Consider the following 121,896-nt stretch of genomic DNA (forward strand, 5'->3'; position numbering starts at 1 on the left):
AGAGACAGGTGGTTCTCTGAGTTTGAGGCCAGCCTGGACAGGTCCCAAAGCTACAGAGAAACCCTGTCTTGAAAAACCAAAAAAAAGAAAAGAAAAGAAAAAAAGAATGTGCAATAACAGGCAGTTTGAAAAGCAGCTTAGTGACCAGATGCAGTGGCTCATGCTTGTAACCTCAGCATTTGTGAAGCAGGGGCAGAGGATTGCCGGGAGCTCCTGGTTTCTTTGGCTACAGCATAAGTCCCTGTCTCAACCAAAGCAGGGCTGGCAAAATGACTCAGTAGGTAAAGTTGTTAGGTAAGGTTTCTTGTTACCAAGCCTGACCATCTGAGTTGAGTCCCTGTAGAGGCAGAGAACCAACGGATGGGAGTTTTCTCTGACTTCCGTTTGCACACCAAGGAACTCAAGCACTCTCTCTCTCTCTCTCTCTCTCTCTCTCTCTCTAACACACACACACACACACACTCACAAATAAATAAGTACAAAGTTAAACATAGGCCTGGCGGTGTGTAGCTCAGGGGTGAAACACTTCCTAGCATACAGGGCTCGGCAATCCCAGCATTAGAATAATTAAGGCTGTGGGCAGTAGTGATGTATGCCTTTAATCCCTGTACTCTGCAGACAGAGGCAGGAGGATCGCTTTGAGTCTGAAGCTAGCCTGGTCTACAGAGCAAGTTTCTTGTCTAGAAAAACCAAAATATATGAATGGAAATGTCCCACTGAATCATCTGGCAATTCCACTCTGAACTAGATATGTGAGAGAAATAAAACCTGCATGTCATTGCTAATTTGTACTTTTTTTTTCTGGTTTCTCTTTCTTTCTTTTTAATTTTTTTTTGTTTGTTTGTTTTTCAAGACAGGGTTTCTCTGTGTAACAGCCCTGGCTGTCCTGGAACTAACTCTGTATATCAGGCTGTCTTCAAACTCACAGAGATCCTCCTGCCTTTGCCTTGCAGGGATTAAAGGTGTGTACTACCACTGCCTGACTTTTTTTTTTTTTTTTTGAGATTGGTTCTGGCTCCATAGTCCAGGCTTTACAGAGCTTCCTACCACAAACCAGGCTGGCCTCAAAGTTGTGCTCCTGACTGTACCTCCAGAGTGCTGAAATTCGTCCTGAGCCACCACATCCAGCGTTTGTCTTTTGTGATAGGGTCTGTGATGTCTCAGGCTGGCTTCACCCTAGTCCAGGATGATAGCCTTGAACTCCTATTCTCCCGTGCTCACTGGAATTAGAGCAACGTGTCACTGCTCCGAGCTATGTCTGACTCACGGGAGTGTGAATATGTGTTTTCTCCCCCATACGGTAGCCATAAGAACTCGTGTGTGTGTGTGTGTGTGTGTGTGTGTGTGTGTGTATGTGTGTGTGTGCAGGTCTGTGTGTGCACACACACCTGTGGAGGCTAGAGGTCAAGGTTGGTATCTTCTTCTGCAGATAGTTCATATTGTTTGAGATATGATCTGTCATTGACCCTAGAGCTCATGGAATGCCTAGACTAGCCGGTTGGAGTGTGCCAAAGGTCCCGTCTCTGGTCCCTGCTCGCAGCTCTAGGGCTGGAGGCTCTTGCTACCTTGCCGAGCTTTGTGCATGAGTGTTAGGAATCCAAACTCAGCCCCCATTCACAGTTAGTACTTCTTTACACACTGAGCTACATCCCTAGACCCCTCCCCCCAAATATAGGTACATACAATTTTTGTTTTTGTTTTTCAAGACAGGGTTTCTCTTTGTAGCTCTGGCTGTGCTGGGACTTGTTCTGTAGATCAGGTTGGCCTTGAATTCACAGACCCGCCTGTCTTTGCCTCCTGAGCGCTAGAATTAAAGTTGTGTGCCACCACCGCCTGGCACCTAAAGTATTTTTTTTTTAATCCCAGTACTTTGGAGGTAGAGGCAGGAGGATGAAGAGTTCAAGGACAGTCTCTTCCATAGTGAGTCTGAATTTACAGAGACTCCGTCTCAGCAGAACTGTGTGTGTGTGATACTAGGGATGAAACCTAGGCCATCGGATATGCTAAATAAAATAAAATAAAATGTTCTGCCACTGAAATATACAGACAGAAAATTAAACGCAAGTGTTCATGATTGTATTATTTATAACCAAAAAAATAAAAACCGCCTAAATGGAGCTGAATAAACAAAGCATGGTCTACCCACCCACACACTGAGAAGATACCACGCAGTAGTAAAAAGGCATAAGCTGCTAATCCGTCACCAAACACCTGGGTACAGATAAGCCTCAGAAACACTAAGCTCCTGTGAAAGAAGCCAACCCGGAGACCAAAGATCACACCACTCCATTTCTAAGTGTCCAGAGATGGGGGCGTTGTAGGGCTGGAGAGTAGATTGTCCCCGAGGCTTGGGGACGGGAATGGAGCTACTGTGAGTGGGGAGAAGGATTCTCAGCAGTGATGTCCTATTAATAAAATTGGATTTTGTTCCAGAGACGGTTCCATGTAGCCCAGGTTGGGCTGCACTATGCCCAAAGCTGAGGATGACCCCGAGTTTCCGAGTCTCCAGTCTCCACCTCCTGAGTGCTGGGATTACAGGAGTGGCCCACCGCGGCAGATTTGCTTGTTTTATTTTAAAATGATGTTCATTTTGCAGGGTGATAGGAGATGATGGGCAGCAGCTGGTTTTCTCCTTCCTTCATGTGGGTCCTGGGGACTGAGCTCAGGCATGGGCTTGGTGGTGATGCCTTTGCCTAAGGAGCGACATCTCACTAGCCCTGTGCCTTGTTTTATGAATTGCTAGGAATCCAAACCCAGGGCCTCTTGCCTGCTAGGCAAGCACTTCTCAGCCTAGAATTAGATCATGAAGATGTAAGTTTACTTTAAAATGTTTAATTAAGCTCAGCACGATGTCACACGCCTTTAAAACCAGCACCAAGGAAGGAGGCAGAGGTAGGCAGATCTCCATGAGTTCAAGGCCAACCTGGTCTACAAAGGAAGTTCCAAGTTAGCTAGGATTATATAATGAGATCCTCTTTCAAACAAAACAAAAATTTTTAAAAGTGTTCAATTAGATGCTGGGTTAAGGGTTAAGTATGAGTTTATTTTTCTTAATTTTTAAACTTTTTTATCATTTATTTAACTTTATCTTATGTGCATTGGTGTGAAGGTATCAGATCCCCTGGAACTGGATCTTCAGACAGTTGTGAGCTGCCATGTGGGTGCTGGGAATTGAACTCGGGTCCTTTGGAAGAGCCATTAGTGCTCTTCACCTCTGAGCCATCTCTCCAGCCCCTTAAGTATGGGTTTATACATTAGAAACCTCATATCTAATGCCTGGAGAGATGGCTGAGCTAGCAAAGTGCTTTCCAGACAAGCCTGAGGGCCCAGTGTGATCCCTGGGACCGCACAGAGGTGAATGCAGCTCTGCAAAGTTGCCCTCTCCTTCAGCACATGCACCTGTTGCCATGCATGCACATACAGACACAATAATAATACGTAAGAATAAGGAATAGTTGAGTGGTGGCGGCACATGCCTTTAATTCTAGCACTCAGGAGGCAAAGGCGGGTGGATCTCTGAGTCTGAGGTGAGTTCCAGGACAGCCAGGACTATTATAAAGGGGACCCAGTCTCAGAAAACCAGAAAAGAAAAATAAAAAAAGAAAAGAAAAAAAGCAACCAAAAAAACCCAAAAAAACAAAAAGAGGGGGCTGGAGAGATGGCTCAGTGGTTAAGAGCATTGCCTGCTCTTCCAAAGGTCTTGAGTTCAATTCCCAGCAACCATATGGTGGCTCACAACCATCTGTAATGAGATCTGGTGCCCTCTCTGGCCTGCAGGCACACATGTAGGCAGATATTGAATGCATAATACATGAATAAATATAAAAAAAACAAAAACAAAAATAAAAATGTAAAGAGCGAGCGCGGTAGCTTGGGTTTATAATCCTTACGTAGAGAGGTAAAGACAGGCTGACTCAGGGCCTCACTAGCCAGTTATCCTAGCCTGAGGAACAACTTTAATATGTGCACGCACATTCAAGGGTATTTGTGTATATAGGAGCAGGTGCACTCCCATACATATGCACAAAAATAAATTTAAGTTGGGTGATGGTGGCACACACCTTTACTCCTAGTATTTGGGAGGCAGAGGCAGGCAAACATCTGTGAGTTTGAGGCCAGCCTGGTCTACAAAGTGAGTTCCAGGACAGCCAAGGCTACAGAGAAACCCTGTCTCAAAAAACAATGGCCAGGCAGTGGTGGCGCATGCCTTTAATCCCAGCACTCAGGAGGCAGAGGTGGGAGGATCTCTATGAGTTTGAGGCCAGCCTGGGCTACAGAGTGAGTACCAGAACAGACTCCAAAGCTACACAGAGAAACCTTGTCTCTCTAAAAAAAAAAAAAGAAAGAAAAAGAAAAAAAAAGTGAAACAAAAAGTTTTGTTTTTTCGAGATAAGGTTTCTCTGTAGCTTTGGAGCCTGTCCTGGAACTCGCTCTTGTAGACCAGGCTGGCCTCAAACTCACAGGGATCTGCCTGCTTCTGCCTCCGGAGTGCTGGGATTAAAAGTGTGCACCACCACCACCCAGCAAAACAAATACGTTTTTTTTTTTTTTTTTTTTTTTTTTTTTTTTTTTTTTTTTTTAAAAGTAGAGTGTACCTGATGGTAGACAACTATGATCCCATCTATTTTGGAGGCTCAGGAGGATCTGGAGTTCGTAGTCAGCATGGACTATGGGATTGATAGGCATCTATAATCCCATCTAATCATGTCTAAACTAGAAGGTAGTGATGAGCAATAAACGGCAGAATTCGTAGACATTAGGAAACACAAAAGGCTGGGAAGTTCTGTGGGGCTGGGAAGGGCACTCCTTGTCTCCCTTCTCAGGAATAAGCTTAGCCAGGGACGCCCTCCCTTCAAAAACCGTAAACAGGGCTCCTTTTGCCTTGGTTAAGACCTAGATGGGCTGGGGATGGAGAGATGGCTAAGAGGTTAAGAGTACTTGTCCCTCTTTCAAAGATCTTGGATTAGGTTCCCAGCATTGGTATGGTGACTCTAGTTTCAGGGGATCCAACTTCCTCTTCTAGCCTCCAAAGGCGCCAGGCATACGTGTGGTACACAAACACACATGCGGGTTAAACACCCTTACACACCAGACAAAAATGAGTAGCTATTAAACAAAAAAACTAGATGGGCAGCCAAGAGATAAGGCCTTCTGGGTTAGCCCCCGGGGGCTCTTCTAATTTCTTTTGTCTCTCTTCCTCTGGAGAGGTGTAAAATAGGACCCAGAACCCAGTTTGTCTCTGTGGGGGAAAGCAGCAACCCCTCCTGCAGAAGGCGGAGGGTGAGTCGAGTGCCCTCTACTGTTCACTCTGGGAAGTGCAGCAGCCGGGCCAGCCGACGTGAGGAATTGGTGATGGGTCACTTGGTGTTCAGCTCTGCAGTTGATGCTCTGAGAAAATCACAGTTGACCCATTTTACTGAGAGGGACAGTGAAACATAGAGTATTTAGGCAATACTTCTCTGGGCTGCGTAGCTGTCCCGCCGAGAAAAAAGATGGCGCCTTGACGCCAGGTCTTTTCTGCTGTGGCGTTACCCCCAGTGTTTTTTTTTGTTGTTGTTGTTGTATTTTTGTTTTTTTTGTTTTTAAACTGCTTCCATGTCTTCCGGGAAGGGAAAGTGGAAGGGATTTCTCCTCCAGGGCAGGACTCTTTAACCACACCGATCCCTTTCATTAAAGCCCTAAAAGGTTTGGGGAGCTGGCAGTTTTTGGAGTGGGAGATGGAGGAGGCCTGTGAATTGCATTGTTACATAATAGTCGCTGATTTATTCACACAGAGATTCACACCATGCTGGGTGCCGGGCTGCAAATTCCAGAGACTCCAGAGAAAAAGAAAGGAGCCTCCCAGGCCAGGCTCCCACAGTGGGCACTCAGGTGTTTGTCACAGAGACCAGAGGAGAGCAGGGGAACTAGGTGCCTCTCCCACCAAGCCAAAAAACATTGCTGAGGCTTCCCACCCTCTCTCTAGTGCAGAACACTCCTCTTCCGTTCCCTTCCTCCAGCGTGTGCCTGTGTGCCTGTGTGCTTGTGTGTATTTAAGGTGGGGCCAGGGCTCTAGGGGCAAAGGAACCTTGGAGGTTAGATCCAGCTCAATCAGGTAACCTGGCAGGACCCCAGGGATCTACCCCCTTCATAACAGCTGTCCCAGAGCTAGGGCTCCGTCTCAGAGGACACTTGGGATTGGGGAGTTGGGGATCAGAACATCGAACCCTCTCTTTCTACAAGTCCCACTTTGGGCTTTACCTTGGGCCTCCGCCAAGGGCAGGGTGTGTGTCTTTGTGTGTGGGACTCCATCCTTAGTCCTTTCCTCCCAGGTGTTATTAGATGTGATTTAGAAAAACAGTGTCCCTATTGTCCCTGGGAGGATGAGGATGCAAGCTGCACTGCTGTTCTATCACAGAAAAATCGATTGAGCATGCCGGTAAGTGTAGCGCTCAGAAAGCGGAGGCAAGTGGACAGAGTTCTAAGCTAGCATAGGCTAAGTGGGGAGACCCTATCAGGGAGGGCGGGAGAACATTCCTTTGCCCTGGCCAGGAAGCGATACTGTAACCCTCTGTCTCATTCTCTCTGACTCCTACATCAGTCTTTTGTACTTTTACGGATGAGAAGCAACTGTATCTAACAACCTGGTGTTACAAGGACTCCTGCATACACCCATTTATTCACAAATGTTTATTGTGCGGTTTGGGCAGTGGTAATCTAGCAGGGATCAAGACTGAATTCTACCGGCTGCTGGACCTCTGTGCAGATAAGATACTAGCTCATTCTAGACTCTGAGGAGATATCTGCATCAAGGAACAAGCCTCTTCCACAGACTGAGTAGGCTGTGGAGGAGCTAAAGGAGAGACGTGAGAGGTGTATGCATTATCAGGGTATGTGGTGGGAATTCACTTTTCTCTTGTGGGTGGAAAGTCTATGCATCTCCTTTGACCCTTCTACTCATTCGGGGCAGGGGCACCTCGGGATTCAGAGGGTCGAATCCTGCCATTTGGAGGCAACGCGTTGGAATTCCGTTAAGAGGGGGGATATTTCCATACTTCACCGAGATAAGGAAACAGGCACCGAGAAAGCCAGCTAAATGTCTTCAGTGGGTCTGATGAGACTCCCCTCCTCCAAATTGAATTTTTTTTCTTTTGCATATCTTGCACATACATAGTGAATTCCTAACCAGTCACTCTACAAGTGGTTTTTGTTTTGAGTTCACTGGGTGCCAGGCCCTGTTCTAGGCCCCCCCAACCCAGAGCAAAGAAAGCCCACAGGACACCCTTAAGGGCGATCCCTTGCTAGGCCAAGCTCGTAAGCCATCGACGCTTGGTTTCATCCTTTCCTTCCACCTTGCTTTTGAGCTTGTTGCTGTGAATTCACGGAGTTCCATTAAGCTGCCAAAGGGCAGAAACAAACTTTCCATTTTACAGATACGGAAAACCCGAGTCTGCTACCGGGTAAACGAGTGGCCGGATCTGCGACCAGGTAAAATGATTCCAGGATGCCAGCAGGCCACTAGGAGCTCTGCGTCTGGCCTCTCGCACTTTCACCCGCGCGCGCCCAGACCCACGCGCCCCGGATCCCTGCCTTCTAGCCCAGCAGCTCAGGGTCCACGTGTGTGTGTCTGTGTGCGGAATGGGGACGGGGGCCGTGCCGCCCGAGGGGTGGGGTCTGCGTGACGTCACAGCAGCAGCTACCAATCAGAGGCGGGCTCGCAGCCGCGGCGCTGGTATTGGGGCAGCGAGGGGGCAGTTCTCTATAACGCGGTCTCCGGAGCCAGCGGGGAAGAAAGAAGCCGAGAGGGCGGAAGGCGCCCTCCCCGCCGCTGGGCCCGGGCACCGGGCGCCGGGCCGGGGTCCTTCCCGCCGGCCGTGAGTGCCGTCCGCTTTGTTTGCCCCCGCCTCGGCGTTGAGGGGGGCGCGCCGGGAACGCGGCGGCAGGAAGCGCGACCGATTGCGCCGGGGACGCGCGGGGACCCAGGAGTCCGGCCGCCGCGAGGGCCGCGTGACGAGACCGCGGAGGGAGCCGGAGCACCGCCGCGGGCCCCCGGTGGCGGGCCCGGGGCGCCCGTGAGCACAGACCTCCCCGTCGACGGGGGGCGATGTTCCCCTGGCCCGCGGGCTCTTCCGTCCGCCCGGGCATCCCGCCGTTGGGACCAGGGCCCCCACAGTGGGCGACCCCCAAGGCTGCTCCATGGAGACTCTGTGTCCTCCTCCCCGTCTGGCAGTGCCCGCGTCCCCGCGGGGGTCTCCCTGCTCGCCCACGCCCCGGAAACCGCGTCGGGGGACCCCGGAGTTCTCCCCGCTGTGCCTGCGTGCCCTCGCCTTCTGCGCCCTTGCCAAACCCCGGCCGTCCGCCCTGGGCCTGGGGCCTGGAGAGCTGGCGCCGCGGACCCCGGTGCTGCTGGCCCCCCCGGCCTCGCCATGCACCGGCGGCAGGGACGTGGACAGCCTGAAACACCTCGGGGGACAGGCCGGGCGACCGAGCGACGTGAGCTCCGCGGCCCGCGAGGATGCAGGCATCGCGGTGTGCCCAGGCGACGGAGAGGAGGAAGAGGGCGGAGGCGGCTTCCCGCACTTCGGTTCTGGTTCCTGCGCACCTCCCGGTTGCTGCCCTGCTCCCCGGCGTCCTCGGGATTCTCCGACCAGCTCCGCCTGCTCCCCGCCCAGGCCAGCCCCGGTTCTGGAGTTCCAGCCTGATGCAGCTAGCAGTCCGCCTCATGAGCCCAGCTCCCAGCCTCCTCCGCCACCTGCGGGCCTCTCCCCGGAACCTGCGTCTCCGGAGCAGCCTATGCCGGCCTCGGCGGCTGCATCGGGTGGAGACCCTGCCCCGGCCGCGCCGGAGGCACCCGCGCTCAGCCCTTCGACGGCAGACGCAGCGCCGGACGCGCCCAGTGATCTCCGCCAGGAACATTTCAATCGCCTGATCCGCCGCTCGAAACTTTGGTGTTATGCGAAGGGCTTCGCCCTGGACACTCCAAGTTTGCGCCGAGGGCCCGAGCGGCCGGCAGCCAAAGCCCGGGGAGCAGCCAAGAAACGCCGGCGGCCAGCGCCGCCTCCGCGCGGAGTGCAGCCCCGCCGGCCCGCCCCGACGCTCCCCACTTCGAGCACCTTTAGCCTCCTCGACTGCTTTCCCTGTCCCCCAGCCCTGGTGGTGGAGGAGGACGGTGACTTAGGGCCGGCTTCCTCCCTTCGCCTCCAGGGAGACGCAAAGCCTCCGCCTGCCCACCCGCTGTGGAGGTGGCAGATGGGAGGACCCGCTGTCCCCGAGCCCCCGGGCCTCAAATCCTGGTGGGTCAACTTGGAAGAACTCTGAGCTTCCGACCTCTTCTCCTGGTTGGGGCCCTGGGCAGACTGAGGACTCCAGGAGGGAGCCTTGATTCTCAGATTTGTCTGTCTTTTTGCGTTTTCTGGACTGTGTGCCGAGGGACCGCAAATGACAGTGATCTTCAAACACCTGCGAGGTCGAGGTGATAGTCCCTCATCTCGGCCGAGGAACCAAGGGATGGCTTCCGGGAAAGCCTTAACTACTGTAGAAGGCTGCGTGACCAGCTCCATTCCTGCCCTCTCAGCGGGCGACCAGGGTCTTTACCCCAGGGGAGCAAGGCGGCGACTGCCCAGTGGTCAAAAGAAAGGGACAGAGGGAAGGACCTTGGTGATGGACAAACCGGTTGTTTCCGCGTTTGAGGGCCAATTTAGGGACGTGGGGTTGCGGTGGGGTGGGAAAATGATTGACAGCTCCCTGGGGGCATCCTCTATCCCCCGCGGCTCAGACCTTTAACCCTTTATACCCCCTTTTCTATTCCTAGCCCTTCCTCTCCCCAAGTTCAGGTGATTCTCCCGTTGGGGAGAGCCTCAGTCTCAACCAGCAGGGTTGAGCAACTTTACCGTTTTGTCCAGTTTTTGGGGTTTCCCTTGCCATAAGGTGTGATGGGTGGAAGAGTCCTCCAGCCTCACTTCCCTCCTCTCTTAAAGAGGAGGGCAGAGGGCCTAGTTGTGTGGCCCAAGGCTGGTTTTTCCTGGGGAACGGGCCAAAAATTCCCTGGGAAGATAATGGAAGGTGGAAGAAATCAATAAAATCAGACCAAACAAGTTGTCTTTCGAGGTACTCTCCCCCAGTTTATGGATGGGATGGGCTGGAGGTAGAATGCTACTAATCCATCCTTCAGACTTCCTGACTCATCCCTTAAACGAGGTGGGTGCAAAACTGGCTGCAGAAAGGCAAATGGAACGAAGGCCTCTTGGCGTGAGGGCTTGGAGGGAACCTGGGCAGGGCCGGCTACCTTAAATGTTTTTTTTTTTTTTTTTTTTAGCCTCAGGCATTTTGGGAGTTGTCAGGGATCTGATGGATCAGAAGGGGGCAGGGCCTGGGGATTAGGTTTGGGGTCAGAGGTTCTGTTTTGCAGAGGAGCTAGGCCTGGACCCCGCCCCAGTTAGGAGTCAGAAGAGTGGAGTGACTTTCTCTACCCTGGGAGATCGGGTTCAGGGGTGGGTGACCTATACAGGGTGGCAGCCCGTAATTGAGGGTCCTAGTGGCCCTTGTGTCTACGCAAGTGAGTAACACTCCTCATCCCCAACATTGGGCAAGGAAGAACAGTTCCCACATGACACTAGGAAGGACGCTGTCCTTTCTGTGAAGATGCCCTGTAGAAAGTTGATGGTTTGCATAGCGCAAATCCTTAAGAAAAACTTTTGGACCTCAAAAGTGTTCTTAGAGCTGTCCCCTTTCCCGAGGGGTGAGGAGGGGAGAGTGGGGTGGGTGGACACTTTGGCTCTCTTTCTCTTTAACATCTGGCCTTTATGAACCCTGCTGACCTCCCCTCCCCCCCTCCAGCTGTGGCCTGGGGAGAAGTAGGAGAGTGCCTTCCGTCCTACTGGGGCTCCAGATTATCTGTCCGCTCCTGCCCCCCACCAATGAAAATGGGAAAAGAAAAGGCCAATTTGGGGAGCAGGCCGAAACACCCCGAAAAGAGGGTGATGACGGGGAGAAGCTGGTGGGTGAGGCAGGTACCCTATTTGTGGAGCAGCATATAGGTCTTTGTGCCTTTTAACCTGCCTGAAACTGGAGGCCGAGATCGCAGGCCTAGGAGCGCCTTCTCTGAGGGGAGGGGCAGGAAGGACCGGCGAGCTTGGCTCCCCTCCCCCCACTGGAAGGGCTCCTTCTCCACCTGACGCCTTTTGGCCAGACCTAGAACTCCCCTCGAAGCAAGGTTTAACTTGAAGACTCTTAGAGCTCCAAGCGTCCCTGGAAACTTCTAGACGTTTTACAGAGTAGGGAGCAGGGTTTGGTTTTCGATCGACCACAGTAAATGAGCAGAAGGGGTACAGGGGTGAAGTTTTAAAGCAGGTTTTTTTTTTTTTCATTCACGTTTGAACAGGACAACATGACTGCAGAGGGGCTCTGCTTTGCCCCGAGGTTCTAGGGGAGAGTCCCTGCTGTCCAGATTTTAACGGCCTTAGGCATTCCTTACCTCCTGTTCAGGAGGCCTCTCTTTTCCTAAGGATGTTTGTCATTAATTCAAACTCATTGTTTTCCACTGTTTTGAGACAGGATCTTACAGTGTAGCTCTCCATGGCCGGGGATTTGTGATGTAGACTAGGCTGAGCTGAAACTTGCTGTGATCCTCCTGCCTCTGCATCTTAAGAGCAGGGTGTGCAAGTGTGTACCATTGGTCCTGCAAGAGCCCTTTTCTAACCACATCACAGGTTCTTGAAGGTTAGGACGGAACTTTGGGGATTCTATCATTCGGTCCACTACAGAACCGTCCCCGAGAAAGGAAAGTGACTGAGAAGCATGATTGCAACATGGGCTGGGTTTGGGGGTATACACAGATCCTCCCCAACTAGGACTACAGTCCCTTACAGGGAAAAGGCCCCTGCTTTCCCCAGCCTGGCCTCGAGGCAGTGGATCGGAGCCCCCAGAAGGGGACATGGAAGAGAGCCCTGACATTTCTTTCCTGCTGGCTCCTTTCCAGTTTGGCAGGGTTGACAAGATCACAGGTCTTGGCTTCTTTTTTGGTTTGGTTTCTCAAGACAGGGTTTCTCTGTGTAGCCCTGGCTGTTCTGGAACTGCCTGCCTCTGCCTCCAAGTGCTGGGATTAAAAGTGTGCACCACCACCACCTGGCTAGGTCTTGACATCTTACCAAGATACTATTTATTTATTTATTTATTTATTTATCGAGACAATGAATAGCCCAGGCAGATGAACTCACTGTAGTCAGAGTGGGCCTCGAAATGCTCATCTTCCTGCCTCCGTTTCCTAACACTGGGGTTGCAGAGGTAGGTGTACTGTGACTTCCTGCTCCTTAGCTGAGTCTCTTAAGTCCGCTTTTGAGTCTCCAGAGGTTTCCACACTGAGCCTCTGGGTACACCCCCCCCATCGCTGCAGGGCCCCAGACCACCCTCCTTTCCTCTCATCTCCTCCCTTTCCCTGGTTCTCTCAGCTGCCTCCAAGGCCTTTTCCCCTTGCCCCTTAACCTGTCTGCAGCCTGACTTCTGTCCCTGAGGCTCTTTTTGTGAGAGTCAGAGCATGACCGCCAGACCAACATATCCAATAGCCACTCCCTTTCTCAACCTCTGGGCTCCTGTGGCCTCTGACACTGCTGGCCATTCCTGACACTGTCCTGGTTCACTCTCGAGGTCCCTCGTCTATCTCCCTATTACTTTCTCGGGTATTCCTGATGGACAGGGGCTCCTCCCACCTGCTAAGCTATTCACCAGGATGCTCTCTGTCCCTTGAGCCCCTCTCCTGAGCTTGGGTTCTGTATTTCCAGGTGAGCACTGGCAACTTCTCTCCCTATTGGCCCTCTGCCCACATCAGTCCTGGTCAAGTCTCTACCCTGGTTACTGTTTTCCGTTTCTCCGCATCACCTCCACAAGATCTGACATCTCAGCTTCACGAGAACAATTCTCCCATCCCAACTGTTTCCAGATTGTACCTCCTCACTACTCTAGCTCTGTGTCACCCTTTCTTTTCTTTTTTTCTCCTTCCTTCCTTTCTTCCTTTCTTTTTCTTTCCTCCTCCTCCTCTTTCTTCTCCTCCTCCTCCTTCTTCTTCTTTTTTGTTATTCGAGACAGGGTTTCTCTGTATAGCCCTGGCAGTCTTGGAACTCACTCTGTAGACCAAACTGGCCTTGAACTCACAGAGATCCGCCTGCCTCTGCCTCCCAAGTGCTGGGATGAAAGGTGTGCACCCCCGCCGCCTGGCACCCTCTCTTTCTTTCCTTCTCTTCTCTGACAGGATCTTCCTGCTTCAGTCTCCTAAGCCCGGAATCACAGGGGTGTACCACCGCTGCTTGTGCCTCCTGTAGCTCTTGCACACATTTCTCTTCCAGCCTGCTCCCTGCACCCTACCCTGCTGCAGCAACTCTGTCTGGATCCTGTATTTTCTCTGACTCTGGTCCATCAGGGCTTCCTTCTCTTAATGAGCTCCCTGGCTTTATTCAATGTAACCTCCGTGTGGCCTGTCTTTTGGGGCCCTCAGTTGTTTGTCCTTGGCTCCCCTGTGTAGCCTGACTCCTGTACTTCATTTACACACTGTGGGATCCACCACGCTGAAGAGCCTTCCTTCCCCATATATCCACTCCTTATACTCATTCTCCAAGACCCATTTGAAAATGACATATTTTCCATGGAATCTTTGATTCTCCAGTTGAATGTGACCTATGCCACACCTAGATTTGCTTTAGTGTGTGTGTGTGTGTGTGTGTGTGATGTGAGGGTGGATGTGTGTCATAGAGTATTTGTGGAGGTCAGAGGGCAACTTTGTAGGGTTGGTTCTCTCCAGCTTCCTTTCCGTGGGCCGCAGGGATCACACTCAGATAGTCAGGTTTACAAAGCAAGAGCTTTTACAGGAGGAGCCGTCTCACTGCTCCTGGACTCTTCAGTCTTCATTTCCTGGGAGGCACTGAAGAAAACAGGGCTTTGGGCTCAAATGTCCCTCCTCCTCCCTGTGGACGTCCTGGGTCAGGATTCTACAGTGCAGTCAATGTCTGCAGTAGGATGGGAAACATAACTTGATCTCCCCCTTAAGGCCTCTCATAGACAGACTCTCTGTGCCATTCCACATGATAATCACTGGAGTAGATTATCCTCCCTGGGCTTCCGTGTCACCCCCTAAAACTCCTAGCGAACCTTTCTTTTCCCGGGGTTGACCTGCGCTGAACTGACCGTCGCTGACATAGGACAATCATCTCAGAATCATTCCTGTAGCCGAGCTGCCCAATTTGACAAGTTCTCTACAGAATGCTTGTATTTTCTTTCAGATAAAGGGTTGGAGCCCGGCAGTGGCAGCACACATCTTTAATCCCAGCACTCAGGAGGCAGAGGCAGGTGAATCTCTGTGAGTTTGAGGCCAGCCTGGTCTACAGAGAGTTCCAGGACAGCCAAGGCTGTTACAGAGAGAAACCACATCTTGAAAAAATAGATAACGAGTTGGGGTTGGGCAAGTGAGATGACTCGGTGGGTAAATGTGCTTGCTGCAAAACCAAGGGATCTGAGTTCAATTTAGAGACCCGTGGCGGAAGGAAGGACAATGCCTGCAGGCTGTTCTCTGACCTCCACACACGTGCCGTGGTGCATAAGCATGTGCACGCGCGTCAGCACGCATGCACACACACAATCTCTCTCTTCCCTCTCTCTTTCTGCCTCTCAAGTTGGGCATTAATAACAAGGTTATAATCCTTGTGAGGTCATCCTCACTCTCCCATGTAGTCATTTCGTCTCTCTTGCTTTGTTTATGCTAGGTCTTGGAATCAGCACTCTGAACACAGAAGGCAGTTAGTGAGTGAATGCTTGTTTGATGTTGAGCGAGTATCCCAAGGACCGCACCACAGAGCCGGGAGCGGCGCTTTACCAGGGTGCAGTTCCACAGTTTCCCCACAAGATGCCACTGTCCGCTAGTACCAGCAGGACACCGGCTGTGGTTTAAGCGGGTAAAGAAGAGATTAGTTTTCATAAGCAATTGAAAGTCTTGCCAAGCTGGCCCTAGGCTTGGGCCTGGGCGATAATGATGAGATAATGATGACTTACCTGGCCTCTGCTCTCAAGGACTTGAAGCTGATGTCCTTTATTTTGCTTTCTCAACAATAAACAGTATGACTCAGAGAGGCTAATTGACTTGCCTGAGGTCACACAGCCTGTGGAGGAGAGTTTATTTTTAGTATTCTTAGTTGGCCTGGCTGTTTTTCTCCTGATAGCTGCTGTCACACAGCACGTATTTTGATGGCACTTGCAGGGAGCCAAGCATTGTTCTAAGTGGTTTTGTTTTTTTGAGACAGCATCTCATCTCATGATTTATCCCTAGTTAACTAGGAACTCACTATGTAGACAAGGCTAGTTTGGAACTCACAGATCTGCCTGCCTCTGTCTCTCAAGAGTTGGGATTAAAGATGTGTGCCACTACACCTGGCTTATTTTAAGTGTTTCTCTCTCTCTCTCTCTCTCTCTCTCTCTGTGTGTGTGTGTGTGGTGTGTGTGTGTGTGTGTGTGTGTGTGTGTGTGTGTGTGTAGGGGACATGGATGCATGCCATGGTGCATAGACATGTGGAAGAAGTCAGTCTGTGCCTGTTGCAGCACAGGAAAAGCGGGTCATGCGGGATGGCGGTGGCACACGCCTTTAATCCCAGAACTCAGAAGGCAGAAGCAGGCAGACCTCTGTGAGTTTGAGGCCAGCCTGGTCTATAGAGCGAGTTCCAGGACAACAGGCTCTAAAGCTACACAGAAAAACCCTGTCTGGAAAAACAAAACAACAAAAACCAACCAACCAACCAACCAAACAAACAAAAACAGATCATGTGATCTCTTCTTTAAGCTGTGGGTACCTTTTAGATCTGCTTGTCAGCTCTGACTCTCTGAGCCTCAGCATTGCCTCCTAACACCAGTGGAATTTGTGACGCATGTAGTGGGTTAGTTACCTGGGTTGGTTAGTTTTTGCCAGCTTGACAGAATCTAGAGTCACCTGGGAGGAGAGAACCTCAGTTAAGGAAATGCCCCAGTCAGATTGAATGTAAGAGGTTTTCTTGGTTGATGATTGACATCGGAGGGGGAAGGGCCTATGGGAGGGCCCAGCCCACTGTGGGCAGCACCATCCGTAGGTAGATGGATTTGGGCTGTATAAGAGCTGGCTGAGTGTGAGCCGGTGTGCATTCCTCCATGGTTTCTGCTTCCCTTCCTGTTTTGACTTCTTTAATGATAGAGTGTGACCTGACCGTGTAAGATAAAATGAACCCTTTCCTCCCCAAGTCCCTTTTGGCCCTGGTGCTTATCACTGCGACAGACAGGAACCTAGAACATCTCCCATGATGAGTTATCGCAGATCAGAACCAAAAGAGGAACCGAGGCTGCTGGTTTGTGTAGAGCACCTGCTTAGCCAGTTTGAGGTCCTGGTTTCTGTCTTCAGCACCAGGGGTGGAAGTGGGAGGAGGGGTGACAGGCATGGGGGGATGGGGAGCGAGAGGGGGAGAGGCCAAGGCTAAAAAGGCACAGTTGACTATGTCCAGCACATCAGAGCTAAGTGCACAGCATCCCCCGGGGCCCACTACCAGTCAACTGCCTCATCATTTCGGCTCCTGTATTGGCATGTGGGATGGGTTGATGAAGTCCTGCTATGACCCAGGATCTGGCCCAGGTGTCCAGGTAGGTCAGCTACTCGAGAGTGATATTGCTGAAGGGGACTGGAAGAATACATCAACACAGGACTGGCCAAGAATAGCCTAGGAATGTGTGGGGAGAGAGGAGGGGAGGGACCAAGGACAGAACCCTGACGACATCAGGGGTTCAGGGAGCAGGGAGGGATGCAAGGTGCCCTGGAGGTCACTGCTAACTGTCCATCCATTCCGATGCCTCAGGTCTATCCAGGGCACTCCTTCAGTCTCCCTTGCAGTCAGATGTGGCCGTGCGGCTGCATTCTCATCAGTGGGCTGCAGGGGGCAGTGCTGCGTGCCATCCCAGCCTGGCTATGCCCTTTCCCCTTCTGGCTTGCATACAGGAGGATGGCAGTCACCCAAGGTTGGTCATGAGACCAGGAGGGTGCCCTAGAGGGCACATGGAAAGAGCTGGGGTTTCTAAATGGCCCTGACAACACAGCCACTGCTGTGTCCACTTGGAACTGGAGGTAGAAACTTCACGTTCTTTAAGCATATTTTTTTATTTATTTATTTCTAATAGTGTCTCCCTATATATAACCCTGGCTTGGTTAGAACTGTATATAAAGCTCAGCCTGGCCTTGAATTTGCAGTGGTCATCCATGTGCCTTTCACATATTGAGATTCAGGCATTAGCCACCACGACCTGTTTGTTTTACAAGCCATAGTTGTTACTTTGTTCTGAGACAGGGTCTCCTATAGTCCAGGCTCACTTAAGCTCTAGATGCAACCAAAAATGACTTTGAATTCCTGATCCTAGGAGGTTATACACGCCTGTCTAAGATACAGTTTTTTGTTCGTTTGTTTGGTTGGTTTTGGTTTTTCAAGACAGGGTTTCTCTGTGTAAAAGCTCTGGCTGTCCTAGAACTCACAGAGATCCACCTGCTTCTGCCTCCTGAGTGCTGGGATCAAAGGTGTGCGCCACCATGCCAGACTAAGATACAGTTTTAATAGAGATTTAAGTTCAAGCATTAGGAGATAGAAAAGCACTTAGGGAAAGGACTGGGAGGCGGGGGTGGGGAGGTTGGGAGCATGGTGCACATCTTTCATTCCAGCACTCTGGAGGCAGAGGTAGGTGGATCTCTGTGAGTTCAAGGCCAGTCTGGTCTACAAGGCAGTTCCAAGACAGCCAGACTATACACAGAGAAACCCTATCACAAAAAACAAAAAACCAAAAAGGTCTCCCCAGCCATTGTTTTCTGTTCCAGTAATTTAATTAACTAATACCACTTGGCCTAATTAAGCAAATGCAGTTTAGCATAATCCAACTTTATAACTAATTCATCTAATTAGCAAAATTTGTCTAATTAGCCAGGTATGTGGTGCACAAACCCACACACCTATAATTCCAGCATTTGAGAGGCAGAGGCAGAAGATTGTCCTAATTTTGAGACCGATCTGCTCTACGTTCTAAGTTCTAAGCTAGCCAGAGCTTCAAGTTAGACATATGTCTCAAAAGGTGCGGAAGCAGGAATAGAAGGGATCCGGTATGGTGACTCAGTAATTAGAGCGCTTTACTCCTGCCGCAGAGGCCTGCTGCCATGGAGGAGCAAGAGCTTCAGGACTTGTTCTTCGGGGCTGGCTCAGCTGGCTTTCTTCCACAGTCCAGGACCACCCACAGTGAGTTCAGCCCTTCTAAGTCAATCATTAACTAAGGAAACGCCCTGTAGGCAATCAGGGGGAGGCATTTTCTCAATTGACAGCCTTCTTCTCGGATGACCCTAACTTGTTTTAAATTAACGAAGAAAACTGAGCAGGACACTGCTCTTGCCGAAAATGAGAGTTCAGTTCCCAGAACCCTTTCCAGGTAGCTCACAACTGCGTGTGACTCTAGTTCTAGGGGACCCAACGGATGCTTCTGAGAAGAGTTGCTTGTGTATTGTGAATGTGCTTGTGTGTGTGTAGTTATGCATATGCAAATCTATATACATACACATAAATCTTAAATATAAAAAACACAAATAGAAAGGCTGGAGGGATGGCTCCACAGTTAAGAGCACAGGCTGTTTTTCCAGAGGACCTGGGTTCTAGTCCCATCACCCCATGATGGCTCACAACTGTTTGTAACTCCAGTTTTTTTTTTTTTAAGATTTTATTTATTATTATAAATACAGTATTCTGCCTGCATGTCTGCCTGCAGGCCAGAAGAGGGCACCAGATCTCATTACAGATGATTGTGAGCCACTGTAAGGTTGCTGGGAATTTAACTCAGGACCTCTGGGAGAGCAGCCAGTGCTCTTAATCGCTGAGCCACCTCTCCAGCCCGTAATTCTAGTTTTAGGGAATCTGATACTCTCTTCTGACCTCTGTGGGCAGCAGGTATGCACATGGCGCATGGACGTACATTTACAATAAAATCATTTTTTAACATTTAACATTTAATGTTTAACATTTTTAACAACAACAAACAAACAGGTCCCTTTTTGATTCATAAGCTTGATGATAGGGTGTTTAAGCCATTGGGAACATGTGCTCCCCACTAACCTTGCTGCGGGGAGATCGAAACTGGAAGTGCGACTCAGTGCTGAGGCACCAACCCTTTCTTCAGTCCCCCAGCACTGGGGAAAATAGCTTAGTACAAGGGAAACTTGAGCCTGGCAGTGGTGGTGCACACCTTTAATCCCAGTACTTGGGGCGGGCGGAGGCAGGTGAATACCTGCTTGAGGCCAGCCTGGTCTACAGAGCTAGTTCCAGGGCTGTTACACTGAAAAACCCTGTCTCATGGGGGGGGGGCAAAAGAGGAAATTGAAACACCCTGGGTGTGAGGGTGTGATAGTGAATGCTTTTAATCCCATTACTCGGGAGCCAAAGGCAGGAGGATCTCTATGAGTTCAGGGCTAGCCCGGTCTACAGAGTGATTTCCAGGCCAGCCAGTGCCACACAGTAAGACCCCCATCTCAAAAAAACCAAAGCAAAAAGCAAAAACGCCCATAATTAATAGAAAATTAGCCTGATACAATTCAACTTACCCTAGGTAATGTCAGACTCAAGGGAGGGCTGGGGCCATAGTGCAGTGGTGCCTCGCTTGCCTAGCTTGTGCAAGGCCCTGGGTCTCATCCCTAGCACGGAAGAGTGAGCTGAGGGGAGAAAGAGCAGTGGAGAAGAAAGCGAGCCATGAGCCACAGGTCAGATGAATGCACATGAAGATGGGAGCAAGAGACCCACAGGCTTTGCTCTTGGCGGATCTGGTGAGTCCTTCAGTGACAGGAGAAGGCAATCCAGCAGTGCAGACATCTTTTTTGTGGAACTGAAGAGTATGGAAGACAGAGATGGGGCGAGTCTAGAAAGGAACACAGAAACCACACCTCACAGTGAGGTGGGGTGGGTGAGGGGCTGAGGAGTGAGGACACAGAGGGGCTGGGACACACAGGGAGGGGCTTGTGGGCCTCAACAGGTTCCTACTTGCATACACACACACACACACACACACACACACACACACACACAGGCCTGGCAAAACGGAGGTTGGCAGCTGGGAGACGATGATTTTCTCTAAGAAGGGGGCGTCTAGGTTGAAGGAGGGGTGAGGCAGGGGAAGGAAGGAGATGGGGGCATCTAGGTTAAAGGAGGGGTGAGGCAGGGGAAAGGAGGAGATGGGGGCATCTAGGTTGAAGGAGGGATGAGGCAGGGGAAGGAAGGAGATGGGGCATCTAGGTTGAAGGAGGGGTGAGGTGGGGAAGGGAGGAGAAGGGGGCATTTAAGTTGAAGGAAGGGTGAGGTAGGGGAAGGGAGGAGGTGGGGCATCTAGGTTGAAGGAATGGTGAGGTGGGGAAGGGAGGGGTTGAGGAGCATGGAAGAAGTATTGAGAAGGAAACTACTAACAATACAGAAAGAACCAGAAACTGGGAACAGGGGTGAAGAGACCCTCATGCCATGCGGGTTTCCTTCCAGATCCCGGTTTAGGCCCAGTCCACACCCAAACCCTGGGGAGATCCTTGATTAAGATGGGAAAAAAAGTAGAAGCGGCTGCTTTTCTGACTCAGGCAGAAAAACAGCAGCAAGGGCCCTTGGCGGTGGGATTTTTGAGAGGAAAAAGGGGAGTTGTGTTAGAATGGGCTAGGTAGGATTCCATGGTCTGTTTTGGCTGGGCATGTTAATTAGGGTAGCCAAAAGGGGCTTCAGATTCCTGGGCTTCAACACTTTGAGAGCTGGACCTTGGTAGCCAGCCTCAGAGGAGGAAGTGGTCAAATAAGGGAATGGCCCTTGGGGGCTAGATTTAGGAATGTAATCTGTTTTTAGCAAGACAGAGAGGGTGAGGTTTGCCAGAGCCATGTTTACCTTGCTCAGACAGTCCAGAATCCCTTCAAGAGGGACCTCATTTCCTGGGCCAGGGACTTTCCCCTGGGGCTCCTTTGCGGAGTAGGAATGCAGCAGACCCAGGGTGGGAACTTCTTCCTATTTTAGGCAGAGAGTGTTAAGGAACTTGAGAGAGGGAGCAAGGATGATCAAGAGTTTGCGTTGGACATGGATGGTTACTGAAGCTAAGGACCAAGTACTTGTGGATGCCACTATGAATCCAGTCCTGAGAAGAGAAGTGGAGGGTGTAGAGGTAGGGACAGGGAAGGGGGTCAGAGAAGGCTGCCCACTGCCTGAATTCTGTCCAACCCTCCTGCACCATACCCAGGAAGACAAGTTTGAGAGGCACTGTAGAAGTGAAGGTCCAGAGGCGGGAGGAGCTCCCAGAGGTAGCAGAACACAGTGACTTCATCTCTCCTGCCCAAAGTCTTCTGGATTCCTCAGCTCATCCACTTAGGAAGGACAGTCATACTCCTTCGAGAAAAGACAGGCACATCTCTTGTTGTTTTATTGTTTATTTTATTTTATTTTGAGATAGGGTTTCTCTGTTTATCCCTGACTGTCCGGGAACTTGCTCTGTAGACCAGGCTGACCTCAGACTCACAGAGATCTGCCTGCCTCTGCCTCCCAAGAGCTGGGATTAAAAGGCATGCACCACCAATGCCTAGCTGCCATTTTTAATTTTTATTTATTTGTTTGGATTTTTGAAATAGGGTCTTTCTATGTAGTCCTGACTGTATAGGCCAAGATGGTTTTGAACTTACAGAGATCCACCTGCCTTTGCTTTCTGAGTGCTGAAATTAAAGACGTGGACCACCACACCTGGTGATTTTTAATTTTTGAAATATTTTTCTTTTTTTGTTTGCTTGTTTTGTGGGGTTTTTATTTTGTTTTTTTATAATATAGGGCCTTTCTATGTAGCCCAGGCTGGCCTCCGACTTGCCTTAGCTGCGGGAGAACTGGGATTGTAGATGTGCTCTACTACATTTGGCTCTTTTCTTTTCTTTCTTTCTTTTTTTTTTGTGGTGTATTTTCGAGATAGGGTTTTTCTGTGTTGTCCTGGCTGTCCTAGAACTTGCTTTGTACACCAAGCTGGCCTCGAAGTCACAGAGATCTGCCTGCCTTTGCCTCCTAAATGCTGGAATTAAAGGCATGCACCACCACCACCTAGCTAAGCAAGTGCTCTTAACCACTGAGCCATTTATCCAGTTCTTGGGAATCTGCTGCCTCCTTCTGGCCTCCACACACATAGCATGCACTCACACAGATGCATAGGCACACATGCTTATACATAAATAAAAATAAGGCGACGTGAGATAGCACACGCTTTTAATCCGAGCACTTAGGAGCCAGAGGCAAGTGAATCTCTGTGAGTCTGAGGCCAGTCTGGTCTACAGACTAGTTCTAGGACAGCTAGGGCTCCACAGTGAGTTCCAGTACTGCTAGGACTCCATAGTGAGACCCTGTCTCCAACAAATAAACAGATAAACAAATACAGATTTAAAAATTAAAAAGTAATATTTAAACTGAGTGTGACACATGCCCGCCATCTATTCCCTGACAGGACCCTCTGTACTTCAGAGACCGAGAGTGGGAACCCTTTTTTTCCCCTAGACTTCTATGGGAAATCCTGCGTGTGTGTGTCCCGTGAGCTAGACCCTTGCGTGTGACCGTGAGGGACTGTGGGCCTATTCAGGAGCCATGTTTGTACACAGGTCTGAGGTGAGAGTGCTCAGTGGTATACAGGGTAGGCTTCTATGTCATCTCTCCCACGTGCTCGGAAGCGTGCCTCTGGTTGGGCACAGTGTGTCCGGGAGTGTGTAAAAACGTCTCCTCCACACAGACAGAGGTCAGCTTGTGATGTGCCAGTGCAGATACAGCTAGAGAGGAACTCGCCAGCAGTAACAACCTGAGTAGAGAAAGATTTCGGGGTAAGGGAGGAATTGGTACTGGTTCCCTTGGACTGGGGGCCTCAGCCTCTTCCTGATACCAGTCTTAGGAGGTATATGACCAAAGAAAGGGACCAGGACTGTGGATATAGGGAAGGTGGCCCGCTACACTGGTCCTGGCCTGGGGAGAGTGGGTAGGAGGTCAGCTGCTGCCTAGAACAGCTGTTTGGAACTCTGATTGCAAAACCACATCCCTTTCTAGACAGAAGTGCTAGTGTAGTAGATGCCTGTAATCCCAGGATTTGAGAGGCTGGGGCAGGAAGAGACTCAAACTGAGTTTGAGGCTAGCCTAGGCTAGTGAGTTCAAAGTCAGCGTGGCCTACATAGCAAGACCCTGTCTCAAAACCGAACCAAACCAATGCAGAACTGGAGAAACGGCTCAGCAGTTAAAAGCATGCATTGCTTTCCCAGAGGACCCTGGTTCTGTTCCCAGCATCCATGTGGGACACCTCACAACCACCTGTAACTCAAGGGACCTGACTTCCCCTTCTGGTCTTTGAGGGAAACCCTCCTCACATAAACTTTAAACAATGTATAAGCTACCAAAACCAATGTTGCTAGAGAAATGGCCCCCTGGTTACAAAGTTGCAGAATGCCCTCTTCAGGTGGCCCTTAACTGCCTCACAATTCAAGGTATAGAGGATGCAATGCTTTCTTCTGTGGCAACTTTTTTTGTCAGACTATCTTTGGAACACCAGATTCCAAACAATGACATGGAGTCTTATTATTAATTATGAAAGTTTGGTTTTTAGCTTAAGCTTATCCCCAATTAACTTTTATAACTTAATTAACCCATATTTTAAATCTATGTTCTGCAATGTGACTTGGTTACCTCTGTTCTGTATTGTATGTCTGACTTCTGCAGAGTCTTGCTGGCTTCTCTCTACCTCTCTTCTTCCCAGAATCCTCTCTCTCCCTGGAAGTCCTGCCAAACCTCTTCATGCCTAGTTATTGGCCATTCAGCTCTTTGTTTGTTTGTTTGTTTTGTTTTGTTTTGAGACAGGTTTTTCTCAGTAGCTATGGAGCAAGTGCTGAAACTCACTCTGTAGACCAGGCTGGCCTTGAACTCACAGAGATCCGCCTGCCTCTGCCTCCCAAGTGCTGGGATTAAAGGAGTGCGCCACCACCGCCCCATCCATTCAGCTCTTCATTAAACCAATCACAGTGACACATCTTCATACAGTGAAAACAAATATTCTGTAACACACTTCTGGTCTCCCAGGGCACCCATATGCATGTGCATGCACACACACATATGCACACACACAAGCAAACATGCATGTACTAAAGTAAAATAAAAATAAAAAAACATATCTTAAAAAAGATCCCTTATTTCTTGGAAAAAATGGTGTCCCTCCTGCCTGGTGTCCTACATCAAGGCCCACCCCAGTCTCCCCCACATTCACTTGCTCCTGGGGAGAGCGGTAGGCAGACCTGGGGTGGGGAAGAGGACTGAGCACAACTGGCACCCGACTGACCGAGGAGTCTAGAGTTAGGCAAGACAAGCTGTATCTTCCTCTCCAGCTATTGCTCCCCCCAAGGTGGGTGGAGGATACACAATCAGAGCACTTGCCCAGGGATCTGCAGCCTGGACCGGGCTCCTATCCCTAGGAGTAGAGCTCACCACCCAGGGAGCTGCCTGCTGTTTGTCCAGCGCTGGGCACCGTGCCCTGGTCGTAATGGGGCTGGGAGTGTGAAGATTGAGGTCCTGCCTCTCAGTTCTTCCCTGTTTGAATTCCTGCCTTGGCAGTGGGTTGTCCAGGTGCCAGGCCTCCTGGGGGAGTCTGCTCTTCCTGTGCCAGGGCGCTGTGCCCACCCCTGCCTCTGCTTCCCACTTCCTCCTCAGTCTGAGCTGGCACAGTAGCAGCAGCACCTCTTCTTAGCACCTTCCAACTGGGCACAGCCAAGTTGCACTCAGCCCACAGCAGCAGGCAGCTTGCAGCAGCCTGGAGCTGGCAGATTCCCTGGTGCCTGATCTTCTTCTCTCCAGCCCCCTCCAGCCCCACCTTCCTGTCTTCCACATCCTGGGGATCGGAGGAGAGCCCCCTTCCCAGGCTCACCTGCACTGGGACCCTTCCTGGGTTAGGAGCTTAGTTTTGAGTACGTCATTAGTCTTAGCCATGGTGAGTTCTAGGCCACCCTGGGTCAAAGGTGTCTTTTCTTTGGGGGGGAGGGGTGTCCAGACAGGGTTTCTCTGCAGCTTTGGAGCCTGTCCTGGAACTCACTCTTGTCGACCAGGCCAATTTCGAACTCACAGAGATCCGCCTGCCTCTGCCTCCCAAGTTCTGGGATTAAAGGTTTGTGCCACCACCACCCAGTTTAAATGAGTGTCTTTTATAGGATCTTTCAGCCCAGGTTCTTGTGGTCAACTAATTCTGAGACAAAGTGAGCTAGCTTCTAAATTCAGCATGGGTTCTGTGATACCATGAAGCCACATGGACACTTTTGTCATCCCCAGGTCTTGGGTACCCTGTCACTATAGGCCCTGTGATCTCTTCTGAGTGCTGACCCCATGAGTGCCCTGAAGCTTTAGCCTGGGTTTTTAGGTCACTGTGAGAAAACCTAGGCACTATAGTCCTTGGCTTGCTGGGTACTGCGGATGCCACACACAAGGTCAAGGTCACACATATTCTCCTTAGGCTGGCTCAGCTGAGTTTTAAGACTCTTGGATTTGTGCCCAGAGTGATGTCACACGTTTTTGATCCCAGCGCTTAAGAGGCAGAGGCAGGTGGATCTCTGTGAATTGCAAGTCAGCCTGGGCTACAGAATGAGTCCCAAGCCAGACAGGGTTACATAGAGTGATGCTGTCCCCAAACAAACAAACAAACAAACAAACCAAAAAACTTAAATTCCTGTGGATCTCTGGGATTCAGGAACCTGGCAAGATGCCCAGCCCTGGGTGGGTTGGACTTTACATGGCACCAATAGAGTTTCTGAAGATGTAGGTTGTAGCCCCCAATCCCTCCGGGTCAGAGTGGGCTATGTCAATAAGGTTCACTGTCAGTTAATGTTAGCCCAGATGTAGGCATGAGCCCTACTGACTCATCTCTATGCGCTTCACGACACCCTAGCCAGTGCAGTGCCATGTGAGAGGCCCTGCGGCACAGGGAAATTGAGGTGTGCTCCCTGCAACCCTAGATCCCTGCGGCGATAGCGATATTTTGTTTGTGATCTAACAAAGCTTGCTCAAAGATCAGAGTGCAGAGCTAACCACTAGTTAGCCATAGAAGCCAGGCAGTGGTGACTCACACCTTTAATCCCTGTACTTCGGAGACAGAGAGGGACAGATCTCTGTGAGTTCAAGGCCACCCTGGGCTACGTTAGATTGACACAGTCTCTAAGAGAAACAGAGTCAGGCAGTGGTGGCTCACACCTTCAATCCTAGTATTTGGAGTCACATGCCTTTAATCCCAACACTAGGGAGGTGGAGACAGGAAGGGAAATGGCTGGGAGGAGAGAGGAATATAAGGCAGGAGGAGACAGAAGCTCATTGCATTCAGTCTGAGCACTTGTAGAGACCCCATTCGGTCAGAGGATTTCCTAGAGGTAAGAGCTAGCGGCTGGCTGCTCTGCTTCTCTCATCTTTCAGCTTTCACCCCCTAATACCTGACTCCAGGATTTTATTATTTTTTTCAAGGCTCAGGACTGAACCCAGGGCCTTGTGCTCTACCACTGAGCTGAATCCCCACCCCCCACGGGTTTTCATTATTAAGACCAATTAGATTCGTGCAACAGATCGCCCCTCCTCTCTATTGCTTTTTGGCCTCTATCCTGAGGCCTTGCCTCCAATCAAACTCCCGTTCCCTGGCTGCATCGGCCTTCTGCACAGCATAGAATGCAAGCACAAAGGGCTTTTGTCACCCCACCCTGAGCTCGGCTTTGGGGCTCTTCTTAACCCCCCTTCTGTCAGCCTCCTGCCTCCAACCTCAGGCCACCCGGCTGGAGGCTGCTGCGGTATTTTTCCACAGGCACTGCTCTGCCTTGCACACGTTGGGGAGAAAGATCCAAAGTCTGTGTCTATATATACCTCCCCACCCCCGGACGGCGTGCATCTCCTTCGCCGGGCTGCGGTCCTGCAGTCTGTCACTGATTACGGCTCTTCTCAGATTTGCGTGTTTAATGTTTTATCCAGGAAGCACTTCTGGCTGGGTGTTCTGGAAGGTGGTGTGAAGCCGACAGAATGTCAGGCCCCGGGAGGCTTGCTTATGGCTGCTGGGTGGGGGGTGGGGGCAAACGTGTGGATCTGGAGAATGGTGACGTTAGCATCTGGTTGGCTGTCGGTGGCTTCAGCATTGTGGTTCCAAGGCAAGGTGGCATTGGGGAGACCATATTGGATATGGGTTTTTGCAGGTGGCAGAGAGAACATCACTTCTTTGGAACACAAGCAATGATGAAAGTGGCTCAGTCAGGTCTTGGTCAATTAAGTCCAGGTTGGGGAAGTCTCTAATTGGAAGAAGCCCTTCCACTTCATGGGGAATTCACCCGTTACTCAAGGTCCTCAGTGCACCAAACACAGTGAGAAGTAGAGGGCTGGAGTTGAGGGTCTGGTGATAGCTGGGGAACATCAGAGTCCCTGATCTCTCTGGGCTCTTGTGGGTGACAGGGAGGGCCATCAACATCTAACTTCCTCGCTGGCAATTTGGGGAGCAGAGACAGTGCCAGCCACACAGAGAACTAAAGACAGGCCCTCTGTTTCCAGCAATCTGTGGACAGGGTCTGGAGGAGAAAGGAGTGAGGAAGGGGAGGCCGTGGCCCAGGGGCACATGGAACAATCTGGAGATGGAAGGGGGTGGGGAGCAGACAGACACTGGCCTTTCATTCCAACCCTTTGGAGACATGAACTAACTGATTGTGCCTGGGTCCAGAGGGCGCGGTGTTTGGGGAAGCCCGTTCCATCCCCCAGCCCCTGGGGAACAAGATCTCCACACATCCCACTGTTCCTCACAAAGCTCAGACAGAAGAGAGTCTCAGGCAGTGGGATGGAGCACAGTCTCGAGTCTGACTCTACCCCTTGCTGAGTTGCAGGCAGAATTCTGGGGCTGAGTTCTGATGGGAGGAACCCCCTCCTATCCCAGGCAGCCCCCCCACGCCGTGCTAAGTAGGAAAGTTCTTCTGTCGCCTGAGTGTGATGTCTCCCTTCTGCATGAGATGCAGTAGGGTAAGGACCCTCACTTCGGTTCCGTGCATCACGTTCTGACAGGCATGCCTGGAGGCTTGCTCTTCCATCCTGTCCGTCTCTCATACACACACATAAAGCCCTTGGCTTTTAGGTACAGTGTTCCTTCTCTTGTGCACTTTCTGTTCCTGCCAGTGGCAGGAGCTGGGCAGGAAGCTGGGAGACAGCCACTCCAGAGCCACCAAACCATGCACTCCAGAACAGATGTGTTAAGAAGGGAAATCTTGCCTTGTATGGTGGTGCACACCTTCAATCCTATGCTCAGGAGACAGAGATAGGTGAATCTCTGAGTTCAAGGCCAGCCTGGTCTACAGAGTGAGTTCTAGGACAGTCAGGACTACACAGAGAAACCCTGTCTAGGGGGGAAAAAAAGAAAGTAAAGAAAAGGAATTTTTTTTGCTTTTTGCTTCTTCTTCCCCCCCATCTGACTGTGTGGTTGGCAACTGCCCTTCGGGACTTTTGTTCACTTGGGACTTTTTATCCAAAAGACATGATACAGAAGTTGAGAGAAAACCAAGAAGCGCCCAGCTGCTGAGCTGGCTCTACTCCTGCCAGTACCTCCTGTTATCCCTGGGGGCTTCCAGGGTTCCCTCAAGACCCCAGGGCTTGGCAGGGCAGCACTGGGAAAACACTGGTTGGCAAAATTGACTTTCTGAATTCTCAGGAGCTACCTATGGAAGAAGGCATGGTGTCCACAGACCCACTGGTGCACACTGGAAGACAGACAGAAGGACAGAGGAACGCACTTGAGAACAGCCAAGAGCCGTGCAAACTGAAGGGTTGTGGAGGCATTTCTTAGGGCGACTTTGATTGCTCCTCCAGAATCTGCCTGACTGGGTTGAGTCCCAGCAGGTGCTCAGAGGGTGAGCCAGCAATCAAGGCGAGGTTGGTTCTGGGGAAAAAATTGAAAGAGGGAAAAAAGGTTTTTTTTGAGGCAGGGTTTCATGAATCCCAGGCTGACCTCCATCTCACCGTGTAGTCAAGGTCTTGAATTTGCCTGTAGCTCCAAAGTACTGAGAGTTTAGACCATGTGATACCACACCTGATTTATGTGGAGTCTGGGATCCCACCCAGAGCTTTGTGCGTGTGTGTATCCTACCAACTGGACTGTATCCCCAGCCAGAGATGACCTAACTCTTTTCCTTCTTTCTTCCTCTCTTTCTTTTTCTCTTTCATTCTTCTTTTCTTTTTTTCTTTCTTTTTTTTTTTTTAATTGAGACAGGATTTCTCTGTGTAGTCCTGACTGCCCTGGACTCTCTGTAGACCAGGCTGGTCTTGAACTCAGAGATCCACCTGCCTCTGCCTTCTGAGTGCTGAGCTTAAAGGCGTGTGCCATCACTGCCCAGTTTATTTCTTTCTTAAATTTAGACAGTCTTTCTGTGTGACCCTGGCTAGGTTGCAACTTATTACATAGGTCAAGATAGTCTCAGGGGTGGAGAAATCCCCCTGCCTCTGCCTTCCCAGTTTGGTATTACAGATGTGTACTACCATTGTCTAATGAGAAGAGAAATCTGAAAGCCTGCTCTCTACAATACTAAAGAACAAACTTATAGAAACTAAGTCCTTGTAAACCCGTAGTTCAAGTTCAAGGAATAACTGACTTACGCAAAGGGCTCATGGCCTTAGATATCTGAGTGGTGTTTTGTTTTTTTGTTTGGTGGTTTTCAGTCCAAGGTTTCATGTAGCCGATAGCTTCAGGCCTTCTATGTAGCCCCTCCTGCCTTCACCTTCTGGCTTATATTACGCACCGTCGTGTTTGGCTTGAAGGGTGGTTTTCCACCTGCGTACTTTTTCTGTCTATTCCTTATTAGGCAACGTCTGGGGACATTTTTATTTGTCACAGGTCAAAGGTAGCTATTATCATTCATCTAGTGGGTCAAACCCAGGATGATGCTAAAGAAAGATGGAAAATATCCAGAACGTTGAGGTTTGGAAAGCCTGGCTGAGACTCTAGAAGATGCCAGTGTCTTCATTGTTGATGCCACCACCTCCCTCTGCAAAGGAATGCACCTTGACCTTTGAATGTGTGTGTGTGTGTATGTGGGGGGTGGTGTGTGTGGGGGGGGGTAGGAGGTGTGGGGGGGGAAGGAGGGATATATGACTCGCCTCCATACAGTGGGTGGGGCTTCCCTTCCTCTGCAGAGAGGCTGTCCTTGAGGCTCAGTAGTTCCTGACCCTGGCAACCCTGGGAGAAAGTTGGGGAGGGCACCCAAAAGTGCTTGAGATGTTGACTCCGAAATAACAGATGCTCATTCCCAACTCAATTTGCATCTAATTTGCATATCACTTTGCCTAAGATTTGCAGGCTGCTCCTTTAAAGGCAAATCCGTGGATCTCCTGGCCTGTCTCACCTTTCTCTCTTTCTTGGGGGACAACCATCTGACTCCACCCCTACTTCTGCTCATCTGGGAATCACTGGCTTGGTGAACTCTTGGTAAAGTTTTATGCAGTCAGACTCAAAAGACTAGAGGGCCTGTGAAGTTCTACCCACCCTTCCTTCATGGTCAAAAGTCTGGCTTTGGTGTGGCCACTCCTCCCACTGGGGTAATGGGACTTATCTGTGAAATAGAGATTTTGATTTTTGATTGCACGGAATTACTATGCGGCTAGATCAAAAGACAGATTTTAGTTTTTTCGAGACCCAATCTTGCTGTGTAGTCTAGGCTTCCCTTGAATTCTCCCTTCTGTCTCCGCCTCAAGCTGCCTGGTTTGAGTTACCTCCTTAGCCCCAGCCTACCACCACCATACATATCTACTACTCTCCCTCACTTCTGGTGGCAGTGGTGTCCCAACTTAAAAAAAAAGTTTAGCCGGTCATAGTGGTGCAGGCCTTTGGTACCAGTGCTTGGGAGACAGAGGCCAACCTGGTCTACAGAGTGAGTTCCAGAACAGCCAGAGCTACACAGAGAAATCCCGTGTCAAAAACAAACAAGAAACAAGAAACCACAACAAAGTTTAAATTTTTGTTATTTTACTCGTGTGGAAGTATGCATGTCTGCATTTGGGTGTGTGCACGAGTGCAGGTGCCCTTGGAGGTCAGAGGTCAGATCTCCTGAAACTGGGGCTACAGATGCTCCTGTACCACCTGTGGGTGCTGGTGGTGGAATTCTGGTCCTCTTGAAGAGAAGCAAGGATTCTTGACTCCTGGACCAGACCTCTGGGCATCCTCTGTTGTGGATTCTGTCCTTCCGCTTCTGTCTTATGCAATTATTCTCTACAAAGCATCTAATGACCTAATGCTACTGTGGCTCGGGGCAACGGTTCTACTTAGTGATGAACTGCATCTGCCTTTATCCTGCCTCCTTTTCTGAGCTCCCTAGAATGCTCTATCAGCAAGAAGGCAGGTACCAGTCCAGGTTGCAGAGAAACGGTAACTCCGGGGAGAAAGATTTCCAGCGTTGTCCTGCATGGCTGGAAGGGATAAAGGAAGCGTCACTGATTCAGTGACCAGGGTGGTGTTGGGGGACAAAGAGGAGGGAAGGGGTCAGGCATAGTGGCCTGTGCTAGTACTTCTGTACTTCTGGCACTTGAAAGGCTAAGGCTACAGGATTGGGGGTTTGAGTCAACCGGGGTGTCTCTCTCAAAAACAAAACAAACAAAATCCCCCAGCAAAGAAAAAACAAGGTTAGCCTGATTTACATAGTGAGATCCAATCTTTTTTTTTTTTTTTTTGAGACAGGGTTTCTCTGTGTAGTCCTGAAACTCAGGCTGGCCTTGAACTCAGAGATCCGCCTCCCCCCCACCCCCACCCCCCCCCCCCCACCCCCCCCCCCCCCGTCTCCTGAGTTTCACTGGTGTGTGCTTGGCAAAACCCCATGTTAAAATAACAACAAAAACGAAAAGGAGGGGCAGGTTTGGGGATGTAGACAGTTGGTAGAACATGTACAAAACCCTGGGTGTGATCCCCAGCATAACAGAAAACAGGTGTGGTGGTGGACACCCAACACGGGGAGGCGGAAGCAGGAAGAACAACATGGCAAAGCCGCCCTTGGCTATTGCACCGAGTTCCAGGCCAGCCTGGGCTAGCCAAGACCCTGCCTGGAAACAAAACGCTGAAAAGGAGAAGGGAAGGGATTTGGAGGTGCCCAGGGGAGCAGAGGTGTGGCAGGTGTTGGAGACAGGTTGACCCTTACTTTCCATTGCTTCCTTGACAAGAAGGCTGGGAACTGAAGGCATAGATCGCTCAGTACAGAGAGCAAGTGCCTAGCATGTTCAAGGACCAGGGTTTAAGCCTCAGTACCCAAGGAGGAAAAAAGAAAGAAAGGCAAAACTATTTTGCTGGGCCTTCTTTAATCCCAGCACTCTGGAGACAGAGGCAGGCAGATCTCTGAGTTGGTCTACAGGGCCAGTTTCAGGACAGCCAAGGCTACACATTGAAACTCTGTCCAATAAATAAATAAATAAATAAATGAAAATAAAAAGGCCTGAAGACTGAAATTTTCTTATCTGGAGGAACTGAAAGGCTTCCAAGAAGCAATTGCAGCTCCTAACACTCGCAGGTTCTCTGCGAAACCACCGCTGGCCCGGCGCCCAGTCACAAAAGAGCCAGCTCCTCTGTCGGAACACCTGTGCCACCCTACAGCCCACACTTTTAGTCTTCTGATGCCTTTCCCTGTAGTTCAAGCAGCCAACAAGGACCTCCCTCACCCTTCATTAGTTCCTGTCCTCAGGTTAAGATGTGTCTGCCATGGCCAGGGCCAGAAGGCTCTGTCCTCAGTCTCTGATACAGTTGGGCAGTGGTAGGATGTTCAGGAGGTGAAAGGAAGTTAGCTCACCAGACAAGTGGCCTTGATCAGGGTGGAGGTGGTGGGAACTGGGACTCTTTTCCCTCCTCTCCTCTCCCTGCTTTCCAGGCACCTCCACCTCAGTGGATAGCTTCCTCTGCCATGTTCTCCTGCTGCCACCGCGTTCTCCGGTGCTGTGCCACTGCCAGCCTGCGGCAGCAGAGGCTGGAACCATGGACTGAAGGCAAGTGAACTTGTCCTTCCCTAAGTGGATTTACTCAGGTGTTTGTTATAGCGACAGGAAGCTAACTAACTAGCACACCTTGGAGTGGGGCAGCGGGGGGGGGGGGGGGGGGGATATAGCTACCACACAGAGTTGGAAGTGCCAGAAATGCCTTGTACTTGTTGAACTTGTTGAAGAAAATGCTTGAGGGAATAAAAAGGAGAGGCATGAGGAGTCAGGAGTCTTCAGTCACCTGCCAAAGAAGAGGGAAAGGAAAGAGCACCTTTCAGAAGAATCCCAGACTATGGTGAGGCTCCAGGCATCTCAGCGCAGAGACTGCCCATGGTAGGAGTCCGCACCGGGCACAGGTGTCCATTCCAAGTCCCCTGGTGAGCTCAGTACTTGGTTGGAGTTGTTGAGAGAAATCATGACCTCAGCTTCTATGTTCAAAGGACCTGAATGCGTCTGGAGATGCTGGCCACACCTTCCTCCAGGTGATACTGTGTAGAAGTGAGGTCTGGGAAGCGACGACAGAGGAGGAAAAGCTAGAAATAAAACAAACAAAAATAAATCAAAAACTGGGTGTAGTAATACTCCTGTAATCCCAGTACTGGGGCGTGGGGGCAGAGGTAGGTAAATCTCTGTGAGTTTGAGATCAGCCTGTTCTACATAGTGAGTTCCAGCACAACCAGGGCTATGTGTACAGAGACCCTGTTTCTAAAAACCAAAAAACAAACCAAACCAAGCAAACCAAAAAAAAAAAAAAAAAAAATCCTAAAATGATAATTAAAAAACCCCAGAAATCAAACAAACCGAATAAAAAAAAAAAATCAAACAAACTAAAAATAAAAAGGAAAAAAGAAATTAAAGGTCATTTTTGACTACATGGTGTGTTCCATGGTATACACACTTCAGACCTTATTTCAAAATGTGCATACACAGGAATAATGGCTAAGTGAATAGTAAACATCTCTAAAACTATGATGGGAAACCAAGCGGAACTAGACCCAGAGGATCGAGTGTAGTTCAAAGAAGTCGTAAATCAGGCAGTCGTGGCACATGCCTGTAAACCCAGCACTCCGGAGGCAGAGGCAGGTGGATCTCTGTGAGTTCAAGGCCAGCCTGGTCTACAGAGCAAATTCTTGGACAGTCAGGACTGCAGAAAAACCCTGTCTCAAAAAACAGAGGAAAAAAAAGTTGTAAGGAGTAGCATAGAGCCTCCTGGAAATGAAACCAAACAAAGGAATGGGAAGTTAAAATTAAATAGGAAGGTTGTGGAGGAGATCAAAGTAAGAATCACTCAGAGAGAAGCTGAGAAGATGGGCTGGTGAGATTCCTAGTCTTGTGAGTGTTCACAGAGCGCACACTGCACTGGGTATGCAGCAATGCTAGGCAGTGGTGCTCGGTGACGGTGCGGTGCTCTGCAGTGTAGCTCTCAGAAGAGGGGACTGGGGAGGACCCAGGCCTTCCACCATTCTCCTGTCATCCCAGCACTTGGGAGGTAGAGACAGTAGACTCAGAGGTGTAAGGTCATCCTCAGCTACTGAGTGAGTCAGAGTCCAGTCTGGGCAACCCGAGACCCTGATCCAAAACGAGCAAATGAACGAATGAGCAATCAAGGTACGGATGGAATGCCAGTGTTACACAGGGTGCTCCTGAGAGGGGAGCACAGCCGAGTGAGGAAATCCCACAGGAAGGAAGGCTTTCAGTCTTTAAAATTAACAGGCAGCATTGCTCTGTCCAAGATGAGTAACAAGAGGTAGATTTTTTTCCCCTTCCTGCTTGAATCAAATCTAAACATAGACTAAATATCTGGTGTTTTCTTGTTGGTTTGAGACAGAGTTTCATATAGCTCAGGTTGACCTCAGACTTGTTAAGTAGCCCAGGCTGGCCTTGAATTTCCCCATGTTCCCATCTCTACTTCTCAAGAGCTGGAATTATAGGCATACATCACCAAGCCTAGCTAGTTTTGTTTTTGGTTGTTGTGGTTAATCTTTTTGAGATGGAGTCTTGTGATGTAGCCCCAGCTAGCCACAAATTGATGATCCTCTTGTCTCAGCTGTTTGGATTTTTGTGCTCAGCTCAACAATGGGGTACAGATGTGAGGCTTCACTTCATAGTGTTTGAGCAGGTTCAGATGACCACAAGTTACTGTAGCAGGCTTTCTTTTGGGCCACCAACCAGTTCCCAAATCATGACACAGAGATTTATTATCAGTGATGAATGCTTGACTGTTGCATATTTTTTGTCTAAAAAATAAAGCTTGCCTGGAGCTCACAGGGCGGAGCTAGCCACCAGGTAACCATAGAGATCTGGAGGTCTTGTACAGAGATGAAACAGGAAGTGACAACATGGGGTGGAGACAGAAAGTGATAAGGCGGGACAGAGACCGGATCTCAGCCCTTTTGGACTGGAGCGACAGAAGAGGAAGGAGGTCACAGGTGGCTGCTCCTATGCTTCTCTGATCTTTCAGATTTTACCCCATAACTGACTCCTGACTCCTCGTTTTTATTGATTCCTCGTTTTTATTGATAAGATTAATTGGATTTATGCTTCATCTGGAGCCCAATGTGGGACACTGTATATAAGTGGAAGTTTCTTGTCCTGACTGCTCAGTCCCAAATAACTGACTCAGAGACTGAATGTGAATTACAAATGTTCAGCCAATAGCTTTGACTTATTACTAACTAGCTCTTACATTTTTTTTTTAAATTTAGTTAACTTTATTTTATGTGGATTGGTGTGAAGGTATCAGATTCCCAGAAACGGGAGTTACAGACAGTTGTTAGCTGTCAGGTGGGTGCTGGGAATTGAACTCTGGTCCTCTGGAAGAACAGATAGTGCTCTTAACCGCTGAGCCATCTCTCCAGCCCCCTAGTTCTTATGTTTTAAGTTAACCCACATTCCTTATTTACGCTCTGCCACGTGGTGGTACCTTTATTATCATGATACATTCATCTTTTGGTCCCTCTGTGTCTGGCTGGTGACTCCTCACTCTATCTTTCTCCTTCCCATTATCCTTAGTCTGGTTGCCCCACCTATATTTCCTGCCTGGCTACTGGCCAATCAGCATTTTATTAAACCAATTTGAGTAAAAAATCTTTACAGTGTACAGAGGATTATTCCATAGCACTCAGCCTTAGCTTAGGCTTGTTTCTTGTAGCTCTTATAATTTAACCTGTTTCTCTTCATCTATGTTTTGCCTTGGGACTTTTTACCTTTCTTTCTTTCTGTATATTTTACTTTCACTGTTTCTTATGTCTGGTTGGCTGGTAGCTGCCTGGTTTCTGTCTCTGGGAGTGTCCTTTTCTTTCTCCCTAGATCTCTCCTTCTCCTCTCTTGAGCCTAGATTTCTTCTCCTCTTTACTTTTTCTGCCTGCCAGTCTGTCCTGTCCCTCTCCTGCCTTGTTATTGGCTGTTCAGCTTTTTATTAGACCAGTCAGGTACTTTAGGCAGGTAAAGTGACACAGTAACACATGATTACATAATTAAACAAATACAGCATAAACAAATGTAACATGTCTTTTCATCGTTAACAAAGGCAGCAGAAACAAATGTAACACACCTTCACACAGTTAAAGTAACATTCTGCATCCTAAACAAATATAGCACATCTTTTTCTAGTTAAAATAATATTCCTCAACAAGTTACCATAGCTGTAGGGCTTTAAATAATAGCCATGACTATCCCAGGACCATGAAAATATCTTTCCATGAGATTTCTTTTTTGAGCTTCTATTTTTAATCTTTTATACTTAAGCTTATTGTCCATTTCAAATCGATTTCGGGACATATTTGAAATAAGAACCAGGGCTGAATATCTCCTTTGTAGAAATCCAATTATTCACATCCATTCCTCTCAGGACTGCAGCTGTGTCTTTGTGTGACTGAGGCAATGATATGTGGAAGGCTTTGTCTGAGAGCTCTCTTCAGCACTGAGGGTCTGGCTGCTCCCTGGATTCATCTCTTACTATTACTTTACAGATGTACACTTACAAAATTCCAAGAAACTGACTAATCTACTTACTTTGCATTTCCATAGAAACTTGTTTTATTTGGGTCTGGAGTGATAGCTCAGTGGTTAAGAGCACTGTTGCTCTTGTAGAGGACCTGGGTTCAGTTCCCAGCATGTTGATGGGGTTTCTGTCCCACCTGGTCCCCACAGTCATTAAGTCCCAAAGAAATCACATAGAAGTCTACATTAGTTATAAACTGATTGGCCCAGTATCTCAGGCTTTTTATTGGCTAACTCTCATATCTTGATTTAACCCATTTCTATTAATATGTATATCGCCATGTAGCAGTGGCTTACTGGGAAAGATTCAACATGTCTGACTCTGGCGGCTCCATGGTGGCTCTCTCTCACTCTGCTTTCTTCCTCCCAGCATTCAGTTCTATTCCCCCCTCCCCGCCTACCTAAGTTCTACCCTATCAAAAGGCCAAGCCAGTTTCTTTATTCATTAACCAATGAAAACAACACATAAACAGAAGAACCTCCTACACCCCCAGCATCTACATGGTGACTCACAACCATCTTTAACTCCGGTTCCAGGGAATCTAACAACCCCTTCTGACCTCCACAGGCCTATGCAGTTGAAATACTCACACACATATGAAACAAATAAATCCAAAACAAGTCTTCATATTTAGCTGGGTGACAGTGAAGCACACCTTTAATACCAACACTCAGGAGGCAGAGGCAGGTGGATCTCTGTGAGTTCAAGACCAGGCTGGTCTACAGGACAAGTTCCAGGACAGCTAAGGTGATACACAGAGAAACCTGTCTTTCAAAATCTAAGAAAAAAAAAATAAAAACAAACAAACAAGACCCATGAGAGAAGTCAGCAAGTGAAGAAAGGCTCTTGCCGCCAAGCCAGAGAACCTGAGTTTGGGGTCCCCAGACCCACAAGGAGGATGTCTTAGTTTCTTTTCTATGCTAGAGACAAAACACCATGACTAAGGCAACTTACAAAAGTAATTATTTAATTTAGGCTTCACGATTCCATAGGGCAGTAGAGTCCATGACCATTATGTTGGGAGCATGGCAGCAAACAGGCACAACTCTAACTGAGAGTCAGCAGTCATGAGGCAGAGAAAGTTAACTAGGATTGGCATGACTTTTTGAAACCTCAAAACTGGTTCCTGGTGGCACCTCTCCTCCAGCAAGGCCATACCTCCCAATCCTTCCTAAATGGTTGACTCAACATCAGACCAAGCATTCAAATATATGAACCTCTGGGAACCCTGCTCACTCAGCTCACCACAGAAGGAGAGAACTGACTCTTGTAAGTTGGCCCCTGACCTATGTGCGTGTATACAAACTCATGTATAGTATGAATAAATACATAAGTATGTATGGTAGCACTCGAGAAGGCGTGCAATATACTTTTTTTTTGTTGTCATTTTTCAAGATAGTGTTTCTCTGTGTAGCCCTGGCTGTCCTGGAACTTACTCTGTAGACCAGGCTGGCCTCGAACTCATAGAGATTCACCTGCCTCTGCCTCCCGAGTGCTGGAATTAAAGGTGTGTGCCACCACTGTCCAGCTAAGAATTACATTTTTGATCTGCAAAATGGTTTTCTAGGATGGTGATTGGTATTGGTTCAACTTATGAAAAATTAGGAGCAGAACCAGCTTCATTTTTTTGTTTTGACTTTTTGAGATAGGGTCTGGTATGGGAGGTCCTTCTGTCTATGTGTTGCTTTTATTGGTTAATGAATAAAGAAACTGGCTTGGCCTATAGCAAGGTAGATCTTAGTAAGGTGGGGAAAACTAGGCTGAATGCTGGGAGAAAGAGGGCAGAGTCAGAGAGAAGCCATGAAATTGCCGCCAGAGATAGATATACTGAAATGTTGCTGGTAGGCCATGACCTCATGGTGATGCACAGATTAATTGAGATGGGTTAAATTAATATGTAAGAGTTAGCCAATAAGAAGTTAGAGCTAATGGGCCAAGCAGTGATTTAATTAATACAGTTTCTGTGGGGTTATTTTGGGAGTCTGGGCAGCCAGGAAACAAACAAGCCTCATGTGGGTACGGGGAACTGAACCTGGGTCCTCTGAGAGAGCAGTATATGCTCTTAACTGCTGGGTCATCTCTCTAGCCCTACAGCAGCCATCTTGAGTCAGAAGCCCAATGCTAGGGTTTGTCAGGGGAGTTGTAGCCATCACAGACAAAGGGCAGGGAACTGCAATGATTTGTCAATCAGGGACTTTGAGCCAATGACGGAAGATAGCGACTGAGGGAAACTGGGGAGAACATCCCATGTCTGTTGTTAGGACGCTGGAGGAGACCATGTGACGACTGTCTCAGTAAAAACTGCGTGGAGGACACAGTTTAAGATATTATTCCAGTGTTGACATCTTGGTTAGAACAAGGCTGGAGACAGTGATCTGACGCTGGGATGGATCACCAAGAGGTTGGAACTTGGGAGTTTCCCAGGATGCACTTGGAACCAAATGAGAGGCCAGCAGGCAGAATCAACAAGTGAGGAGGAGGGAAGGAAAATGATGGACAGAATTCTAGAAGTAGCATCTTGAGGGAAGGCCTGATGTCACTTCCTGACCTTGAGTTTGGAGGTGAGATATGCCAGGCAGGTACCCCTCAAGGAGATGGGGTGGCAGCAATTACCAGGGGGAGCCAAGGGTCATAGGGCATTCTCTTCAGTTCTGGGAGCCCTTCCTCTGGATAGACTTGGGCACTGGAGTAGAGCTATGACCCCATTGCTCAAGGACAGAAGGGTCCTCTGAATACCAGGGACCTATCACCTTCACAAAAATGCACCCAGTTCAGCTCTGTGTAATTTGGGGAGTTGTTCATTGGCATGAAAAGAGCCATGGAGGCTGTGGATCCTGTGGGGGGTGCGTTGTTTATACCATTATTACTAGCCTAGGCCGCTGGCGCTGCCTGAATAGATGTGGCCCAATGGGGCAAAGTCTTGGTTAGGGTTTCTATTGCTGTTATGAAACACCATGGCCAAAAAGTAAGTTGGGGAGGAAAGGGTTTATTTGTCTTACTCTTCCACATTGTAGGAACCCAAACAGGGCAGGAACCTGGAGGCAGGAGCTGATGCAGAAGCCACGGAGGGATGTGTTTAGTGGCTTGCTTGCTCTGTCTGCTTTCTTATAGAATCCAGGACCACCGGCCCAGGGATGGCAGCACCCACCATGGGCTGGGCCCTCCCCTACTGATCTCTAATTGAGAAAATGTCTTACAGCTGGAGCTCATGGAGACATTTTCTCAGTTGAGGCTCCCTCCTCTGTGATGACTCTACCTTGCATCAGGTTGACACAAAACCAGCCAGTACAGGGAGCGGAGGGAAGAAGGGGCTGGTCTGGTTTCCTCAGGTTGAAATGAGGCTGCTCAGCAGGGCTCTCTTGATCCAGGAGAAGAGGCAGAGAATGGTCTATGTGAGGCAGCTCACACGCAGACCCATAGTGAGGACAGTCGCTGTTTACTGTCTCTGTTATTGGTTGGTCCATTCTCCTCGTTCTCGTCTTAGCATCTGCTTCAGGAGAGCAGAGGCTCAGCTTCTTTTTCCACCTGCATCCCAACGCCGCCGGCAAGATGGTCCTGCTCCTAGTAGGTGCTCCGTAAATACTTGTCGAGTGTTTGGACAGTAGAAGGAATGTGGCAAGCAGCTTCTCTCTGTGCAATCTCACTCCATCCCTCCAGGCACATTTCATGGATGAAAAGACTGGAGATCACAGAGACCAAGTTCTTAGGGAGAAAGAGGCCCAGACTGTTTTAGGGCAGAAGGAAACTGGGTTGGAATGCTTCCTTTGCAATAAACATTTTATCCGTGGGTAGAGTCTTGACTTCTTCATCTGGGGTTGCTGTGCAGCTCTGGAGGCCTGGGTTAGGTGCAGTGATGAAAGCCGGGACACTGATCTAGTTACTTGGGGTGCAATGAAGGGTGAAGGGGACACATGGACCTAAATTCTTAAGCTGGGCACAGGGCTTGAGGTTTGTTTATTTTTTTTTCCTGAGACAGGGCCCCTCTGTGTAGCTCTGGCTGTCCTGGAACTCCCTCTGTAGACCAGGCTGGCCTTGAACTCCTAATTAAAATCCTCTGCTAGGATTAAAGAGGTGAGCCACTGTGCCAGGCTAAACCCTATTTTATTTATTAATTTGTTTGTTTTAAAGATTTATTTATTTTATGTATAAGCATGCACTTATGTATATGTGTGCTCTATTGATTTTATGCCAGAAGAGGGCATCAGATCCCACTAGAGACGGTTGTGAGCCACCATGTGGTTGCTGGGAACTGAACTCAGGACCTCCGGAAGAGCAGCCAGTGCTCTTAATCACTGAACCATCTCTCCAGTCACCTATTTTATTTTTTAATTTTATTATTATTATTATTATTATTATTATTAGTGTTTGTGTATGTATGTGTTTGTGTGTGTGTAGGCACATTCACGTTAGGATGGCAGTTGGTTCTCTCCTTCCACCAGGAGACCCAGGGATTGAATTTCGGTCCTCGAGTTTGCACGGTGAGCACTTTTATACTGAGCATCTTGCTGATCCTGAACTTGAACTTCTTAATCTTGTTTCCATGTCAGAAGAAGTGAACTCACGGCACCGGCCTGAGGTGAGGACTAAATGAAGCCATGTATCAGAGTGCCCATAGCAGGGCCATAGGAAGTCCTAACATCCAGGGCTCCCCTCGGTCAGCTTCTCCAGGAAAAAATGCAGTCCCCATCCTGACCTTAGCCCCTGAAGACAGTAGCTTTCCCTCTACAGGGACCCTTCTGTTCACACAGGCCTTCCCCTCCCGCACTGGGAGAGGTGCCACTGCCAGCCACTTGGAGGAGGATAAGGTCTTGGTGCCTGGTGACAAAGTTCCCTCCCCCATCCTGCCTCTCCCAGGCTGCTGTCTCCCTGCCCACAGCCACATGCTCCTTCTGAATCATGTTACTTACAAGCCTGGACTAGGGGGAGCTGGAGAGATGGCTTCGTGGTTAAAAGTACTTATGTTTTTACACAGAACCTGGGTTTGGCACTTGGTTCACAATTGCTAACAACTCCAGTTTAGGGGATCTGCTGCCTCCGAGGGCTCCCGCAAGCTCACGGGTGCATAGGCACTCACTCAGACACAGGCATAAAATTAAATAAGTATATCTTTGAAAATGTTAAGTATCACAGCAGGGCCGGCTGTGTAGTTCAGTTGTTAGAGTGTTTACCTGAAGCTCTGAGTTCAAACCCCCTTACTTCATAAGCCTGGCGTGGTGTCAGGAGTCTGAAGCTCAGCACTCAGGAAGTAGAGGCAAGACGACCAGAAGCCCAAGTCCATGCTGGGCAGTGGTTGGTGGTGCACACCTTTGATCCCTGAGTTTGAGGTCATCCTAGTCTACAGAGCAAGGTCCAGGGCAGCTGGGGGCTACACAGAGAAACCCTGTTCTTGGCTTGAAAAGTCAAAAAGAAAAGGAAAGAAAAAAAGATTCTGTCCTCACTCAGTAATGTGAGGCTGACTATATTTGGGGCCATCCTGGGCTACAGAGTGACTTATGAATAGTATGAATTCCAGTGTTCAGGAAAAAAACAAACAACCCTCTCCAAAGCCAGAGTGATCTACAGAGTGAGTTCCATGACAGCCAGAGCTACATGGAGAAACCCTGTCTTAAAAAACAAACAAACAACCTCCCCCAAATCAACCGAACAAAAAAGCTGCACAGCGAAAATAGGTAGGTAGGAAAAGGTGCTTGTTCCCAGGCTGACAATGGATCTCCATCTCCAGTGTCCACATGGACCCACACGGACCCCTCTGACGGAAGAATTCCATCCTCAAGTTGTCCTCCGACTCCACATACTTGCTCCCCTCACCCCATCCCAAGTAAATAAAAATAAATAAATAAATAATGTAGGTTTTTTTTTTGTTTGTTTGTTTTTTTTTTTTTTTTTTTTTTTTTTTTTTTTTTGCCTTTTATGAGCGCACCTGCAGGGCACACCCAAAGCTCCTTAGCTGGTCATTGTGCACACACAGCTTCTCCAAGGCTTCTTTCCTCACCTGCCTCTCCTGTTGCCACTCCTGGTTTCCACCCCAGCCCTACTGACACCAGCACACCCCAGGCCCCTGGCTTTTCCGGTGTGTTCGCGGGCTGTGGACACGCTCATCCTTGTCGCTGCGCAGGAGACTCTTGCCTGCCTTCTCCAACCCAGTCACTTAGAGTCACCTGGTCCCTCCCTGAGATGTGTTTACTCTTCGCTCAACGCCCTGCTGTGGCGGTGATCCCCCGGGGCCCAGCTGTTCCACTTCTGCTCCCTTGGAACTCAAGTCCTTCCCAGCCTGACTAAGGGTGCTTGCACAGAATCCTGGGGCTTCTGGCAACTCTCCACAGCCCCTGTCTGGGCTCTGAGCCCCAGGAGGAGCAGGTGTACCCTCATCCGGCAGGAAGCCTCTGGCTCCACCCTGCTTGGCTGCGCCAGAAGCTTTAGTACAGATGGGGATGTCGAAAATATCTGTGACATATTCCAAACTGGCCTACTTTCCCGTCGCAAGAGTCTGAGATGGAGATGGGCGAGGACAAGTGAGGTGGGAGTTGGGGATTTGCCCCCCTCCCTCCCCGGCTCAGGTGTGAGACAGGAGGTGGACTCCTGGCCTTCCCTGAAGGCTCCTCTCTTCTGGGGCTCCCTGTCGGGGCTCATGGGAGGTGAGCGGCACCGTGAAGCGGAGGTGTAATGGGGCTTGAGGGACTGTGTAGAAAGACAAAAGAGAGAGTCCTGGGTCCTGTCCTGGAAGCTTCCAGATCAGGAGGAGGGCTCTGGCAGTCATCTCATTGGAAATGGTGACAGAAGCCCTGGGCTCAGGTCCTGGCTCTCCTGTGAGGCCTTGGACAGGCCTTGCAGCTTCTCTAGGTTTCTGGTTTTGGCTTTTTTTTTTTTTTTTTTTTTTTTTTTTTTTTTTTTTTTAACCAGCAAATGAGTTACTCATAATTCCTGCTTTCCCGCCTGCAAGCAGTGGCGGTAAGATGGCTTTGGTTTGCTAAATTTCTGGGTCTTGCTTCCCTAGCCCAGCTCTTGACCTTTTGCCTTGGGGACTACTAGGGACTTCTCAGTCACAGGGCAGCTTTAGTGATCACCTGTTCCGGGACCCTGTCCCCCAGCAGGCCTGGCTGGGCTGCTACCCTTAATCCTCAGTTTAATGAGCTCTTGACAGAGTCCTCCAGAGTCCTTCCCCCGACGCTGGGGCTGCATCATCACTGCTGCGCTGCCGGGAAGTTCACACTCAGAGCTAATTTCAGTCTCTCTAGCTGACATGAAAGCCCTTGGGTGTTCTGCTTGCCTTCTTCCCACATGAGGCGATTGTTATTTTAGTTTCTCTCTTTGCAGGGTAGATGAGCCCTCTGCTGTTTCTGGGGTGGGCTGGATCCTGGAGGCATTTTTTTTTTCTCCCTAGCTCTCATGATGCTGGGCTTTTTTCAGCTTTCATTTAAGCGCTGCTATGGTTGAAGTGTCCCTCAAAGAAGGCTTGGGGATATACTTATTTTGGTGTTACCTAAGGGCAAGGCTATGGGTTCAAGACCTAGCACTGTCAAAAAAGAAGAAGGAGGAGGAGGAGATGTGATGGCACACGCCTTAATCCCAGCACTCAGAAAGCAGAGGCAGGCGGATCTCTGTGAGTTTGAGGCCAGCCTGGTCTACAGAGTGAGTTCCAGAATAGGCAAGGCTACCCAGGGAAACCCTGTCTCAAAAAAACCAAAGTCGGTGGGAAAGTTTCATACGCTAAAGCCTTTGTTTCTAGGTCCTCGTATTGGGAGATAGTGGAACCTTTAGGAACAGGGCCCTAGTGGGAGCTGATTAGACCGTTGGAGCCATGTCCTCGAGGGGCATCATGGGGCCCTAGTTCTTTCTCTTCCCTCTGCTCTTTGGCTCATGTTCCTGAGCAGGTTTGTTTCCCGTATGCTCGGACCATGATGCCCTGCTTCACCTCGAGCTTAGAAAGCCGTGGAGCCACCAAATCAGGGACTGCAGCCCGCAACCCTTTTCTCTTCTTGGCGTGATGAGCTCAGATGCCTTGTGGTAGAGACGGACGGCTGACTCGCTCAGCCTTGAATCCCTCCTCTCTCTCAGTTTCTCCAGCTGCTACACAACCAGAACACTGAGTGACCAAACAGAGGTTGGTTGCTATGGATCCATGGATGAAGACAAAAACAGAAATAATGATTCATATTAAAAAATTTTCTTTTTGATTTTTCAAGACAGGGTTTCTCTGTGTAGCTTAAGAGCCTGTTCTGGAGCTCACTCTGCAGACTAGGCTGGCCTTGAACTCAGAGAACTGCCTGCCTCCGGCTCCCTAGTGCTGGGATTAAAGGTTTGCGATACAAATACTGGGCTTATAAATAATTACTTTTGGGGACAGGGTCTCACTGTGTAGCTGTGGCTGGACTGGAACTCACTCTGTGACTGAGAGTGACCTTGAGTTTTGACCTCCTGCCTCCACATCTCAGATACTTAGGCTGCAGATCTACGCGTTCCCTTTTCACTGTTTAAATTTTACATCGCACCCCTCCCCCAATTTCCTACTCAACAAATATGAAAAAATCCGGACCCCCAAATCCGCAGTTCTTAATATTTTATACATCACTATATTTGTCCCTAATCACATACCAACAGCTATTGTTGAAAGAGTTAGACCCCAAGAAAGGGAAGTGTGATGATGTCATGGCTGGGACAGAGACTATGAGGGAGACTTAGCAGGAAAGACCCAGGAGGGGTCAGAGCAGGGCAGCAGCGTGGCCAGACCCTGCCTGCGAGCACAGCGCTAGATACTCTAGAGGGCGGAGGGGTCAGAGGGGAGCAAAGTCCCGGCTCATCTAGAGCCAGAAGGATGGCAAAAAGAAAGCTAAGTTGGGCTGGGAGGCTGGAGAAAGGCTCAGCGGTTAAGAGCTCTGGCTGCTCTTACAGAGGACCTGGGTTCAATTCCCAGTACCAACATGGTTGCCCACAAACATTTAACTCCAGTTCCAGGGAGTCCGATGTCTTCTGACCTCCAGAGGCACCAGATACACATTTGCTCATACATACATGAAGATGAAACATTTATACATATAAAATAAATAAATGTTATTATTATTATTATTATTATTTTATGGGTTTTTAGAGACAGGGTTTCTCTGTAGCAGTCCTGGCTGTCCTGGAACTTTGTAGACCAGGCTGGCCTCGGACTCACAGAGATCCGCCTGCCTCTGCCTCTGGAGTGCTGGGATCAAAAGCGCACACCACCATACCTGGCAAAATAAATAAATCTTGAAGAACAGGAAAAAAAAAGATAGAAAGAAGAAGAACACTAAGTGGGTTTTTCAAGAGCCCAAGTAGGAATTTTAGCTAGAACTTCTTGGTGTGTGTTTCTGAGGAGAGGGCGGGCTCGCGAAGAACTTTCTGGAGGAAATGGAATCCGAGCTGGCCTCAGAACGGGAGTCAGATATCCACAGGTGCAGAGGGAGAAAGAACCTCACACTGGGTAACAGCAATCGACTATTGGGCAAAGGCCTGGACTATAAGGGGAAGGGACAGGATGTGTGTTCATGTTCTATGTTGCAAGAGGCAATCAGAGATAAGGCTGCCAAAACTAGGCCAGGTCCTGTAGGCTGGGGCTTCAAGCCTCGAGATTGCCTCATTCCACACCACTCGCTCGCACTCCCTGGGTTCTGAGGACTCTTCAGACCTTCTTGGGTTCAGTGTTAATTCTCTAGAGCGCTTACGGAACACAGGGAAACACTGAAACACTTATTTAGATTTACTGGTTGATTCTGTTTATCATGTACTTATTTTTGTTTTTTGGGGGGGCGCTTTTTTGAGGCAGGATTTTTCTGGGTTGCCCTGGCTGTTCTGGAATTCACTCTGTAGACCAGACTGGCCCTGAACTCACAGAGATCCACCTGCCTTTGCCTCTGCTGGAATTAAAGATGTGCACCACCACTGCCTTTTTTTTTTTTTTTTTTTTTTTTTTTTTGACAAGATCTTCTTATGTTTCCAGGCTGGCTTCAAACTTTCAATCTTCTTGTCTCAACTTCCCCAATGCTGACATATCCGGCCGCTGAGTTATCTTTTATAAAAGATATCACTAGCCGGGCGATGGTGGCGCACACCTTTGATTCCAGCACTTGGGAAGCAGAGACAGGCGGATCTCTGTGAGTTTGACGCCAGCCTGGTCTACAAAATGAGTACTACGACAGTCAGAGCTACACGGGGAAACCCTGTCTCGAAAAACAAACAGAAAAAGCTATCACCGGAACTGGGAGTCAGGAGAGCTGGTAAGAGTGGTTGTTACAAAAATTATGAGGATCTAGGTTCAAATCCCCAACACCCATGTAGAAAACCCAGTGTGGTAACTTGTACATCTGTAACCTCAGCTCAGTGGGATGTAATGGACAGGGAGAGGGCGTGGAGACAGAAAGATCTTTTTGGGTTTGTTGGCAACCAGTTTAGCTCCAGGTTCAGGGGGAAACCCTTCTCCAAGGGTATAGATAGAGCCACAGAGTAAGACAGCCTATGTCCTCCTTCAATCTTTGTGCATGCTCGTAAGCATGTGCATCTGCACATACATTTGCATACTACACACATGCACACACCACACACACACATATACACACAGACCACACATATCACATAAACACACACACTGCACACACACACATATCATACACACACACTGCACACACACATATCACACACACACACTGCACACACACATATCACACACACATGCACACACACATACACACACATATCACACACACATACACACACATATCACACACACACATACACACACACTGCACACACACACTGCACACATACACATACACACACATATCACACACACACATACACACACAGGAACAAAAATTAAAAGTAATAAACAGAACTGGAAGATGTCTCAGCACTGGCTGTTCTTCTCGAGGACCTGGGTTCAACTCCCAGCACCCACATAGCAGCTCAGAACTGTCTGTAACTCCAATTCCAGGTGATCTGAAACCCTCACAAGACATACATGCAGGCAAAACACAAATGCACATAAAGTAAAAGTAAATAAAATCATTTTTTTAAAGTAAGAAATTAGCCAGGGGCTGGTGAGATGGTTCAGTGGTTAAGAGCACTGACTGCTCCTCCGGAGGACATGGGTTCAATTCCCAGCACCCACATGGCAGCTCACAGCTGTCTGTAAATCCAGTTCAAGAGAATCTGACATCATTATACCAATGTGCATGAAATAAAGTTAAATAAAGTTAAAAAAAAAAAGAAATTAGCCAGGCAGTGGTGATATGCACCTTTGACCCCAGCACTCAGGAGGCAGAGACAGGTGGGTCTCTGTGAGGGTTTGAGGCCAACCTGGTCTACAGAGCAAGTTCCAGGACAGCCAGGGCTACACAGAGAAACTCTGTCTTGAAAAACAAAAACAAAACCAAGCAAACATAAAAAAAAGAAAAAGAAAAAAAATAGAGGCTATTAAAAAGACACAGAAGAATGGCCGCATGTGTGGCAGCAGGAAGGGCACACGGCTCCCATACACCCTTGGACCAACGTTCGGCAGCCTCCACATCCAGAAGCTTCCAAAACCGTGTCCTGGGTTTTCATGGAGATGTCACGGCATATCCGTGATTGCATGAGGGAAACCAGCAGCAGGTTTGACATTCAGATCCTTCAGTATTCCTGGAGTGGGCCAGGAACCTTCCAGAACGACGAAGTCTTATAAACTGCCTTTGGACAAGGGTAGGACAGAGAACTGTTCTATGGTTAACTAAAGGCGAAGAAGGTGAGAGCTGCTAGGAGCTACCACGGGAAAGGAAACCCTAGTGAACATAGTCTGTTTTCAGGACGTGGCAGGAAAAAAGGCAAAACCAAGGACAACACACACACAGCCACAGCAAACTCTTTAGGATAGAGGAGCTTGTCTTTTTAGTGTTCAAATGGCCATGCACCATGCTTTTGTACAACATAGCAAAGTCAGTCAGTCACATGCTTCAATGTCAAATGGCTGCCATGGTTTCTCAAGGTTATTCTCTGTTTCTGTCTTCTTGTCAAACAGCAGCTGGGCCAGACCTCACTCTGAGTGACTGTGCCATATGGGTTCTTGCATGGGCTGCAGAGGTCAGAAGGGCCTGGGCATTTGTTAGAGAGAAACATGTATGCCCATTTTACAGAGAAGAGGGTGAGAAACTTGCATCAGGACCTCCAAGAGCTGAGGGTCTCTAAGTCCCTGCTGTAGAGAACGCAGGAGTGGAAGCCTCTACTAAGGGAGCAGTGTTCATGTGTGGATCATTCCAGAAGGCCTTGCACTGCCAGCTGCCTAGCAGCCAGCCCAGGGCCTAACATCTGGGAAAGGGAGAGAGCCTGTGAGCAATGTGAGATTCCACAGAACAGAGGGCTAGGGCTTAGTTTAGCGGTGGTTAAAATAACCCCAGGCAGTCCCGGAATTAGTAGATCAGGCTAGCCTCAAATCTCAAATTCAGGGACCTACCTGACTCTGCCTCCAGATTGTTGGGATTAAAGATTTGTGCCACTACCGCCTGGCTGTTTGTTTGTTTTGTTGTTGTTGTTATTTTTCGAGACAGGGTTTCTATGTAGCATTGGAGCCTGTCCTGGAACTCTCTCTGTAGATCAGGCTGGTCTCTAACTCACAGAGATCCGTCTGCGTGCACCCCAGAAGAGGGCACCAGGTGTCATTATAGATGGTTGTGAGCCACCATGTGGTTGCTGGGAATTTTACTCAAGAAAGAATTTTACTCTCTGGAAAGGGAGCCAGTGCTTTTAGCCACTGAGCCATTTCTCCATCTTTTCAGAGGGCTTTTGTTTGTTTGTTTTTTTAAATTTTGGTTTTTCAAGACAGGGTTTCTCTGTGTAGCTTTGGAGCCTGTCCTGGAGCTCACTCTGTAAACCATGCTGGCCTCAAACTCACAGAGATCCAGCCAGAGAACTTTTCTAAAAATTAAAAATGTTTACAATGTTTTTAGATTTCCTTTATTATTTTTATTTTGTGTCTATACCTGTGGGCTTGAGTGAGTATTTTTTGCTGTTGTTGTTTTTGGGTTTTTTCTTTTAGGTTTTTCAAGACAAAGTTTCTCTGTGTAGCCCTGGCTGTCCTGGAACTCATTTTGTAGACCAGGCTGACCTCGAACTCACAGAGATCTGCCTGCCTCTGCCTCGCAAGTGCTGGGATTAAAGATGTGCACCATCGCTGCCCGGCCAAGGCTTGAGTGTGCTTGTGTACCGTGAGCATGAAGGTGCCTGTGAAGACCTGAAGAATGCATCAGACCCCCAAGTACTGGTGTTCCATGTGATTAAAGTGCCTACGTGGGAGCTGGGAATCAAACCAGGGTGCCCTGCGAGAGTGCTCTTAACAACAGAATCCTCTCTCCAGCCCCATTTATTTATTGTATGTTTGTGAACGTGTGTGTGTGTGTGTGTGTGTGTGTGCACCATCATGCGGGTATGAGGATTTGAAGACGACTTGTGGGAATCGGTTCTCTCCTACCAATACAGGTCCTGGGGAATCAAACTCAGGTGGTCAGGTTTGGGGACAAGTCCCTTTACCTGCTGAGCCCCCATGAAGGCTGTCTTTGGAGCAAATGACAAGGATGAGGTGGGCTTGATGGAGGGGCAGATGGCGCACTGATAACTGAACCGCAAAACTGAGCTTCTCAATGCAGATTGGTTCATGTCACCTGCTGGGGAAGGTGGCAGGTCCTGGAAGGGAGGTCCCGGAAGGGAGGTCCCGGAAGGGAGGTCCTGGAAGGGAGGTCCTGGAAGGGAGGTCCTGGAAGGGAGGTCCCGGAAGGGAGGTCCTGGAAGGGAGGTCCTGGAAGGGAGGCTCCCACTCCCAGGTAAAGGAGGGACTTTGGAAGAGTCTGCCTCACTACACAAAGCAGTGTTCTGGGGACGGGGGGGGGGGGGAGGGGGGGAGTTCCAGCCATCATCTGAGACTTCAGAATAGGCGTTTGGTGTGTCCATGGGCACTAGGGACATTTGTGACCTTGGTAGGACACAAGCATGAAGGTGAGAGAGCTGTTGAAGATGAGGACTCAGAGACTCCCTGACCAATTCCTAGTTTGTGTTTTTATTAAAAAACATTTTTTTTTTAAAAGAGAGAGGCGGTCTCATGTAGCCTTGAGTTCACTATGTAGCCAAGGTAACCTTGAATTCCTGATCATCTTGCTTCTGGCTTCTACCTTCTACGTGCTGGGATGATGGGCATTTTCTACGACAGCTGACTATCCTTTCATTTTTTTTATTGAGGTAAAACTCACATAGCATAAAACCAGCCATGCTAAAGTGAACAACTGCCAGGGTCAGGGGAAATAAAATAAAATAAAAAGGACTCCAAAGGGCCTCCTACTTGCAGATGCTGGGCAAACCCTGCTTCCATCTTGTTTCTAAATATTTCTTCTACTCCAAGAGGAAGTTGGACTCCTTGGGCCATTGCCCCCACTTCTGCCTTCCTATAGGCAGGTCTATAGGGAGACCCGCCGTGGATCGTTCACGTAAAAGGACTCGAGCAACATGCGGCCACAGTGCCTGGCTTCTTCCCCTTAGTTTCAGACTCGACCAGCTTCACTCCTTTTTAGGGTGGGGCAGAGGTTCCACGGCATAGACGGTACAACGTGTTTATCCACTTACCAGCTGAAGACAGGGAGACACTGGGCTGTTGGCCCAAGCAACTACTTAATGCTGAGGGAACTGTCACATGACTGCTGAGCTATTTTCGTTCCCACCAACAATGCCCAAGAGGTTCATCTACCTTCATTATTAAACAAGGGATGGCTATGACCTTGGAGGTCAAAGAGAAGGTCACTAGGTGCTAGCACGCGTGAACCAGGTCAGTGTGACTTCTGCCGCATTCCCTCACCCCACCACAGGCTTGTCAGGCTGTCCTCTGGGCCCCAGAAGATGCTGGCTGGACCAGCAGGGTGTCTTTCCCTCACTCATCAAGGCACAAGGACCAGATGGTCAGGTCTAGAACCCCAAGTCAAGCTCGGTGTGACCCTGCAGGAGCCGAGTTTGTGGCCCACCTGGGCCCCATCAGCTCAAAGTATGTTTTCTTAAGGTCAGATATAGGTCATTCTCCTATTCTTCCTTCCCTGGGCCCTCTTCTCTTACTGGGTCCTCCTTTCTCTCTTTCCCCTCCGTCCTCACTCTTACTTCCCTTCCCCTCTTCTCTCTACTTCTCCTCTGTTCTGTATCCTCACTTCTTGGTCCCCCTGCCTCCCCCTCTCATATTTTCATCTTGCTCACCCCCATTAAACATTAAAGTTTGTTCACCCCCTTCCTCACGGTAATTTCTCTCTTCTCTTCTCTTCTCTTCTCTTCTCTTCTCTTCTCTTCTCTTCTCTTCTCTTCTCTTCTCTTCTCTTCTCTTCTCTCTCTCTCTCTCTCTCTCTCTCTCTCTCTCTCTCTCTCTCTTTCTTTCTTTTTTCATGACAGGGTTTCTTTGTGTAGCCCTGGCTGTCCTGGAACTCACTCTATAGACCAGGCTAGCCTCAAACTCACAGAGCTCTGCCTGCCTCTGCCTGGGACTAAAGGTCTGTGCCACCACTGCCAGGCTCTTTTTTTTTCTTTTTAATTGGCAAGGACTTATTGTGTATTCCAGGGTGCCCCTCAAACTGATTGCTTAGGTCAAGCTTGCCTTAAACTCTTGGTCCATCTTCCTCCGCCTCCTGAGTAGCTATTACAAATTTACACTACCTTATGTCTAACTCAAGGTAACTGAGGAACAGAGTGAGGGTAGAGAGTTGCATGTGTTTATGGACTACAGCCATAAGACACCCCTCCCCAGACCCTGGGAAGCCCCCCTGAGAAGGGTGAGGTGCTGGGAACCACTCTTCCTTTTTGCTTATAGGAATGAACACCAGCATCAGGAATCAGGGACCTGGCACAGGGCAGGGTTTCGGGGATTCACCTCTGTCTCTCAGTGGGGTTAGAGTCTAGGGAGGCAGGAATGGGCTAGGTTGCTCAAGACAGCAGGAAACTTCCTTGGTGGTTTGAGGAAAACAGAAGGGATTCACAAGAATGGGATGGCCTCTTAGACACTCCTCACGTGGGCCAGGCCTTGCCAGGACTTGCCTCTGTGGGCAAAGCTGGGAGGGCCAGGAGGCATCCACCCATATAGCTCTGCAAATGTGTTCCTGGACCTGCAGCCATCCCACGTGCTGGGAACTTGCTAGAAATGCACATCCCCTCAAATGTATTGCTTCTGAAACTTGTGGGGGGGGGCAGCACCTCTCCTGCAGCAAGTGCACCCAAGGACTCTGCTTCTTCATTCAGTTTGCAGGGGCCTCCTTTAATGAGGGAGACACAGCATCCAGAGCTTAGATTCCTTGCTATGGGACCGGGAAGCCAGAGCCTGGGGCCCTGAGGATGCTGCCCACTCCACCGTGGGGGCTGGGAGGTTGAGTGACGGACTGAGGGTCTGGGAAGGGGGCGGGCCTCGGAGAGTTCCCTCTGCTTCCCCCCCCCATTCTTCGGAAAGCAGTTTGATGTGCTAATGAAGGCATCAATTATTGAGCACCATTTGCATTCGTTACAATAACAAGCAAGGGAGGGGGACCTGAGGGAATCAGGAGAATCTTTTGAAATTTACAGTCACTCACTGCTCTCCTGTGGAGTGGGCGTGAGGATGAAGAAGGAGGAATGTGAGAAGAGAGGTGTGCAGGGTTTAGGGTCCCAGATGCTAGCCTGGCTGAGGCAGTGCCTTCCTCCTCCTCTGTTGCCTCCTCTTCCACCTCAATGCACGGTCACTGCTTTGGGCTTTCTGCTTAGCTCTACAGGACTCATGAAATGCCCTGGTCAGACAAACAGAGGCAGGGGCATTCTTAGGGAACCTCATGCGGATGCTTCGAGGTGCAGAATGGGTAGTTCAGGAGTCATCCTTGATTTTCTCATCACTCGCTCTTACTAAGCTAATCCAAGCCTACTGCTAGAGTGTCTTAGGGAAGAAGAGGAAAGGGTGAGAACTCGCCACTTCGGGCCTCTCCTGACTCTTCTTTCCGTGGCTCTCAGAGTGGGCCAGGGCCCTGGAGTATTTGGGAAGGACAGGGGGAGTGGTAAAGTTCTGTTTTTTTCCCCAGTCCCCAAACACGCCAGCTCTTGGCTAAGAAGGAGCCACAGGGGAGGAGGACCTGGGGAAGTTATGTTGAGGAATGAGAGGAGGCGGGGCAGCACCTAAGGCATCTCAGGTGGAGGCAGCTGGCACGGGATTGTGCTGGGCACCATGCCAGCATATAGAAGCCATCCTGCTTGCTTCTGTTGGGTAAGGAACACCCAGGCTGTTCAGGCCCTTATCACCCTCTTCCTTGCAGTTAAGTTCTCTTTCAGAGGTCTCACAGGTGGGCCATCCTTGAAGGGTGATGGTCAGGTCATTGTTTGGGACTGTGATACATTTGTTTCTGTTCAGACTCTGTTTATTATCATGCTCCCATGAGGCCCTGGGGCTGGCCGTCCTGGTGTGTGTGTATGTATATATAGGGTCTTTGGGGGAGTAGAGGGTGTGTGTGTGTGTGTGTGTCAAATGGATTCTTAGCTCTGAGATGATCAGAGATGTGAAGGATTCACCATTAGGACGTGACCCAGGGACAGAGCATGTGCCCACAATGTGTGGGCTCTGGGTTCAATCCCAGCACGGGAAAAAATAAAAAAAGTTAAACCAACAACAAAAGTGAGCTACACGGGGCTGGAGAGATGGCTCAGTGGTTAAGAGCATTGCCTGCTCTTCCAAAGGTCTTGAGTTCAATTCCCAGCAACCATATGGTGGCTCACAACCATCTGTAATGAGATCTGGTGCCCTCTCTGGCCTCCAGGCACACATGTAGGCAGATATTGAATGCATAATAAATGAATACATAAAAAAAGACCATTAATGCCTTATTAAAAAAAAAAGTGAGCTACACAAGCCATACCTGGTGTCCAGCATCTGGGATCCCAGCACTAGGGAAACTGAAGCAAGAGGCTTGTAGGCTGAAGGCCAGCCTGAACTATACAGCAAGGTTGTTTAGAAAAAAACAACACAACAGAAACAAAACCTAGCCACACAAATGAAAGACACTGGAAGCTGATGGTTCTGCCCTGCCGCAGAAGGCTTCCTCCGGAGCCTTCTCTGGAGCTGTCTATGATTCCTAGGTGCTGATTTGACCATCTTTCCCCACCCGATCTTGATCAGTGGCTTGTGGGCAAGCCAAGGAGTCAAATGTTAAATGCAGGAAAGAATCCATAAAATAGGAGAGAATGGGAGAAACATCTTTCCAATTGTCCCCTCGGAGAGAAACCCTGTCCTAACTCCCGGCTTTATCTTCCCCCTGATGTCTGCTAAGGTTGCAAGGGTATGAGACTTGGAGAGCCAGGGCTGGGCTCTGCTTCTGTAGCAGCAGGCAAGATGACAGTGGAAACAGCAGAGGCCGGGAGTCCTAGTCAGACCAACTGCGGCTCAGGCTCTGGGACTGGGCCGTTGCCTATACTTCCTTTATTTCTCTATTCCTTTATTTCTCTCTGTTTTGTCTTGCTTCTTGGGCAAGGTCTCATCACGTATCCCTGGCTAGTCTAGAACTCACTTAGGAAGACAGGACCGGTCTAGTCCAGCCCAGTCTTGTGTGTTGACCCTCCTGCCTTTACCTCTCAAACCTAGAATGACAGGTTTGCACCTTCACTTCTGAGAAATGGCTAATATGGCAGGATTAAGTTAGAGACTATAGGCAAAGTACTGGCTGATGCCCTTCCCCCTGGATGGGCACAGAATAGGGACAGGAAGACATTTTGTCCACCCCCAGGAGGGGCCTCTGGGTTGGGAAGACCCCAAAGGCAGAGGAGTCTTATGGAGTAGTGTGAAGGTCTGAAGGGAGGAGAGGTGTGTGCCGGGCTCAAGGCTTAATGGCTATGACCCCTCCCATGCACAGGGCCGGGTGCCTCCTGGTGCCCATCTTGGGAAGGCAGCCAGGCAGAGAGCTGGAAGGGTGCCCAGTGAGTGCCCAGAGGCCAAAAGATGGGCACCATCCAGTTGGCAGAGGGAAAAGCAGCTGGCCCAGGAGAGAAGTCATGGTCTTAACTGCTGGGGTTGTGTGCCCAGACCGTGTGTCCAGGACAGAGTTCTTGGCTGTCCTCCTGACACGGCCAGCTGGAGCCGAGTCCCCTCCCACTGCCGTGCCCTGCCACCTAAGTTAGTGGAACTGGAATTGATCTGTAAGGGGCATTTGGGACCTTGCCCCTAGCTGGGCACGTGGCTGGCTCAGAGGCAGGCCTGGGGGCGGGCAGAAAAGCAAGAGCCCAGATTAAGGCTGGGACTGGGTAGATCACGAAGTGGGGAAACCGGTTTGACATCTGGGCCACTTGGGGTGGGGTATCCTCTCCTGGGCTCTGTCTGCCAGCCATTCTGCCGGGTGGACTTCAGGGAAGAGATGTGGGCACCAGGTGGCCTTTCCTTGACCATCTGAACTGCTTTTGGGAATGCTAGGAGAAAATAAAACAGACAGAGGGCACAGCCCACCTGCCCCTCTCGAAGCAAGGATTCTGAGAGGAGGAACTGGCCACAGAAGCCGAGGGAAGGAAGGAGGGAGAAGCCTGAGCACAAAAGGTCAACGCGGGACTGGGTCCAACTTGGTGATGGAGAAGTCTGCAGAATCACCAGGTAGGCCCAGTAAAGTGAATCAGGGTGGGGAGTGCCGAGATGGCAATTTGCAGACTGCCGTGGAGGTGGCAAAGGTGTCACCAGAAGAGGCGTAAGAAGACTGTCTGGGGTGTCCAACTTTGGGTCCACTTCAGAGGGGATCAATGTGTCCTCCCTCACTCGCACGCAGTACCTGCTCGCGCCTGAGGTAGGGGCGGGAAACCAAAGTAGGGGCTAGGAGGTTGTCCAGCAGGGGGCGCCGGAGAGCTGGGTCCCAGGCCGAGTGGTGGCTGAGAAAGGGGGAGGAGCAGGGGTGTGGGGGCGCGACCCTGGAGAGCACCCAGGGGCCCCTCCAGGTGTAGAGCGACTATGGCGCTCCGAGGTCACCTTGGCTCAAGAGTGGTCCCCCCCTTCTCTCGTCCTTTCCCCATCCTCTCGTCCTGCTTCGTTGCGCCTGGGAGTGCTTTTCTGTCCCAAGGCGTGCTTGGGACACCCAAGGAGTCACCTCCCCAGATGCCTCCTTCGAGGCCACTCCGGGGTCATTTGTTTCTAGCGGCTGGAGGACCGCTTTGGGTGGGTGGGGGGAATAGCAGGTGGAGAGGGGGGGCGGAGCATGAGCGCGCCCCGCACCCCAATCCGGGCCGTGTGCTGCGGGATGCCGGTGTGCTGCTGGAGGGCGCGAGGAAGCGCTGCGCCCCTTCCCCTCCCCCGCTCCCCGCCACCCCCGGCGGCCCTTTGTACCATCCGGCCACACGCGCGTGCCCGCGTCGCGCGCGCTCCCGCCCGCAGTGACACACCCGCGCCGGCCGCACGCGCGCACTCGCGCGCACACACAGAGAGACACACACTCTCGCTCTCGCACACTCGGTGACACGCCCGCGCGCGCGCGCACCCACACGCCCGGCCGCCGGCGCCCTCCCAAGCTGGTCCACCCCGGCGGGGTCCGCGCCCCCGGCCCGCCCGCCTGGCACCGCGCCCCGAGGCTGGGGCCGAGCGAGGAGCCCGCGAGGCGGCGAGAGGGCGAGCGCCAGGCAGGCCGGCCCGGGGCCCCCGCCCCCCGCGCCCCCGCCCGATGGGGAACGCTCCGTCCCAAGGCATGTCCCTGTCTCTCTCCTCCCTAATGTGCCTCCATGCTTAAGTGGAAGGTATTTCTGTTTTCTTTGTGTGTTTTCCCCTCGGCCGGGGGCGGGGGCGGCGGCCGGGCCCGGGAGGCGGCGGCCGGCCGGGCTAGGGATGCTCCGGGCGCAGGTGTTGCGGGGGGCAGGGGACAGCTGCGCGCCGCGCTGGGGAGGAGCAGGGCGGCAGAGCGCTGGGAACCGAGAGGGTCTGAGCTGGCGAAGCTGGGAACAGGGCGAGGAGGGCCTCTCGGTGCCCGGGGGGGAGGGGACCCGGGGTTACAATGTAGGGGGGGAGGGGTGGGTGAAAGGGGTGGCGAGGAGAGTAGGGGGGACAGGAGGAGGTCCATGCGAGGTGAGGCCAGGGATGCTGAGGGGGGAGGGAAAGGGATAAAGGGAAGAGCATCATCCCCGCCTCAGCTCTCAGAATGGGGTGCAGGCGCTGGGCTGGTGGTGCTGGACCCTTCGCGCCAGTCCCTCCGGGAAGCAAGGGACTGAGAGCGCTCTGGGTTTGGCTGTGTTGCCAGGATACAAGGCTGTATTCTACACCCCACCCCCTGCACCTCGAGGCCCTAGCCCTGGAGACCTCCTAGCCTCCGCAGCAGTTGCAGAAACTGGGGACCTGCTCCCCGCTCTCCGGGCGGGTAGGGAGGGCCATAGAGAGGGAGGGACTGAGGGAGGGGCTTCTGGATCTTAAACCCTCCCCCTGCAGAGGCAAGGGGCAAAGGAGGGCGCCCCCAGCTGGGGAGGGCGTCCGGGGTGATGAGGAGGTGGGGACTGCAGGGGGTTGGAGAGTAGAGGGGCGGGGCTGGGGAGGGGACTCGTCGTGGCTCCCCCTCCTCTCCCACGCACCCCCCTGCTACGTCAGAAGCTCCCGGGCCGGCTCCGAGTCCTGTTGGTGGGGGCAGCAGGATGCTGGTGGCAGTAGAGGGGGCCGACCGGGTGCCTCCGCAGCTCAGCTGGCAGGGCCCGGTGGGGCGTGTGTGGCTGCTGGTGCGCGCCCCCAGCCCCACGCCTCCCCATGCAGCCCTGGCAGTGCCTCCGGCGCTTTGCCCTGGCCTGGTGGGAGAGGACCGCGGAGGGTCGCGCCCGCTCTCCCAGGGAGGAGGTTGGACCAAGGGACTCTGGGGCCCGCGGGGAGCCAGGTGAGCCGGATCAGCAGTGTGAGCAAGGCTGAACTGCCCTTACAGCCCCTCTCAAATATTGCCATATCTGGAGCTCCGCAGGCCCCAGCTTTGAGGGAAGTGGGGTCCCTGGTGGCGGCTTTTCCGCTGCAGCCCCTTAGAAGGTGTTTGGGATGAAGGTGGGAAGAGGAGAAACTGAGCAGACGCTAGGTCTAGGGATACAACTGTTCCTTTGGGTGGGGTTTGTGCCCTTTGGGGATGGGGTATTAAGATACTTTACTCTGGTCATCTTGGTCTGGGTGACCTTGAGCCAACTGCTTGACTGTCTAACTCTGTGCCTCAGTTTCTCCCCTTCCCTGTCCCTGTGACTAAAAACCTGCTGATGTGCCCGATGGAGAGTTACTAGGGGTGGCGAGGCTGTTGTCTCTAGTGACAGCTGGGACACTGTTGGTTTCTAGCATGGCTGGTGTGTGTTTGTAAGTGAGGGGCAGCTGTGGTATGGGTACAGGGGTCTGGTTGATGCTGGCTGGTGTGGGAGTCACTCAGGGTAAGTGTCCAAAGTGCTATTCAGTCAGAAGGAGTGCTCTCGATAGGCTGAGAGTTGATGTAGAGACTTAGCCTGGTGTGGAAGCAACGGTGGGCAAGGGCTCTGGACATAAGGGGAAGGGGCTCCCCCTAGGCTGCCTCATACCCAGGCACCATTGGCTGCAAAGGCTTTGCCCTGGCTCCCTGCCACTCTGCCTTGAGGACAAGAGGGTCTTTGTCCAGTGCTGCCCCCCGGTCCTGCATCTTTCCTTCCTGGAGGGCTAGCTCTCAGCTATGACACTGGGATGGAGGTCTCCCTTCTGGCTCCTGCTCTGGAGATCGACCTAGAAGAAACACATGTAGTCTGAGACCAGGAGAGGGGAGAGGAGCCTCACTAGGGGAAGGGTTCCTAGAACAAGCCCTCAGAGACATGCTCCCACCTCAGGCTCCCACCACCACCACCCCTCTGTTCACTTTCCACTAGCATAGGAGGTCTGGGGGGCTCCCTGGCCTTACTTATATAGCCTCTTAAAGGTGAGTAGTGACCCACCAGAATTCATGGCCCCTCTGAGAGTCCCCCCTTCCTGTTCAGGGACCCACCCAAGAATAGGGTTTAATTAGAACCATTGATTCCTTTTTGGCTGCGGGCATCGATCTCGATGGTGTGGTCAGAGCAGGGGATGGGGGAAGGGGTGGCACAGGCTCTGTCTGCCGAGTGCTGGCTAGCCTTGGCATTCTCTGCCAAAACCCCAGCCCTGGAAGTGCTGAGCAGGAATCGGGTTGGGCTCTTTGAAGCTCCCCACCTCCACCCCAGATAGGTATTGGGGGAAGAAGAGCAGCCCAACTGAGGGTTGGAACTGCTGGGCACCGTGCTCAGGCGAGGGGAAGGTTGGCTTACACGAATTTGACCTCTTTCACTGAGCTGGGAGCACAGCAGGAAGCGGTGGTGGTTGACAAGGTTCGTGCTGTCACTATCACGGGAGTCTGGAGGAATGGAGTAGCCTGTGAGTGTCCAGGCAGGTCAGGGTCCAGGGGAAATCCCAGGCTGGCCATAAAGGCATCTCTTTCGAGGAATTCTAAGCACTTATCTCTAAGCTCTGGCAAGGAGATGCCTTTTCCTCCTTCATTTATGTTGTTCAGGCCCGGATAGGAACAGGGCCTGCCTTGATGCCCAGCTAGCCCAGGTCTGGCCTGGCTCCCTGACCTTGTGGCCCCTGCCTGGACACAAGGTGCTGAGGTTGAGGCTTCTGGAATCCTTGGCTCAGCTCCCTGGAGTTGGGGGTTCTGGGGATGAGTTGTGCCCCCAGCCCACGCCTGCTGTGGGTGGGCCGGAGCAGGTGCAGCTTCAATGAGGCACTCAGGGGTTCTTTGAAGACTCCTTAGCTGGCTTCCCAGGGCCCATTTGAGCAAAGATAATAAAAATCTGGCCGTCAGCGGGTTTGAGGGCTGCGCTCGCTTCCCCTTCTTTTATTCCCAGCTCTGAAAAGAGGAGATGAAGGCTTTGGATTTGGCTGGGAAGCAGCTCCTGCCCCAAGGGAGAGAGGCAGGAGCAAGAGAGGGAGGGAGGGAGGGAGGGAAGGTGGAAGGGAGGGAGGGAGGGAGGGCCGACTTCTTGGCAGTCAGTGATGGGCAGAAGCTTGGTCCCCAACCCCTGCTGACAGTGTGGCACCTCAGTGGCAGGACTCTATACCCAGTCATTCCCCCCCCCCCCCGCACCCCGACTCTATTGTGGTCCTCTAGGCCCCTGGGACCCCACAGCATCCCTCTCTATCCTCCTGTTTCCAAAATCCCCTCTTCGCACCTCGGGTCTCCTACTTCACTCCCACCTCCCATCTCCCTGCCTCTCCTCCGGCCCGCCCGCCCCATGTCCCCTCTCCTTCAAAGGTCCCCTTGCTCTCTCTGGTGGCCCCTCCCCTCTGTCTGTCTGCTCTGCCCTAGCAGCGATCCTGCTTTCTAGGACTGAGTGGAAGGTTGCTGCTGAGGGAGCAGTCCCTGAACAGCCATAGCCACTGCCTCCCTCGGCAGGGATGGGCCGGCTGACTATTATGGGCTGTCAGGTGCCATCACTGTCAAAGTGCAGGCTGGAGGGGCTGCTGTGCATTTAAGAGCACACTCAAGCCTGCACGGTGTGTGTGTGTGTGTGTGTGTGTGTGTGTGTGTGTGTGTGTGGTGGCTCTTCCCACACCAACTCACCTTGACAGCGGGCTCCTCATGCCCCTGCCTCGCACACTTCAGGAACCTTCTGGCACTCACCTCCCCACCTCCCCAACAGATTTTTTCCCAGCCCTTCTGGTCCCTGGTCCCTGTTCCCTAATGGCACTTCAGTCCCACTGCTGTCTCTCAACCCATGCCCATCAGACTACCTTCAGGCTTCAGGGAGGCAAGGGGGATCCAGGAAGCTTCTGGGCACCATGCCACGCCCTGGCCACTCTCCCGTGGTTAACCCTCCAGATGACAGATGCATCAGAAACCATACTGAGCCTGGAGCCCTGCATTAATCCTGTCTCAGGCCTAGTTGTCTGTGTGACCTTGAGTAAGTCCCTTCCCTGGTCTCCTTTCTCACCTGAAATGAGGGGGCGGGGCTGGATGATCTCCAAGGTCTCTTCTGACATTCCTGCGAGTGTTGTGTCTCTCTTCTGGGTGATTTGCATATGCTTTGCATATATTAATAGCGCCTGCTTATAGGGGGAAGGACACCACCCACATGGGGCCCAGAGTCCCGCCTATCTTTCCAGCTCCCCTCACCCATTGGCTCAACTCCCAAGGCTCCAGCTTCTTAGAGGGTGGGAGCTAAGCATCCGGGAAGGTGGGTGTCCTGTCCCCCACCTCTCCTGTGTCCTTACTCTAAAGCAGGATGAGTATGTATGGCCTTGGTGGGGAGGATGCTGCAGGACAGGGCAGTAGGGTACCAGTTCTCTAGAGCTTCTTGTAGCTGCTTGGTTTGGCGCCTCAGGCCCTTCCGGCTTCAGCTCAGGCCACAGTGCACTCCCCCTTTCCCTCCTATTCCAGACCAGGCCCCTGAGCTCTGGGAGTGAGAATTGAAACAAAGCTTAGATATGGAGAGAAGAGGTTATTTCCTGCCTGGCCTTAGACCGTGTGTGTGAGTGTGTGTGTGTGTGTGTGTGTGTGTGTGTGTGTGTAGAACCCCAGAGGTCCTGGTCTGCCCATCCTGATCTTATAACACGTCTACTGGCCCGGCTTCCTTGCCACCCACGTGCATTCCATACCTGGCACGGGGCAGAGCCCTGGACCCCGGTCCTTAGTCCTGCTGTGGCTCCTTTCAAATGCATGTCCCCTGTTACCTAGGGCAAAGCTGGGATAAAGACTGGTGGCCTAGAAGAGATAGTACGAGACCACTGAGTCACGATGGCAGCTTCTGAAGGAAGGGACAGACATGAACTCTGTCACCAGGGACTGGAGCAGAAGAAATGCAGCAAGTGAGAACAAGGTTAGACTTAGCTTCATGGAAGCACAGACACTGAGGGCAAAGTTGGTTTCTACTATGAAACAGAGAAGAACACACGAGAGAATAGGCGAAAGGCCCAGCGCAGTGCCTGGCTTGGGATAAGCGAACCAGGGTCCTGGGGAGGGGCAGAGACTGCCGCCCGCCTGAGGCTGGGCTTTGGAGAGGACGGGGTTGGGCAGTTCCTAGAAGCAGCTCTTTTTCTATAGTCACGTCGCTACATCTGCCATTCTTCTGCCATGTGCAAACCAGGCATAGGGCCAACTGCCAGGACACCCTGCCCTGGTCCTCAGCGCTGGCAGGGTGTGGAGGCTGCACGTCTGCTCTGCTCCCTTCTCCTGCTCCCTGCACGGACAGCTTGGGAAGAAACAAGCCTACGCTGCAGCAGGAAGAATGGAGGTCAGATAGAGAGAAACACTGCCCAGCCTATGAGGAGGGGTCGGCAGTGTGGGAGCAGAAGCTAGGTGATCAGCCATTCCCCTCAATGATCAGCATGGCACCCCCTCTCAGAAGCTGACTCTTGCTTGTGACCGAGGGGTCCTGAGTTGTGGAACAAAGGAAGCAATAAGGAGTCCCTTTTGTTCCCTAAAGAACAAACTTAGACTGGCGTCTCCTCTCTTGCTCTGAGACCTTGGCAACTATATTGCCCTCTCTGATCCTCAGTGTCCTTGATATCAGTAAAAAAGTTGGAAATAGAGGGTTTTAAGCTCCCTGTCAGTTGTCTGAGGTTCTCTCCACCTCCTGTCCCCTGAGATAAGAAATGCTTTGTCACATGAAGGGTGGGAGGAATACTTCCCAGCTTCAGCTGAGCCAGAGGAAATGGCACAAGGCCAAGATACTCGGACCCACACACATACACACACTGGTGGCTTACTCCATGACTGACACTCACCTTGCCTGCATCTGTCCTCCAGCCTCAGGGATGGATGAGGTGGCTGGAAGCCCCGGCCAGTCCTGCACTCCATCCTATTGAGAAACAAGAATCCAGCCCTCATTTTCCTTCATGCTGCGGGTCCAGCAGGTGGCTGGCCTCAGTCACTGCTCCCAGGTTTTCTGAGATCTGTGGTCAGCAGGCTCGGCTGCCTACAAGGCCCGGGGTGGAATATCCCAAGTCAGGAGAAAAGCTGTGTCTCTTGGGGTCTCATCGCTGGGGACCCCCAGAACTCAGTAAGCCTTAGACTTGGTCCACAGTGAGGCCCCAGGCAGAGGTGTTTGTACACGGCCAGAGAGAGGGGGACATATCCTTGTCCTATGCCCCCCCCCCATTTCAGTCTCCTGATTATGGCCGAGGGCTGGGTGTCCCTCAGTGACCCAGATACAAGCCGCCTCCTTGAGGAGAATTAAGCTCCCCAAGAAGGTGTCCAGGGCTCATAACAGCCCTTGTCAGACATAGACCCTCACTGCCAACCCCAGACCTGGTCCTTAGGAGCCTATGCTTCCTGGTGTGTTAAACAGGAAGGGTCCTCTGAGGGACTTTAAAGTCACCCACAGTGAAACCTTGTCACCCACCTGGCAGCCCAGGGCCAGTCACCTGCCCTAAGACGAGGCAGGAAGAATGTGGGGGAAAAAATCTGCTGGACCATGTAATGGACCTCACATGTAATGGACCACAGTTAGACTTCAGGGAGAACTTCCCAAATACTGATGCAAGGGGAGGTTAGATGGGAGGTAGTTCAGGAGCAGTTCTGGGGACACTCACTGGGGACACGGCTTCACTTTCCTGTACCTTAAAGTATTCATGGTGGCTGTCTGCAGACTCCGGATTCATTGAGAGAATTTGGGCAGAGGTGGAAAAGATTCTAAAAGAAACCTTGAATCTCCTGAGACCTAGTACTTCAGCTGGTGCAGAGGGCAGGGCTCTGGGGAGGTTGATGAGAAGGGGCTGGAGATGGGGTGCAAGCACGGTTGTAATTCTGGCACCAAGGAAGGTTCCAGAGTTCAAGGTCATCCTGGACCACTCACACTGTGTGGAGACTGGGTTGTTGAGTCCCTTCTTTACCCTAGGCAGTCAGCCTGCCCCTCTCACACCCACCATCCAGGGCACCCTGGGGTGCTGGATTGGTGGTGCATTCTTGCCTTCTTTCTCAGTAGTCTGCCCACATCTGGGTACAGCAGCTGTTTCTCCCCGGGGCGTCCGTGCGTCGGGTAATCGGTGGGAAAATTGGAACCGGGAGATTGGCAGGGGGCTCAGAGAGTGCGTGCAGTGAGTGTGGATGTACCCAGGCTAGCCAAGCAAGGGCTGTGCCCAGATGCAACGTCTCCAGGCAGGAAGGGGATTTGTACCTCAGACCCGGTGGCAAAAAAGAGGTGGTATCTGTTAGCATAGGGTAGGATAGATTTAGGAAGTTCTTCCGTGTAGAAAGAGAAGGGTATGAGGGGAGATATGGGGACCCTGCAAAAGGGCCTCCAGTAGAAATAGGACCGGAGCTTTTCACCGCTGCCAAGCAAGGTTTGCATTTGCATGCAAACACCTGTAGGCTGTGTAATGCCCGTGTCCTCTGTTGGAGACCGCTGGACAGGACATTCACCGCTGGTGGGGGGGGGGAGGTTAGGGATGAGGTTGCCAGGTTGAGGAAGGGTCTTTGGAGCTGGGGTAAGGGCGGCGAACAGCGAGGCTAGCCCTCTGACCTTGACCCCATTCCTGCCCAAAGTGAGAGACCCGGATAGGGGGAGCTGTTGGGCCCCCATGGGTGCTGCATTTGGGGTCTTAAATGGGCACCCAAGCCAAGTGCCTGCTCCCTAGTCCCAGAAAGAGGACCAGGGCTGTCTGTCTGACGAGGGGGGGGGCCTCAACTCTGGGGACCCCATGTTTTCCGTGTTGTTACTGTCTGTCCTCCTGTCTGTCCCCAAGTGATGTCTTTGTCCTTTTATTGCCTGCCCTTCCTCTAATCCCTGGTCTCTACCCCGAGGGGAGCCCCTCACACCCTGGTGACCTCTGAAGGGACAGCTCCTACAGCCCTGTCTTGCTGCACCCCGCCCCCTGGCCCAACCCTCCTGCCCATAGCTCGTTCAGCTCATTCATTGGTTTCCTCCTTTCCTGTCCCTCACCCAGGGCTCCAGCGAGCGGCGGGAGGGAAGCCGGCAGGACTCTGTTCCCTCTGTTTAAAGTCTCCAGGTTAGTAAGCCAGGAGGGAGCCCACCACGGTCACCTAGTCAGCACCCTCCGCTGCCTGCAAAGGGTCACAATGGGCCACTGGGAGGGCCGTTCCCAGGGGGCCAGGCATATGTCAGGGGGAGGGGACGGACGATCCCCGTGTGGGGAGGGCGTCTTGCCTGGCAAATATGTGTCTGTGTACACGCGTGCATGTGAGTGTGCCTGTGTAAGCACGCAGGCATGTATGTAGGTGTGTGTCTGTGGGCTGGGCATGGGCTAGAGGCAGGCCACCTCTGCTAAGACATGAGGCTCCAGAGGCTCTGCTGGGGGCGGGGTAGTGGTGGGAATGGTCAGGCGACCTCAGGACATGGTTTTTCAGTCGCCTTGCCTTTAGTGTCCACTTCACTCTGAAGAGTCACTGAGCCGGCGCAGGCTCCAGAGGGAGACCCAGCAGGGCCACGCCTTGCCACCCTGCCTGGCCATGGCTGCCTTAGGGATTGGTGTTGAGTGGTGGGGTGCACAGCATCTCTATGACAGAGACATCTCCCTCAGCGTCTCTGGGCAGGGGCCATGTAACGTAGCAGCGGTCTAGCCCCCAACAGTGGCATCCGTCCGCCACCCCAGTGAGGTGATATCTTATTCACTGACATCTTCTTGACTTGGCCTGCTAATGGTGGAAATCCCTTTGTACTGTCCTGTCCATCCCTGTAGAGTGTCCTGGGACCCATGCTGTCACCCCATCAAGCAGTGACTCAGAGTCCAATTCCCTGGAGGCTGGGAGCAGTACTGTCAGGCCACCGCTAAGGCCTTTCAGAACCTGGACTAGGACAGCCCTCTGCCCTCCTTCTGTGCTCAGGGCTAGCGGCTCAGACCACTGAGTCAGGATGGCCTGTGTTCAAATCCCCATTTAAGCTGTTGCAGCTGTGTGGCCTAGAACGAACCCCTTTCCCTGTCTGAGCCTCGTTGTTCTGAGTCACGGGGAGAATGCACATGTGACAGGCTGTGAAGAGGGACAGGCACTGACCCGTGAGGTCCTGCCTGAGCAGGGTGCTCTGGAGGTGGCTTCTCTTCCTGCCTCATGCCCAGGGCTGGGCTGGCTATGCCTAGGTGCTGTGTGGTACTGACCACCTACTCCAGAGCTGAGGGGCTGTGGAGCCCAGCTTGTCTGTGACTCTGTGTCCTCTACCCCGCATCCCCAACCAGGCAGACATGGGGTGTTGGGGGGAGGCGGCGCTCCTCTCCGCTGTGACTGCCTCTACCGCCTTGATGGCTTTTTAATAACTTTGCTCTGAGACAATCTGCGGAGCGCTCGTTTGTCTGCCTCTTAATTAAAATTACCGTTTTCCTAAAAGAGCAGCCATGCTTCTGCCCTCCCCAGCCTCAGCTCCTACCCGAGAAGGTGGGGAGGAGCCGGCATGCCCTCCTGAGAAGGCCTGGTCCTCCCTAGACCCCTGACAGGTAGATCTCAGGGGGCCTGTGGGAGGAGGCCTGCTCCGGCAGAGGGGCCAAGGCCTTCTTTTCTGCCTGTCTGCTTTTGGAATGCCCCCAGTGATGGAGGGGGTTCACTACTTCCTGAGCCTACTTTCTGCATTCATGGAAAGATGTGGCAGCCTCCGTCTTGCCTTGTTCTGAATGGAAGATGTGGATGGATTTTGGAATGGATGTGGGCATTGTTTGAATTGCTGTTGGGTGGGAGCCAGGGCACCCAGGGAGGGCTCAGTGCCTATTTTGCTGTTTTCAGGTAGTTCTGTGTGTTTCAGGGGCTCTGAGGGTAAGGCAGTGGGATGTGGGGTGCAATTACCCACGGTATGGCTGGTGCGGTGAGGCCATTAGCTTATGGTGGTGGTGGTTTTGGGGACATTGTGAGAGATGAGTTGGCTTAAGGTCTTTGCTATGATAGTCCCGTAGTTTACTTCCTATTCTGCTGTCCCCAGAGTAGTGCTGAAGATGCTGTCTTTTGTGGGGAGACAAAGCAGATACGACAGGAAATCATGCAACATGCCCAGGATCAGACAGATGACCCAAGTTCCAACCCTGCCTCCTCTCACCACCCTGCCTTCCTCCCAAAGCCTGCCTTGAGTCTAGCCTCCATCCCTCTTGTTGTTGGGGCAGTAGGAGAGCCATCCACTCACTAGAATGCAAGAGGCATTTCTTGTTAGTCCTGGCTCCTGAGAACCCACTGTGAGGTTCCCCTCTCTCATCCTCATTCCTCGGCCACATCTTTACTGTGTCCTGACTGAGGTGTTCCCACTTGTGCCAGGCCTGGCTTTCTGTATACACTAGGTCTTCTGTGGCTCCTCTTCAGGGACTGTATCTGGTGTCCACATGATCATGTCCACGGTCAGCACACGCCTGTTGTGTGCCAGGCAGTTTGGAGGTGCCAGGACGTATGGAACAGGGTATGTGCAGACTCCTTCTGTGACCTTTGCCAGGCCAGGATGCCTGAACAACAGGGTGACCACCCCAGGGACCTGTGGGCAGGCAAGGGCCCCTCTCCAGACCTCCCTCCCCCTCTGCTTCTGTCCCATCCCAGCAGCCCATGATGGCGGAGTGGTGACAGGTGCCGAGCGCCGCGATGACAGTGCTGCACATTCCCCCATAATTACCGTCTGATGAGACGCCAGAATTAGCCACCGCGTGAGCATGGGCATCAGATGCGAGCACGGGCATCAGATGCGGGCACGGTGCGGGAAGTGGCTGGGGGCAGGGAGCCGAGCCCTGGGAGCCCTGGGGTCCTGGGCAGCAGGACAGGCGCAGCACCCAGAGAGGGAAATGGGCCAGAAGGAGGAAGCGCTGTGTAGTTCATGTCCATCAGATGTCCAGTTGTTTGTGGTTTCCCACGCCCCAAGGTGACTGGGCATCTGTCCGGGGTTACTGGGGTCCCAGGCCACTAACCAGAGACCCACAGGCAGACGGAATACATGCTGTGTGCACCTTGGCTCCACCATGTTGGGCTGTGAGGAACAGTGGAGTTCAGAGCTGGGGGCCCCTGCACATGACCACCAGGCCGAGCCCTGAGGCAGATGGCTGGCTGGGAGGAACACGCAGGGAGGAGTGAGGGGCATCTGAAGCTCAAGATGAGGCAGTGTGATACTCCAGAGGGAGCAGCAGGGAGGTAAAGCACTGGACACCTAGCTGGACTGCTTCTGTCCTGGGCAGCCTCAGGGGGCGAGTGTTTTTATAGTGTGGGCAGAAGGAGATCACCTGGTACATTCCTAAGACCTTGTGTGGACCCTAGAACAGTTCGGAAGGACAGCAGCTGGGAAGGATAGTGACACCAGGGGCATTGCTCTATCAAGGCCACTGGAAGCCAGACCATCCAGGGAGGAGGACCTGTCCCAACAAGGAAGATATTGGTGTAGCAGCCTCCCTCACCCGCAAAAGGAGAGGTCATAACCTTTTCCTGGGCCCTGTGAGAGTCTGGGCTCTCCTTGCACCTTACTTTCAGGAGGAGGAGCCCACGTGATGATGGACACCTTTGCTCTAGTGAGGCCTCCATTCCTGGAGGCATCCAGACTCTGGCTGCAGGGCTGGTGCGCAGGGAAGACTGTCTCTGTCACAGCCTGGGGTCTGATGGGGGAGGGCTCCGAGTCTATCAGGTTGAAAAGAGGGGCCTCAGAAGTGCTCCTCCTCACTTGCTCAGCCCATCGGCAGGCTGCTGTCTTCCTGTCTGTCCTCTTAAGCCCCTCCCTTGCTCCAGCCCTGGAAACCAGACCTCTAGTCAGAGGATGGTGGGAACAGATGGGGACTTGGGGCTCAGTAGTAGAGGGTTCTGGGGAAGGAGAGCGGGAATCCTGTTTCTAGGAACAGGTGCCTGCACTCATCCGTGCCGTCTAGGGCTAAGTCACCCTTCCCAGGCTTTCGGCTCTTGACCGGTGCTCAGCCTGAGAGCGGCCTCACAAGGCTCCTTTGAGAGTTAGATGAAGTCATAGCTGCAAATGCCCTTTGAAGTGTGGTGCCCGAGGTGAGACAGGGACAGGCCCTGCTCCAGGCTGCATTCCTGCTTTCCTGGAAGCCCACTGGCTGACTTCAACCTCTCCTTCTCTTCTCTCCCTCCTTCCCTTTTTCCTTCCCTTCCTCCCTCTCTCCTTTCCTCCCTCCCTCCCTTCCTCCCTGTTTCCCCTTTCTTCCCTTCTTCCTTCCCTCTCTCCCTCCCTCCGTTTCTTGTACCAAGATGGAGCTCAGGGCTTTGCATTCTGCCGCTCAGCTATATCCCCAGCCTTGCCTGCCCGCTTTGCTGTTTGAGATGGCATTTAAAGTTAACTCAGGCTGGCCTTGAACTCTCTCTGTGGCCCAGGCAGGCCAGGACTTGTGGTTCTCCTGGGTCAGCCTCCTGAGTAGCTGGGATTGCAGGCCTTCACCATCCGGCCCAGCATTTTTTCCTTTAGTAGTCCTGGGGTGGAATCCAGTGCCTTCCAAATGTACTAGGAATGCGTCCTGCCCCAGCCCAGGGTTTCACCCTCTTTACTCAAGGGGCCTGGGTAGATGTAAGCAGAAGGAAGACCCCAGTCTTTAGCAGATACCAGGATACAAACAAGGGCTTGCCTCCTCCTTCCTGCCTGTTCTGGTGGAGGATTCAGGTTAGACAGCAGAGAGAACTTCCCCTAGCATCATGATCCTCATGTAATCAGGCTTGTTTTCCTGAGCCCTTTGCAACCCTGGCTCCTGTGTCCTCTTCCTCCACACCTCTCAGGACACTAGTCTTGTGTCCTATGGATAGAAATGGGGGGAAGGGAGGCTAGTAACCTAGTCTGGAGGGGAGGCCTGGGGCCATGTCAGCTGATAGGAGCTGGATGACCACATGCCTCACCTGTACCCCCCACCCCCAGGAGAGGCCAAGTCCCTGTAGCACAGAAGCAGGACCCCAGGAAACAACCTCAGCATTGGTGCTGGCTCATGGGTTATCACCAGAGTTAGCAGCCTTGAGGCTAACTGAGGGTTTATTTTACGAGTTCCAAACAGACCAGACACTTGGGGAGGCAAAGGGGGGGGTGCTTGTTGGTGCCTCCATGACAACCCCCGTTGCTTTGGCTTGTGTTTTGAGATAGGGTGCCATGTACCCCAGGCTGGCTTTGCACACTTATGTATCCAGGGATGACTTGGAATGCCCGATCGTCCTGTCTCTGCCTCTCTGAGTAAAATGCTTACAAACACAGGTAGCCAGCCTTCAAGCTAGCGTCCCAAGCCGAGCTGCACTGCTCCGACCCAGAGGTCGCACAGTCTCTCTAGGGACTCAGGCACAGGTGCCTGTCTGACCACAGCCTGGCTAGGGCTCCTTATCCCTTTGCCTGGCAGTGCCAGTGGATGGTGAGACAAAGCTGTTGGGGCTGGGCAGAAGCTGGGGGTGGGGGACCAGGTGACCCAGGATGTGTGTGCTCACAGTGCCGGCTGAGGCTCGGTGCTGAGACTATGCCAGGGTCATCCCCAGAGGAATGGTGTCCCTGAGGAGGCCACTGAGGGGTCTGGGGAAGCAAGGTCTGCTGTCCAGCATCGAGGCCCAAGATGAACACCTGGTGTAGAATAGACTGGGGTCTCTCTCTGCCTTGTAGTTGCTGTCTCTGTGCCTCTGTTTATACCTGCCGTGGCCCCGGGTAGGTATGCTGGAGGAAAGGGGATTCTGGCAATCTCTAAGTAGGGAGGCTTGATGACTCTCCCTTCCTTCCCTCCTCACTCCCCCCACCCCCATTGCTGCTTTCCTCTGTGAAGCCAACAGGACATCTTCCTTGGGCGCATGAGCGGCGGTGATGCCATGCAGGCAGAAGCTTGTTAACACTGTTCTCTGTGGGCCCACGCCAGGGCTGTTCCAGCCTTTCCAGTCCCCGCTTCAGATGGAGGGTGACTTGCTCCTTCCTGCATGTCCACCTCCCCTTTTCCAGGGACGCCAATTAGGCAAGGCTTCATTGGAAGTGAGAAGAAAAAAAAAACCACAGCCCCATCTGACAGCTAGTGAGAGGCCGTGAGGCTAGGGGTGGATGAGCAACCGGCCTCCGCTCACCCCCCCCCCTCCCCGGGGCCCTAAGTCCTGCGCTGTGAACAGCTCGAGCACCTGTCCGCACCTGTCCGTGATCAGCTTTAGAGAGGACTGAGGCCTGCAGAGACGCCTGACCTCCTCAAGGTCGCAAAACTAGTTATTGGCAGAACTGGGTTTGAGCAGAGCTGTGTTAGCTGCAGACTCAGTGATTTTTGGGTAATGCCACAGCTTTGCCTGCTGTGTGTGGGAGGGAGGAGCAGGGACCAGAGGGAGGCCTGCGTGTTTGAGGTTTTGATTTTGTGGCTCATTTGGAAACATCTGAATGTGTGGTAAGGTTGTAGTGAGACAACCTTGAACTCTGTATGTGAACCCCTCCCAGGCTGGCCTGGGGACCTGGGGTCAGGCTGGGCCGTGACCCCTGGCTGTGTCTTTAGGCCTGAGCGCTGTTGTGCTGTATGATCTGAATTGGTGGTGAGCTTTTATGTCCCTGAGCCCTGCCTCTGGTGAGGGGCTCCCCTGGGAGCTGCCTTCTGGGAAGAGGCATGGAGACCCAGCAGATTTGTGTTATGCTTCTGTCTTGGCCCCTAGCCTCTTTGTGATTGGTCAGGTTTGTTCTCCAGGCCTTCATTTCCCTTCTGTGAAAAACATTTGACTGAAGTAAGAGCACCCTGGGGTTTCTTTGGACACCGATGGGGTCAGCAGGAGGGCATCATTACAGTGGGCTTCAGGCCTCCCTGTCTAGGAGGTAAGAGCTGAGAGGGGTCACAGCCTACCAGGGTTGTTGACCCACCTGTGCTGGTCTAGGAGAGTCAGTAGACTTGTGTGTGCCAGGACTGACTGGCTCTTCCCAGGTGCTCAGCGCTCTCTGGTGATAGTCAGTCCTGGGGTGTCCTTCAGGACCATTAGTGTGTGTAGAAGGGCACCCCTGCTGGAAGAAAGCCTTCTTAGTTAAGGGTGGAGACAAGGCCCCCACCCTGAAGAGGCCCTCAGTGCCTTGAGGAGGCCCCATCCCATAGGGTAGATGAAACTATAATGTTAGAGGCAGGCTGTGCCCTGCCCCTAGGGAATGATGCTCAGCTGGATGCTGGAGTCCAGAGGAGGCTGGGCGGCTGGGGGGGGGCAAGCATCATGCTGTGCTCAGACTAAGGGGACTGGGGCTATTCCTACTGGGCTCGTGACAGAGGACCCAGACAGCTAGCTAGCTGAGGTGGTTGAATGATCCTGTGGAAAGCAACAGAAACTCCACAGGGAGCTGGGGAAAGCGCAGACCCCGCCCTACTGCTCCTCCTAGGCAGGTAAGCTGTCCCTCCCCAGCCCTGAGGAGGTCCTTTAATTAGATTCCAACTCGTTTAACCAACTAAGTGGCCTTCAGTGGGTTTTAAATCTGCGCAAATTGGTTTGTGTTTTTCTGCCTGTGTGAGGTTGTGACTGGCGGGGCCAGCACCAATCCTCTCTCCTCCTGGCTTCTCCTAGGGCTCTTTCACCTCTTGTCCCCCTTGATTCTGGATGCCCAGCTTCCTGGGAATGGAAGAGAACACAGGGGCACAGGTGACAGTCTCCTTCCTGTCCCTTATCCCCAGAGAGATATGCCTTCCTCATTCACCCCACCTTCCAGGCCCTCATATTCCCAGGAGGCAAGTCTGGTCCGAAGCTCTCCACCAGGGCTCTGGAGATCACTGAGTCGGGTAGGGGAGCCCTGGCTGAATCACGAGCAGATGCGCTCTTGCCTTGCCCGCCACATGTCCATGGCTCGGGAGTCCCAGAAGCTGAGTCCACCTTGAGGAAGCCGAGTTCTGCCCGACCCCTCCCTCTGTCTTCCCAGTTCCAGGCCAAAGCCAGCCTTCCTTAGGAACCCAGTGGTGACAGTCTGGATTGTCAACCACCTCCCTCATGTTTTCAGCTCCTTTCCCTCCCAGATCTCCCTCTCATGGGACCCCCTCCTCCTTCTTCCTTGTCCTCCCTCTGGCCCGGATGAGGTTCTGCCAGGATGGCCTGACTTCTAGAGAGTGGAGCCGGGCTGGCAGAGCTTGGAGAGTTGCAGGGTGCAGGCATGGGGGTCCCTGGCTGGGGGCTCTTGTCTCAACCTCTCTCAAGCTTGCTTCCTCCCCACCCGCATCTCCGAGGCTCTTGTTGGAGTGACAGGAGACTCAACAGGGCGCTGGGCATTAGCAATTTAGGGGGATATTACACAGGAATGTTTACAGAAAGGCAATTGCCTGGAAAATGACTTTGGTGGCTGTGGTATGGGGCGGAAAAGCTGGTTCTAGAAAACAGAGGCAGATGGGCTTCTGCTCCAAGGACCCACGGACAGATAAGCAGGGTGAGGGGCAGGGCACCCAGAGGCCACAGCATTGGCCTCCGCTGGGCAAACAGGGGCAGGCATGGCTTTTCCTTATAGAGCCTTGACATTTAAGAAGCAGATCTGACCTCTGACCTTTGCCCTCTGGCCTCTAGCCTTCAAGCGCATCCTGCTTTCAGACTGAAGCAGGTGCCCGTGGAATGAAGCTGTCAGGCAGTATTAACCACGGCAGCGCCTCAGGGCTGCTCCTGGGTGACTTGGGCGCCTCTTGCTCTGTCTATAGAGGGGACACCAGGAGCTCTGTTGCCTGCACACGTGTGTGTGTGTGTGTGTGTGCTCATGAGCAGGGTACTGTGGCGTCCGAAGCAGGCCTTCTTCCTCTCCTGAAATCTCTGTCTCCTTCCCCCATTGTCCCGACTGGTGGTGTGACTGGCTGTCTACTGACAGCGTCTAGTCTCCCTCTTTCTGCTGCAGCCCCTTTCCTTCAGGCCCCTGCCTCTGTCCAGACCGTAGATCGGGAACACCTGTGACAGCCCCCTCTTCCTAGAGAGTAATCTTGCCTAGCCTCTTGGTGTCCATGCCAAAGGAGCTGGCTGTGTCTGAGAGTCCTTTCCTGTCACTTTCCGTCACAGCAGCTCTGATCTCCCCTCCGTTTTCTCCCCCCCCAACATCTCTTCTGAAGATGATGTCATGTTCCAGCGCTGCCCAGCGACAGGCAGGGGACAGAGTAGATGGTGACATCCAGGGTAAAGAAGCCAGTTGGGGCCGAGAGTGATGACTTTTGAGAGGATGTCATTGAGATGCTGGGATCTTCAGTCTTCTAATGAGCTACAGTGATCTCATGAGAAAGAATGCGGTGGAGGGTAAAAATAAATCGGGCCCATAAATAAGCTGGGGGAGGGGTCTGGAAGCTGCTGAACAATGTTTCTATGAAGCACCTGCTCTTTATCACAGCCAGCCACTGGGGGGCGCCCACTGCTTCCCATCACCCCAGCGGGACCACCTTCCCCTTCCCTTTGCCCAGGCTGAGCTGAGTGAGGTGATGGAGCCCTTTTCTACTTCTTCCGTCCTGATGCTCCATTTTGTAATCCCTGGCATCTGCCCAGTCGCCTCGACTTTCCCATTCAAGAATCTTAGAGCTCGGGGTGTCTGTGCATGCCTGTAATCCAGTACTTGGGCAGGTGGCAAAGGCAAGACTTTGAATTTGAGGCCAACCTGGGCTACACAGTGAATTTCAGGATAAATGTGGAGAATGTGTCTCAAAAAAAAAAATCCCAAAAGGGAAGGAAAAAAATTATAGTTGGCCTTTTACATATATGTGCCTCAGAAAGAGGAGAGACCCTGTACCCCTCCTTTGGCTCTCTGGCTTTTCTAGTGCCAGACCCCTCCCCTAGCACGCCCAGCCCCTCCCCCACACTTGCTGAATTCCCTGCCTCTGCTGCTGTCTTCTCCATTCCCATATTCCTCCCGCCTAACCACCTAGCCGCAGCCAGATCCCTGAGTAGCATTGTTTTGGTCACTGGGCCTGGAGCCTGATGCCAGCGTACTGGACTCATCGATCACCCTGGCTTTTTTCCCTTAAACTGTGCGGTCTGGAGAGAGTCAGGGCAGCTAGGAGGCTGTGCTGGTGGCGGGATTGGCTCAGAGAGAATGGGGAGAACAGTAATCCCCCACCAGGAATGTCTCTCACTGGAAACGATACGCTTTCTCCAACATTGTCAGTTTCTCCCCTGTAGGGCAGGGTTTTGAGGTCAACACCCCCGGTTTACAGAGTGACCCCTGACTCATCCATCAGGAGAGGGCCTGCTTGGCTGAATGTCTGATTGATTGGGGGAGAAGCCGATTCAGCCCGAGTGAAGGTGACTTGGCCACAGTCTAACTTTAGGTGCCCTGGCTCTAAAAGATCGAGGTGCTGGGATGCAGCCCAGTTGGTAGAGTGCTTGCCTAGCGTGCGTGAAGTCCTGGTCTTGGTCTCCAGTTCCGCTTAAATCAGGCACGGTGGCTCATTCCTGTAATTCCAACACTCAGAAGCGAAGTGGAGAGGATTGAGGCTATCCTTGGCTACACAGGAAGTTTGAGCCCAGCTTCGGGTATCTGGAACTCTGTTGGGGTGGGGGAAGGGAATAGACATAGTGAAAGAGGATGAATGAATATAAACGATTCTCCTTTGATCATTCCTGAACTGGCTCCCTCTTCAGTCCAGGTTGGTCCTCCCTGCTCCACCAGGCCCTGTAAAAAGACATTCCATATATACACAGTCGGACATCAGGTCCTGGGTTACTTCACTCTCTGAGCAAAGCCTCCGAAGTCCTCAAACTGATTCCATAGCCGTTCAAATCCCAGCCCTTCCTCCTCCCTGCCATCACCATCCTGGGAGAACTGGGTAGCTCCTAGGGCTCCCCATGGTCATCATCTGCCTTGGACCAGTGCACCATCTCCCCCATAGCAGAAATGCTGATGTCGTCCTAGGAGTGAGGAAGGAAGGCTGGTGTGGGGAGCAGGGGTGGAGGAGGAGAGCTTTTGGGGACAGAGTGAAGTCCATGTGTGTCCAGAGCCCTCTGGGGCACAGGGGGCCAGCAGGAGAAGAGGTGGTCTGGGTCCAGAGTTAGGGCTGGCAGCAAGGCCAGGCAAAGCACACATGGACAGAGGGAGAACTCAGAAGTGCCCAGTGCCCTAGCTGTGGAGGTCTTGCCTCCTGTCCTCAGTAGGGTGTGGCCCTCTAGGTGTCAGTGAGGGAGAGTGAAGGAAGGAGGGAGGTTGGGGTCTACACTTACAGAGTGCTCAGCCTGCTTCCCCATCCTACCTGGCCTCACTCACTGGTCACCCTGGCTCGCCACAGGGTCTGAAGCTGTCAGGAAAATGGCCTCTGTCCACCTAGCCTGACTCAGTCAGCAGACTTCTTCCCCAGTTTCTTCTGTTATCAGGGAGCTGTTTGCTTTGTATCAACTTAATATTGCTTCTGTTAACACAGCTTCACTTTGAACTTGACTGTATACACTTAAGAGGGAACTTATCTCATTACCACCCCAGGAACAAGATCTATAAAACCAGCGATTTGGCCTCCCCTCAGATTTTTTTCTAATTCTTATGAAAACAAAAGTGTAATCGATAAAGTATAAAACACTCAACTCCAGCTGAGGCAGAAAGATCATAGTTCAAGACCAGCCTGAGTTATATATCAAGACACAAAATAGTTAAGTGAATAAGCTATGTGTCATATGTGGGGCTGGAGACATGGTTCAGTGGTTAAGAGCACTGCCTGCTCTTCCAAAGGTCTTGAGTTCAATTCCCAGCAACCACATGGTGGCTCACAACCACCTGTAATGAGATCTGGTGTCCTCTTGAAGAAGAGACCTAATCAGTCCTCCTTATCAACTTAGACCATGAAACTCAACTTGGACAAGTTCAACAACAGAACTGCCATATATGGGCTGCCCCCCAAAATTAATATATACATGCAGACACACATGTATAGATAGATATAGGTATAATGTCTTCAAAGTCATCGCTGTGTGTTTGGACCTCACTTGGGGAGCCTCACAAAGGATAGCAACTGTGATGAATAAAGGGTGCCTGTGCCTGGAAGGTCAGAGATGGTGACTCAGACCCTGAGCTTTGTGGGGGATGGGACCAGACCGTAAAGATGGACGCCTACCTGATGTGTTGTATGCTCAGTGTTTGCTCTGCTCAGTACACAGTATCATCTGTCCGGGGAGGTATGGCAGTACAAACCTAGTCACATTGGGGTCACACCAGGCCTCTGCTACTCCTGTAGCTTTAGACTTGTCATTGGGTTTCTCTGAAATGGGGACCACAATAATACCTACCAGACAGGAGTGTCGAGAGCCGTGTCAATGGTGGCGCCCTTGTAAGCCGATGATTTAAGTACCTATGGGAGGTGTTGTCCTTGTGGTTTAATGAGAGAGGCTGGGTTGTCTGGAGCTTTGAACCCCAGTTACACATGCCAGGGCCGCACTCTGGAAGAGTGTGTTGTCTGTGTTAGGGTGGCTCCCCCCAACCCCCTCTGTGTGTGTGTTGGTGGGTGGAATGTCCATATGCTGGTGGTGGTGGGAGGTTCTGTGTGTGTGCACGCATGTGCATATGTGTGTTGGCAGTGAGGTAGCTAGTCTTGAAATGTGGCTCGGCCTCTTCTTTCCTCCTGTGGTTGGATGTCAGGTACCTGGTGTGGCCCCGGTAGCAGTCCTGGTAAACAGTTGTGTGGAAGGAAGGTGGCTTTCGTGAACCTGGCTGAATCCCAGGATCCCCAACCTTAACCTTATCTCCTTTTTTTTAAAATTTTTTATTTTTTGTTTGTCGAGACAGAGTTTGGTACCTGTCCTGGAACTAGCTCTTGTAGACCTGGCTGGCCTCGAAACTCAGAGATCTGCCTGCCTCTGCCTCCTGAGTGCTGGGATTAAAGGTGTGCGCCACGACCACCCAGCCCCTTATCTCCTTTTGCCCCAGTCTGTTCTTCCAGACGTTCTGTAGTGGGACAGTTGCTGGTGTGCATGCAAGCCTAACTGGTGGGGCCTGACGCTCCAGTCCTGCTGAGGTCATGCTTAGGGGTTGCCACTCCATGGGCTGTAAGGCTTGGGTGGGAGGTATGGAGACCGCTGGCTCTCATGGGGTAAATTCTGGGGGACATGGCAGGTAGGCAGCTCTGTATTCCTTGTCTGGAACGTGACTGATGTGGATACCCGGCAGGGCCTGCTTTCCTTGGGGGTAAGGGTAGTGGGAAGCAGTGCCAGGCAGGAGAAGGAGGCTGAGGGAACTTGGGAGGGGGTTAAGAGTGTGGAGACCTCAACCCCCGGCCTCCCCCACCCACTTCTGTTTGTCCGTTGTGCGTCACTTCTGGGCCTAGAACTTGCATATGTGTTGGGAGGAGAGCTCGGAACAGAGAGGGGAGCGGGGAGCCGGCCTGTCTTGTCTGCCTGCTTTCTCTTAAGTTTGTCCCAGTCCATCTCTCTGTCTTCTCTGTGCCCAGCCTTTACTGTCTGTCCATCTGTCTGTCTCTGGGAAGGGAGGGAAAGGGAGTCTCTCTGCCCCAGATTCTGGGCCTCCATCCTTGGAAAGGAGCCCTGTGACTGACCTTTGTCCTCATCCCACCCTCATAATTCCTTGGTCCCTTTCTTAGATAACCCCCAGCCAGAGGCTACAGCCCTGATATGCAGGTTTGAGGAAGGCTCTCCTAGCTCCAGCTTCTCCTTAGAGAATGTTCTAGAGCACAGTGTGGCTCATTTCCCTATCTTTAGGAAGGGGACCGAGTATGTAGTTAAAGAAGTGGTCAGGACACCAACAATACCCCTCCCCTTTCCCTGTCCCTATGTCCATCAACTTCCTGTGCCTGTTCCAAAGCCCACCAAGCAACCTGCATCCAGGACCTGCTCCCTACCCCTAACTTGGAATTCTAGGTTCACCTCATATACTCTCTGACCCTCTTCCCCTCCCAAAGGCCCCTCTGCCCTAGTCAGGCCCTGCCCTGCCCCACAGGGATCCTTGTGGGAGATGGGCAGCCCCTTGGCATGGCATTCTGGTGACCTTAGATCCTCTCCCCCTCTCACAGATCCGGAGCGGAGCAGCCCTCCCATGCTGTCTGCTGATGATGCCGAGTACCCTCGGGAATACCGGACCCTGGGGGGTGGGGGCAGCGGGGGCAGCGGGGGCCGGCGCTTCTCCAATGTGGGGCTGGTGCACACCTCTGAGCGGCGGCACACGGTGATTGCTGCCCAGAGCCTGGAGGCGCTCAGCGGGCTCCAGAAGGCGGATGCTGACCGCAAGCGAGATGCGTTCATGGACCATCTGAAGAGCAAGTACCCCCAGCATGCCCTGGCCCTGCGAGGTCAGCAGGACAGGATGCGGGAGCAGGTGAGTGTGAGCAGGGGCCGGGGTCTCTAGGTGATCACCCAGTATTTTATGGCTGGGCAGAGCTGTCATCCTGGAGTTGGGGAGTATTGTTCCCTGGGCCGTGGCCCTCTTTGGTCTTTCCTGGAGCCTGGGGGAGAAAGGAGTGGGGTTTAGTCTCCAGGTCCCTGCCATCTGCTTGACACATTGGAGCGTGGGTTTGGGCAGAATGTTGGAAGAAGGGCTGGAAGGTGTGTCTTGGAGGCCAAAGGAATGATTCTGAAGAAGAGAAGGGACGCTTTTGGTGCTGAGGGCGCTGGGCCTGGACCCAGTGGGACAGTTGAAATGCTTAGCTATGGCACATCTCTCAGCTTGGGGGCTTCTGAAGGCTGGATCTAACCCCTCCCCAGTCCTAGCCTGAAGAGAACTCAGAACTGGGGACACTACCTCCTTTGAGAACACAGACTGGCCTGTGTGACTGAGCTGGAAGCCTGTGTGTGCCTTGGCTCTCTCCTGCCCTCCCCTCCCCCCGCCCAGAAAGGCTTAGGGAGGGGCTGGGCCTCTGCCTCTGGCCCAGGACCTGCATGGGTGGGGCTTCTCCTCTCAGCCTTCCCCAGCCTGGACTCCTTCACATCCCTCTCCACCCAGACACTAGCTTTGCTCTGAATTCCTTCTCTCAGGACTAGCAGTCTATGTCTAGGCCTGCATTGGCAAGGGGACCATTATGGCTGCTGTGTCTCATCTCTGGGAATCCCAGCATTGTCCCCTCTGGGAGAAGGTACACAGGGGTCCACTCACCAGTGTCCTTCAGTCACGCTGAGAAGTGTTGGGCCACAGTTCCTTTTCCAGGTGCTACTCAGTGTGACTAGGGATCAGAGGAGGGACATGCCCCCCCCCCCATCACAGAGATCAAGGGCAAACTGTCATGTTTTGGGGGCCTTGCTTGTCCCTCAGAAGTCCTTTCTAGTTCAGTCTGGCTTTTGCATTTTCCTGGCTTCAGAGTCCCCCTGGGAGCAGGATTCAGGTTGGTGAGGATCAGGAGGAGTTTTAGACATTGTGTGAGGGTCCTGGTCAGTTGGGAGGGGGCTTAGGATGAGGGATTCCAGTTACAAGGCCTTATGGGAAGGCTACCTGGAGGAGGCAGTACCTACATGAAGCCTAGCAGGGCTAAGGTTTGAAGAGAGGAAGAGAATGCTGCATCCGCAGGGTGCTGGGGAAGCACATGAACCTGAGTCGATCTGGAGCAGGGCACAGAAGTCCTTCTGGATGGTACAGAGACTGGGGGTGTGTTCAGGGGGACATGTGGTGCCAGAGTGGGGTGGGCCAGCAGAGGACAGGAGAGTTATGTTTGTTATGTACAGTTATTGAATCTGGGAGTCGGGAGACTTGAGGCAGGGGAAGGAGGAAGTGAAGGAAAGGGTAGTTTGGACAGAGGGGCGGGGGGGGGGGGAACTAGGCAAGGGTTGTTGGTTGTCTAGAACTATAAAGGAATGACAGAAAAGAACACAGCTAAGGGCCAGTCTGGTAGCAGGGGGCTGTGGGTTTGATTCCCAGCACTGCACAAACTGGCTGTAGTGGTTGCTACAGGTCTGGAATCCCAGCACTCTAGATGGGGAGACAAGATAATCAAGTTCAAGGCCATCTTCAGCTACCAACCTGGGCTACATGAAACCCAGTCTCAAAAACTGAAATTGAACTCTTGATTGACAGGGAAATAGATGTCAGTCTCTGGGAAGGAGACAGAAATGGGTGAGAATCGTAGGGGCGGGGTGGGAAGTTGGGAGGGGGCTTCCTAGGATGCCAGCTGGATCCCTTACATACATTTCCGTACTCCAAAGCACTGGCTTCAGGAGACCTGAGAGCAGCCAAGACAGAGACAGAAATGGGAGTGGGGCATGAAAGGGCCGTTAAAGCAGTATATGATGGTCAGAGATGGGGCTGTAGGACAAGTGGTGCCAATGCTTCAGAAGTCTTGGTGGGTCTGGGCAGGGGTAAGAAGAAGCAGCGGCCAGTTTCAATGGTTTGGAGACCAGGCATGGCGAGGAACTGGACACCCTAGTTACACACCTTTCTGGGAGGTTTAGCAGGAAAAGCTTCAAGAGGTACCGAGTCTAGCATGGAACACTTATGTGCATTGGTAGGTGGAGGCTGGTGAACCCTTAGCAAGTAATTAGCAAGTACTTCAGGAGTGAATGGAAGCTCAGTCATGCTCAGGTTCATGCTTTTTGTCAGTCCTGCCCTCATCTGCCCCCTTAGAGGCTCAGTGGCAGGACCCAGGGCCCTTTTAGTTGAACAAAGTACCATAGCATGGTGCAGCAATGGTGTGAAGCTGGGCAAACATTTGGAGAAGGAGTGATTGGTTGACAGAGAGAAGTATCAGGGGCCAGAGGACCAGGGGCAGGAGGAAACAGTCTCAGAGGAGTCAAGTCTGGTGGCCTGGGTAGAAGGAAGTCACTTTTACAGAGATGGCACAGACAACAGGAATGAGGTCACTCCCGTCCAGCGATCCTATCACTGTGAGGTCCGAGGCGACCTCCTTGGGAAGGAGAGAAGGCAGATGTTCAAGGATTGTGCAGGGAGGCTTTGGGAACTGGAAATCAGGATTCTACCAAGTGGCGAAAGCCTGTCCTGTCAGAGGAAAGACAGACAAACCTGCAGATAAACTTGGGGCCCTCGTTAGAGTACCAGCCACTGTGAAGAGCCCATCTTCCCTGTGCCAGGGCTTGCCCTGGGAGCATCCATCCCACACTGTCCCATCCCAGCGGCTCCTGCCCGCTCCCCCTAATGGGGTGTCCCCTTGCTTCACACACACAGGTCGGCGGCTGGACCGTGGACCCTGTGTGCCTCCTCAGCTCCCTCTGTTCCCACCTTCACGGCGATTCCACCCCCTCCGGGGCTGGCCAGCCTGCCCAGGTGAGCCACCCATCTCCCTCCAAAATCCATGGCGGAGCTTGGCTTTAGGGAGACCCTTTTTTTGTAGGGGGGGAGATTGATAATTTTTATTTTGCACCGCTTCTCTTTTATGTATGAACCCTCCATTATCAGGAAACTTCCATGCCCCGTATCCACATCTCCCCTGACTGATTTCTTACCATCGCCTCCTCAAACCTATCCCTTTTGAGGGATAGTTATGCTTTAAAAACAAACAAACAGTTGTTTCTGTCCTTTAAACAAGAGGACCTACTCTTGTTCTTGGGCTTTTAGGAGCCTCTTATTATTCTCATCTTATTGCCCTTTCTGTGCCCGACTCTTCTGTTCCGAGTCGAGCCTGTCCCCCTTCTGACCACCAGGAAGTTCTGCGTGGTGCCTTTCTCTTACCCTTCATATAATTTTTAAAAAGAACTAGGGGTCTAGCCATTGCTTCTGAGCCTGTTTCCCCATTCCTCACTGAGCCTCATTTTCCCTGATAGGAGGATAGATTTTAGCATATGCTCCCAGCTCAGGCCTGGGCACTGCCAAGGGAGAAATAACAGGCATGGGGAGGGGGTCAGGGAGTTTTGAACTTGCTGGTTATGGTGTAGGTCGGAGGAGGGCAGCAGCTGCCAGTCTAGTTCTTCACGCACCAGAGTAGGCCAAAGCTTGGTTTTCCTGAGAAAAGTGAAATGAAAGGGTATTGTGACAGATGAGGATGCAGTGAGCCTCTAGAGCTGGGGCATCTGGACTGAAGGAGCATGTCTAGTAACAGCGTGGCACACTGGGCATCATTCTCAGGATATGGAGCCACTTCCTTCTGAGCTCTCAGCCTCGTTTTGTCTGGATTTGGGGAACAAGGGAGCAGGGGGCGTGCCTGGTATCGAGGCTGGATGATGACAGGCGGGAGAGAGATGTTCCGAGTGGCAGTGTGTGGCGGAGACCACACTCCGAGGGTTGGGACCGTGATGGTGATGGACTGCAGACAGGCACAGGATGGACAGGCAGGTCCTTGGTGCCTCAGGTCCTCAGGTGCCTCAGGAGTGTGCGTCAGGGATAGGGATGAGGTGAAGGGCAGGAACGAGGCTGGATTCGAGTGGGCTGAGTTGTGCCCCGTGGTGAAGTTCAGGTCTGTCTGCCTGTCTGGAATTCTGCTCTGAGGGAAGGAAGGAGAGTTTGTAGGGGACCTTTGTCCTAGAGCTCCACGATATGCACAGCGTCTTGTCATCTCTTGATAGAGCTCATCACACTCCTCCCCACCAGGGAGAAGTCTGAGCTTCATTTTTTTGTAAAGCTAAGGCACAGAGACACCCAGCAAAGGACCAGAATCACACACAGCAAGGCGGGATCAGAGGCCAACAAGGAAGCGTAGACATCTTAGGCCTCCCCGGACTCAGTCAGGGATTAAGTCATGGAAGGATTAAAGGGGCAAAAGGGCGCGGCTAAGAGGAGGCTAAGGGCCAGGAAGGTGGGGGTAACTAAGACCTTTGGGGATGGGTACAGTGAAGAGGATCCTGGGAAGGGACCAAAGGTTAGACCAAGCCACAGCTCCTCCCCTCCCCCCTCCCGCTCTTCCACTAGGCTGTCTAACCTCCCTCCCTCCTGCTGCAACCCGAGTCCCGGGCGGCGGGCCGGCGTATCGGGTGACCGCGGCGACGTAGCCACCAGCCTCTTCTCTTCGGCGAGGCTGCGCCGGCGGGGCCGCGCCGCGGGAGGGGGCCGAGAGGGGATGCGCACGGCAGCGCAACGCGCGGCGCCAGGTGGAGTCGCGGTTACCGGGGCGACCGGGGCCCGGGCCCGCTCGGTGGCTGCAGCTCTCCCACTGCAGCAAAGGGCACCGGCGGCGGCTGCGGAGGCGGCCGGGGGAGGGGAGAGCCTGCGCGGGTGGGAGTAGCGGGCTGTTCTCCCTCCCCCGCCCGACGCGGGACCAGGCTCCGCGCGTGCACCTGTAGCCGCAGGTAAGGGCGAGCGGCGGTGGGGACTCAGTAGCCGCGTAGGGTTCGGTGGGAGAGGGGGCGGGGACCTGGAGATCGAGTCCCGATCCACGGTTTGGAGAACTGGTCTAGGGGTGCGGGGCGTACGGCTGCAGCGGGTTCCCGATCTCGGAGAAACGCCCCCTCCCTTTCCCCACCGCAGCAGGTGCCTTCCACGTGGATCGGCCCCCGCCCCCAAATGCGGCAGGCGCCCCCTCCCCCAATCGCGGAAAGTCATGACCTTCCCTGGGTGCGCCCTGGGCCGTGCGGCTCTCGCAACGCACCCCCTCCTCGCGCACTCGGCCTCCGCAGGGCTCTGAGCCGCTGGTATCGCTGCAAACCCCTAGGGGGAGGGCCGTGTGCGGCGTGGCGGTTGCAGGCTGGCAGCCACCGTGGCCGGTGGCGTAGCCTTAGGCTGGGAGCTAGCGTTTCCGTGGACTTGGGTTCACAGGAGTTGGGAGGTGGGTGTGTGCGCCAGTCTGGGTGGTGCGCGAGTCGTGGGTTGCCTTCCTCTCTGGAGGATGCTCCCTTGGGGCCTGAGGTCAAGGAGGGGTCATGCGGACACCTACCCTACCCCAGGTCGCCTGCTCAGGGAAAGGGAAAGGAACTGAGGTAAGGTCCCGGTGGGATCGTCTCACCCCTCCAGGGTTGGCTGGAGTGGAAGGAGGAGGGCCCGCTAGGGGGAGAAACCAAGGCTAAGTACTGGAGAGGTGAAGAGTACCTGGTTAACTCCTCAGCTCTGAAAGGAAAAAGCTGTTTTTTCCACTCCTGGGCTCCCTGTGGGAAGTCCCCTACCCCATGGCTGAAAGCTTGGTCCTGAGGGATGGTTGGCTTCTGTTTTTGTCCCAGCTCCCGCAAGCCCTCACTACCAGCAGCAGGTCCTGCTAGTGGCTCTCCTGCTCAGCTCACTTTCGCAGTCCCTGAGTTCTGGGAAAGCTTGTTCTCCCTGTACTTAGAGATGTTTTGGTGAGGCTTTATCGAGTGAAGAGAAGAGGAACCCCGGGCCCCTTCTGTCCCTGCCTTTTAATATTTATTTATTTATCTTGAGGCAGGGTCTCTCTCTCTGTTATTATGTAGCTCTGGCTGTCTTGGAACTCTCCAGGTAGACTAGGCTGGCCTCTAACTCCCAGAGATCCACCTGAGCATGAGGATGCAGGCCTTTAATCCCAGCACAGAGGCAGGCAGATCTCTGTCATTCTGTCAGGGGTTTTTTAGACCCCTGTCATTCTCAGGAAAAAGACTCAGAACAGCCAGGGCCAGGAGTTGGAGGGAGCGGGACCTGGCCTAGTCTTTAGAACTACCGGCTCCCTGCTGACCTTGCCTGGTTTGCTTGATTGGCAGTTATTCATCGTCACAGATTTGTTGAGGGCATTGCTACCTACCAGGTACTGTGTTGGGCACGGGCTGAGGAATCTACAACTAGGAAGGGGACAGGGAAGGGACTGGGGTGTCCCTCTTGTACAGCAGAGGAGCCTCTACACTCTGTCATCAGGGATGGTCCCATGAGTTAACACCTGGAAGGGTGGATGATGGCCCATCTCCCCAGGGGCAATTTCCCCCTCCCAGAACAGAGAGTTGCTGGGAGACCATGTACCTGGGTCCTGCTGGGGCCAGCTAAAAGGATCCTTTTTCCGCATCTGAAGAGAGGATGAAGGAAGGAGGCAGGACACTCAGAGCTTCAAGTTAGAGGGCTAGATGACAGTGTCGTCAGCCCCTGCACGTCCCCCAAACACAAGCATAGCTTCTTTCCCATCCGTATCCTTCCCAGAGCTAGGATGATCTTTCCCGGACACTGATACTAGCACCCTGTTATCTCCCTTGGGCCTGTGTGTGACCCAAGCCTTCCAGGTCCTGCCTGGTGGGGCTGTACAGGCTTGGAGCCCACGGTGAGGCCTGGCCAGTGTGGCTCTAGCCAGGTCTTGCCTATCCATCTCCTAGGAACACCAATTGGGTCTCAGTCGTCTGCACCAGGTACCCCGATCCCTTGTGCTGAGACTGGTGACAGAATTAGGGATAGGACAGCTTTTTATTACTCTTGGTTCAGGAAACCAACTCCCCGACACATGATGATAGTGCCATCGTAGCTATTGGATACTGGCTAAAGGTGCCACCAGTGTCCTGACCCAGCTAGTAGACAGGAGCAGAGAAAGGACATTTTCTCTGAGTTCTGTGTGCTTCATACATTGCTCTGGTTTTTAAAAATTACATTTATTTAGTATGTGTGTGTCGGGGTACATGCACTTACCATGGCATATGTGTATGGAAGTCAGAGGACAGCGTGGGGGAGTTGGTTTTCTCATTCTACCATATGGACTCCGGATATCGAACTCAGATCTTCAGACTTGGCAGCAAGGACCTTCACTCACTGCGCCATCTTGCTGGCCCTTGTGTACTATTTTGTGTATATTTCTGTTGTTAGTGTTTGTGTATTTGTGTGAATGGGTGTCCCTGCCTCTATGGCTCTGTGGTGTGCTGAGGGGGGTGTGACTGGTCTTACCACCCTTTATGTCTTTAATTGAGCATAGTGCTAGCTGGGGTCCTTGGGAGTACATATGAGGAACCTGAATCGGATGGTCAGTGTGGATGTCTTCGAGTTACTCTGTGTTCCTGGGGCCATTTCTCATGGCTTCCCCTAATGCTGTGCACCTTAGTGGGTGTGTTTGTTGTTCTTAGTATGTTTGTGACATCCTTGTCTATCCAAGGATGTGTCTGAGTCTACCAGCTCACCACAGGAACAACGTGCATGTTGCAGGGAGCTGTGTATGCTCCTGTGCCCATAGTGGGGTTGGTAGGGAGCGTGAGGCTTTCTCTGCAGAGCCGTCTGTCATTTCTGGTCTGCAGACATGAATTTCAGCACAAAACTTTCCGAGTCCTCAGCCTGCCTCTGATGTCTCCTATGAGTCCTCTCTCCATGCTTCCCGTTCTATCCAAGGTCACAGAAGCTGTGGCTCAAGTCTTTAAACCCTGCCCCTTCCTGTGCTATCCGAGGGTATCCCTTGCCACCTCAGGGCTGCCCTGTGTCCACACAACCTTTGCTGACCCCCTTTCCTTGCCTGAAATGTGGCTACTTTTCATCTTTTGGAGCCAGTAATTTGGGAGAGAGATCGGGATTGTGGACCAGGCATGTGTGTAGGGTGGCAGCAAATGAACTTTATTCCAGACCCAGGCTGGCATCACCCCACCCTAAAGAGCTGTCACTATAAAATATGTACCCAGCTGTAGCCATCTCAGCTCTTCCATGCCCCCAACACATCCAGGGGGCACAGGGTACCACAGCGTGGTGTCTTTCCAGCAGGAACCCTCAAGGTCCCTCTCCTCTGCCATTGGCTCTGAGGCCTGGGGAATCTTGTCTGCGCGTGCCAAGCACCCTGGGACCAGGCCATCTGCTGCCTCTGTCCTCCTGCTGAGGCTGGCACCGGTCAGCAGGGTACCCTCAGCTTTGCCAAGAACCAGCCCGCCCTCGGGGCTGTCCTTTCCTTGTTGGTAACCATCTGGAAGGACCTTCTGGTCTCTAGGGAGGGCAGGGCAACCCAGGGTTACTGCGAGTGAGGAGAAGCCTTGGGGCCCCTTACAGTTCTTTCCCACTGTTTCTGTACTCCAAGTGCTGCCCAGGCTCCCATCCACTGCCTAGTGCCAGAGGCCGCTGGCAGTGGTCCACTTTTCTCCACAATCCTTGCACATCCTGGCACACAGGCCTGCCTACCCTGGCCTTGGTCCCAGCCACCACCATCTCCTCCCTGCCCTTAGCCCTACTGGGGTCCCATTCCCTTTTCGTGATTTCTTTCCTCGGTTTCCTGTACTTTGATCTGTAGCTGTAGCGCCATTGAAGACTGCTCAGTTTCTAGCTTCTGCTGTTGACCCCACACCGCCATCTGTGTCTTCCCAGCCCTCCTGCCTGCTCCGGGCACCTATGTAGGCCTGTGTAGGTCTGCTCAGCACACCTTTCTCCCATCTCCAGCTCTTCACTTTCCTGTCCACGCTGGAATGCCATCTTTTCTGGGGCATTTGACCTGGCCTCTCTCTGGTCCCACAGCCCAGATTGGGTCACTGCCGTCCCTCAGATCTTTGACCGTCTCATAGACATCCGCCCTTTTCCTCACCTGCAGCTCTTTCCGAGGTCAATTACTATGGCTAGAAAGACACTTGAAACAGTGGGAACGTTCTAGCCTGCTCCCCCACCAGCAGACCTGGAATCTGCCCATTCTTGGTGAACCAGAATGTTCCAGCCTCACGAGAGAATGGAGAGGCGCAGGCATTGCCTACTGTCTGCTCCTCAGAGGGTGGAGGCCCATGACCCAGGGTTGTGTACTGAGAGTCTCTGTCCTGTCCTCCCCCACTTCCCTGTCAGCCCCCTCGTAACCGTCTCTTCTCTTATTCCCATCAGCAACCAAACTACTGGAGCTTCAAGGTCAGTGCGCGCTGCTTCTGCCTCTGTGACAACTGCATGTCCTGTCCTCCCCTCCCCACCTCTGCCTTGCACAATGCTTTGCTCTGGGGTGTGCACCTGCAGGGGCCCCCTCCTCTGTGGGCGGTGGGCCTGGGGCTGCCGGCTATGGCTGCTGCTTGGGGGAGAGTCTGGGTTTGTCTGCCAGGGGCTTATGGATCCAGAGTGGGAGTTTTGCTATCTCTGCTGGAGGTTTGGGCTAGAGATGATCAAGTCCTCAGCTCTCCCAGCCTGCTAGGGGTGTTTTAGGAGGAGAAGGGTTCCTGAGTCTTAGAGAGTAGTAGACTGACAGAGGCAGGGACCTGAATGCATGCATTCCCTGTGGGCCCTGGACCTCACTTTGTCCCTCAAAGGAAGGCCTCATGCCTGCCTTTTTTACTCCCCGTCATCAGGACAAGGCAACACACTTGCCCTTTAAATTTGTTCACCTGGGGAATGGGTGCCTTCCTACCTCCTCTGAACAGTTTTATTCCGGAGAACTGGAGTGCTTTCTCCCTACTCCCAGGATACCATGGTGCCCCTGGGGGAGCACCCTCAGGCACTCTCTCCTTCTTCCTTGACCCCATACCCAGGGCTGGGTAAAGGAAGTTCTGCTGTGGCTTATTGTGTAGGATCTGTGGTCCCTGGAGCCTCAGACCTTAGGAAAGGGTAGCAGGGTAGCTGTAACCCAGACTCACCAGGTGACCGGTGTGCAAACTTCTTCCTCTTTTTTTTTTTCCCCCAAAGCCTTTGAAGTATCATGGGATCCTGTATCTGCCTGTCAGCCCTCCCTGGAGGGGGCAGGAGAAAGGGGAGGGTTAATGCATGGGCCTGAGGGTCTGGTGGCCTGGTGGTGGATTCTAGCTTGCTATTAATTAGCTTACTGACCCAGCAGGAACTTACAGTCCTCTGGGCCCTGTTTTCTTTTTTGGAGAGTGAACAACAGTGTCTTCATCATAAAGGGGTTCCCCCGCTCCACTAGTGGGGATTAAACCCAGGCTCTTGAGCATGCAACTCTTTGGGGGTATTGTTTTTGTTTGTTTTGCTTGCTTTTGAGACCAAGTCTCCCTGACCGGCCTGAAACAGGCTGTGTAGGCCAGGCTGGCCTCAAACTCACAAAATGCCACCTGCCTCTGCCTCTTGAGTGCTCGATTTAAAGGTATGTGCCATCATACCCAGTTCCCTCACCCTTTTTTTACCTTTTATTTTGAGACAGGGTGTCACTAAGTTGTCCAGGCTACCTCTGTAGCTCTGGCAGGCCTTGCATTTGTGATCCTCCTGCCTCAGCCCCCTAAAGTGCTGGATTACAGGCATGTACCGTCAAGGCTGACTCAGGATTGCTGAGAGATGAGAAGAATGCATGTCCGAGACAGTTTGTCCTGTTAGCAAGTTTTCCCTGGTAGCTGACTTCATCAGCGTTAGAGTGGTGGATGCTGACCAGATTCCAGCCTCTGGATGCTACAGTTGCCTTAGGCTTTCATAGGCCGCCGTGAGCCCCAGGCTTCCACTGTGAATCCTGGAAAGAGTTTGGTGAAAGCTCCCAGGTGCTCCTGCCCGAGTCTGTAGAGAGCTGCTGGGAGCCCCCAGATCTTGGTGTGACTGTCCTAACCCTGCCTCCTCTGTCTGGCAAGGTCTCATTAGCTTCTTGGTGGAGCAGGTACAATGGCTGAGTTCACTGCCTTCCTCGGCAGCCCCATCCTGTATTCAAGTTCTCTTTGAATTCCTGTTTCCTTCTGTTGCCATCTGCCTTAGTCAGAACCTCTAGACTGTGATCAGCAGCTCATATGTGATTGTCAGTGTGGTCAAGCACAGGCTCATGAGCTTATTTAAAACATAAGATTTATTTTGTGATTTTTTTTTTTGTAACTTTTGTTCAGTTCCTAACTGTGAATTTGGTAGACAGCATGTCAAAAATTGAACAGGCCTGCTAGTGGCTTCTAGATGTTTCATTTTCTCTGCTTTGGTCCAGGAAGCAGAAAGAAGTGTTAATAGACTTTTCCTTCTTAGAGATATCCCCCCCACCCCCCCCGCGCAAAGTTTCTCTGTGTAACAGCCTTGACTGTCCTGGAACTCACTCTGTAGACCAGGCTGGCCTCAAACTCACAGAGATCCACCTGCCTCTGCCTCCTGAGTGCCACCACTGTCTGGCCTAGGGTTTTCTATAAAAGTAGAAAGAACGGAAAGGTGCCCATGGTGCTCGAGTGGCGGCAGGAGCAGGCAGAGGAAGAGATGGGGCTCTTTTTTTTCCCTAGCGTTCTTATTTTTTGTGGCCAGCCATCCCCAGGATCCTGTCCTCTTTGTCTGTCCACTCCATCCTTTTCCAGACATCTCATTTGTGACCCCACTCTGACCCAGTGGCCACTCCCATTCTTCATCTCTGCCAGCTGCTTCATTCTGAAGCTTCTCATCGACCCCAGTCTGGCAACCACTGACCTTTCAGTTGCCTGGCAACCCCATGCCCACCAGCTTGGTTCAAACTCCCTCACTTCTGAATAGGTTGCTGCTGCAGTGGTTTCTCTGGGGACGAAGGTGGGAGGGGCTCTCACAGTTGGCCAGCCTAGGATTGAAGCCTAGGTTCTGAAGTCTGAGATCTCCCCAAGCCGGCCTTCCAAGACCACCTCCTTTCCTCCCTCCTGCCAAGGTATTGTGCTTGAGTCTGGAAGCCCCTTGGTGACCTCCAAGTCTGATTTTTCATGTCCCCAAGCTCTCAAGGCCACTCTGCCTGAGGACAGCTGGGCACACGGCTTGCTGGAAAATGCTCTCCCTTTCTGAGAGTGCTATTGGATGGGACATTAAACTGGCTTTAATAGGAAGACAGATTAATTAAGGGGTAATCAGGATTTAGGGAAAGGAGAGATTGGATAGGAGAATAAACTATTCCTCTTTAGAGATGTTTGTTAGAGGGGTGGGTGCTTGCCTGCAATCCCACACTTAGGAGGCAGAGACAGGAGAATAGACACAAGCTTGAGGCCAGCCTGGCCTATGTATTAGTACTGGGTTGGCCAGTCATGGCTCCATAGTGAGACCCTGTCTCAAAAACACAAAACAAAATTAGAGGAATGCCTTTGCTATTGTCTTTTTAGTTGTATAAGTAATATATTCCAATTGTTCATAATTCAGTTTCATAAAGGAATAGAATGGAGAAAGTTCTCTTGAACCGGGCACTCATGGCACACTCCCTTTATCCCAGAACTTGGGAGGCAGAGGCAGGCGAATCTCTGTGAGTTTGAGGTTAGCCTGGTCTACTTAGCCAGTTCTAGGTAGCCAATGCTACATAGTGAGAGTCTGTCGAAAAATAATAACGATTTGGGCTGGAGAGATGGCTCAGCAGTTAAGAGCATTGCCTGCTCTTCCAAAGGTCCTGAGTTCAATTCCCAGCAACCACATGGTGACTCACAACCATCTGTAATGGGGTCTGGTGCCCTGTTCTGGCTTGCAGGCATACACACTGACAGAATATTATATCCATAATAAATAAATAAATAAATATAAAAAAATAATAACGATTTAAACCATCCAGTGTCTACATAGTAGCTGGGTTTAGTGTGGGAACTGGGGCTGAATGGCAGGGGTTGTGACCCTGGGTGACAGCCAAAAGTAAGTTCTAAAGACAATTGAAATAAGGAGAGCCACCACCTTCCAGGAGACAGGGGCCAGGCCCATCTTGTGGCATCCTTCCCACTGAGCTCCAACTCTAGGCCTTTATTTCGGGGGAGGGGAACTGGGACTTGAACCTAGGGATTCTCTGTGACATCCTTCCCCACCTCAGCTGTAGCCATAGGGATAGGGCTGCAATACTCATGGCTAGGGGAGGCCAAGCACGCTGTGACAGGTTCGTGTCCCAGGGAGGGCGGAGCCCACACAGTACACTTGTGTGTGCCACACCTGGCTTTGCATGTATACGGTGTGTACAGTTTACTTTAAATCGTGGTTCAGTGGATTCAAGACTTTGGGAGACTCCCCAGTTACAAAATCCTCTAAGTCAAGAACCCCGCATGGACACCTCCCAGTGCGAAAAGCCTGGGGTCCCTCAATCTCTTTGCTTTCTCCCTGCTCCCCCAAGCCCCCTGAACTCCATGAAGACTAAATCCGCCGCTCACACACCCGCCGCTTAATTAATGTCTGGAACTAATGCTCCAATTTGCCCAACAATTCTGCTGCTCACCTCGGTGACAAATTTGTGTTGTTGTTCGTTGGAAGCTTAAATTAGCAGGCATGCCCCTGGGTCCAGCTCAGATGGTTTCTTGTATGGCATCCCAGGGTGCCTGAGTCGCTTGCCCCCTACCTACCTACGGGTGTCCCAGGGAAGCCAAGACCTTCGAGAGTTGAGGGATCTTTCTACAGCTGCCCAGCGAGTTTGGAACCCAGGAGACCCACCTCTGAATGTGTGCGTGTTGCTGGCTGGCTGGAGCTCTGTGGCCCAGATGGAGGCTGTGGCAGAGCAAGGGATGGGGGTGGGGGCTCATGCTTGGTGCCTCTCGCCCTGCCCTGCCCCTGCAGACCCGCAGCTCGCGTCATACTCAGGGAGCCCAGCCAGGGCTGGCAGACCAGGCAGCCAAGCTGTCCTACGCCTCGGCTGAGTCGCTGGAGACCATGTCCGAGGCCGAGCTGCCCCTGGGCTTCAGCAGGATGAACCGCTTCCGACAGAGCTTGCCTCTCTCCCGCTCTGCCAGCCAGACCAAGCTGCGCTCACCAGGTACTGCCCAGCCTGCTTGCCTTCAGGCCCTGCCACAGCTCCTCCCTTCGGTTTATCCCGCCCTTCGCTACTCCATCTCCTGCCACTCCCTCCTCTAGCAGCGGACGCCTCCTCGAAGTTCTAGCTCTTTCTTCTCTGCTAGACCTTAGCATACCCTGCTGGCCCTTAAGCTCTCTCAGCGTCCCCTCTATCCAGCCCTTTTCTATTTCTACTAGGCTTTTTCTTTTCTTTTTTCCCTCCCGGCGTTCTCGCCAGCCTCTCGAACTTTCCCGACTTTTTTTCAGTTTGTGCTCCATCAGCTCCTTCCCCCAGCTCCATTTCCGCGTCCAGACTCCAGCTGCCTGGGGTCCGGGGGGTTTTTGGAGAGGTGGGCCGCAAACCGGCGGCATGAGGAGTGCATGGTTGCACTTGCACTCGGGGGCAGCCTCCGGCCTCAGACCTTGCCGCTGTGGGACTGATGCCGCTCCCGAAGGCTCACCGCACTCCCCTGGCGCGAAGCCGGCTGATAGAGGCGGTGACCGTGAGGGCGGCGTCTCCTTCGCAGGGGTCCTGTTCCTGCAGTTCGGGGAGGAGACCCGACGCGTACACATCACGCATGAGGTCAGCAGTCTGGACACGCTGCACGCACTCATCGCGCACATGTTCCCGCAGAAGCTCACCATGGGCATGCTCAAGTCGCCCAACACCGCCATCCTCATCAAAGACGAAGCTCGGAACATCTTCTATGAGCTGGAGGACGTCCGGTGGGCACGGCCCCAGGGCTTGGGGTAGACTTCCCCACACTTCTCTGAAGAGTGCGGGACCTCTGGTGGCCCTTCCGTAGATCATTAGGCACCCTCTCTTCACCCTTGGCCTCCCCACCAAGTCCTAGTGTCCCGCCCTCTTTGTGTTAAATCATTCAGACTTGTGGGTTCCCACTGGCAGGAAGCTATGGAAGTGACTCCCCCTCCCCTCCGTGTGTGTGTGTGTTGCACACTCATGCTTCCTTGCTGGTGGCAGACATCCCAAGGAGTCACTGAGTACCGGGCTTAGGAAAGGGGGAAAGGGTTGGGTGTCAGGGACCTCTTGTCTTCCTCATTGTGCGCAGCTAGGGGGAGCACACTGTGACCCTCTGCCTCGCTCTCTCCCTGGCAGAGATATCCAGGACCGCAGTATTATTAAGATCTACAGGAAGGAGCCACTGTATGCTGCTTTTCCTGGTTCTCACCTCACTAACGGGGACCTTCGGGTATGTTTGGGAGCACACAGGGCACTGGTGAGATTGGACAGGTGGAATCTAGGCAGAACTAGGACGTTTTCGGAGATGGGAACTTAAGAGAAGGGGCGGGGTTGTCCTGGTGAGTTGTGAGGTTATGGAAGTGCCGTCTGCTCACCTGCTACCTTCCCCACAATCCTCTCAAGATTTTTCTAAAGGGCCTTTAGATACTGTAAGACCCTTCCGGCCACTCCCCTTTCTCTCCTTCCTGGTCCCCATCAAGGATGGGCTGAGGGTTGCTTTTCTGATGTCTTTCCATCTGCCTGTTTACTTACCCCCATGCTGGGAGTACTGATGGGCAAGGGGCCCAGGATGCTGCAGGAGATGGAGTGGGATTCCTAAGCTTGGTTGCGGGAGAGGTGAGGTTCTGTCTCCTCGAAGGGAAGGAAGTCCTCTTTGTGACCAGCTCCGTGGGCTTTTTTGGGCTGTTTTCTGCGCAGAGAGAGATGGTGTACGCGTCGCGGGAGTCGTCGCCCACGCGGCGCCTCAACAACCTGTCGCCTGCATCGCACCTAGCATCTAGCTCGCCACCTCCAGGGCTCCCATCGGGCCTGCCGTCGGGCCTGCCGTCGGGCCTGCCGTCGGGCTCGCCCTCGCGCTCACGCCTCTCCTACGCTGGGGGCCGCCCGCCCTCTTACGCCGGCAGTCCGGTGCACCACGCGGCTGAGCGACTGGGGGGTGCCCCGGCCAGCCAGGGCGTGAGCCCCAGTCCCAGCGCCATCCTGGAGCGGCGCGACGTGAAGCCGGACGAGGACCTGGCGGGCAAAGCGGGCGGCATGGTGCTTGTGAAGGGCGAGGGCCTCTATGCTGATCCCTACGGGCTTCTGCACGAGGGCCGCTTGAGCCTGGCCGCTGCAGCGGGTGACCCGTTTGCATACCCGGGCGCAGGCGGATTGTACAAGCGGGGCTCGGTGCGCTCACTCAGCACCTACTCTGCCGCCGCTCTGCAATCCGACCTGGAGGACTCGCTGTACAAGGCAGGCGCAGGCGGCCCTCTCTACGGCGATGGTTACGGCTTCCGCCTGCCGCCTTCTTCCCCACAGAAGCTGGCCGACGTGTCGGCGCCCTCTGGGGGACCCCCACCCCCGCACAGCCCCTACTCGGGGCCGCCAAGCCGTGGCTCGCCGGTGCGCCAGTCCTTCCGCAAAGACTCAGGCTCCTCGTCGGTCTTTGCCGAGAGTCCCGGAGGCAAGGCCCGCAGCACTGGGAGCGCCTCGACGGCCGGAGCACCACCTTCCGAGCTTTTCCCTGGACCTGGAGAGCGCTCTCTAGTAGGATTTGGGCCGCCGGTGCCAGCCAAGGACACAGAGACCAGGTGAGGGACTTAGAAGAAGGAGGCACTGCAGAGGGTGGCCGGTTCTCTCCGGGTTTAGGTCACAGGGGAGGGCCAGAGTATCTTCAATGTGGCAGGGAGGACGTTGGATGGCTGGGTGAAGCCTCAAGTGATGACTGGAACAGAGACCCGACTTTGTGTTTATTCCCCAAGCCTCGGTTTACCCGGAGGTAAAATGAAGGTGCTGATTCAGCCCTTTTACTGCCCTGACAGCAGTGAGAGAGCTGTCCAGCACAGGAACCCGCTGAAATCCGCGGGAGCAGCCTCGGGATGGGGAGGAGCTGGGCTTTTTGTGTTTATGTTTTGTGTTCTGGAGACAGGGTCTTTGCTATGTAGCCCAGGCTACTAAAACTCTCAGCAATCCTCCTGCATCAGAGTGACTTGTGGGAGCAGTGGTAGAGAGGCAGTGGAGAACTAGGAATTTGAACCCTGACTTTGGGTTCCTGTTCAGTGTGGCAGCTAAGGGAAGATGAGGTGTCTGTCCTCTGGCTGCTAACCTTAGGACTGGGGAATGGGGTGGGCAGGAGGGACCACAAACTCACAGGAGCAATTGCTCAGATTCACCTTCCTCCCCAGGGAACGCATGGAGGCCATGGAGAAGCAGATTGCAAGCCTCACAGGGCTGGTGCAGAGCGCTCTCCTGCGAGGCTCAGAGCCGGAGACCCCAAGGTGAGAGGCCCTCTCTCAATACCACTATCAGGACGGGGGGGGGGGGGGGGGGGGGGGAGGGAGCGGGGGCGGGGCTTGAGGCAGCGATGAGCGCCGCCATGAGCTAAATCAGCTCAGGTGAGTCCTGAGCTCTACCTGTGTCTGCTGTGGCTCTATCCTAAGATCAGGGAGCTGGGGTAACATTTAAGGTCCCATTCAGCTTGGGTGGTCTGAGGCCATCCCAAGCTCCCACAACCATTTTCTTTTATTTCCGCCATAGTGAGAAGATTGAAGGCTCTAATGGAGCAGCCACGCCCTCAGCACGTGAGTGACCCTTCTCTTCCTCTCAGAGTTTTGGGATTAGTTTCCTGACCCTGAAGCTAGGCTGCCAGCTCTACTAGTAGCTATATCATGGGGCTTTCTGCCGATAAATGAGTCATCATCTTTGCCCAGGCACATGGCTCCTGCTAGGACTTGCCACCTTAGGGTAGCTGGTCATAACCGTGTGCCTCTCTGGCTGGGTGTGGGGCGTGAGTGGAGAGGATGGCTTTTTCCTCTCACCGTTTGTTCCTCTTTCCTTATCACTCACCTTTCTGGTCCCTCTCGGCAGCGTGCGGATCGGGTAGTCGGAGCAGCGGGGCCACTCCGGTGTCGGGCCCTCCCCCACCCTCGGCCAGCGGCACCCCTGCAGGGCAGCCCACTGCTGTCAGCCGGCTGCAGATGCAGCTGCATTTGCGGGGCCTACAGAACAGTGCTAGCGACCTGCGTGGCCAGCTTCAGCAGCTGCGCAAGCTCCAGGTACCAAGGCCCCACCTCCACTTAACTTACTCTCCCCAGGCTCTGCCCCACCTTTCCTCACCATCCAACTCTGGCGGAGTGGAGTCCTTCATGTTCAGTGGTCTTTCTTTGGACCCTTCTTTTCCCTTTCTAGTTTCCACTTCCTCATTAAACCTTGCTCCTCTCACCAAGCCCTGATCCTTTACTGACCCCCAGTCTCCTCCCTCCCTGAGTCTTAGCCCACTCCTTCCCCCTTCACCATCCTTTGAGGCTGTCCCAGCTCCTTCAGACCGTGCATCCATATTCCCCAGATCCCCTCAGCTCCTGCTTCCTGAACCTGGAGTGGCTGTCCTGCCCTGCCTGGCAGATGGTCCCACCTGTCAGGAGCCTGGCATCACTGTGCCGGCTCCACAAGAGGGGCTCGGGGCTTGTCAGGTGAGGATAATGAGCAGAGACAGGCTGAAGTGGGGAGGCAGAGAGCTGCCATCTGGGCCACCGGTAAGGTCTCGCCCACCCACGTCAATTGGGCTCGGAACTGAGACTTTTATCTTGTAGGCTCAGCCACAGTGGCAGACCCTGTCAACCACAGAGTTTGGGTCCTTCACCCCAGACCCTGTCTCCACTCAGGGCTATTTGAGGACATAACTGCACAGTCACACTGTCGTCAGGGCCCTACCTAGTGTTACCCCTTGGCAACACAAATTTTCATCTTGTTCCCCTGTCCCTTCAGAATATAATCTTGGTCTACGTTCTCAGCTGTCCCACCCTTCCCTGCTGCTCACAGCCCTGCTGCTCACAGCCGCAGCCACAGCCATGCCGCTGTAACTTGGGCGAAACCCATAATAACTTTGCCCTCTCTATGAGCCCTATCATCCTCGGTCAGGATCTCCTGATGGGTTCTCTCCAACTCAGTCCTTGACCCTTGTGTCTATTTTGCCACGCCTTTGCAGCAGCTCACCCAGCAACGCAGTCTTCTGTGGAGTTTTGCTTGTACAGGGCTGCCCTCTGCCCACCCTTCCCCAGCAACATTCATTCTCCCCCGACCCGGTCCACGCGTGCATTCTTGCCCACGCGGACATCCTTGCTCTTGCAGCTCCAGAACCAGGAATCAGTACGCGCGTTGCTGAAGCGCACCGAGGCGGAGTTGAGCATGCGTGTGTCGGAGGCGGCGCGGCGGCAGGAGGACCCGCTGCAGCGGCAGCGCACCCTGGTGGAGGAGGAGCGGTTGCGTTACCTCAATGACGAGGAGCTCATTACTCAGCAGCTCAAGTGAGGCTGGGCCCCTGCGCGCGGTGGGAGGTGGGGGGTGGGGGGCGGCTGCCGGGGTGACCCAGCCTGATTTGCGTGGGAGACGCATCCCCTTTACTTCGGAATCATGCATAGATGACGTTGGTCTGTTCTGAAGTCTGATTTCACCCTCCTCTGTGGCCTGATTTCTCCATGACCCACAAACCTTTGGCCATCTGGCATAATTCCTGATTTCTTTTTTTTTTTTTTTTCTGGCTTGGTGCCTGCCTCTGCCATGTTATTGCTTCCTGTGGCCTGCAGCCAGTTGTCTGTTTCCCCTCTTTCCTCTGCCCGCTCTCCTTGTGACCTATGCAGCTTCACCCTCGGGTTGAGCAAGAAGGTCAAGGTTGTTGTCAGGAGTCTCAGGTGAGGTGTTGCTGACCCTTTGCTACGCTGGTCCCTGAGACCAAAAGTCAAGGGAAACCCGCTCCCCTTCTCAGCATAGTGACGCCGGGCTCTGGTACTCTTAAAGGAGGCACAACAGAGATCATCCCGCTCTGAGAGCTTAGCCGCAGAAGGGTTAACAGACACAGTCTGGTCCAGATTTAGCAAATGGCTGTCTGGCCACAGTTCCTTTGTCTGGCACCTGTGATGGGAGATGCTGCTGTTTTTCCTGTGTCCATTCAGGAAGCAGCGCCGCGGTCCACCGCAGCTTTTTCTCCGGAGATATTTGGGCTGAGGCAAAGGCCCCACCCCTTCTCGTGGTCCCTTTTAGTGACACGAGGCAGTAGGAGGATCCAGAGCTATCCTACTAAGTCATATCTGGAGCCCTCACCAGGGGTTCTCTGAGGAGGTCACAGCTCAGCCCCAGGGCCCATGCAAGCCTGGTCTGCATTTTGGCAATGTTTAAGGCAAGGAGCCCTGTAGTGCTGTGACATCGTGCATCTGAGACGCAGTAAGGGGCCATCTCACATCTAAATAAGCCAGCAGCAGCAACCCCACCGCCCACCATGTCCAGGTGGGGTGACAGTGATGCCCGGGACAGATCTCTAAGCAGCCCAGCTGCTGTCCAGGGATCCTGTTTCCCCGCTTCCCTGTCCTGTCCTTGTCTCTTTCCATTCTGCATAGAGGAGCTGGGCCAGGATTTTCAAAAGGAGTTAGACAGAGACATTAAAGGGAAATTAAGGGAACCATCAAAGCACTGAGACAAGAGAGATAAAAGGACCGATTTATACCCTGCTCCTCATGAGTGTCTGGTCCCTGCTTTCCTGGGGGCCTCGGCTCTCTGGGAGCACTGAGAACCCCCAGCCTCTGTGTCTGATCACACCCATCACTCAGATGCTCTCTGTAGAGAACCCAGGAGCTGCCGGTGGGATTCACCAGCCTGGCGCTTGCCTCTTTTGAGTGAGGCAGGGACTGGGTCCTGTGATGGTTCTGATCTGGCCTGCAAGACCATCCCCTGCCTCCATCCTAGCTGCCCCACAGTAGCCCACATGTGCTCTCTCTCTCTCTCTCTCTCTCTCTCATATGTTCATTTTCCTTTGTTCCTTCCTCTTTTCTGGCGTCCCACGGGCAGCTGAAGCTGGGTTTTGGTTTCATTCCTGCTGGGCTCACTCACCTGTCTGTCTAGCCAGAGGCTTGGGCTCTCTCTAGACATCGTCCCCATTGACTGAAGCCTGTTGGCTTCCAAGTCTGTCTGCTGACCCATCGCTGGCTGTGGGAAAGGGCTATTTTTCCTATGGGTAGAATGCGGGCGGGGTGGGACAGCAGTTAGGTGACATCATTCAGTTTGGAAGTGAGACTCATCAGAGCCAATGGCTGAAGTCCCTCGTGAGTAGACAGTGCTACACCACAGAACAGTTGTGTGACCTTGAACTAGTTCCTCTCAGAGCTTCTGCCACCCTGCTTTGGGGAGGCCAAACCTCAATTAGGGTTCCTTATTTATTTAAGGCAGCTGCTACAACAAGCTCCCAAATCATTTAATGGTTCTAAAGTAAAAGACGCTAACCTGGGTGTGGCGGTGTAAGCCTGTAATCCTAGTACTTAGGAGGCTGAGGCAAAAGCATTGTTGAGTTCTGAGTCATCCTCAGCTACTGATTTTCAGCCAGCCTGGGATACGTTGAGATCCTATCTCAAAAACCTAGTTAAAGGGGCTAGTGAGATGACTCAGGGGTTAAGAACACTTATTGCTCTTGTAATAATAATAATAACCAAATTCAGTTCCCAGCACCCACATGGTGGCTCACATCTGTAACTCTATTTCTAAAGGTTCTGATGTGTGCTTCTGGCCTCTGTGGGCACCAGGCCTTCACACAGTATACATACACGCAGGCAGAATACTTACACACCTAAAATTTAATAAATACATCTCTCTAAAAAAAAAAATGATGGACAGATTTTTTTGAGAAAACACTAGGCAGGTTAGAAAGTTTCTCTCCCGGGAACTTTCTGGAGAGATGGCTCAGTGGTTAAGAGCACTGCCCGCTCTTCCAAAGGTCCTGAGTTCAATTCCCGGCAACCACATGGTGGCTCACAACCATCTGTAATGAGCAATCTGCTGCCCTCTTCTGGCCTGCAGGCATACACACAGACAGAATATTGTACACATAATAAATAAATAAATATTTACAAAAAAAAAAACAAGAAAAAAAAAGAAAAAGAAAGTTTCTCTCCCATATGCAGTCTGTCAGGGATTCGAGCTGGTGGTATTTCTGCCATGTTCCACATGTGCCTTCCAGAATCACCCAGATCATGGTCTTCATAACCAACTGGAAGGGGAAAGAATGTGGAGGGAGCTTGCACAGGAGGTCTTTATGGACTAGATCTGGAGACAGCATGTGCCCCTTCCATCCCTATTTCACCGGATAGGGAAATAGTTGGATGACCACTTCTAATTGCAAGGGAAGCTGAGAAATGTAGTTTAGTCTTTGAACCACTGTTTGCCCATGTGCTAACTGGAAGTAATATGCCTCCCTCCAGGACCTGTTTTAAGGTTGAAATGAGGAAATGAATATACAGGGCTGACGTGGCACCTGATGAACAGACAATGCTCAATGTCTTTAACCGCAGTTCTCTAACCGCTGGTTAGAGAATCTCGGGGTTTTGCCCTTGGCTCTGCCCTGGTCTGTCATTTCATCTTCTCGTTGGATAGGATGGCTGAGGCATGCTGATGAGCTTGGTTGATGACAGTGAACTTCGACCGAGAGCAGACACATCAGATGGTAGAACAGATTCAAGTCTTTTACATCTGCATTGTTGAGTTGAAATCCAACAGGTGGGACTTGACAGGAACGTATAGAAAGTCCTACATGTGGATGAGGGATGCCACCGACCCACATCCAGGGCTGAGATGGCGCACTTACCTGTAGCAGTTCTTCCTCTCACTTCTTCATCCTGCAATCTAAAAAATATTTAATTTTTTAACAAAATTATTTTTTTAAAAAATTACTATAATATTTGTGTCTGCATGTGGGTATATGCACATGTGTCCTGGTTCTCACAGAGGCCAGAGGTGGGTGCCAGGAATCTGACTCCGGTTCTTTGCAAGCACTGCATTTTGCCAGGTGGTGGTGGTGTTTGCCTTTAATCTCAGCACTCGGAAGGCTGAGTTTGAGGCTAGCCTGGTCTAAGGAAAGAGTTTCAGGACAGGCTCCAAAGCTACACAGAGAAACCCTGTCTTGAAAAACAAACAAAACAAAAGAGATGTGTGCTCACATCTCCAGCCCCGATTTCACAGTTATTGACCCAGTATGTGCTCCAAACCAGGCACCGACTGGGTGCCGGGAACGCAGATGAAACTGGGAAATGTCATTTTCTGCCTGCTTTGGGCTAGTGGCACAGAGAGTTCCCAAGCCAGCAAAGAGGAGCCTCGGGGGTTTGGGAGAAGACTCCTAACCCTCAGCGGGGAGACGGGGGAAGGGCTTCTTTTTGAGAGCTGGGATGAAATTAGCATGGAAATTTGTGTGTACAGGCCAATGGGATACTCTAGGCTGGGAGTACTTATTCTAAAGGGCCAGAGAGGGCAGCGCCAATAAGGACCTGGGAGAAATTCCGAATGATCTAAGCAGAAGCAAGCAGGGAAAGCAGTGTTGCAGAGAGAGACGCAAGAGTGATCTCCAGGGGCCGCTGGCTCCTTTAGTGCTCGTAGTAGCCCCAAGGGAGACACTCCTAGCATGCCCACTTCTTTTCTTTAATTTTTGTTTCTTAAGCTGGGTATAGTGGAGTTCTAGGCCAGCGAGGAACTCAGTTCGGTTCCTCTACCATATGGGTCCTGGGGATGGAAGCCAGGTCTTCAGGCTTGGCAGCAAGTGTGCTTTCTTGCTGAGCCAGCTCACCAGCCCCAGCATACTTTTTTTTTTTTGTCTTTTTTTTCCTTTTTCTTTTTGTTTTTTCAGGAATGGATTTCTCTGTGAAACAGTTCTGGCTGTCCTGGAACTCGCTCTGTAGACCAGGCTGGCCTCAAACTCACAGAAATCCTCCTGCTTCTGTCTCCCAAGTGCTAGAATTAAAGGCGTGTGCCACCACCACCGCCCAGCCCACACTCATCTTCTGAGTGAGAAGATCGAAGCCCAGAGGGCCCAGGGTGTTAGGTGATTGTGTAAGAGCCTTCTGCTGGGAAAGCGGGGAAGGGGCGAGACGCAGATGTTGATGGCTGCAGAGCTAAGGTTAGGGTTTAGCCTCAGAATGATGGGTTTCACTGAAACTTAGGGTTTCATTTTTATCTATCTATTATATATAGATTATGTGTGCTTATATGGTGACTGTGAGTACACTTGTGTCTATGGGTGCACACGTGGGTGTGAGGTTGATGTCAGGTATCTTTATCACTTTCCACTTTTAAAAAGAGATCTATGTATTTTATCTTATGTATATGTTTGCTTGCATATATAAATGTATGTATGTATGTATATGTATGTGTGCACCATGTCCATGTCTGGTGCTCAGGGAGGTCAGAAGAGGGTACTAGATCCCCTGCAACTGGAGTTAGGCTTCTGGACCACCAGGTGGGTGCTGGGAACTGAACCCAGGTTCCCTGCAGAAGCAACAATTGCTCAGTATCTGCTGGAGCATCTCTCCACCTCTCTACCTTAGCTTTGGAGGCAGGGTCTCTCACGGACGCTGGAACCAGCCAGTGAGCTCCCAGAGCTGGTCTGTCTCAGCCCCCTCCTCACCCAAGGCTGGGGTTAAGGTTGTTCATTCTTGTGATCATCTTTTAGGTGGGTGCTGGGGATCTGAACTCAGGTCCTCACGCCTGCGTAGCAAGCACCTTATCCACTGGGCCATCTCCTTGGCCTCCCTCCCACCCACATATTAAGAACTTAACACAACCGGGCGGTGGTGGCACACACCTTTAATCCCAGCACTTGAGAGACAGAGGCAGGCAGATCTTTATGAGCTTGAGGCCAGCCAGGGTTATACACATAGAAACCGAAAAACCAAAAGATAAATGAATAAAAATAAAAAGAGCATAAGAACTTAACACATAGGGTGAAGACTTGGAAGACTTGGTTTGCTTTGGTTATGATTTTGGTTGGTTGGTTTGTATTGAAACAGCATCTTGTAACCCAGGCTGTCCTTAAACTTGTGATCCTGTCCCCAGCCTCCAAAGCACGTTTGTGCCGCTATGCTCAGCTCCTGGTTTGCGTTTTAGGAAGATGTGGGATCGTAAATGTTTCCGGTGAACGGACTGAAAACCTGAGGCAGTTTTGACCTTGGGGTGAAAGGCTCTGTGCCAGGGTCATTTGGCAAAGGGTGATGAGCATGGTTGTGCCCACAGACGGGTACTGCTGCCTCTATGCTATGTAAGGTTTGTTGGGACCACCATCTTCTCCACTGCTTCTGTGGAAGAGTTAGGGAGAGAGGTCATGTTACTGTAGATCAGGGCTTGTGGGGAGGCCGCGGTACCTAGTAAAGAACCGTGTGAAAGCCTCATCTTTGAGAGCTAGCATTGCCGATTTCACTTGAGTATTTAGCCTGGTGGGGCTTTTGGTTTTGTGATTCTTTTTAATGCTTTGTTTTGTTTGCACCAAGGTCTTACTATGTAGCCTAGGCTGGCCTCAAACTTTCCACAGTCCTCCCACCTCAGCCCTCCACGTTCTAGAATGACAGGGGTAAGCCACTACACCTGGCTATAGCTTTTAATTTTGATCTGATTGGTGGCACAATTTCTTTCCAGCTGCTCAATTTCAGGGGGCTAGGCTGGGGCCAGAGGGGCTGAGAAGGGTCTCTCTGTGCCTGCAGTGACCTAGAGAAGTCAGTGGAGAAGATCCAGAGGGATGTGGCCCATAACCACCGGCTGGTACCTGGTCCTGAGCTGGAAGAGAAGGCGCTGGTGCTGAAGCAGCTTGGGGAGACGCTAACAGAGCTCAAGGGTGAGCCTGCCTTGTCAAGGGTGACCACAAGGGCTTCCCTGCCGTGCTCCTCGTAGTGTGCCAACTCCTGGGTGCTCCTCCCCAGCCAGCTTACTCCTCCTGCCCTCTCAGCTCATTTCCCAGGCCTGCAGAGTAAGATGCGCGTCGTGCTGCGTGTAGAGGTGGAGGCAGTGAAGTTCCTGAAGGAGGAGCCTCAGCGCCTCGATGGACTTCTTAAGCGCTGCCGGGGGGTCACTGACACGCTGGCCCAGATCCGCAGGTCATTCTCTCCTTTGTCTTTACCTTCCCATGGGGTTACACACTGGCCCAGACCCATGGGAACACCTGGCCCCTTATTCTGACTCCTCAGAGGTCACTCTGTGCCAGTTAGAGCTCTTCAACTCTGACCTATGACCCCTGCATGCAAATGCTTTCCCTCAATGCCTTCCTAGGCTCTCCCATCTTCTTCTGCAAGATCCCAGAGCCTCTCTCACATCTGCAGGTTCCCCTGCAGGGGCTTCCATCTCTCACTTGCTGCTTCTAACTCTCCCAACCCTAGGCAAGTGGATGAGGGTGTGTGGCCACCCCCCAACAATCTCCTGAACCAGTCTCCCAAGAAAGTGGCAGCTGAAACAGACTTCAGCAAAGGCTTGGACTTTGAAATACCACCCCCCAGTCCTCCACTGAATCTCCATGAGCTGAGTGGGCCTGCTGAAGGAGCTCCTCTTACCCCAAAGAGCAGTAACCCCACCAAAGGCCTGGATGCTCCCGGCAAGAGAAGCGCGGACAAAGCTGTGTCTGTTGAGGTGATGGACCAGGGCGGGTTACAAACTAGGCTCACAATTCTTGCTGTCACCTGGAATGGCAGGTACTGAAGGGACTTAGGAGGAGGACCAGGAGTCTGAAAAGCACAATATTGGTGACATTTACCCATCTCGACAGAAAGTATACTATAAAGTGATAATAATTAAAGCAATATGGTGCTTGTATAAACACATACTGGGTGGTCAACGAAACAGAATAGAATGTCCAGAAATAGACCTAATAATGTATTTAATAAAAGTGATCTCTCTAAGCTACAGGGACAATGTTTAACACCCAGTAGGAGGAGCTAAATCTCCATGAAGTTCTTGTTCTTAGCTCATGTGGCCCGGGGAAGGGGCTGATTGGCAGAGCTCAGGGGGTCATGGGCAGGAGCCCTGACACCAGTTCTGCTTCCTCTCTCAAGGCTGCAGAGAGAGACTGGGAGGAGAAGCGGGCAGCCCTGACCCAGTACAGTGCCAAGGACATCAACCGGCTGCTGGAGGAGACACAGGCTGAGCTGCTCAAGGCCATCCCTGACCTGGACTGTGCCAGCAAAGCCCACCCAGGACCCGCCCCCACCCCAGACCACAAGCCCCCCAAGGCACCCCATGGTCAGAAGGCAGCCCCCCGGACAGAGCCCAGTGGGAGAAGAGGTTCAGGTATGGGGATGTAAGGCCCGTTCTCAGAGCTTGACTTGTAGGGGATGCATGGCAGTGAGTCATGGTAGCCGGGCTGCCAGAGAAAAGGGGTGCTAGCTATTAGCAATCACAGGAGGGACCGGGATACAGAAGGACAGGGTGAGCTGGGGTCCATCCAATTTTCTCCCCGCTCTGAGGGCAATGCAGTGCTGACCTGTATGCCAGGGCCCTGACATCCCACGCCTGCAGGATGGTGGGGAGGCACCACCTGAAGGAGAGGTACGGCCATCATTGGTTCATGCATTTCTTCCAGCGACCCTGACTTGGAAAGGTGCTTCAGAGAGCTCAGAATTTATTTTTCTGTTTTTATGTGTGTGGGTATTTTGCCTGTATGTATATCTGGGCATCACGTGTGTGCCTGGTGCCTGAGGAGGTACGAGAGTGTTGGATCCCCTAGAATGGGAGTTTCAGCTGGCTTTGAGCCACCACGTGGGTGCTAGGAATCAAACCTGGTCTTGGAGATCTGCCAGTGCTCTTAATTACTGAGTCATTTCTCCAGCCTCAGAATTTTTTTTATTTAAAAAATTTTTAATTATCTTATTATTTGTGTGTGTGTGTGTGAAAGTGTATACATGTCAGGGGACCACTTGTGGGAATTAATACTTTTCTTCCACTGTGGGATCATGGGATCAAATTCAGGTCACCAGGTTTGTACAGCAGGCACCTTTAACCTCTGAGCCATCTCTACAGGCTGTGCTTAGGATTTAATGGTGTGACAGACTGTGACATTTGTTGGGCACTGACTACCCGATGCCTTCTGGGTGCAGCAGTTGAAGAAGGCAGACACAGTTAATCCCTCCTTACAAAGAGGACAGATTCCAAATGGTTACATAATCTGTCCTGGGCCACCCTTAATGCATCCCTAGCACAAAGGGGCTAAGTGCGGCTCCTGAGCCGGCCTGGAACTGTACAGTCCTAGAAGAAAAGAGAATGCTTTGCAGTGGAGCCTTAGGAATGAGCAGGCACGTCCCCTCCGATGAGCGCACCTTCGGGGGACAGAGTGGCAAGTGCAGGGAGATGCTGCTGGGTTGGAGCAGGGTCCAGAGCTGTCCAGAGCTGGGCCTTAATGCAGAACAAGGCTGAGAGCTTGTGGAAGGTGCTTGGCTAGGAACTCAGACTATTTGGGTTGATGTAGTCATGGGAGAATGAAAGGCAAGGGTGTTATGGTTTGAGTGACCTTTTAGCGGTTGCCATGGAAACCAGGCTGGAGGAAGAGGGATGGGAGCGGGACCAAGCACCTCAGAGAAAGGATGAAGCTGAGTCTGGTAGGGCTGAGGGACAGCTGTGGCCACGAGGCAGCTCAGAATGGCACAAAAGTCCCAGGCTTGAGTGTGGCCTTGAACCTCTGGTGATGTTAGGATGTCCATGCTGGATCAGCAACTCAGTGCCAAGGTGCCACAGTCTTCCTGGTTCCCTGACAATCCTGAGCAGCTGAGTGCCATCAGAGGAAGTGGGGCTGGGTGAGTGGCTGAGCCGGTGGCAGGCGTAGGAAAGTGGAAAGAGAGGCGTCCTGCCTTCCTCTCCCCTGGGCTGTCCTCTTGGTCATTCCTGGAGGAACGGGCCCTTGTGCACACTGTTGTGGTGGGTCCCTGACCCCGGGTCCCCGCTGCTTGCAGATGAGCTCACGGTGCCCAGATACCGCACAGAGAAGCCCTCCAAGTCGCCCCCGCCACCCCCTCCCCGCCGGAGTTTCCCTTCCTCCCACGGCCTGACCACCACACGCACCGGAGAGGTGGTGGTCACCAGCAAGAAAGACTCAGCCTTCATCAAGGTACACCCCAATTGGTGGGGTTCAGGGGTATCTTAAGGGGAAGCTTGAGAGGGTGGAAGTCAGGCAGAACAACCCAACCTGACATCTAGCTTGGATTCTAGGACCGTGTGTTCTAAGCCCACAGCCAGCTCTGGTAGGGACAAGGGTGGGTCTTCCTGCCAGGGAACTGGTGGAACTAGGGTGTGGTGAGCCACTGCAGGAGGGAGGGAAGGACCTAGGCTTGATAAGATATGGGGGCTTTACAGAAGGCTGAGTCCGAGGAGCTGGAGGTCCAGAAGCCCCAGGTGAAGCTCCGCCGGGCCGTGTCTGAGGTGGCCCGCCCTGCCTCCACACCACCCATCATGGCCTCTGCCATCAAGGATGAAGATGATGAGGAACGCATCATTGCTGAACTGGAGGTGGGTCAGGCGTGACTGAACGAGGCCTCTGCCAGGCTAAGTTCCTTGCCAAGCCTTCCTCAGGGCTGGGCAGCAGGTCCTGGGCAGGCAGAAGAATGCCAGCCCTAGGACCCAATCTGCTTAGCTTCCGTTTCTTCTCCGCTGGGAAATGGAAGGAGACAGTCTAAAGTTCCTCCTGGTAGGTCTGAGTTTTCGTTATACTCTCTCAGATTCCTCCCCCCCACCCCCGCCAGGACCCAAAGACCCACTCCACTCTGAAAGTCCCAGACCTGAATATTCCGAGCTTACCGAGACCCTACCCAAGCGATCTTGAGGACAGCTCATGCTCCAAAACCCCTCATGCCTTAGTGTTCTGGGCCCAGAATCTTGGAGACCCTTGTGCCAAAGGGCCTAGCGTTACTACAAGTCACTGCTTATAGGGGTCTCAGAGATCTTTGCCCACCGCCAGAGTCCCTGACTGTCAAGGCCCTGTGGTGGCCTGAGAGTCGAGTCCCAGTGGGTCAGTGGCCATGGTGAGGTGCCAGGGGGTGAGACTAGGGCCCATGCCATCCTGGGCCACCCTCCATAGGTGCCTAGGTACTCAGCCAGCTCCTGGGTCCTCACTGGGGTCCCATCCTCCAAACCTGCCCCTGCCTTCTGCTCCCCAGGTCTTTGAAAGAAGTTCAGTATCTTCCCTTCCCCCTACGCCCCGTCGCCAGCTGATCCCCACCTTGCTGTCCCCCCAGGACCTGGGGTCCCCTGGGGGCTCAGCTCTGGGCTCCCCATGGAAGGTAACAGGCCTCTCAGGCCTCCCCGCACCTCTCACGGCTCTCTCTGCCTGTTCCTCCACAGCTTCCTTTTCCGCACTTCTCACGCTAACCCGCTAACACGCCATGCACACCAGCCTCTCTGCCACTGCCCCAGCTTCACGCCCGTGGACTCACCCTCCCGCACACGCCAAGGGCAGCACGCACCCGCACAACTTGTCCCTCCCTGAGGTTTCCCAGGGGGGTCTCCCTGGGAGACTGCAGCCTGGTTGTTCGGTGTGACCCTTGAACTCTCTGCAGACCTGATTCTCTCTGGCCCTCAGATGCCTTGTTCCCATTTACAGCCTGAATTAAGGCTGTGTCCAAAGCCTGTGACTTGTCCTGGACCAAGATTGGAATTTGGATCTTGTTCAGGAAGTGACTTAGAGTCCAACTCGATTTGACCTTGTCCTGAGACCTCACCTGGTTCCTTCCTTATGCCCTGCTCTGCTGCCCATGCCAGGGAAGGCATGTGCTTCTCCCGCTGAAATCTATGCCTTGCACTGGGGCGGGGGTGGGGAGGAGGGTCAGGATGGAAGGGAGAGGGAGATGGCTTCCCTAAGTCTCTCCCTGCCCCATGGCCATTCTTGCTGCCTTGGTCAGGGGACTTGGTGAGAGAAGCCCATGGCCTTCCTTGGCTGCTGGTTTTCTCTTCCAGCCTTGGGAAGTTCTCCTTCTCTTAAACTTCAGCCCTCGCTGCTCTCCCGCTGCACCTTGTTTCCCCTTGGGGTTGTGGGGGTGGGGCTGCTGTCTGCACCCCAGGGACTGTGCTCCAGGAGGAGGGTGGGGAAAGGTCTGGGAAGGTCTCCCTCTGCCCAGTTAAGTTGGGGTAAGAGGACCTCTGTCCTCAACTTCCTGCACCCACACCCTTCCCTTCCTTGTGTGGTTTTTCCCAGCCCACAATGGGGTTCATGGTGGCCGCCACCAGCCTTGTGGCTTGACTTGAGGACTGGTGGCCTTTGACTTTCTGTCAGGGGTGCAGACAGGCATCAGAAGGTGGACAGTGCTGTCTGCCATCTGTCCCAGGAGTCCTCAGGGGCTGAGCAGTGTGAGAGGGCCACTTCCTGACTGGTTTTGTCCTCAGCACCCAGCTCTGTCCCTTTCTGGTTCTGGGACTCAGTCATGAGGGGACCCAGCAGGCAAGCCCCCTTCCCTGGCTGCCTGTCTGTCTGCATCCTGAGGCGCGGTCAGGCAGAGGAGCCTGACGAATGGGGGGGCCCTCTCTGCCTTCCCTGTGTGCACCCTACTTTCAGGTAAGCAGTGGCAGGGCTGGATGGGTTATCTTGGGAGGGGTAGAAGCGGTCTCCTCACAGCGTGTTTAGTGAAAAGAGCACTGAGCTTGTACCTAGGCTGTCTGAGTTCAAATCCTGGCTCTACCATTAACTTGCCAAGGATTGGACAAGGCATAAGTCATAATGCTCCTGACCTGTGAAGCTGGGACAGGGAGAGTGACAGTCATTTCATGGGTTACAGAAAGCATTGAAGATGAAGACATAGGCCATAGTGTCTGAGATGGGCTGGTACTTAGAGTTAGGGCAGAATTCACTCAGGTTCACAAGGTTCCCGGAGGCCCCTGGGTCTAGTCCAGAACCATAGCCAAGGAGCTCATGGAGAAACAGGTACCTAACTGGAGCATTGCCCAGTGTGTGAGACCAAGGAACTGGCCATGCCCAAGCTCCTCTCCTTTAAGTTCGCTGGGGGTGACCTCATGGGTGTGAGTGCAGAGCCCAAGTTGAGGAAGATGGCCCAAACCTTGAGGTGAAGGCCAGTGTCCACTCTCTGCTCATGCTGAGGAAGGTCTCGATTGTTTGGGTCAATTTAACCAGTAGCTTGTATTTGCTCAAATGATGCCAGGCACTTAATTAGGATGTCCTCATGGACTCATTTAATTTGCTGCACACCCCATGTTACTATCCCATCGTGAGTGGGACGAAGCCTGAGATTTGCTCCCAAGTTTACCACAGTGATGGGAAAGGGACACAGCCCCATGCTTCTGCAGCTGACATTGACAGCAGGAAGCAGGGGTCCATGGCTATGCAGGAAGGAAAGACACCTGTACTCAAGGCTCAGCTTTGCCTCCAGTCTATTGGGTGACATCATCAGGACTTTCCCTGACTCAGTTTCCCTATCTGGGAGAGGAAGGAAGTGAGCGCACCCCAGCTCAAGATTCAGTCTGCAGGGATCACAATCCTTCTCGTCTTCTGTCCCCTCAGGCTGCCTCAGATCCCAGGGTTCTCTGTATCCCTCAGATCATCTTGACAGAATGCACTTCCGGCTCTCCCTCTCTGCCAGAGAGCCCCAGGACAGTCCCCACACCAAGACCCCGGACCTTGGCCGGCAGCAGAAGGGCTTGCCATGGCCCACAGGCCTTGCTGGGACTAGCTGCTGAGGTACTCTGGCCCCGGAGCGGCTCACTGTCCAGAAAGGAGCCAACAGTTCTACAGAGCCCACACAATGCAGAAGCCGGAGTTCTCAGTCTTTTGGTGCCATCGCTAGATGAGACTCGGAAACCGTCTACTGCTGAGACCCACTCAGAGGAGACCCCTCAAAACTCTGAATGTGACAGTCAAGCTTGCAATAGAGGACAAGAGGCTGTCGGCTCAGGCCACCCAGTACAGGATGCTACCCCACTGCGTATGGACAGTCTGGAGGAGACGCTCCAGGAGCTAGAAGCCACCCTGAGCGAGATGGGCGCCAACGTGACTATGACGTGTCCAAGCAGCCCCCAGTCCCCACACTCATCCCCTCAGGTGGCTGCCTCCCCCTTCTCTCCCGCTGCCTTCCTGCTCCAGTCTCTGGGCCTGCAGAGTGGAGAGAGTGGGGCCACGGAAGCTCGGCCTGCCTCCATCGTCCCCACTGTCTTTGTTTCAGCCTACCTCCCTCTGGGAGCCCTGTTTCCAGGCCAGGGCCTATGGGCAGAGCCAGGGGCGGCCGGGAAGCCGGCTCACCCAGGACTCAGCTCTGCTGTTTGGGCATGAATCAGGTGGGCTCTGGCCTTGCCTGCTCTCTGTGAACCAGGGAATAAAGCTTTCTCCTCTCTCCACCCCTTCCTCCCCCTCCTGGCTCTGACTCTTTCTGTCACTGTCACTTCACTGATCGGCGGCGCCTCTGGGTCCCCAGAGCCTCCCTGGGAAGGGCTGTTCCATGGGGGAGGGCCATGGGGCCAGACGTGCCCATTTATGGGGTGAAATCTCACCTCTTGCCTTCTGCTCTAGGGGTGGTATGGACCTGGGGATGCTCTTTTATTAGAGACCCCCCAATTCCAACTGTCTCCTGGGACCAGGAAGGTGTCCTTGGCTGGGAGTTGAGTGGTACTGGGGCCTTCCCTGTAAAAGTGGCCTCCTAGGAGGGTACCAGCTGCCCCTGGGACATTCAGGAAAGTCACACATGAGCTCTAACAAGCCTGATCATCTCCTCCAGGGAGGCCTTGAACCTGGGCTCAGAGGGACTTAAGTCTTGGATGCTTATGGGGAGTCAGCGCGGGGTCTCCAGGCATCCAAGGGCCTCCCTGAGGAGGTCCTAACCCCAGAGACTTCACCCAGTGCTTAGGGCTCCGTGCAGAACGGTCCCACCTCAGCCCTCTCTCTCTTTCCACAGAGTGGTGGTGGCACCGTGCCACCCATGAAGGTGGTGACTCCTGGAGCCTCTCGACTGAAGGCAACCCAGGGCCCAGCAGGCAGCCCCGACAAAGGCAAACACAGCAAGCAAAGGGCGGAGTACATGAGGATCCAGGCCCAGCAGCAGGTGAGGGTGGGATCTGGGACACCCAGGCCCCTGGAGGGTCATACACCAAGCCTCTACTATGTGCCCCTGTTCCAGTGATGGTTTCAGTTACTGTGGGTCTCTCCCTGTCATGACGTCCTCCATCTTGTTCCTCCTTGCAGCCCCGGCGCTTTGGATCTGGTATAGACGTGAGTCCCTGAGTTCACAGCCAGTTTCCTGCTCCAGGACAGAGGAGCCTCGCTCCCTGCCTGTGCAGCGTCTGCCCTGTGCAGATTTTATTCCCTTCCTTAGTGGCTGGGTAACTTCTAAAGCCAGTCCGTACCACAGCCATCTTCCCCTCCTGCCTGTCTTTGCCTCTGGGCATGCTCGCACCTGCTCTGCACCTTTCATTCCATCCTCAGCTCAGGAAGAAGCTGCGTTTGCCCCCGCATTTGAGTCCCAGGTTGGTGGGCTCAGCTCACCTTTGGAAGGCAGAAGAGGTGTGGTAGAAATCCTGCAGGGGCAACAGCCCCTTGGGGTTCCATTTGTAGGTTTGGATTTGATAGACTTTGCCCATGGTGCTTGTGACCCTGGAGCCTGCTTGTGTGGTCTGCCTGGTCGGAGAGTGAAGGAGGCCCTGGATGTAGCTGTAGAGAGCCCTTCAGCGCGCTTGCTCAATTCAGAACCTCTCCTGAGTGCTTCTTACGTGCCAGGCCTGTTTGAAGTCCCAGGAAGGTCTTATTCTGTCCAGATGGAGACCCTAAACTCGGAAGTAGAAGATTAGGGATGGCCAAGGCTGGCTGTGAGGTTCAGCCTATAGCAAAAGAAAGACCTGCATAGCAAATAACGTTAGAACCAAGACTGACCTAGCTACAGGCCCCAGATAACCCTGGTACACAAGCCCTTATCTACCTGCTGCCTGCTAGGAAGACAGGTGTTCAGTCCTCCCTAGACCTCTCCATAGTGTGGTGCAAAGCCGCCAAGGGCCATGCGGGCTTTCTCTCTCTCACTACCCCAGGTTGTGTGGCTGTCTAGTCATCCTCCATATCTAGGCCACTGCAGACTCTGCCTGGGTTGGTATTTCCCACCCCAGCTCTCCCATCCGCCCTCCCTGGTTCCTTTGTGAGCCTTGAAAGTTTGTTGGAAGGTTTGAGCCAGAGAGTACATCTGCTTGTATGCCCTTGGTCCGAGGATGCTCTTTTATGGAGGAAAAGCTACTGGAGGAGGTTTGTCCTCTTGGATCAACCATGCAGCCTTGGGAGGGAGGGATACGGAGCTGTGAGGAAGGACGGACACCCACCTAGCCAGATAGCCAATGAGATGACAGATGTCACAGATAGGTCTCTGTCCTGTACCTGTTCCTGCTTTATTCTGCCTGCCTTGGCCACTGTGGCGGGCTCCTCCCCTCCACCCCTTCTCTATCAGTGTCTCCAGCTCCTCCATTGTCTAGTGACACATCTCTCTAACCTGTGTCTTCCCCAGTTGTCCCCTCAGAGCCACCACCCAGTTCCCAAACCCCACCAAATCCAGCTGCTGGATGCCACTGGTCCCTTCCTGCCCCTCTCCACCCAGGCCTGGGCCTCTGTCCCACCCTGCTGACCTTTGCCAGCCGTTCCTGTCACTCGTGTTGTGCCCGGGTCTGCCCTTTCGAAACGTTGCTTTCTGACAAAGTAATAGATATTTCTTAGGAAAAATTTTAAATAAAGGCAGCAATAAGGAAGCAGTGTGGTCTAGCAGCAGGTGCTGCCATGGACCCCGGGTCCAGAAGTGTCCTGCTTCTCCCAGAGGAAAGCTGAATCTGAGGCTTCTGTCTGTCACCGAGGTTCTGCTTCTTTTAACAAAATCAAGACCCATGGGTGTAGGAAGGGGCTGGAGAGATGACTCAGTGGTTAGGAGCAATCGCTACTCTCACTGAGGACCCAGGTTCAATTCCCAGCGCCCACACATTGGCTCATGACCATCTGTAGCTCCAGTTGCAGGGGTTCTGGTGCCTTCTGCTGAACTTCATGGGCACCAGGAATGGATATGGTACACAAACATACATGCAGGCAAAACATACATACACATAAAATAAAAATAATAAATCTTAAAAAAAAAACCTCACAGGAGACCATTGGCAGGTGCCATGAATGTGGCAGAAACCCTCAGAGACCCGGTAACTCCGAGCAGCATAGAGTTGCCAAGCAACCTGTTCCCTTTGCTTTAGTGGATCTTGGATGGAGTTGCAGCCAGTGTATCCCCAGATGGAAGCTGGCTCTTGAGAACTCCATAAAACATGAAATCACAGATGGTCTCCATGAGGAGGTACTGGGGAGACATCCCCATAAATGTGTGAATGCAGCCGGGCAATGGTAGCGCACACCTTTAATCCCAGTACTTGGAAGGCAGAGGCAGGTGGCTCGCTGTGAGTTTGAGGCCAGCCTGGTCTAGAGGGCCTCTGCTTCCCAAGTGCTGGAGTTAAAGGTGTGCATCACGGCCACCTGGCTTAATTTTTTTATTAATGTGCATGTGTGTGAGCCTGAGTCAGTTTGTATGTACCTGTGAGCCACTTGTATGCAGGAACTCATGGATGCCAGAAAAGGGCATTAGAACCCCTCAGGCTAGAGTTCCCAGCCCTCAGGTCCTCGGCAGGAGCAGAAGCACTCTTAGCCTTTGAGCGGCAGCTCCAGCTCGGAGTTGGAACTTTTAAGTGGGGGACACGAAGGCAGAAGTGGGGACGGGGCAGAACCCAGCCCAAGGCAATTGGAAGAGAGCCCTTAGGTGCCTGTTTTGAGTTTGTTCCAAGGCCCAGGACGGTCCAGTCACACCTGGCCCTGGGCAATAGACAAAGAATGCCGTGGGGTAGGACCCTGACGGACGGTGAGGGCCACAGCAGAGGATCCACTGCTGAATCCACAGCTTGCTTTGATTCTCCCGAAGGGGAAGGGAAGTCTTGGCTACCAGCTGACACTTTGGTAAAGCCTGTATGAGTCACTGGCGGACCACTTGTATGCCTGCCGAAGAGACCACAGTTACCAGCAGTGGGGCGACCTCCTGCTTTCCTCTGAGGTAGATGGTAGCATCGTCGTCCCCCCACACACACACCCCGGGGTACTTGGGAGAGCCGTCTAGCAGCTGGGTGGCTCCGTAGGTCTTTAGGGGAGAACAGGCCTAGCATTGATCTCGGAAGCCTCAGGCAGGTCACTGGAGTGTGCCACACAATCCTCTTCACTCCTTTTCCTTACAGTGACTTTTGTTGCTGGTTTGGTTTGTTGCGATGGTCTCACTATGTAGCCCAGACTGGGTTGTAATTTTCTAAGTTCTTGCCGTAGCCTTGTGTTTTTTTTTCCTTTCGAGACAGGGTTTCTTTGTGTAGCCTTCGCTGTCCTGGAACTCGCTCTGTAGCCCAGGCTAGCTAGCTCGGATTTACAGAGATCTGCCTGCTCTGCCTCCTGAGTTCTGGGATTAAAGGTGTGTGCAGCTACTAGCACCGGTTTTTTTTTTTTTTTTTTTTTTTTTGTTTTTTTTCTTTATCAAGGCCTGGTAGATAAATTCCAGGTGAGTCATTGGATTCAGTCACAGGATTCCAGCAATCCGGTCTGTGTCACCCTCACCCAGCTCAAAATGCACATTTCCACCTCAAAGTGGAGATGATCCTGGAAGGAAGGGGCCCCAGGAATCTGCATCTGCGACACATGCCATGGATTGTCCTTTGGAGATGATGCAGGTGGCTCTTAAACCCTACTTGAGAGACCATGACTCCAAAGGACAAGCCCGGGATCAATAGAGAAGTGAGGAGGGTGTATGTATGTGTGTGCATGTGCACACAGGGCCTTCTGACTGGGAGAGCGAGCCTGGAGCATAGCCTGGTCTCCAGCCACTGTTAGGACCACTCAGAGCTGGGGCCGCGGACAGGGAGGGCTACAGTGGGGAGTCTGGGCTGGCGGGGGTGGTAGTGGTGGTGGTGGTGGCAGAATGCCTCCTCAGAGTTTCCAGGTGGGGCTAGCTCACCCCTGCTTACACCAGGGGCCTCCCACCCAGGCCAGAGGTGGCACCTGAGCTGGGCTGAGCTACTGACCCCCATCTGCTGGCTTCACCCCTGTTGCTGCTAACCTTTTACTTCTTTTCCCTCCCTTTCCCACCCTCCCGTCCCTCGTCCCCTCTGCCTGGGTTTCTCTGGCATCTCCTCTGTCTTCTGTCTTTCCTCTCAGTAACCATGGACTGAAGCCACCCCTACACTGGTTTCCGGGCCTTTGATCCAACCCCATGCCTCCCTCCCCCTTCTTTCTGCCCCCCCAGACACTTCCCCACCCTGTCCCCCCAGTTCAGAGGACCACTCTCTCCAGAAGTCCCCTCTCGTTTCTCGCTTTCGCAGTTCATTTTCTCTTGGACTTGTGGGATTTTTCCACTTCTCAACACTTCAGCCAGGAGCCAGCATGGAGGCTCTCCTTTGCTCTCTCTGACCCCTGACCCCTGTTTTTGTTCCAGGCCACTAAACCATCTAAAGAAATGAGCGGGTCGAATGAGACCTCGAGCCCAGTCTCAGAAAAGCCCTCTGGTTCCAGAACCTCCATCCCCGTATTGACTTCCTTTGGGGCAAGGAATTCTTCCATCTCCTTCTAGAAGCCCTCATACCACCACCCGGCCTGCCCCTCCCTCCCTCCTGCCATTGTTCCCTGCTTCCTTTCATGCCCACTCTACCCTCCCCACTCTCACCCCTGAAGGGTTTTGGGGCCATGGCCCTCAGCTCTCTCATCCCCTCTTGGTGTTTTTGGTTTTTTAAGTGATTCTCTTTTAATGATCTTTTCTTTTCTTTTTCTTTTTTTTTTCTTTTTAAAGAGCAAAAGAGAAAACTAAAAACCAAACACACCGACTTTCCTTGACTTCCTGTTTCCTAACGGGGAGGGGGGCCCCCTCGGCCTACTTCCTGTCATCTTCTCTCCCTCTGCTCTCTCACCCTATTCCTCCTAAGTCCATCCAACGTTCCCACCTCCCCTAACTTCCCAAGAACACTTGGAACCAACTCTGAGCCACGGAGACTTGTTGCAGCGGAGAGAGACCCTCCTCCCGTTACTGGGTTCCTTCCTGGAGGAACAAACGGACATGGACAGACCCAGCATCAGACTGGACGATGGACCAGGGCGACAGACCCTGGCCTGGGAGACGCCCCATTGCCTGTCCAGCCTTCGAAGAAACAGACCTCTGCTGCTGGCCTGCGGTTTCCTCTTGAACCAGGGTGGGCCTGTAGGCAGGCCTGCAGGATGGGATTGTCAGAGAAGAGGCCATGGCTGGGAAGGGGCACTTGGTGCGAGGGGAGGAGCTGGCTCACTGTTGCTCAGTGTCTGGCTGGTGCTAGCTAAGGACAGAAGGAGCCCCCCTGTTCTGGTGGGAGCCCCCCTGTTCTGGTGGGTTGCTCCTGTGTTCTGTCTGCCCCTGGGGCTCTGCCTTGGGAGAGGGCAACCCTGAACAGGGCACTTGGTAACTTTTAGTTTCCTAATTTAGCACTTTAAATGCCATTAACTTATTTTATGGGGGTGGGGTGGGCAAGGTGGAAGGGCCTAGAAACGTCTAGAGGGGGGATAGGGTCTGGTTGTGAGGGAAATAGGGAGAAGGGGGGGTGGGTGCAGTAAAGACTGACCCTTAGCTGGGGGCAACGTGACCTTCAGCCAGCCTTTATGATTTGAGGGTTTTCAGGGAAGGGGTGAGATGTGATTTGCCTATGGGGATCTGGTGACCACTATGAGGTGTTTGAGGGTCCCCAAGGCAGAGCCACCAGCTAGTATTCCAGTCTATGGATACCTTGTAGGGGTCCTGAACAGGGCAGACTGGCTTTTGGGTGAACCCTGGAGGCAAAGGGAGAGGCTGGTTGGTCCTGGCCTGGTCCCCAGCAGGCACAGAGGGGCCAGAGCAAGGAGGGCTGGAGGGAGCACAAAGTAGAGTAAGCACAGAGGTGTGGTCTTGAGACTTATCACCTGGTAAGCACAGGAAGGAACTGTTGAAGGGACGGAGCCCAAGACCCTGAAGCCTGGCAGGGGAGGCCAGTGGCAGCTGTTGAGTTTGGGGAGGGAGGGAAAACTGGGTTCTGTTTCTTTTCTTTTTTTTAATTTCTGCTTTTGTTTTGTTGGTTCATCCTTGTTTTCTAGCTTTGATCATTTTTGTACCAAGGCAAGCAAGCCTTTTTGAAAAATAACAAAAGAAGAAGAAAAAAAATCCCTCCCAGAAAAAAAAGACAAAAATAAAATTAAAAAAAACAAAAAAACACAAAAAACAAAAAAGAAAACAAACAAAAAAAAAACCCTAGAAAATGGGGGGAAAAAAAAGGGACCTCACAATGATGCAATTACTTTTAATTGCAAGCAACTCTTTACATTTAAGTGAAGTGTCTTAACATTTTATATTGTTTTAAAAATATATTTACATATTATATATATATATAATATACGTAATATAAATATATATAAATATTTAAAAAAGAAAAAAAAAGAAAACCACAGCGCACTCTCCCTGGCTGCTGTCTGGCAGGGGAGGGAGCTGGGGACAGGCTGTGGCCTGGCTTCTGTAGTGGTGAAGCAGTTTGGTTTGATTTGGCTGTACAGAGACCCCTGGCTTGGGAGGGGAGGGGGAGGGGCCCCTCCACTCCATTTCTCTTTGCTTGCTACTCTTTGCTTGCCCCCACACCCCCTCAGCCCTGTGACCTGAATGTGCACCCCTCCGTCATTGTCCTGAGTTGAGTGTCCTTTGTGGAAGGAGGGGGAGCTGGGACAAGTGACCATTCATACAGGGCTGCCCAGGCTCTCAGGCAGGGTCTGTGGGATTTACATAGTTCTTCGCTTTGGTTCCCGCACATGTGTGTGCTGGGAGGCAGTTGTATGGGATTGTGTGCAGCCTGCGTGTGTGCACATTGGCACAAGCCCACATAACTTCTATCTGTGCACATGCGTGGAGCGTGTGTACATAGGCAAAACTTATATTGTATGTGTGAAGCTGTGTACATGTATATGAGCATAACCTGCCTGGGTGTCAGCATGATTGTGTGAAAGGAACCTTGGGAGGAAGGTGTAATGTGTGTACGGACATGCCTGGCTACTCGTGTGAGGACCGTATACGGATGGGTAGAGATAACATGAGCTGTGGGTATGGCTGTGTTCCGGTGCAGGCAGGTGTGTGAGAGGGCCTCTTCGTGTGTCAGTGTGCGTGTGCACGTGTGTGCTCCATCATCCTGCACCACTCGCCCGGCTCCCCTCCTGAGGCCTCCCTCCCCACACCTTCTCAAAGCCCACAGCACGTCAATGCCCCCTCAGCTGCATGCGCCTCGCCGCTCTGTCCATCAGTGTGTGCTTGACAAGAGAAACTGCCACATTGGGGGACCCTGTACCCGGTCTCCTCACCCTTGCCCGCTGTGCTGTATTACTGCCACATTGGGGGACCCTGTACCCGGTTCCCTCACCCCTTCCCACTGTGCTGTGTTACCCGCATGGGGGGTTCTCTTCGGCCCCTTCCACAATATACTGTTTCCCTAGGGGCCTCAGGGCCAAGGCTTTAGTGGGGTCCCAAGTGGGGCCCCCAAGGTCCGCCTGGCTCCACGCCCACTCCATCCACCCCGTAGGGCCTGTGTCGGTGTAGCAGTGATGGCTTCTGTGGACATTCTGTGACCTGTCAGTGTAACTTGGCAATTTCTAAATGGAAAGGGTTGCTGTGTTTTCTGTCTCTTTTTTAATGTCCTTCTTTCTCCCCTGCCTCCCTGCTTTCTTCCCTTCCCTTCTGGTTTTTCTAGCCGAGTGTTGGGGCTTTAATAAAACTTGTTTCTTTTTTTCTCTCCTGGATCTTCTTCCTCTGGGCTTCTGCCTCGTTATTTCTTTTCTTTATCTTCATGGGCCTGGAAAAAATTGGGGTGGCTAGCAGAGGGGTGGGGGCCCCCTGAAGCCAGCATGGCCATGGCACGGAGAAAGGACAGACAGGACAGGAGTCATAGGGCTGGCACCACCTAGGCCACATAGTCACTGATACCCCTGGGATACGGAAGAAGGAACCCACTAATTATTTGGACTTTCAAGGTAGGGTTTCTCTATGTAGTCCTAACTGTCCTGAAACTGGTTCTGCAGACCAGGATAACCTTGAACTCAGAGATCTCTGTTTCTGCCTCCTGTGTGCTGG

General features: G+C 52.5%; 2 protein-coding genes and 1 long non-coding RNA gene across 17 annotated transcripts; 2 read left to right on the top strand and 1 right to left on the bottom strand.

Annotated features, from left to right (window-relative positions):
• The first annotated feature begins 8,038 nt into the window (after window positions 1-8,038).
• Window positions 8,039-10,073, top strand: Epop (elongin BC and polycomb repressive complex 2 associated protein). The gene has a single exon (XM_048450641.3). It carries the CDS (start codon window positions 8,176-8,178, stop codon window positions 9,295-9,297), a length of 1,122 nt encoding a protein of 373 aa, XP_048306598.3. The 5' UTR covers window positions 8,039-8,175; the 3' UTR covers window positions 9,298-10,073.
• A 20,923-nt stretch (window positions 10,074-30,996) lies between these two features.
• On the bottom strand, window positions 30,997-33,018 carry LOC146893273 (uncharacterized). The gene is made up of 2 exons (XR_015003435.2): window positions 32,822-33,018; window positions 30,997-31,457 (listed from the first exon to the last, which is right to left on the bottom strand). It is a non-coding gene; the product is annotated as an uncharacterized LOC146893273 (long non-coding RNA).
• A 24,691-nt stretch (window positions 33,019-57,709) lies between these two features.
• On the top strand, window positions 57,710-121,565 carry Srcin1 (SRC kinase signaling inhibitor 1). Of its 15 annotated transcripts, none has more exons than XM_048450871.3 (23): window positions 58,587-58,841; window positions 65,861-65,923; window positions 79,736-80,037; window positions 82,828-82,926; window positions 89,281-89,304; window positions 93,820-94,015; window positions 94,560-94,758; window positions 95,150-95,243; window positions 95,711-96,585; window positions 97,180-97,272; window positions 97,532-97,575; window positions 97,862-98,049; window positions 99,122-99,297; window positions 105,496-105,626; window positions 105,738-105,885; window positions 106,165-106,411; window positions 106,834-107,068; window positions 108,724-108,878; window positions 109,124-109,276; window positions 109,924-110,046; window positions 112,275-112,811; window positions 113,659-113,805; window positions 113,946-115,483. In XM_048450871.3, the coding sequence occupies exons 1-23, from the start codon at window positions 58,718-58,720 to the stop codon at window positions 113,982-113,984; spliced, it is 4,392 nt and encodes a 1,463-aa protein (XP_048306828.3). In that variant the 5' UTR covers window positions 58,587-58,717; the 3' UTR covers window positions 113,985-115,483. The 15 variants fall into 15 exon arrangements, with proteins under 15 accessions (XP_085551851.2, XP_048306828.3, XP_048306826.3 ...); XM_048450869.3 differs by lacking the exon at window positions 113,946-115,483 and adding an exon at window positions 118,231-121,565 and having other exon boundaries at window positions 58,588-58,841; window positions 109,127-109,276; XM_048450876.3 differs by lacking the exon at window positions 113,946-115,483 and adding an exon at window positions 117,954-118,373 and having other exon boundaries at window positions 58,588-58,841.
• The last annotated feature ends 331 nt before the right edge of the window (window positions 121,566-121,896 follow it).

Source organism: Myodes glareolus, chromosome 9 (assembly GCF_982192425.1).
Source record: "Myodes glareolus chromosome 9, mMyoGla1.1, whole genome shotgun sequence".
Lineage (NCBI taxonomy): Eukaryota > Metazoa > Chordata > Mammalia > Rodentia > Cricetidae > Myodes > Myodes glareolus.

Bases quoted from the DNA above. Each gene is read 5' to 3' on its own strand.
- Epop (XM_048450641.3), top strand. From the start codon at position 8,176: ATGGAGACTCTGTGTCCTCCTCCCCGTCTGGCAGTGCCCGCGTCCCCG.
- Srcin1 (XM_048450868.3), top strand. From the start codon at position 58,718: ATGCAGCCCTGGCAGTGCCTCCGGCGCTTTGCCCTGGCCTGGTGGGAG. The intron at 98,050-99,121 runs GTACCAAGGCCC...TTGCTCTTGCAG, and splicing joins AGCAGCTGCGCAAGCTCCAG to CTCCAGAACCAGGAATCAGT. The intron at 105,627-105,737 runs GTGAGCCTGCCT...CTGCCCTCTCAG, and splicing joins GACGCTAACAGAGCTCAAGG to CTCATTTCCCAGGCCTGCAG.